Source organism: Gouania willdenowi, chromosome 9 (assembly GCF_900634775.1).
Source record: "Gouania willdenowi chromosome 9, fGouWil2.1, whole genome shotgun sequence".
NCBI lineage: Eukaryota > Metazoa > Chordata > Actinopteri > Blenniiformes > Gobiesocidae > Gouania > Gouania willdenowi.
This window is the reverse complement of record NC_041052.1, coordinates 36,504,468-36,613,947: the sequence shown is the minus strand read 5'-3', so window position 1 is coordinate 36,613,947 and position 109,480 is coordinate 36,504,468. Positions and strand designations below refer to the sequence as shown.

The 109,480-nt window shown below is 38.1% G+C and overlaps 3 protein-coding genes and 1 non-coding gene across 5 annotated transcripts; 3 read left to right on the top strand and 1 right to left on the bottom strand.

Moving 5' to 3' along the window:
- Positions 1-1,190: 1,190 nt before the first annotated feature.
- On the top strand, positions 1,191-75,124 carry LOC114469657 (small G protein signaling modulator 1-like). Its single transcript, XM_028457375.1, has 25 exons — positions 1,191-1,280; positions 1,386-1,429; positions 21,013-21,088; positions 38,070-38,232; positions 40,374-40,526; positions 40,817-40,884; positions 45,555-45,700; positions 46,104-46,241; positions 51,666-51,790; positions 53,617-53,684; positions 53,770-53,933; positions 57,243-57,378; positions 60,125-60,254; positions 64,050-64,114; positions 64,210-64,355; positions 65,172-65,300; positions 65,384-65,560; positions 68,355-68,423; positions 68,569-69,561; positions 69,663-69,787; positions 71,250-71,332; positions 71,471-71,580; positions 72,645-72,741; positions 73,038-73,205; positions 74,716-75,124. The coding sequence occupies exons 1-25, from the start codon at positions 1,274-1,276 to the stop codon at positions 74,802-74,804; spliced, it is 3,669 nt and encodes a 1,222-aa protein (XP_028313176.1). The 5' UTR covers positions 1,191-1,273; the 3' UTR covers positions 74,805-75,124.
- Positions 75,125-79,669: 4,545 nt separating this feature from the next.
- trnak-uuu (transfer RNA lysine (anticodon UUU)) lies at positions 79,670-79,742 on the bottom strand. Its single transcript has one exon. It is a non-coding gene; the product is annotated as a tRNA-Lys (tRNA).
- Positions 79,743-79,813: 71 nt separating this feature from the next.
- Positions 79,814-96,781, top strand: LOC114470112 (uncharacterized). Its single transcript, XM_028458125.1, has 11 exons — positions 79,814-79,885; positions 80,011-80,311; positions 82,595-82,657; positions 82,781-82,914; positions 85,507-85,554; positions 85,664-85,700; positions 87,798-87,983; positions 88,082-88,167; positions 91,934-92,081; positions 96,307-96,585; positions 96,690-96,781. The coding sequence occupies exons 2-11, from the start codon at positions 80,155-80,157 to the stop codon at positions 96,779-96,781; spliced, it is 1,230 nt and encodes a 409-aa protein (XP_028313926.1). The 5' UTR covers positions 79,814-79,885; positions 80,011-80,154.
- A 5,593-nt stretch (positions 96,782-102,374) lies between these two features.
- On the top strand, positions 102,375-103,708 carry LOC114469900 (polyubiquitin-like). 2 transcript variants are annotated; one of them, XM_028457791.1, is made up of 2 exons: positions 102,375-102,574; positions 103,198-103,708. In XM_028457791.1, exon 2 carries the CDS (start codon positions 103,204-103,206, stop codon positions 103,687-103,689), a length of 486 nt encoding a protein of 161 aa, XP_028313592.1. In that variant the 5' UTR covers positions 102,375-102,574; positions 103,198-103,203; the 3' UTR covers positions 103,690-103,708. The 2 variants fall into 2 exon arrangements, with proteins under 2 accessions (XP_028313592.1, XP_028313591.1); XM_028457790.1 differs by having other exon boundaries at positions 103,195-103,708.
- The last annotated feature ends 5,772 nt before the right edge of the window (positions 103,709-109,480 follow it).

The following is a 109,480-nucleotide window of genomic DNA, read 5'->3' as shown; positions in this document are numbered from 1 at the left end:
TCCAAATGACTGTTCTTCAATGTTCATGTCTGTGTTCAAACACCTTCAGCTACAGTGGGGGTCCCCGGTCTCTGGAACCTTTTGGGGGTCACGGGCAGAAAAGGTTGAGAGCAGATGCTTTAGGCAGTTCCATAATTTAACCCCTGCTATTGTCATACTCGTCCTTTTCAGTGTTGTTCTGGCATATTGCATCTTGAAATGTAGTTTTCCCCTTAAATTATATTCCCCTTCTCTCTCTAAAAAATATTTTCTGCAAACCCTTTTGGATTTGCACTTTTGCTCGCTTTATATACTATCAGATCTGAGAGTTTTAAGTTATTAATGTAGCCTATAGTCAGAGGTGTAAAGAGTACTGATGTATCATACTCAAGTAGAAGTACTGTTACTTGATTGAAATTGTGCTCAAGTAGAAGTACAAGAAAGTCATACATAAAATACTCAAGTACAAATAAAAAGTAGCTTTAATACATATTTACTCAAAGTAAAAGTCACTCGTTACATTCACCCCCCACGTCTTTGTTTGGTAATAAATCTTGCCACGGTTCCCTTGCATACAGTAAACATCTCATTTATGAAATCTTGCACACTTGGAACTTATTGTATTTTGCACAAAGGCAACTGCATAAAGTCAAAATATACAATTGTTTTTTGTTTTTGTTTTTTTTAAATAGAATCACACTATGAATTCAATAAACATTTAAAAAAAAAAAAAAAACATTCTTTGGCTGTAAGTATAGCTACATTCATGAACCCAAACTGTGAAAATAACCTGCATTTTATGTTTTGGTGGATGCATTACATGTAATCTGATTGGTCGGCTATGATGTGATGGGTTTGATTGTTGTCTGGTCATTTAATTTATTGTAGTTTCAAAATGTCTGTTGATCATTATAAAACAAAAAAATAATACTTCACTCAGTAATGGTTGGGTGTAGAAATGTAACAAATTACATATTTTAAAATGTACTTAAGTATAAGTACAATTACTGGTTTAGAAATAAACTGAATAAAGTACAAGTCCCCATAAATGCAACTCAATTACAGTAAAGTGATTAGTTGTAATCCGTTACTTTCACCTCTGCCTATAGTTTTATTTCCCTGTGTTCTTTTTACAGTCTATGTGTAGCACGAGCAGCGATGACGCGCGTGTCCCTGTGTGTGTGTGTCTCTTTAAGAGGCGGAGTCAGCGTTTCCTCTCAGCACGAGCCTCTCAGCAGGGAGCGGCGCCTCGCGGACAGCACTCACTCAGACACTGGGACGCGTGGCAACAACAATGGCAGGTGAGTTAAACCTTAAAGCCTCACGTTTTTTACTCTTCAGGCGTGATGTTCTACTTTTGTTGTATTTTAAACACATGTCCTGGGCGTGTTTGCATCTGTGTTCAGAGGCTGAGACCCGTCAGAGGCTGCTGCGCACCGTCAAGAAGGAGGTGGGTGTTTCCAGCTCATCAGGTCGGAAAAAGCAAACAGTGCGGTCGGTGCTCAGTGTGTGTGCGCGCGTGGACAGGTGTCTCAGGTGATGCCTGACTGAAGTCTGCACTGATGCGCCCTGACAGTCACATGGCTGATGGGTTTTCTACATCAAAATACAACACCTGTAGTTTGGGTGAAGTTTGAAATGCGCTACACTTTGCTTTGAGGTGGGATGAGGATTTGTGCGTGTCAAACTCGAGGCCCGGGGGCCAAAATCCGGCCCTTAAGATCGGTGGTGTCAAATTCATTTTAGTTCATGGGCCACATACACACAGTTTAAAAGATACATTTCAACATTATTATGCCCTAGTTTGCACTTCCAAGTATAAATTACATATAAAATATGAGACAGACAATATCCAAGCATCTAATGACCCTAAACTTAAATTAACTTACATTTCCTTGATCTTATGAATAACGATTTAATTTAGCAGAATCATTTGAAGAAAATTTGCAGGATTTTGAAAATGAGTTTAGTATTAATTTGAGATTAAAAATGACTGCCGTCATGCAAAATAAGCGTGGTAAATATGTATTGATGTGTGTTTGGAGGGGCTGCGATATCTACAACTGAATTCATATGTAATTTACACAACAATACATGTTCTTTCTGTCATTTTTACGTTCTCTCACAACGGCCGAATTAGATGCTCAAAAGGCCGGGAATTGGACCCCGGGCCTTGATTTTGACACAAGGCCCAGACAGAACAAAACGATTTATTGTGTAAATTATAGGGCACAATAGACATCAAGGTGTGCATTGCCATGAATCTGATTATAGTTTCACGATACAATATATCCCGATACCAACCAATACGATATAAATCATAACATCAATAATTCCAAAGTTCACATTTACAAGTACAAAATGGTATAAAATACAATTTATTTCATTTTTTTAATAATAACTAACTGTAATAAAATTAAAAAAAATAAACTTTTGCTTCTACAAAATATTCTGATTTTGTTAAAGTTCTTAAATTCTTAAACAAAAAAAGTGCAATCAACTTCCAGCTAAAATGCATTGAGGTAGTTTAACAAGGTCTGATGTGGTTCACTGACCCCTATTGACAGGGTGTTTACGTGCTATGCATACTGTATGTTGGCTAAATGAAATGTTTTTTTTTTTTTTGTTAAAAACATGATTGGTTTGGAATTTTTTTAGGTCAATATGATAATCGCGCGGCGAAATATTGTAATATATTGTCAAATCAATTTTTTCCGTACACCCTTAATAGACAGTAATGGGTTTATGATAGCGATACGATAGGGAAGAACAAAAACTGACATTTGAAAAAATAACCATGCTTTTATTTGACTTAAACTCTGGGGATACAGTACTTATATACTTATTCTGAGTAGCACCTTTTCAATTACCGAAGACCAATTTCTCTTCATTAAAGTACAAAAAGTGCTACTCTGCAAATAGAATGCAAAAAAGAGACTGACAATCCATGCCTGTCTAGAATTAAAACCAAATCATGTCACCATGACATTCTTCTCAGTGCATGAACTTACCAAATGTTTTTTTTAAATCTCAACTAAATAAAGGTACCAGAGACCAGGGACCCCCACTGTAGCTGAAGGTGGTTGAACACAGACATGAACATTGAAGAACAGTCATGTGGAGACAGGGTCATCTATAAGGAGGAGATATTTTTGGGGTCCATCTATAATGTCAGCAAAATGATGGTCCATTGTTTTATGAATCTGTGATAACCACATTTATTTATTTATCTGAATAATATCCACTGTTATCCAGGAAGTTTATTATTTGTGCCATAATATATAGTCATCTAAAAGATGTAAATATTTGTTTTAATCTGAAAAAAAGAGGTTAATGACCAAAAATGGTGAAAAAGGTGGTGAAATGGGATTTTAAAAACCACAGAAAATGGTTTATAGTTGCAAATTAGAATGGCCAAAAACGGACAGAAAAAGTGGTTTAAAAAAAAAAAAGGTTTCAAAATGGCAGAAATGGTGGAGGGGGTTGGGGTAATGTCATTTAAAAAGTAGGAACAATTAGTCTCAACTCGCAAATCATGAATGTTGTTAAATTGATTAAAAAAAAAAATAAGAATGGAATGTGGTGGAAAGAGGTCAAAAGTGATAATAATGGGTCAACATGTGCGACATTAGCCAGGAAAATTGGTGGAAATGGTTTATAAGTGCTGTAAATGTCTTGAAAAATGTGCAGAAAAGGCATTGACATTTGATTAAGTGGCACAAATGGGAGTAATGTAGCAAAAATGCATTAAAATGAACAGAAATATAGCAAGAAAAAGGGATGAAAATGGGTCAAAATATTGAATACTGAACATTAAATGCGGTGCGTTACATGCGTTGATTGAATAAACTGTTATCCAAAGGTAGCCCTGGCTTCATACGCAGCTGTAGTGAGGAGGTGGGTTAAAAAGAAGGTTAGAGATTACAATTTGCAAAGGCGGCGTCATGTTTCATGGTAGCCAATCAGAGCCAGTGTTTTTACACATGTGCCAGCACACGCGCCACACACACACACACACACACAACCACTACAGATTGGATGAAGCAGCAGAGATGGTGAGCTGGAGCAGTCCAATGAAAAGTTGTCATTTTTAAGGTGGTGATACAAACACTACTTTAAATTAATTGTGGTCAAAGACAAGAACGTACATGTGAAGTGTACATTATATCCAGGAGTGAAGACTTTGTCCACATCCGTTGTAAGCAACTCAAATTTAATGAAGCACCTCATAACAACACGCATCTAAAAAAATCAGAATTCTTTAACTCATAGCAACTTTTTTTTAACAGTAACGCAAATAGTTACTTTCCATGGTAATGAGTTACTTTTATTATAGAGTAATTCAATTACTAACTCAGTTACTTTTTGGATCAAGTAGTGAGTAACTATAACTAATTACTTTTTTTTTTAAAATAACGTTCCCAACACTGCTCGTGACCCTTATTTTGAGAACCCCTGGTCTACACAGCCTAGATTTAAGATATGGGTTTCTTCAACAATATTAGCATGTCTACATTTTCTGGCAACAATTTACACCTTTAGACATTGACGTTTATCTCCTGTAGTTGGAAAGACACGGTCGCTTGAGACAGATGTAGCAGGGAGGGAAAAGTAATATGAAATGTAAGGTTTTGATGATAACGGTACATTTTGCTTGGTTCATTGTCATTATTACCTAACCAGCTGAGCAATAAAATGTTATATATTTTTGTGCATTAAACTAAGCCAAAATATTGTAATCAAGAAATACTTTGAATAGAAAAGCAAAGAGTCCATCTGCAGACAATGTTTGTGGTCAACTCATACCTTCTGACAAACCATTTGGTGGATTCACTCAGAATGAGACACTTACTGTGTGTGTGTGATGATGAATGAGATGCATTTCATGGTGCTGAGTGGAGACAAACATGGATGCTGCTCCAGTGGTTTGCTCAGCTGGGTTTCCACCTCTCCAGTTCATCCATCATCATTTAGAGGCCCCGCGGTGACACAGATGAGCACAACGTGTGTCTCATGTTCAGACACTGGATATTTGTCTCTTCTCTGGAGATTTTCTCTGTTCGTGTCCAAATCTTTGGGTTCACTGTGTATCTTTGTTGAGGATGAATCATCAAATTGTGCCATATCTGGTGCTGAGCATTCTACAGGTTGAAAAGCAGCGTCACGCCTCTAATGAAGGCTTTATTAAGTGTGCTTGTTATTGAGTGCTTGTATTTCTAGTGACGGCTGTGTTTAATTGGCTGTTTCAGCTTATTAAGCTTGAAATATTGAACTCCGTAAGTCCTTAATCTGTTACGCTGCAAACCTCCAAACACAGTATGACTCTGTAGCATTCACACTCACAGAACTACTTCACATCTGCTGGCTTTAATCGATAAAAGTCCTTGCTGACAGCCAGATAAATCAGGGGAACGTTTTCGGTTCAGGGGAACATTCGGGGGAATCTTTTTGTTTCAGGAGAACGTTTTTGGTTCAGAGGAACATTTTTAGTTCAGGGTAAAGTTGCTACGGTGGAAATGCATCTTAATCCTAGGGGTGAGTATTGGCAAGGATGTTGGAATACGATACGTATGGGTCACGATACAATATTATTGCGATATTCTACCCAGTTAGTATCAAAATTAAACGTAGAGATGAAAATTCAAGTTGCTGTATATGTTCATCAGAAGATATTGATCATTCAGAGGACAAATTGAGTCAAAACTATTTGCTTCAAACATCCTATTTATTATTTATTAGTGTTTTTGCACATTTCCCCTGAAAAAAAGAAAATGCAGTGTTACACACTGCCATCTTAAAATAAAGTGCAACAAGTTTCATTTCACTGAAATTACAGTGTCGAAGTCCCAAAGTAACCATGACAACATAATGACGGCATTGTAAAAACTGTAAGTGAGAACATTAAAGATAAATCACCCTGAGTTACTGATAATGCACAAAAATAAGAAAAAAATATAATGTATCCTATTGTATCAGTTTAAACACTGATCTGATCAGATTATATGAAAATAAAATGCCTGTGTATACATAAATATTGCAGGCATTACACATTACCATCATAAAATCAAGTGCATCAAATAACCATTGCAACACAATGAAAGCATTGTAATCACCACTGAAATATTGCACAAATACACAAAAATATTGATCAAATATTAAAAAAAAAAAAAAAAAAATCAATTTTAAATCGGCACCCAAAAAATTTATATTGATTTCAATAACAATTTTTTTTCACACCCCTACTTAATTCAGTGTCATTTTTTGCATCTAGAGCAGAGCGTGGATTTCTCTGTCTATAAAGTTTGTTCAATGTGATCAATCGTCCATGGGAGATCACATGACATGCGGAGCGTGCTGCTCCTGGCCGTGCTGTTATAATTAGAAACAATCACTCCTGAACAGATATTCACACCAGACAAACATCCTCCTATGAAGTCTGTTTTCATTATTCCAAATGTCAGGCGGTCATGTAAGCTAACAGTTGTTCTCTGTTGTCTCATCATGTCAACATAAGCCTCACTTCACAGCAAACACAATCTCCGCCCTGAGCCGTCTAAGGTTGCCCAAACTCTACAGCACGGATGGGCAACTTTTATTACAGCGAGGTAGTGCTGTGCGTTATGGAGAAAATGTTATATCACGAAATAGGTAGATTTATATCCTGATAACGATAATATCCCGATATGTATTTCTTCCTAAAAAAAATTACATGAATTTAATTGAAAATTGCTATTCATTATATATTTTTATATATAAAAATGGTTTCTATAAACAAATTGGTAACATTACATTTTCTTATTTCTCAGCATCTTTAGGATTACACGACCAATTTCTGTGATTTTGCAGCAACTTTTTCCAAATATTATTTCAAAAGTTGGTAAATTTTAAAACTGGTGAATTTCAGAAATAAAAAATAAACGCTTTTCAGTTCTTTCATATCAATGCAATAGTAATGACTTTTGCTACCTATACTGCTGTCAAATGTGTTCTGATTTGTAAATTTGTAGTTGGAAATGCCACCAGGGGGCGCAAAAACAAACCACTGCTATTGTTTTAAACCGTACCTGTAGTGAATTTTGCTTGCTCTTTAAAAATCCTTCTAGAGCAACAAGAGATAAATGAACACCTCCATTTGTGAGACACGTTTGCAGCTTTTTTACTTGGAGGAGTCATATTGGCCCTCATTTACCAACTTTGCGTGAAAACGGGTGTAAATCTGGGTGCAAATTGTGTCGTACGACTCGACCAACGTTAGACCTATGAAACATTTGTATCTGACCAATCCCAGCGTACCAATGATCGGGTGTTGATAGATGCCGCGACAAACAAACATTTGCAAGGAAATAAATGTTTCCGAGATGAAAATCAGCATTCTCACAGCTGAGGTGAAGAAAAAAAGGATGTTTTTCGGTCGTGTGAAAAGTGGATTTTAAGGAGCTCAGTTAAACGCTCTGTGGAAGAGAATAACAAAGGAAGTGAACAGCGCTTCCAAACAGACTCAGGCTGAGGGTTGAATTAAATTCTCAATAACTGAAAACAATTGTTTAAATTAAATGTTACTCAACCACAGCCTGAAAGCGTAAATCCCTGCAATTTGATCAGGATAATTCTTTACATTTTAGACTAGTCAGGCAGGGCAATCCTCTCCCTGCCGTGTGCACGCTGTGGATCGCAGCTATCACACCTCATTTCAGGGCAGAGAACATGGAAAAACACACAGGAATATGACATTTATTGGACTCAGTTGTTCACACGCTGGAAGCAATAAATAAAATATCATAAAAAATGAACGAATCCTTTAAAATGCATCAGTACCTTTCCTTTTTTCTAACCCTAACTGCTTCCGCCTCCACTTTTCTGGCAAATTTGGAACTTTGCAATACTTATCTTCCTTTTTTACTAACCCTAACCGCCTCCATTTCTTGGCTAAATTTGGGGTTACATTGAAAAATTGCTTCACCGTCACACAGACATTATATACGTATATAATGTCTATGCCGTCACACACGGAGCAGCAGGAACTAATGAGCCACACAGGCTTGACAAAGTCTATGGGCTTGACAGACATAGCTGACGCCGCGGTATCAGCCGTTTCGTGGGTTGGAGCGAGGGGTACTTGGTCTCGAGCCCTGAATCGTTATGTATTTGTATTGGGGGGCCACATCAAATTAGACATGTGGCCCTCAAGCCACGAGGTGCACTTGTCTGCTCTACAGCCTTGGTTTTTTGTTGTTTTACTTGTAACCAATGGTGGACAATATTTTGCGTATTACATATTGTTACATCCTGACCTTTTTTTTTTTTTTGGTTGTGCTCTCCAGAGTAGACCATAGTTAATCTGCTTTGTTTTTCTCTGTCTCTAATCTGATTGGTTTCCTTCCCAGTTGCATTCTTATCTGTGTATTCCAGACTCTTCCTGTGATTAAATCCGTCTTCTGCCTGTCAGTCATCGGTTGTTTCATGTTTACCTGGTTGCTAATATCCTGCTTAGAGAGTCTGTGGATAGACCATTAGTGGAAATGCTCATTTTTATATATTTTTTTTACAACTGCAGCTTATTAACTGATTAATTACAATTAAGATTTAAATGTTCTATTGAGACACTGTGAGTGGGGGTGTGTGTGTGGGTGGGCCCGGGTGCGAGGCCCTGCTCTTTGACATTGCACAATCGTGCATGAATAACGGTTCCACAGACACAGCTATTGTAGTTCTACAGCATTATTCCACTACATGTTTTTTATCAAGTGGAATGAGTTTAAAGTGTAAGTACACCCCCAGGTTTTTGCTGAGCTTCCATTAGGTGAAAAATTGAAAAATTGCCTTGATTTTGGACATTGCTCAATCAGTCTTGATGGCAAAATATATAAAGTGAAGAAAAAAATTAGCTTTCATGGTTAAAACAATACTAAAAAATACATTAAAATAACTCACTCATATCCTTGTCTTGAAGCATTTAGCCTGTGAAAAGTTGGTCGTTTTCTGAACAACTGAATAAAATAAAAATTTTGTCATTTCTGTCCTTGTGAAATATTAGAAATTGAATCAGCCATTTTGTGTATGTTTCATATTTTCACTATTACAAGGAATTTGGTGAAATGTGTGGAACATAAATACAAAAGTTACCAAAGCCCTTGTAATACAAAATGTATTTTAAGATAATGCATATTGCAGAAATTAAATTGATACCTTACTTACACTTAAATCCTTTTTTTTTTTTTTTTTTTTTTGCCATTTTTGCTGCCAACCGGGTTTATTGTGTGTTTGTCCACCGTCGATTTATTTAATTTTTTTCTTATGACAAAAGGACTTATGGGTAATTCACTTCATCGAAGTCTGCTTGCATGCACACCGAGCACAGCTGTGCAAGAAGGGTGCCGAGTGGACTGAGCTGAAGCACACTCGGTACTATTGGGATACGCTACGGACTCACACCCTTCAGTGGGAGTGCGCAACGGAGGGGTGCAAGTGTGGGTATTGGGACGCAGCCCTAGTGACGTCACTGCTCGAACCTCAGCCAATAGCAAAATGAAATTGCAGTAGCTGTTGTTTAACCCATAGAGGGCAGTCACACTGGTATTTAAACAATAACAGAATGCACCTGCAGCACTGCTGTTTGGCATTACACAAGGATAGAATACATCCGTTAGAAAATGTCAACCTTAAAAATGTAAAACAAAGCCTTTATTTTCTTCACATTTACGATAAAAAAAGAGGAGTTACAATGTTTATTACACACCCAAAGCATACACATACCAGTCGAGGTGCAAAATAATAAAGCTTTTGATTTGAGACTGGGTGAGACAGAGATATAATGTACTTCATTGTTACGCGGTTTGGTTTTAGTATTTGTTTGCTCTGGAATTGAAAAGCAGAGAAAAAGTCCTAATAATACATTATATTGCAATAATTCAGCAGCGTTAAGAGTGAATAAGTTCTGATACAGTATATCAGTCGTTCTTCTGACTGTGTCACATCGCCCTAAAGAATGACAGCTCTAAATGACTTGCATAAGGGTTAGGGTTGGTCAATGATAGATAAAATTGAAACAAACCTGTTTATTCAACCTTTTAACAAGGTGATAAATATTCCTAACCTCCCACACAATGATTAGTCATTCCCCTAACCTTTATAGTGAATGATTCGACTTTTTGATTAATTTCATTTGTTGCATTTTTGGCTGTGGAAAATGTCGATCCATGTGACCATAGCTTCAGTCATTTTGTCTTATTCTGGTTTCAATCAGATTGGAAAAAGTACAGAACAAAGAGAAATCTTGGAATTAAAACATGTTTCTTAATTCTGCTTTTTAAAAAATTATTATTATTAAAAGTGGTGTTTTATGCAAACCTGAAGTTTCTCAACAAAGCACTGCCAAAGCATCACACTGTGCTACAGGCTTGCATCTGGGAGGCACTTAAAAAACACTCAGTCGTCCCCATGATGTAACAGAAAATGCATCTTTCATTGGTTCTTCTGATGCCTGGGTCCAGTTATTGGCACATTTGATGAAGAACTGATACATAAACCCACAAGCACGCTCTGGATTTTATCATCCTTCTTTCAATATTGATCATTCATTAATGATCTCTGACCAGTTACTTCCTCTTTGTCCTCTCTGGATTCATGTTGGATTCACATTGAATATTACAAGCTGCTGGTAACAACCCTCAGGATCTGCAGTAATCCTAGGTCAGGGATAGACAGCGGGGGCCTCACAAATGTGATTGTATCTGATCACATTATCCCCATTGATCAGCATTCAGAGTAATGACCAATCTGAGTATTAACACAGAATGGGACAGATAGTTTTATGTATATTATTGTTGTCATTTTGTGTATTTATTGTGCCTTTTGTAGATATTTATGTATACTTTTGGAGTCATTTTGTGTGCTATGAATAATTGTGTGTTTATCTTTTCGTTGTGTATTTTTCGAGTCATTTATGTGCATCTTTGATGTTAATTTCTGTATTTTTATAGTTATTTCATCCATCCATCTTCTCCCGCTTAGCCGTTTCCGTTTTCCGTTTTTATAGTTATTTCATCTACTGGTAAATTTGTAGTCATCAATAAGTGTTTATAAAGTTGTTTGTGCATTTTCTGTATTTTTGTGTATTTCTGTTTAGGTTTTGTGTGTTATGATTTTTATGTTTTTTGGAGTCATTTGTATGTATTGGTTTTGTTTTATGTAGTTTCAATGTTGTTTTGTGTATTATTGTAGTAGTCTTCTTACACGTTTTTGTTATAAAGTTGTATATTTTTGTTGTCCTTTTGTGCATTTTTCTGTGATTTTGTGAGCATGTGCAGTTGCCCACGTCTGTTTTAAGTGTTCCTATAGATATCTGTTGATCATTATTTTCTCCTTGTCAAATTTGCTATTTTCCTGCATTCTTGTGTTTTATTTGAAGCCTCATTTCCCGCCCACTGACAGTCACCTTAAAGGTCCCATGTCATGCTATTTTTCACTCATCTCCATTTAAAAAAAACTTAGCCCAAATGGCACTTTTATGATGTTTAAAGCACAGAATAGTTGATTTAGCTTAACATGGACCCTTTAATGAAACAACACAAAGGAAATTAATACACTGTGGTTATAGAATATGAAATGATTTTAGTGTATTTAAAGTTCCTACAAGCTGTTGACACAGATTTTCAAGACAAACATGTAATACATCTACTAACCTTTGTTGTGCATCATTATTCATCTTTATCTGCTATAAAAGTCACTCACCTGTTGGTGGATGACAGAATCATGTGGTTATTACATTTTTCCTATTAGGAAAACAGCTTGTTTGTGTTGCCTTTGGTTTATGAGTAATAAGCTTGTGTCTGGATCGCACCATCTGGTGTCTGTATGCCGTGTGTTCTCACACTCCTGCACCCAGCTGGTTCTGTGCCACCAGTCGGCAGAATTACACCTGGACACGGGCCATTTGTTTGTGATCGCAGAATTACCTTATGGCTTGAAATGAGTTTGAATGACATCCATTTGTCTCTGGTTTGAAGAAGATTCTCTGCCTGTGTGTGGTGCCACAGTCAGGCCCCTCCTTTTGTTCTTTTCAACCTCACACATGCATGCAAACACAAATACACACCTGTGTTTGCTAAAGGAGAGAGAGAGTGAGAAAGCAAGAGAGTGTGAGGGAGACCAATAGGTTGTTGCATAGGACGTTTTTCATGTGCTAGTGAACATTATTCAAGGGTTTATTAATTTAGGTTTTTTTTCTTTATTAATATAAATTTAGAATTTTTTTTGTCATATGCTTCAACCGGTCACTGAATCAATTAACCTGTAACAATGCTGTTTATTATAGCTGCTGTGCAGTAATGGTCAGGTCAGGCAATTTTAGGGAAAAAGTGGAATTGTTGAAGATTATGAAGTCAAGCCTCAACTCATGCAACACCAAGACGCATCCTCTATGTCACAGTCTGAGCTAATTAGTACATAGAAATGTCTCATATAGCGTCACTAATTGACTAAGCCAATCGCCTGTATGCAAAAAAGCAGCTGTCAGCGTTTAAAGGCAGATTTCAAACAGTTGTTGGTAATTTGTTTTTAATAATGAATTTTTTTTGGTTAAAAAAAAAAAAAAAATTGCATTGACTCCAATTGTTTAACCTAGCCTGCAAGATGTATTCAGCTGGTGTTCACAAACACCAGAATCCATCTTGTGCTGTTCCCAGTTTGCCTTTCGAAACCGAACCCATTAGAACCAATCATGAGGAAGTGTTGTGGTTTAGGGCTGGATATCTGGATGTGACGAAGGCAGAAGCGTCGAAGCAAAACTGGCGCATGCGCAGTTGTGGGGAGAGGAACTAGATGGGCTACCGCTATTAGCACGACTCAAAATCAAAATAGAAAGATGTTGATGCAGGAAGATAGTTAACGTGCCCTTAACTCGCATACTTGTGTTGCAAAAACGACAAAAGTCACTCAACGACATAATGACCTCAGCATTACTATCCCAAAAGAATGTTTTCACCAGCGAAGCCTTGTTGTTGCTATAGCAGCGTCTCTGTGGCGCATGCTGATGACATCCTCCCTGGTTCCGAAAGGATTGGCCAGACACAGATCGATGTGGAGAACTTGAGTTAGAGGGAGGGCTACACGTCAATCTAGCTCTTGCCAAGTTACCAATTTTTAGCATGAGAGCGGAATACAAATCCCCAAAAAAAATCAGTTTTTGGGATACAATTCTGATATTTTCTGATATTTGATAAGCATTGAAAATTTGTAAAAGTTTTCAAGTATGTTTACTTTACCATTTATGATCAAACAATATGATGCACTAGACACATTTTTTGTGAATCTGTGTGGAAGGTTTGTGTAGGACAGTCTGAAGATGAGCTGTAGCAAGTTTGGTGTCAAGTGAGCAAACCTGTGGGAAGAGATGGATGGGTTTAATAAGTTTAGCAGTTTTTGAAAAAGTAAAGACTTAATAATTTGCAATAGGTTTAAGTGTACCAATGTGGTATCACTATTGGAGTTACATTTTGGTGAAAGTTGTAAATACCACATAATGGTTGACTTTTGTAAAATTTAGAACTTTAGAGGTGGTGCCACAGCAAGCAGCTGAGGCAATCTGGCATGATGCTGGACCTTTGTGCAAAAGTTGGTGTTTGTGTATGGGAAGTAAGATTTCTTTGGAAGAAGAAGAAGAACATGCAAAATCAGAATAGCTTCCCAGCTGCTTAGGCTGTCTGCCTTTTGTTCATGTGGATACAAATCTGTTGCATGTTAAAAACGCCAAAAGCTGGTCTGAAGTACTTAATGTGTAATTGGGATTATTGTGACGCCAATAAGGTTTGCAAAATTCCAAGAATTTTCAGTTCAGTTGGATGGTCACCATCCATGAGAATTTTTGGCAATTAATGGGAATAAACAGGGAATTTGCAAAGTTGAAGGAACAGGAATGTTTATTATTATTACCTCCGCCAAGAGCAAAGGGAAGAGCGGTAAGGTTATGTTTTACCCTCCGTTTGTCTGTCTGTCATTCTGTCTGTTTGTCTCTTAGCAAGATAACTTGAAAAGTTATAAACGGATTTGAAAAATTGATAAATGGGACAAGGAACAGGTGATTAAAATTGATGGTGATGTTCTGGCTACCAAAAGAAAAAGAAAAAAAGAAAGAAAAAATAAATATATATATATATTCTATTAAATTTCCCATCCACACTGTGGAACTTATGATGATGTCATAGGTTCTCTCAGTAACCCAACTCAATGTTGACAGGTACTCATGGTAATCCTGAGTTTCCCATATTTGTGTACTAGGTCTGTGTCTCCAAGTGCTTTTCTAGTTATTGTTTTTATTATTAACTTAAATAACACATCTGAGCTTGTGGGAATTTTAAATGTGATTTTCTCAGTTGTTTTTAGAGCAGGCTGTGCCATTTTAATAAAATTTCAATTAAGATGACAGGCAGAATAGTATTCTTCTCATCTTTTTGTGAAATATTTTTTTTCAACCATTTTTAGTTAAAACCGACCATGCACTATTGGTTTCAGTGCTGTTGTTTTTTGCTATTTAGAATTACAAAGGTTTTGAGTTGAAATCACATTTTTGATGTTCAAGATTGTATTACTTTTTGCAAGTCCTAAAAAAAAAACTGAAATTATTGTAAAGTTGTAACAAATACATCTGTTTAAATGTTATGTTATTTTTAATTATTTTATGGATTGTGTGGATTCTAATGATAGTTATTTAAATTCACTCCATTTTCCGTTTGATTCCAATAAATATTTTCTATGAAAAGTTTATTTTTGAATATTCCAAAAATTCCTGAGCTTCAGTTTTTGTGGAAATTTACCAGAAATTTAATGTGAATTTTCCAGAAATGTTCTACCATTTTGCAACTGTAAGGTACATAGCCTGCAAATATCTCCACCAACACTAAACACAATTTACATTTTCTTAATTCCAGTTTACTATTTTCACTAACTCCACATTAAATGAGATTTGAAGAACACTGTTTACTCACAACAATCAAGTTCTCTGTTCATCCTCCACTTACTGAATAGATGATAAATGAAGATGAGTGGTAATGGATGGGGCTTTCTCTCCGGCTCTTTTTTCTTTGCTCTGCTGTTGCCCAAGTTAATTAGAATACACAGTAGATCTTTTATCATGCTGCGTGATGCCCTTAAGCTTCAACAGCTGGAGAAGACTCCTCATCATGCCGTTGTCCTACAAAGTTGGTGTTTACTAAATGAACAATCACACACACTATTTTTTATATGGAAACAGGAGCATTCAGAAGGTACAAACCTCTGCAAGCCCCAAATCTTCTCCTCTTTGCCAGATATTTGCAGTTGCCTGGAATAAATTACGATAAAGAGCACAATCTGGGTCCGATCCTGTTGAAAAACTCAGTGGGAGGATTGAGAAACAGACATAACTGAGTTTTAATTAAACAATGAAATTGTGTTCAGAATCAAAGAATGTTTGACCAGAGAGACAAGCTCTGATGTAAATTTTGTGTTCAAAACAGGGGACGGGACTTGGATAAGCAAACTGCTTCTCTCGTCTCCTTTTTCGGCATGTTTAAAAAAAAAAATTTAAAAAAAAAAGAATAACAAAACTTCTGTGAATGCAACCATGTCGGAAATAAACTGAATAAATAAATAAAATAAGTGATATTTCTAAAGTTTTGACAAAGTATACTTGCGCTTTGAACTTGTTTATATTGAAGGTTGTTTTGGGCTGGAGCCTCGTAACTCCCGTGAAATCTGATCATGCGAGACTTCGCTGCAGGAAGATGGACTCTCAGAACCTCATAATATTCTGCATTTATTTGTTGTCTAATGTGGCAGTAATAATGTTTAACTATAATGCTAAGAAATGTCCTCTTCTGTCCACACGTACCACGTCATATTTTCTCGGAGAGAAGTGGTCATGTGACCAGGTACGTCGCACCCCGTGATGAGTAATTGTGGGAAAAAAATTCCATTTTGCTTTCACGAGGCATTTCAATATCAAAACGTCTGAAAAAGCTCCTCATGAAGGCATTTTTAGTGATATTTTAGTGTTCCATTACCAGTTAGTATAGCGCTATTTAGATTTTGCGCATTTCCAAGGGTAATTGAAAGCTAATGACGAACCGAGATAGGATTTTAATTGAGATAAGAATTTTTCGATTTTTGAAACCGATCCAGAATCAGTATGTTGATCCAGATCTCCTCCAAATTTTAATGGAATCTCCAATGGTGTAAGGTCTATCTTTGGCAAAAATGTTGTCAAACTCCATTAAGTACTTTTTACGTAATCCTGCTAACAGACAAACAAACTAATACATGCTGGTGAAAATATGACCTCCTTGGCAGCATGGGGTTGTGGTGGTTGACACATCTGCCTCAAAGCAAGAAAATCCTGGTTTCAAGCCTTGGGGGGTTGCATGTTCTCCACTGTAGTTATTCTCTGCCATTCAAAATTCTCAGTATTTTTTTCTAAGTTTTCCTGTAACCCTTAATGAAATAACGCAAAAAAAGCTTAGCAATAAATTTCCCAGCCCTAGTAAGTAAATATAAATGTTATTTTGAAAGCTTTTGAGTAAGCTGCTTCTGCTTTAAAGGGTATGATCTGTTTAGAATAACAGTAACAGACTGATGTTGAATGATGAATGAATGTCCAACGTGAAACGCGTGCGGTCTCCATAGAAACCTGCGCTTCAACATTTTACCATAGAGATTCCTGAGAGGATTGATTGGTCCCCTCAAACAGACAGATGAGCCAATACAAAGAGCAGCATGCCCCCTCAAGTTAATAAATCAATCAGCTTTGTGTGTGTGTGAAGGACACTCCAAACAACAGGAGTTGTGCATCGGTCACATCCCATATGTGGTGTGGCTGTGTGGGTTTGAGTAAACAGAACATCAGCCCATTGTTTTTGGCTTACAGCACGAATAATTTCTTTACATTTAATTCAAGAGAAAAAGTCTTATTGACATTTGACAAGGGAGGGTTTGGTTTGGAAATTGAAATAAATAAAAATTTAGTTGGAGTGATAAAGGATCCTACAGATGGGGTAGAGTTTAGATTCCCAATAACATACCCACTGGCCCCCGTGACAACGGGTGCAAATCTGAGGTTACATTTGGTCGTACGACAGCACTCACGTGTGATTTATGAAACATTTGTATCTGACCAATCCCAGCGTACATTCAAATTGGGTGTTAAATGTGGCGGCTGAATTAGATTGTCATTATCTTGTTATGCCCTCCTGTTTCAGAGGCTCCGCCCACTTAGGTAAAACAAGATGAAATTTGACATCCTCACATATGAAATTGAGCAGAACAAAGATGTGCTTTTTGACAGTGTGAAAATTGGACATAAAGGAGCTCATTTAAATGCTCTGTGGAAGAGGATCATCTACCGAGCAGGTGACGTCTGTCCCCCTGTGTGCGCTGAAAACAACTTCACAGCAGAGACCCTGGAGAGACACTCGGAAATATGACATTTATATTGGCCTCAGTTGTCTGCACGCTTTAGGCAATAAAAGAAAAATGATTGAAACCCTTGAAAAAAGCCTTATAAATTACTAAATGTTGTCCCTTCTATGTTTATTACCCATACAGCCCCCAGTGATGTGCTGTATGGAGGTAATGGGACCTCATTCTGTAAGACAGAGCATAGCAGGGCTGCGTGTTGTGTGTGCGCCTACTGGGAGAACCTGTAAATATGTTAATTAGCAGGGTTTTACAGGACTCCATGAAAGGAAAACCAAAAAAGTGGTATCAGTAATAACGTGGGCTTTAAAAAAATAATTTGATGTAGTTTATTTCGTTTTAATTATTTTTTTGAATGTGTATCTGCTTGTGCTTGAAGGACAGCTGAGGTTTGTTTAATACTTTATTTTCAGTCTTAGTCAGATTTTGCTGCTGCACCTCAAATCCACACACTCAGATTAACGTACACGAGGTCAGACCTGACGTGAGATCTGATCGTAGCATACACTTACGTCTGAATTGATAAATACCAAAGATTGCCTCTGTGTCCAAGCACTCCTCTCAGGCAAATAGGTAATGAGGAACACCTGAGTGGAAACAGATGGGAAGGGAGGACGTACTTAATCTCTCTGCACTTACACACTGATGAGACGGGATGGGTTGAGTTGAAAACAGAAGGAAGTAAAGCCCACACGCAGCAACTAAAACATGCCAACAAACAATGGAGAAAATTAAGTCCAACTGAAAGTTTGAGTTGTTATCCTCATTTAGCAATTATTATTTAACTCAATTAGTGATCAGGTTTTTAAACATTTATTTTCAAATCAGAAACCTGTTAAAACTAGTTTAAGTCACTCACAAACATGATTTTTAAAAGTCCCTGTTAGTGCCAAAGTTGGCTGGATGGATGATGGAGAACGGTTTTCTCTGCATGCTGTTTATTCCTCCATAATTCAGATTTTTTTTATACTCGACAGTTAGATATACGTTTATTTGAACAATTGACTTAATTATTATTGATTTACTTAATTATTTAGTGCTGAGAAATCATAAATAGAATCAAGCTCCAGCCCTGCTTCGATACAATTCTTTAGCTTGTAATATTTTTTTACATTAGTACATTAATGGAGAAATACTTTTTGGAGAATTTACTACAGCTACACAGATGGCACCAGTGTCTGTTTTGCTTTATATTGTGGCGTATAGGACATCATGCTCAGCAGAATAGATCAGGAGCATCATCACCTATCTGTGTAAGGCACGCGGGCACTTACAGCAGCTATTAAAGTCAATGATGTGTAAGATTGGTTGAAAAGTCACAACGTGCAGAAAGAAAGGCTTTATGGCCTGAAACAATTTGATCATCGAGCCTTTGATTTAAAAACCGATTCAGTGGCAACTTCAAGAAGAGACATTTGATTATTACACCATTAAAAAATTACAATTATGCAATTACTTTTATCACAGTTGGGGCCACAGAAACGTGATCTGATCTGAGGGTCAAATAACAACCAATCTGAGCATTAACGTGTGTCAGAAAAAAGAAGGGTCTGTGAGGGGTTTTTTGTATTCTTTGATAGATACTTTATTCATTTTAAATAGAAATTCACATTTCCAGCATTTTGACATAAAGACACAAAGGGGCCCACAAAATGAGTCCAAGGACCGTCTATGGCCAGCAGTTGCCCATTTTCGGTTTAGATAGGTGGTTACAAAACTTGTAACAGTCCGTACCACTTCAGACCTTTAACGTGAAGCCATGTACCCCCTACTCCTGCACACTTAAAAAACACAATAATGTAATGTCATATACAATGTAGCCCTACAGTGAAATTCGGCTCGGAATTGTATCTATCCTGTTGACGATTAATATTTAATTAAAAAAAGAATGACAATGCATTGAGGCTCCTGACTGCTGGTCTATTTATATTCTTATATTTTCACTTAACCCCATGAACATTTGTGTACCCCTGGGGGTACTCATACCCCAATTTAGGAACCTTGGCTTTAGAGTTTGAGTTACATTCACATTTAGTTAGGATAAAAATGCACATAAGTCGTGTCCAAGAGCACCTTTGTCCTGAAACGTCACCTTACAGATCTTCCTCTGTGTGTGTGTGTGTGTGTGTGTGTGTGTGTGTGTGTGTGTGTGTGTGTGTGTGTGTGTGTGTGTGTGTGTGTGTGTGTGTGTGTGTGTGTGTGTGTGTGTGTGTGTGTGTGTGTGTGTGTGTGTGTGTGTGTGTGTGTGTGTGTGTGTGTGTGTGTGTGTGTGTGTGTGTGTGTGTGTGTGTGTGTGTGTGTGTGTGTGTGGAAGATAGATGGAGTAATTTCAACAGGAAATTACAGTTCTGTGTGACAGTGTCCGGAGGTTGATATTCTCCATGCAAACGTTTCCCAGACTGGAGGACGTCTCTCAAGCCTACACTGGGACTGATTCATGGGCCGATGGAACTAATCATACAGCTTAGAGAAAAACTCTGCACCATTACCTTAAAACTCAGCCAGCAATTGTAACCTTGATCTCTCTTGTTTAACTTCCCCGTTTACTTGCGTGGATGTTGTCAGTGTGTGACTCAACATAAGATATCAACTACTCGCAGGATTATTTGATGTTGAAAAACTATAGCCTCTGTTTTTTTTAAACTCTACCATCAAATGTATGACTCCATCTCCCAGTGGTGATGAGTGCTGATGACTCACCAACCAACCAGCATTGCATTTTTCAACACCTTGCAAAGTTCCAAATTCTTTCTTATTCTTCTGACCATTTTTTGAGCTGTTAGTACACTGCCAACTCTTAACTGATTTTCACCATTCAAAGATCAAAATGTTCTGCTGCTTAGTGACAACGATAAAATCTTATTTGTAAAATGCCAACTCTCTTACTTTTAATGTAATTTAAGGTTTTATACATATTAGGTTGCTTCTGCAAGCCCTAGAGTGATTGATTTAGGTCTGCTAGAGTGTAACTGCTGCTGCTCATGAACTTTGAGAAAAACTGCTGTTAAAGCTTTAATCCTGTGCCTACAGCCACAATTTGTAGCTTAAGATGTTGCTACAGTCTTTCTCTTTTTAAAAATTGTACTTTTAGTGGGAATGCTTGGCATTCATCCCTTACTTTGCTTCCTCAAGTAGGACTTGTACGGTGAGAACTCTGTAGGCAGCTTTAGCTCAGAGTGATCAGAACCTGCTTCTTGCCCTGCACAATGTCTGTCACCTTGACTCTAAATAAACGTTAAATCTTCAATGATGCAATGTAATGCTTTTCATTCCCTTTGAATACTGCTTGTAAATATCTAAGCTTTTGGTAATGTGTGTACTAACTTGTGTTCATTGACAACAAACACATACAGTCGAAGAAGTTGGTAATTATTTTTCGCATTCCCAATTGCATAGTCGTGGCAATGCAAATTTTTCTAGTGATATTTAACTCTTCATTAATGCAGACCAGCTTTAGAATGATACAAACCTTATTTGAAACTGTTGTTTTTGCAATTCCATCAGCTCTGCTTTAAGACACTGGGAGCTTTCTATTAGTTGTGGCATAATAATGAATGAGTCATCCAGCATCTGTTGTGTCGCTGACAGGTAAAGCTGATCATGGAAGAAGCTGTTACCAGAAAATTCGTTCACGAAGACAGCAGCCATATCGTGTCCTTTTGTGGTGAGTAACCAGACTTATGAATCATGCAGCTATTTTTTCTTTTCTGACATTTTGACTTGGAAAGGTTTTTTTTCTTCTTCTGTAAGATAGCCACAAGAAAATGTATTTGTTTGTGATGCTCAAGATCACCAACATTCCTCCCTGAAAGCTAGACACTAATTACCCACAGGAAATGGGATTCATTAGTATAATTTTGCACGGTATATACCATGGTAATGTATAATCATATATTTTGGCTGATTTCATTTGGTAAGAAACATGCAGCTTGTAGTTACAACTTCATTGAGATAAAAAAAAAAAAGATCTCAATTTCAAGAACGTCTGGCCATGACTGACAGCTCCAATGAGAACCTGACAGACAAATCAAAGGAAATCTTAATATTTCTTGAATTGATGTGAACAAAGAGGGAGAGCACTTTCGATTAAGCTTGGGAATTTTGGGAATATTTTTGATATATGAAAGAAACCTTTCATAATTCCAGCAAGTTCTTTTTGTCTTGTTTTTGAATAATATGTTATGGTTTTATTTCTTCTGACAACTTTTTTTTCAGGAAATTTACTTTGATCTCCTGACAGGTTTTGACTGTCAACTGCCCGTCTTCTTCAGAGGTGTCTGCTGATCGCATAATAATTCCAGCAAGTTCTTCTTTTTGAATAAGTCAAGGACACGTCTATCAGAAGACACCTCTGAGGAAGACTGGCAGAGATCAAAGTAAATTTCTTGAAAAAAGTGGTCTGAATAAATGAAACCTAAAACATATTAAAAAGTACATTTTGCGCAATATATATATATATCATCAAGATGGTCACTAATCGCATAATTCTCAACACCCAGATGTGATACCACAAGAGTATTTTTTTCTTGATTCCTGAAATTTCTAACACAGAGCTTCATATATATATATATATATTTCCAAACAAGATAACTAAAAATGACTAGAGTTAAAGATATTTACCCTAAATGTATTATTGTAGTAAAAACAACTAATGGGGAAATGTTATATAACCCTTTATTCCAAATAACGGCACTAACTTTAATCCTCTATAAATACCCACTTCATATTTATAGACTTTTAACGTTTGTGGTTGTTTTTTTGTTGGCTGGAACACACACTGACGCTTGCTGGAGGATTAATGTGAGAAACACTCTACCCACGGGCAGACACTCACACCTAACAGATGTCTGGCTCAAACCATGGCTGGAATCAGTGTGGGGACTATTTTGGGGATATTTCATGTTGGAAAAATCAGCTTAAAGGAAAAGTGACTAAGACTGTAGTTAATTTTTTTAATGAGACTGGAGGAAATCTAATTAATTGTGAGAAAGTGCTTTGATGACGTAAAGGAAGCTTTTAGCAGTAGACACATGTGCACAAACTCAATCACAAACACCTTGATATCGACGGTGAATGTCTCACATGGGAGTGTGTCGAGTGTGAAATGAAGCAACCGGAGACCGAACTGAATGTTCCATCATATAATCAAGACTTTTCGCTTCAGGAGCTTCTTTTATTATTAATCAGTCAGCCACTTTGTCGTGTGAAAGTAATCTGAGGCACACAGTAAGAATGTATTAAAGCAGCATAAAAGAGTTCATGTTTAATCTTTTTTTTTCTGTCTAATAATTACCATGGCCGACTTATCCTTTTGTATTTCAGTTTCTCTCTGCTAGGTTGTTAAAATAATTTGTCACAGAGCAGAAACTTTTTTATTAGTCTGAAAGTTTAAGATTTACATGCATTTTAGTGGATGTGTGCACATTATAATATTCTGTTTGTGGTTCTGTGTCATGATATATTTTTTTTGCATTAAGTGTGAGCACGAGTTGCAAATTACTGCAGCTCAGTTGTTGGTTTGACTCTTTTCAGTCAAGGAGTGGGTTTTTTAGTCTGATTTTATTTTTTTAATATTTTCCCTGTTTGTTTTTAGTTTTTGTCCATTATGGAGTTTTGTGATTATACCTGCAGCTGCAACATATGTACACTGTCTCTGAGATTCACATTCCACTAACACCGGATTTCTACCGGATACGTAACTACTCCGTAACGTCACTGCTGCATCCACTTTGTCTCGATCTGTGATGCGTAACTATTGCAGCAATGACTCAGGAGATCTTGCGAATGGGTATTCACGCGATATAGCGTGTTGTAGTTATACAAACAGTTCATTGTGTCCTTGGAGAGAAGCAGAAGGAAATTGACTCAGTCCTGCCCTGTAGAACTTTCGCTTTTTTTAGAGATTATTATCATTCAACCATGGATAGGTGTAATATTACATGTTAAATTTGATGCACTCCTGCCTTGTCCAGGGTGTAGCCCCGCCGACCTTGAAGAAAGCTGGAGATAGGCACCAGCAGCAAGCGGGTCGGAAAATGGATGGAAATACGATCCGCCTTGAACAGGAAGAATTTTGTTTTGAAAATAAACCGGATATTTTATTCTGTCTATCTTATCTTTATCTTTCTTGAATTTATGCAGGACAGCTCCAGTGTCTGGCAAAAAATAGGTCTGTGTATCTGTTGCAGAGGGCTCCAGCATGACTGAGTCGTTACACAGCTGTGACGGAACGCATGTGGTGGAAATTCACTTTATTAAAAACGTATCGGCTCCGTTGCTGTTACGCAGCAGTTATGCAGCAAGTGGAAATTGGGGGTTAGTTCCAACAGATGTAGACATTTTTCCATCTCCGTTTCTGAGTTTACTCATATCCATGTCATTAATGCATCAGTTTACCCTTTTCCGTTTAACTAGTTTTTCCTAATCTGATCTCTTTACTGGCTCTTAAATTTTCCAAAATCATGCAAAACATGCTTAATACAGTTAATTAGGTTTACTATTATAATTCCTTTCATGTTATATCCGCTGTATTTGTGCCGAATGCAGAACTTAAATCATCAAAGATTTTGAGCATGGTTTGATGTTTGATTGCTAAATTTGCTACACATTAGGCCACTCGCTTTACAGTGAGAAATTGCGCATTATTGTCCCAAAACATGTTGGTGATGGTTTAGTCTGTGTGAACTCAATCATTACGTGATTTGATATATTCATATTTTGCATGATAATTCACATTTCTGTCTCTCTGACAGCCTGTTTACGATCAAAAATTGCGTGTAAATGCTTGATATTGTCCTAAAACATGCATTTGAGGCTGTATTCCTTGTCATATTACAATTTGCATTTGATTTGTCTGTCAGTACTGAGAAATAACTTTTTTTTTGTTGGTCCTTTGTTTGTTTTTGTGTGTAATAGTAATAAAATAGAATACAAAAATAAAATGCCATCCCATCAGTTCATCATTCATGAAAGTTGCATAAAAAACAACAAACTGAATAAATTCAAATAAAGATAGTCGTTATAATTTCAGTAAGCCAGCCTGCTGTTGTTTTTCATTTAGTTTTCTTTTGTCGTCATCAGCCTTTTGTTCACACCTTGTGCTTGAATGTTTTTTTTAATAAAATGGACTTCCAGTTCTCTGCACATGATTCATTCCTCTCATCTTTGTTTTGCCGACTCCTCAGTGATCTGTTTAGTGTCTTTTGTTTTAGTTTTCATTCCTCTGGGGTTTGCGAGAACAGAAAAGCTGCTGAATTTCGGAGAAGCTCTGCAAGCTCACCAGGGCGCAATTAATTTCCTCCATCAAGGCTGCTTTGATGACAGAGCCAAGGATATGTAGACATTATGTTAATGCACTAATTTTGTAAAGCTAAAGCATGTAGCTTACTAAATGCTATACAATTGAGCTAAGGTTTCCACTGAGGATGTTGCAATTTTCATCCTAACGGGTTCTTCAAAATTGTTCAAAAAAACTTCCTCTTTTACATTTAACAATACATACATTACACTTACTTAAATTAGGGATGGTATGACAGAGTTTATGATACAATACAATAAAGGGTGCATGGTAATACAATACAATGTATGGAACATATGGAAAAATAATTTCATTTGATTTAAACTCTAAGCATACTTGCATAGTTTCTCTGGGTATGACCTTTTCAACTCAAAAGGAATACAAAAAAATGAATTTAACAAAACAAACAAGACTAATGTTTCCTATTTAAAGTGCAAAGACATTTTACTCAGCAAACGAAATGTAAAAAAAACCCCTGACAATTCATGCCAGTCGAAAAATAAAACCAAATCACGTCGTCATCATGACATTCTTAAAACAAATATTCCTATCTGTGCGTGAACTTTGCTTACCAGGTTTATTTTTACAAAGTCAAACAGTTAACTCAGCCGAGATTTATGATATGGAAACGTTCTTTTTCAACAATATTAGCATGTCTACATTTTCTGGCAGCAGTTTAAACCTTTGAACATTGACTCTCTCCAAAAAAAAGACACCCCCCCACCCCGATAGAACTCCTCGGATAAAGATATTATCCCATCTTTAACGTCAACATTTTGGTAATTACACATTGAAATTATTGCTTAGTTTCCTAATCCTTTTTCTGTTACATTGTAGTGCTTTATGTGCAGACAGGGATTCTCTGACTAAGGTCAGGCTCATTTTATTCTCCCACTCATTTCAATCTTTTTTTTTTATATCAATATCTAGGAGCCACGATGTACTCTTAACAATAATTTGATTAATAAATGTATTCTAGCTCTCCAAATCATGACCATTTTGGATAATAATAGACACAGCACCCACACACTGAAAGAAAAGGAATTTCTAATCTATCTCAGCTCTGCCCTTTGTGTGTTATTTGATCAAAATCTTTATTTTAAACCATCACTTAGACTTCACAAAACCATTTTCTTAATCTTCCTATCTCAAGCTGGCTTTCCATTACCCATGGAAATACGCAAAATCTAAATGGTGCAATAAAAACTGGTAATGGAAACGCCTGAATTAAAAAAAAAAAACACTCAAATATTACTAAAATGTTTTTATGCTTTCATGAGGAGGATTTTCAGGCATTTAGATATTGAAATGTATCACATAAGCGCTATGGAAACACTTTTTCCGCAATTACAATTCACCAGTCAAGACGTACCTGGTCACTTCTCTCAGAGAAAACATGGTACAGGCGGACAGAAGAGGAGACTGAGACATTTCTAAGCATTATACTTCTAAATTATTACTGCCACATTAGACCGCAAATGACAAAGAATTGCAGATTGTTATAAAGAGGTTTGGAGTGTCCATCTTACTGCAGCAAAGTCTCGCTGACTGAGGTTTCATGGGAGTTATGAGGCTCCCAAAAAAACAGTGGAAACACGTTCAAAGTGCAAATATGCTTTGTTGACATTTAGAAATATTGCTTTTATTTTGGGAAAATCTGTATAGGAAGCCCAGTTTCAGGCTCTTGCACACAGGTATTTGTTTTCTCTGCTTGAATTAGTTTTGTTTTGGAGACATGGAGACATTTCACCTTTTTTCTGTCGAGAACCATGGACTCAGATTTGGAGGAGCTGATTCTGATCTATAAAAGTTATGAACAGTTGTTGACAAAGGGCAGCCCTGGCAGAGTCCAACCCCCACTGGAAGTGAGTTTGACTAACTGCTGGCGATTTGGACTAAGCTCTGACTCCAGTTGTACAGGGAATGGATGGCCAGTATCAGGCGGTCCTATACCCCATACTCCTGGAGAACCACAGGGACAGGGTCAAAGTCTGCCTTCTCAAAGTCCACAAAGCACATGTGGACTGGTTGGACAAGCACTCATGCACCCTCAAGGACCATGCTGAGGGTATGCAGCTTGTCCACATTGATCCTCCTGGATTCGTGGTTGGACTATCCACTGGATCCCCCTCTTCAGTACCCCTGAATAGACCTCATCAGGGAGGCTGTGGAGTGTGATCCCTCTATAGTTGGAACACACCCTCCAATCCCCCTTCTTAAAAAGAACCACCACCCTTGTCTGCCAATTCAAAGCCACTGCCCCTGATGTCTACACAATGCTGCAGAGTCGTGTCAACCATGAAAGCCCAACAAAATCCAGGACCTTGAGGAACTCTGGGTGGATCTCTCTCCCCCGGGGCCCTGCCACCAAGGAGATTTTTAACCACCTCGGCAACCTCAGGCCCAGAGATAAAGTCCACTCCTGCGTCCCCAGGCAATGGAATTCAGTTGTTTCATCCAGTCTTCATATGTTCCAGGTCTCAGTTCATGTTTTTACAAAACAAATCTAGGTGCCTTGATATATAATCAAAGCTACTGAATACAATTAATTGGGGTAAGTTTGATTAGTTTTGTGATATTTAAATGTGTATTTATATTGATAAATAACTAAATGTACTGTGTATTAATATATTGTAAATGATTATTGCTAAATAACCAGTTATCTGATGTTAAAAGCCACGTGTTGGAGGAATTGTTTATTGGAACTAGGTCAGACTGTATGAATGTTTTTGTTTTGTAAATAGTTTGTTGTGTGATATGTTACATGTAGTTATATACTGCACTAATAAGACTAAGTGTATTTGGTGTGAACTCCAGGAAGAGTAACATTGGCTCTAGACAAAGCTAAAGGAGATCCAAATAAAAAGAAAGACATGGTCCTAGTGGCTCTGGGGGTCAGCCTTGTATTCCTCTAGTCTTTTAATGCACTCAGTTTCCAGAGATACTGGATGATTAGCAGTAATTTAGTGCTGTTTTTACCTGAAGGAACTGCATTAAAGATTTAATATGTGCTAATTTTTCTTGATGGCACTTTTACCTTTTGGTTTATTTGCTTCAGTTTAAAGAGGGCTCAGAGTTGTTTTATTTATTGCACTAAATAATTTACCCATCCAACACATGAGAAGGAAAAGAAGACACTGATTGTTTTAATTTGCATTTACTAGTAATGAACTGTATTTTATTTAAGAACTGCCTTAGATTTCCTTTTAGGATTTCCAACTCAGCTGCAGAAACAGTGAGTCAGGGGAAATTCTCTCTGTAGTCAGTCAGTCACTTCAGAAAGGTGTAATGGTTTATAACTGTGCACTGTCATCAGAAGGGAGCACAGTTAGAAATGTAGACCTATTAACGCAGCAGTTTGTCTGACATTTTGCTTGTTACGTTTAATGGTGTGAGATGAGGAGAAAAGAGAAGACCAGAGAACAGATAGAGCAGGGCTTTTATCAGTGATGCTACAGAGTACAGAAGCAGTGTGTGTGAAGGCGTCACGGTGCTGGATAGAGATGGAGATCACGATGCTGATGAGCTGCTGCTGCCCCTCCCTCTGAGCGTGTATCTCCCAGAGCTTGATCGCTCCATCAACAGGGGTTACCATGACAACCCCAGCCTTCCCCGTGACCCCATCTGAGCAGAGCCACAGGATTAGTCCGGAAAGGAAAAGCGAATGTCAACACGGCTCCAGGCGACTCCACGTAGGCCTGTGAGGAAACCAGGCTTTCTTTTCTTGGACAGGTGTGTCATCAACTGCTACTACGAGTACTGTTGGTACATGGAAAATTTGTTTTAGATCAGCGTATCTTAAATGGGGGTACGCAATGGCACTGCAGGGGATACTTGAGAAAGAGAGGGGGTAAAATTAACAAATGAAAGGATTTGAAAAATATTTATTTAATTTTTTTTTAATATTGATTAGAACAGCGATTCTCAACTGGTGGGTCGTGGACCTATACTAGGTGGGTCATGGGGAGCTGGTCAAAAATAAATAGCCTACTTAATGTCTCATGTTAGGCTTGTCTTTTATTTTGAAAGAAACTTTTCTTTCGACAAGAGTCAGTCTTGGTCCCACATCAGGAGGGAGGTGACGGGACATGATGAAAACTATAGAAATACATCTATTCAGGAGGCACTAAATAATGATTAATTCCATTTATTTACATAATGAGATTTTTAAAAATGTGACAAATTATTGCTCATTCATTCCATCGTTATGCTCTTTAGCGTTTTTTTTTTTCATCTGCAGAACTGCGTTGGAAATTGCAGAACAAAATGCATCACAAAGTCTGTTCAAGGCAATATGGAAACATCTGTGTGGGCTCATTCTCTTTGGTTTTGAACACTTCATCCCCCATTAGCATTGAAATATTTGAAATGAATGTTTATTTTTTCACAAATCCTGCTCTTTTAAGCCTTAATAACAAAATTGCTACTCAAGCACAAGTGCTATGTTTTTTTGTTTTTTTTAATGAACAATGGTTTTCCTTAAGAGCATAAATGCTTATTGGTTGGTTTTCTTAAGAAAAAAATCTTCCCACAACCTATTCGTCACTCCACTCTCCATCTCGTTACTGTATGTTTGGTCTTAACAGCTTTCTGGGTTGTGGCTGACTCATTCTTTGTGATGAGGTTTGAATTATGACTCTATGTTATGTAGTCAATTGCCAACATATGTAGTCGTGTTATCTTTGAGGCTGAATCCAGTCTATCACATTTCTAATGCACAAACATACTCACATGCATTTCACTTGAATCACAGTTATAGTTGATTTAGAAATCTACATTCGCATCATTGGCTCATGGGACAAAATAGGGTTACCTGGAACAGTAAACTACAAATGACTTAATTATTGCTTTTGTCACCATTTTTATGTTAATGCTGAATAAAAGAACACACCCTAAATAATGGATCCACAAAATATTTTACATTATGTCCACCTTAAGGTTAAGTTATGCATTTTAAAGTCACTTTTTGCATGTTGCCAGTCTGCTTCATGGAGAATGACCATTTATGTGTTGTTGTGACACACCCAGAGGCTCATACATGGCCTTCTTCAATCTTAACTACAGCGCTGAAAATTCACACTGACGACGCCTACGGAGTTAGACAACATTACCTTTATCATCATTACACAGACTACTCTCAAAGACGCCTCCATACTGTGAACCAGTTTACTGAAAGAAGACTTCTGGGAATGGAGTTTTCTCATTTACACAGAGCCATCATTTCTGTCGGGCGTCGAATTTGTCACAACACCCAGAGCTGTAAAGAGTACTGATATATCCTGCTCAAGTAGAAGTACTGTTGCTTGATTGAAATTGTACAAGTAAGTCATACATAAAATACTCAAGTAAAATTAAAAAGTAGCTCAATCAAATAGTACTCAAAGTAAGTTACTAGTTACTTACCCCCCCACTTCTTTCTTTGGTAATAAATCTGACCACGGCTCTGTATACATACATGTATAAACTTAAAAAAGGAAGAGACCAAATCTTGCACAATTGGAACTTTATTTTTAATTTAAAATAAAATAAATTATCAGGTTCTAAGTATAGCTACATTTATGAACTCTAAAACTGAGAAAATAACCTAAATACAATGCCGTTTTGGCCCGGTGCATTACGTTTAATCTGATGGGTCGCCTATGATGTGATGCATTTAATTGTGGTCTGGTCATTTAATTTTTTGTAGTTTCGCAATGTCTGATCATTTTAAAATGAAAAATAATAATTTACTCAATAATGGTTGGGTGTAAAAATTAATGAATGACTACTTTTTAAAAACGTACTTGAAGGTGTAGTGGACAATTTTCTGGAAGTTTAGAAAAGAAACAAGTTGGAGTCAGCATCGCTGATGCAAGCTTATCTTCCTAAGAAGATTTGCACTTTTCCCACTATGTCAGACTCGCCACCGGTAAGTGAAAATCCATTTTCAAAGGACCCGATGCGCACCGGGCACGAGCACGTACGACATCCTTACGTAAACATATAACCAGAATGATTGACAACTAGGAGGACCAATTGTCTAGATGATCCACCTGAAATTAGAAGCCAAAAAAACATTTTCTACTATAACTTTAAAGGGGGGTATCATGTTTTTTTTTTTTTCAGGCACATAGTACCATTCGATAGCATTCTCTATACTACCCAATTTTTTTCGAAAAATGCAGCAAATATCTAACTAAAAAGCAAGGGACGTCTGTGTGTGTGTGTGTGTGTGCGTGCGTGCGTGCGTGTAGAGCAAATATCCCCCCGTCCCGACGCGGTGCGAGTTCGACCTGAAACTTGGTCAACGGGTTCCAAATACCCCGAGTGTCCATCCATCCATCTTCTCACGCTTAGCCGTTTCCGGGTCGCGGGGGCAGCATCCTCAGGCCAGCCGAGAGACATAGTCTCTCTAGCGTGTCCTGGGTCTTCCCTGGGGCCTCCTTCCGGAGGGACGTGCCCTGAACGCCTCACTAGGGAGGCGTTCAGGGGGCATCCTAATTAGGTGCCCGAGCCACCTCATCTGGCTCTTCTCGATGCGGAGGAGTAGCGACTCTACTTTGAGCCCCTCCCGAATGACTGAGCTTCTCACCCTATCTCTAGATAGATAGATAGATAGATAGATACTTTATTCATCTCCAAGAGAAATTCACAGTTCCAGCAGCTTACAGGTATGGGAACACAGGGGCATGCAGGGAAAGTACAATGTAGAAATTTAAAAATTTAAAAATTAAGAAAAAAATTTAAAACAGTGCAAAGAAAGTACTAAGGTAAAATATAATGGTATAATATCGAAATACAGTATAGTGTGTGCCAGTCCAGTTGAAGTGCAGTTGTGCAGATGACAGTGTGCAAGATACAGTAGATGTGTGTGTGTGATAAAGTGCGTGTGTGACAGAGTGTGCATGGTGTGATTAGCATTAAGTCCAGTGTTCTATGGTTGATTTTATCGCCCCCCCCCCAGAGTTGTTAAAGAGCCGCATGGCGTGGGGGAGGAACGATTTCCTCAGTCTGTCAGTGGAGCAGGACAATGACAGCAGTCTGTCACTGAAGCTGCTCCTCTGCCTGGAGATGGCGCTGTGCAGTGGATGGTGTGGATTGTCTATGATGGACAGTAGCCTGTTCAGAGTCCGTTTCTCTGCCACAGATGTAAGGCTGTCCAGCTCTGTGCCAACAACAGAACTTGCCTTCCTCACCAGTTTGTCCAGGCGTCCAGCGTCCTTCTTCTTGAGGCTGCCCCCCCAACACACCACTGCATACATGAGGGCGCTCGCTACTACAGACTGGTAGAAGATCTGTAGCAGCTTCTTGCAGATGTTGAAGGACGCCAGCCTTCTGACGCCAGCCTTCTGAGGATGATGGCATCCTCTACTCCAACCTTCTCCCTGTAAGCAAGGGAGAGCCCAGCCACCCTACGGAGGAAACTCATTTCGGCCGCTTGTACCCGTGATCTTGTTCTTTCGGTCTTGAACGTAGACCGACCTGTAAATCGAGAGCTTCGCTTTTTGGCTCAGCTCCCTTTTTACAATGACGGACCGGTGCAGACTCCGCATCACTGCAGACGCCGCACCAATCCGCCTGTCGATCTCTCTCCATCCTTCCCTCACTCGTGAACAAGACCCCGAGGTACTTCAACTCCTCCACCTGGGGCAGAACTTCATCTCCAACCCGGAGAAGGCACTCCACCTTTTTCCGGTCGAGAACCATGGACTCGGATTTGGAGGTGCTGATTCTCATTCCGGCCGCTTCACACTCGGCTGCGAACCGATCCAGTGAGAGTTGAAGGTCACTGTATGTTGGAGCCAACAGGACCACATCATCTGCAAAAAGCAGTGATGCAATACTGAGGCCCCCGAATCGGACCCCCTCAACGCCCTGACTGCGCCTAGAAATTCTGTCCATAAAAGTTATGAACAGAATCGGTGACAAAGGGCAGCCCCGGCGGAGTCCAACCCTCACCGGAAACGATTTCGACTTACTGCCGGCAATGCGGACCAGACTCTGACTCTGTTCATACAGGGAACGAACAGCTCCTATCAGGAGGTTCGATACCCCATACTCCCGGAGGACCCCCCACAGGAATCCCCGAGGGACACAGTCAAATGCCTTTTCCAGGTCCACAAAACACATGTGGACTGGTTGGGCAAATTCCCATGACCCCTCAAGGACCCTGCTGAGGGTGTAGAGCTGGTCCACAGTTCCACGGCCAGGACGAAAACCACATTGCTCCTCCTGAATCCGAGGTTCAACTATCCGGCGGACCCTCCTCTCCAGTACCCCTGAATAGACCTTACCGGGGAGGCTGAGGAGTGTGATCCCTCTATAGTTGGAACATACCCTTCGGTCCCCCTTCTTAAAAAGGGGGACCACCACCCCGGTCTGCCAATCCAGAGGCACTGCCCCCGATGTCCACGCAATGTTGCAGAGTTGTGTCAGCCATGACAGCCCCACAACATCCAGGGCCTTGAGGAACTCCGGGCGGATCTCATCCACCCCGGAGCCCTGCCACCGAGGAGCTTTTTAACCACCTCGGCAACCTCAGCCCCAGAGATAGGAGAGCCCACTCTCGGGTCCCTGGGCCCTGCTTCCTGATTGGAAGGCGTGTTGGTGGGATTGAGGAGGTCTTTGAAGTATTCCCCCCACCGATCCACAACGTCTCGAGTCGAGGTCAGCAGCGCACCATCCGCACCATACATAGTGTTGACGGTGCACTGCTAACCCCTCCTGAGACGCCGGATGGTGGTCCAGAATCTCTTCGAAGCCGTCCGGAAGTCGTTCTCCATGGCCTCACCAAACTCCTCCCATGTCCGGGCTTTTGCCTCGGCGACTGCCGTGGCTGCACTCCGCTTGGCCCGTTGGTACCTGTCTGCTGCCTCCGGAGTCCCACAGGCCAAAAAGGCCCGGTAGGACTCCTTCTTCAGCTCCACGACAGGCACCGACTACCTTGCGGCCACAGCACCGATCAGCCGCCTCAGCAACAGAGGCACGGAACATGGCCCACTCGGACTCAATGTCCCCCACCTCCTCCGAGACATGGTTGAAGTTTTCCCGGAGGTGGGAGTTGAAGCTCCCTCTGACGGGAGACTCTGCCAGGCGTTTCCAGCAGACCCTCACTATACGTTTGGGTCTGCCAGGTCTAACCGGCATCCTCCCCCGCCATCGGAGCCAACTCACCACCAGGTGGTGATCAGTTGACAGCTCCGCCTCCTCTTTCCCCGAGTGTCCAAGACATGCGGCCGCACGTCCGATGACACGACTACGAAGTCGATCATCGAACTGCGGCCTAGGGTGTCCTGGTGCCAAGTGCACATATGGACACCCTTATGTTTGAACATGGTGTTTGTTATGGACAATCTGTGACGAGCACAGAAGTCCAACAACAAAACACCGCTCGGGTTCCGATCAGGGGGGCCGTTCCTCCCAATCACGCCCCTCCAGGTCTCACTGTCGCTGCCAACGTGAGCGTTGAAGTCCCCCAGCAGAACGAGGGAATCCCCAGAAGGAGCACTCTCCAGTACTCCCTCTAAGGAATCCAAGAAGGGTGGATCCTCCGAGCTGCTGTTTGGCCCATAGGCACAAACAACAGTCATTATCTGTCCCCCCACCCGAAGGCGGAGGGAGGCTACCCTCTCGTCTACCGGGGTAAACTCCAACGTACAGGCACTAAGTCGCCACCCCGGCCCGGCGCCTCTCACCATTAGCGACTCCAGAGTAGAAGAGAGTCCAACCCCTGTCGAGAAGGCTGGTTCCAGAGCCCTTGTTATGTGTCGAGGTGAGACCGACTATATCTAGTCCGAACTTCTCCACCTCGCACACAAGCTCAGGCTCCTTCCCCGCCAGAGAGGTGACATTCCACGTCCCTAACGCTAGCTTCTGTAGCCGGGGATCAGATCACCAAGGCCCCCGCCCTGGACGACTGCCAGATCCACATTGCACCGGCCTCATATGATCCCTCCTGCGGGTGGTGGGCCTACGGGAGGGCGGGCCCACGTGGTCCTTTCGGGCTCTGCCCGGCCAGGGCCCGTGGGCAAAGCCCACTCGCACTCGAGCCCCAACCCCGGGCCTGGCTCCAAGGTGGGGCCCTGGTAGCGCCAATCCGGGCGACGTGAACTGCCTTTGTTGTTTAATGTACATATATGGCTATTGAACCGCTCTTAGTAGGACCCGTCACCTGGGACCTGTTTGCCTTGGGAGACCCTACCAGGGACATTAAGCCCCCGACAACATAGCTCCCAGGATCATTCGGGTATTCAAACCCCTAAACCACGTTAAGGTGGCGGTTCATGGAGGAGACCCCGAGTGTGTGTATCTGTTATTTTGGTGTAATTTGGTCATTTTAAAATGTTTTTTTTCATTTTATTTCACTTCTGGACGGCCCTGAAATGAAACCTATTCAGCTTTTGACCTCAGGGTGTGAGGGGGCGCTAGTGCACCATCTATATCTATTTCACTGCACAGCTCACTTCCGGTGCGTGCATGAGCTCCCGTGGACTTCTCTTTTCTCTTTTGAGGAAAAACACTTTTTTACTGTTTATTTGGTGATGTTTTTCATGTTAGTTTGACCGTACGCTATTTAGACTGGACAGACCTCACCCGGAAGTTATTGACGGCAATGGCTGCTGGTTGAAAGCTGCACATTTCTCAGCAGCGCGTGTTTGTGAGAGAGAACCAACGGAGGAGATTTGTGTCCAAGGTAGAGAGTCTCACACTCACCCACCGCTCAGGTGCGCTTCACTATCGGTCACCGTCTACGTGTGTAACGGACCACCATTTAGTCCGGTTACAGTCTGTGTCCCGACACCCATCCATTGGGTGGTAGTGACTGTAGTGTTGAGTCAGATCAGTAAACGGTGCTACATAGTGAAGCCCGCCTGATGATTACTGCAGCTTCACTCACGACACACCTGCCACTACACCTAACTACTGAAAATAGATAAGTTTAGTGAAAGTTAGGCAAGCACACATACACTAAACAACAAAAAATATGAAAATGACTCAAAATACACAAAACTAAATATTTGTACAAAAATTACACAAAAGACAACAAAAAATACACCAAACGACAACAAAAACATGAAAATGACTCAAAATACACTGAACTAAATACTTATATTCCCACATGAATGCATACTAACAACGGGCACTGTACATTACAGAAAAAAACACCAAACGAAAAAAATCATGCGCATGTCATATAATTAAACCAAGGAAATTGCACACGCTATTTTACTTTGCACCTGCAAATTTACCCCTTTATAATGCTACAGAGTATGTTGTTATTATTATGCCCATAATTGACAACTCTTCTTAAGCTCCCACTATATGAATACATACTTCCGACGGGCACTGTACTCGACTTACATTTACAGAAAAATACAACAAAAATATGAAAATGGCTCAAAATACACAAAACTAAATATTTATACAAAATATACTCAAAATTACTCCTGAATTACACTACAATAGCAACAAAAACAATAATTATACAAAAATACACATGACTTCAAAAAAACATACATTACAAAAAATTTAAATAAACAGCAAACATTTATGCACAAAGACAACAGAAAGATACACAAATACACATGACTCCAAAAAACACACATTACAGAAAAATACACCATACAAAAAAATATAAAAGTGATGAAGTCATGCACATGTCCCATAGAATTAAACCAGGAAAATTGCACCCACATTTTGCACCCGCAAATATATCCCTTATGCTCCCACATGAATACATACTTCCGACGGGCACTGTACTAGTTTTAAAAAAAAAAAAACTTAAAAGAAATTTCCCTCTGTAGCACACGGTTCATGACGCCTCGATTTGGCCTCTGTCTGTTTAAGAAACTCCAAGCTTGTCTGACATGCCCATGAACACGCCCTCTTCAGTACTCATACAAACTCGCCTGGATGTTTACTTCTGTTTTTCTGTGCGTTGTAATTGGCTACTTTCTACATTTTAACATTGCTACAATACACTCGACACTCTTGTTTGAACACTGCATATGCGCACACATATCAGTAGCTCTGCATTTGGTTTAAAAGTGTGGAGAAAATGTAAGAAGCCATATGATTGGCTGAAAGCAAACACACCTGATTGGCTGATGAATCTGTCAATGGTGACGTTCATTGACCCGTGACGTCAGAGCAGTCTCAAAATTCCCCACACACATTTCTCTCACAAATACACAGAGGTTTCACAGCACAGAAGCAGTTTGTAAATGCACATTCAGCAATTTGCATTATCTGTGGATTTAGATTACAAGTGTGCCTCAAAATAATATTTGTGAAGTAGAGTGTGTGCATTTCAGAATTTATATTACAAGTTTGCATAAAATATATATTTGCGAAAACAAATCGTGTGCATTTGTGAATTTGAAATACAACTATGAAGCAAAGCATGTGCAATCGTGAAAAACCCTGCAAGAGTTCATTCATTATGATACTGTTCTGATTCCATACACAACATACAGGCATTTCCCGACCCGGCACCATTGCTGTGGGCAGTTGAAATGAGTTTAGCCTCTCTTTACAGCCAAAAGAGCACAATATGGTAGTTTTGTGTTGGGTTAATAGTTCAGGTAAACGTGGATTCTTTAGTAAGAGAAGTTGGCAAGTCAGTTCCCCGGCGCGCGTGGGGTCACCGTCCGCCTCAACTCTTGGCGAAGGTGGCCGACGACTGCGACGAGGCCAGGGAGTAGGGGGGAGCGCCACCGACGTGCGAGGAAGGCCAAGCGCCAGGACTCCAGCGAGCGACTGAGCGAGCCCAGCCGCGCTTCGTACCCCAGCCCTGAGAGCCAATCCTTATTAGTTACAGGTCAACAACTGTCTGCATACACAATCAAAAGACGGGAAACTGGCCCTACTGACTGTTTGTTGATTTTTGCGACAGTGCTGCGGCGCTTGTGGCCACTGGCGTGAAAGTTACCGCTCTAGCGCCCCTAGTGGCCAAAAGTTACACAGTGTGCCTTTAATGTAGCCTCAACCAATGCCCGAGCTGATTTCTCAAATTAGATAACTTTAGCGTACATTATAAATAGTATTTCTGAGCACAGCATGATAAGTTGGAACATTATTACTGACAAACAATAAATAGCTTGTGTGCATATGTATTTTCTCCTTTACCTTCCCGAATAGTAACACACTTCTACATACATTAATCATGTGTTTTTTTGTACTGGTTTGATCATGTAATGACTAGATGTAATCCACTAATATAGAAATAAATTAACAGCCTATTTTGCATTAGGACAACCTGAAAATGAACTGAAAGAAAAACATACAGTATTAAACATAAAAACCTGTAGTGAAGAGCACCCTCAATGTGTTGATTTATTCCACCATCAACGTCTTTGTTTCTGCACAGCTGCGGTGGAGGCATGCGTTCTGCACGGACTGAAAAGGCGAGCCGCCGGCTTTCTGCGCAGCAACAAGATCGCAGCACTTTTCATGAAGGTCGGGAAAAGCTTCGCCCCTGCTGAGGAGCTGTGCAGGAAGGCCCAGGAGCACGAGCAGATGATGGAGAACAAGTGAGAGACGCACACGACTCGAGCTCTGAATAACAAAACAGCCCAAAGCTTTAATCAAAGCTTGTTTGTCTCAGAAATTGATGGTAATCTGAAACACTGCTGGGCCTTTCAAGTACCGGTAGTTTGAAAAAATCATGTAAAAGTAGTTTTAGTTTATTATTAGAGATGTTTTGAAACAGCGTTAGGGTCATTATATTTGTAATCACATAATTGATAATTAATAACAATTACATCATTATATATGCTGTTGTAATTGAAAAAAGCTGTTTCTGTTGAATTGAATTGTAATTAAGATCAATTACTTAAATTAATTTAAATAAGTAAATTAATTAAAAGTAGTTAATTAAAAGTAGAATTGTCATGGAAATTTTATAAAAACTGTCATTTACATCTGAATTAAATTCAAACCTGTGGAACCTCGTTAGTTATGTCTTACATGTACATAATTATTAAAATATGTTTCATATCAAGTTTTCCCACTACATGTTAGTTCTCTTGAGGATCATTTTACCTTGTTTTGTTTTTTTAAAAACAAACAAACATTGAAATCAAGGGGAATCCTAACAGAAAAAAGGCTCAGACGCCCACACCAGAAATATAAAAAACAATATTTTCTATGATTAGGAAGCCTCGCAAGGTAACCAAGAGATGAAAAACAAATTAGATGATGGATAATATTGTGTTGTGTATTTTACAGCTGATTGATTCAATGAACAATCTGTGCTATGCTAACTAGCTACTCATTACTCACTATACATCTTTATTCACTCTTCTCTCAATTCAACCTACTCACCACAGATTGTAGAGCCCACAGGTGCTAGTTTTTATAAAAGGGGTGGGGCTGACAGTGCTTGTTTGCAGTGACGTGCCGTGACCACTAGGGTTGGGTAGGCACGTTGCAAATCGAGACCACCAATGACCATTTCATATGTTTCTGCTGTCAAGTGTTAATTCGATTCATATCAATTTTATTTGTATAAAGCAATTTCCAACAAAGTCATCTCAATGCGCTTATCAAAATATGAAATTCATAAGAAAGAAAAAACCCAACAAGATCCACATGAACAAGCATTTAGCCATCTAACAAAATCAACATCATAAACACCATTAAAGAAACATAAACAATTATTTAATATAACCTCCATACTCTCCCAACAAGATATATTTCATGACACGGCAGCACATCTGTTGTTTGTGTTGGAAATAGAGAAAATGACAAAAACAACTCAGAACAGCCTCAGTGAGCAGCATCCACAAAGCCAATCCTTCCTTTTGTTCCATTCACTGTAGAAAGTACCAACAATGTTCTGACCTTACCTTTGCTGAAGCTCTGGTAACTCAGGTGTTGGTCTCCATCTTTTAAAAGCTGTCGTTTTTCCTCAAAAAAAAGTTTCTCAATCATCTCTGGTGCTGTCACCCTGACTGTAGTGTTATCCCGCCCACTAGCTAGAGAACGTAGCAGCAGCGGTCACGTGGCATCTACTCACTAATGTACTGTGAACTTAGGTATAGCATTTAGCATAGAGTGGTTACGTGCAAAGGCAGCTCTCTACACTGCCTTTGCATGTAAATGGTTGTCATCTTGGGGACCTGACTGCGCATGCGCAAACATGTAAAAACACAGAAAGGGCTATGAAACTCACAAAATGCGGACACTGTCAAACTTATAGGTACTGTAGGCTATTGTAAATGGAAAAATAAATCATTTATAATTATATTATAATTAAAACAAATAATCAAAATATCAATTCACCCTTGGGTAGGCACTGCCTACCCTGACGGCACGTCACTGCTTGTTTTGTGACGCAAGATGGTCACAAAACATCACATGATCTTGTTCTCAGCAAATAGCAAAAATCAATTGTAATAGCCAGGTTTCAACCCATAGAGGGCAGTCACTGACATTTTACAACAAAATATGACAAATTGAAATACTTTGTCTAAAATGTTAGAGTTGGACCAGGATCAATCAGCAGTATTACTTCATACCCAAATACATTTGTATTCAACAGAAAAGTGGTTTTGGGGTTTAGTTACTCTTTAATCGTAATTGAGTTGTAATTGAACATGGATAATTGAACACATAATTGTAATTTAATTTTTTTTTTTTGTCAGTCAAACTGTTAATGCTTATTCTGCAGACGCAGTCAAAGCTTGCAACGTCAAGACAGCCTTCGAAAGATCCCCCGACTCCCCAGCCTCTCTCCACAGGGAGTCAAGAACCTTTGGATCAGGACGGCTCTGTTTGAGAAAGTGTTGGACAAGATTGTTCAATACCTGGTGGAGAACAGCAGGTACACAGAAAAGGCAGAAACATAATGTTTCATATGCACTCACTTCAAAGACTCACCCTCAGATACCTGCTGCCTGCTTTAATGGCCTGCTTGGATGACAGGATTATCTAAAGAACAGTGTGTCCCAGGAGATGGACACAAGTGTAGCTGAAACCTCCCCACTCATTCCATGCAGCTGATCAATGACGTAACTGGATTATCGATTCAATTAAATCAGCCCCATCTGTGTTAGCTTTTCCCTGGCATTGTGAACTCAAGATGTCTCTCTCATCTTTGTCTTTTTCCTCCAGTAAATACTATGAGAAAGAGGCTGTTCTAATGGACCCAGTGGACGGACCCATCCTTGCATCATTATTAGGTAATTAAATGTGACGGTACAGCATTTGTTTAACGTATTGGAATCATCAACCTCACATGCCACATCATCAGGTGTAGATGTAACAATGAGTTACTGAAAACAAGCAGAACAGAAACAATGCATCGGTTTAAATTAGTTTTTCTGGCACCATGTCATTAATAAATAACTGGTAAAGTAATCTTAACACGTTTAGAAAGTAATTTGATAAACCATCGGGAATATTTAGAGAAAGGGTTTTTGTGTGCCCTGAATAATGCTGGATAGGTTTTACCACCGCACAACCATGGAAACAGATTAAACAGCAAGGTGGAGCGGTGGGAGGGGTACAGATCAATCGCTATTACATTATTAAATCAATAATTAAACATATATGTGTGAGGGTCTGTATGTTACAACAAAAATCTGTGAGGTAATTTAATGAAATGTTACATTAATGGATGAATGCTGCGAAACATGAAGAGCACGTTGACTGGTGTTTTAATGAAACTGGACCCAGTTTTACTGAGAACCAGTGTGCTGACAAGAGCCCTATTTACAAAAGCTAATGGAAGACCACAAGAGATGTTTTTGTTTTGAAAAGCCGATGTTTGATTTTTAACTTGAAGTCGGTTCCAGGATCATTTCATTTGCAATGCATTCTGGGTCGGTTCAGTATGACTAGTCTGTCCATGGTGCACACTTAAAAAAGTATCCCCATTTCGTATACATCTGGGTGTTTCTCACGTACTCTGAGGCATATTCACTGAGATCTGAAATAAAGGGTGGTATTTAAGTTGCTTCCCTAAATCCTTTAGTGACGCAGTTTCCTCACCTGCTGCACGGAATTCACTAAGATTGAGTGTGTGGAAGTGAAAATAAAAATATGAAGCAGCAGATTTAGAGGTGTTAGTAGAGGAAACTAATAAAAAAATGGATGAATTACAGCAGATAGATGGATAGATATTCTTTATTCATCCCGCAGTGGAGAAATGTGTGTGGATGTGACTGTGAGGGACGGATGGGTGCATGAGCGTGGCTGATCTGTGTGAGACAGTGACCCGCAGAGGAGAGATGGACGCATGTCCAGCTTTTTTGCTCTGTCACACACACACACACACAACTGGAGCATTTTTTCATCTCCGCTGTGTTTTCTGTCCATTTACTGCTGCGATGATCTCTGCGTGTATGTTTGCACCTGCTTTTCAGTCGTACTATTTTCTGGAACTGAAATCTAGTTCACCGCAAACCGTTCTTGATTTCATGAATCGCATTGCTCCCCCTGCATACATTTATTTGCATTTTCTTCTCCCATATTTTTGCTACCTCTGGTATACTCCGCCTACTATGCATATTCATTAGGGGGTAACGCATTAAATGGATTGAGGGTGCATTGGGAAACGCAGCGGCGGCGCACTCCTGATTCCCTGGGCTTTGTACTCCTTATGAAGTGACGTTTGCACACATTTAAATACCACTAAACCTTGAGTGAATCTGTGCCTCAGTCTTTTCATATTATCTAATGTGAACGCACGTGCGTTAGTATGACATTCACAACACAGGCCTTGTATGTATTTAAAAGCCACTGATGTGTCCAGAAAAAGATATTTATTGTTAGGTGAATGAGGTCTAAAGTGTTCAGTGGGATTTGTGACAAGAAATAATATGGACAGATGTCTGAGTTTTTGTAGGTGTCTGACACATAAAGCACTGGAAAAGATTTCCAATTTGTGAGCTCACACTAAATGTTTAATGTCAAATTACAACCTGAATTAATCAGCAACAGTTTCAAGTGCTTCTCCTTATTATCACATTAATGAAGTTAAAGAATAGCAGATCAGTGCTAGTCTCAACTGGTCTTGATGGAAAATCCCGAGTTCAGCCATTCCGAGACTTGGACAAGACTAAGACCTTCAAAATGTGGTCTCCAGACCACGACCGGTCTCCAGTGCTACAACAATACAGAGCAGCTTTAGCTAGCTAACAGTAGGCTATGCCGTTGGCTGCTTGAGCACAAAATAAAAGGAACATGATTTTGAACCCGAATGATAGTTAGCATCATACTGTTGGCTAAATCTGCTCAAAATGGCCACAAATTTGTTTGGACAGCTTTGTCTGAAAACTTTCAGAATTCATAAGGACAAACAAAGACTCAAAGTAATAAAATAATCTATTCATGTACAAAAGCATTGAAACAGCCAAATCAGGCCTGGATGGCCGTTGTCCATGCACTATCCTCAATCATAACACTGGGTTGATCACATGTGCTGCTACCGCTGTCACTGGGCCTCCGCTGGGAGCTCTTTAGGCACAGGAACTACAGATGCAGCAGGCGCCTCTGCACAACCTTCGATTTGCACCCCCATACCCCATCAGTCTTGAATCCCTACTTAATTACGCTTTCAAAAAAATAATCTGAATTTAAACTCAATTTGTCTGAATGATTAATTATTATTAAACAATGAATGCATTTTTTTATGATTTGCCATCTTGTTTTTAATAAATGAAGCAGATGATTAACTATAGCTGAAGTTAGTGTAGTGGTCATGTCCTCCTCCCCTTTCTTAACATTAAAGATCTCGTGTTCATCCATTCTCGTTCTCTTATAAGTGCATGGTGATGTATTATAAATTCAATGAATTATAAAAAATAGAATGTTTTTTCTTTACACTAATAATAACAAAGCTGTATTACTGTTCTAAAATGTTATTGCAAATCATACATTACTTTTTATGAGATTTGAAGAATAGTCCAATTTCCACTGCCCTCATTGATAAGTGTAGATTCTGCTTTTTTTTTTTTTAGATAGGATGTGTTTTAAAGGTTAATGTTGGAGATGTGCTTGCATGTTCAAATAATTCTACATTTTGAAGCAACCATAACCAGCACTGAAAATATTTTAGAACAATACACTGAAGTACAAGGCTTTACTTCTTTAAAACTGTTGTAAAGTCAATTGTCACTGATTTGTGTCAGATAATTAACTGCTCATTCCAATCAGGCACCGTACCAAAATCCCTGAAAGTAGCTGCTGTGAAACCTCTGTTAAAAAAGAGAACACTGGATGCCTCTATACTGGCTAACTATAGACCAATCAGCAACCTTCCATTCATGGCCAAGATCATTGAGAAGGTGGTCTTCAACCAACTGAGTCAATTCTTAACATTCAACAAAATATTTGATAAATTTCAGTCAGGTTTTCGTTCTCATCACAGCACTGAAACTGCTCTTATCAAAGTGATCAATGACATAAGGTTGGACACTGATTCAGGAAAAGTATCTGTTCTCATTCTGTTGGATGTAAGTGCTGCATTTGACACTGTAGATCATACAATTTTGTTGCACAGATTGCAAACATGGGTTGGACTAAATGGAAAAGTAATGCAATGGTTTAAGTCATACTTGAAGGAGCGAAGCTATTTTGTAAGCATTGGAAACTTTGAATCTGACAGATTACCAATGTCCTGTGGGGTTCCTCAGGGATCTGTTCTTGGACCTCTTCTGTTTAGCCTTTATATGCTTCCTTTAGGAGAAATTTTACAGAACTGTAAGGTTGATTATCAGAGCTACGCAGATGACACACAACTATATCTATCACTGAACCCAGATGACTATGGTCCCATTGAGGTGTTGTGTGACTGCTTAGAAAAAGTAAACTGCTGGATGAGTGAAAACTTCCTTCAACTAAACCATGACAAGATGGAGGTGATTGTCTTTGGTAACAAGGAAAAGAGGACTGCTGTCAGCAATTATCTTGAGTCTCGATCTTTAAAAGCTAAAGATCAAGTCAAAAACCTTGGTGTTCTGATTGACTCAGATCTGACATTCAGCAGTCAGATCAAATCTATCACAAAAACAGCCTTCTACCACCTAAAGAACATCTCCAGAGTGAAAGGTTTAATGGCTCAGAAAGATCAGGAGAAACTGGTCCATGCTTTTATCTCCAGCAGACTGGACTATTGTAATGGTCTTCTGACAGGAATCCCCCAAAAGAGCATCAAACAGCTACAGCTGGTTCAGAACGCTGCAGCTCGGGTCTTAACCAGAACAAAGAGGTCAGAGCACATTACTCCAGTTTTAAAGTCTTTACACTGGCTCCCAGTCAGCCTCAGAATAGACTTTAAAGTTCTGCTGCTGGTGTATAAATCTGTGAATGGGTTTGGTCCAGAATACATCAGTGACATGTTAGTCAGGTATGAACCCAGCAGGTCTCTCAGATCTATGGACACAGGTCAGATAGTGGAGCCCAGAGCTCACAGTAAACATGGTGATGCTGCTTTTAGTTGTTATGCTGCAAAGAAGTGGAACAAACTGCCAGCAGAGCTGAAGTCAGCATCTAATGTGAACATTTTTAAATCAAAGTTAAAGGCACTTTTTTTCTCTACTGCATATGATTGAGAGAGATTTTTTGTCATGTTGTTGATGTCATGATGATTTTACTGATGATTTTAATTGATTTTACTGATGATTTTAAATGTTCTTATTGATTTTAAACAAATGAATGTTTTATCATGTAAAGCACATTGAGTTGCCTTGAGTATGAAATGCGCTATACAAATAAATTTGTCTTGCCTTGCCTTGCCTTTACAGAACAACAAGCTCCAGAACTGAAAATGAGTCCCACTCTGGCCCTGAGCCAAATGCAGATTAAAAGGCTGTTTTGTGTATTGTTTTTTTTTTTATTATTTTGAAAGTTGGACCTTGCGCTTTGGAGTACACAAAGATGAAGACGGCCGACCACTTCTGGACCGACCCTTCTGCTGACGAGTTGGTGCAAAGGCATCGCATCCACAGTGGCCACTGCAGGCAGGATTCTCCCTCCAAGAGGCCTGCACTCTGTGTAAGTATCACATGTCATGGTATTGCTGGTGACCTGGAAGAGATGCATTCAAGCCTATTCTACTTTATCCTGTCTGTAATTTTATCCTGTAGTCCATCCATCTGCAGATGATGTGTTCCATCTCGTCCTTAGATGCTCACGGGTTGTCTGCTCTGCTTACTAAGAATAAGCAATAGTTAAAGCACAGTCTGTCCCAGGGGAAGGAATCTTCACATCCAATCAGCATTCATGTAATCATTAATCCAGTTCAATCAGTTCAGATCACAGAACACCCACAGTACTTTAAACCATTGCGTGTTTGTGTGTTGGTTTGCTCTTGACTTTAAGAACCAAGGGAGATGACATCTGTGCACATGAATGAGCGACTGTTAATGGTCATTCTCTGTGTTTTGTGTCCGTGCAGATCCAGAAAAGACACTCCAGCAGCAGCATGGATGAGCGCCCTTCCCCCTCGCCATCCGCTCGTGAATATGTGGAGTCACTGCATCAAAACAACAGGGCGACGCTGCTGTTCGGAAAGAACAATGTGCTCGTACAACCGGTAACTCTTCAAATCCATTTAAACAATTCCAGATCCAGAGACATGACCCACCCCCCCAAGGAGTAACATGATTAAACCCTGCCTACAGTAGCCGGCACAGACATCTCAGAAGTCAGCACAATGGCTGTGTTTGAAATGGCACACTTTGTACTCTGCACTTCAAACTCAATGAGTACATGCTGTCTACTCTATACGATAAGTAGCCTATGATTAGGATGATGACCGTTCCCACTGAAGTATACTTCCATGCATCCCAAGATGCCTTTACAACGACAAAAATCTGAAGCACACTGATGCTAAATATCTCTGTTGATTCTCCAGCTTTAAAAGTTCTGAAAGTGAGAAAGTGACCAAGTAGAATATCAACATGTGGTCATTTGATCCATAAAACTGCCGTATACACATTTAATTCCAAAGCTTTAGAGATTTTCAGTGACCCTCCATTGTGCTACGGACTAAACTACCTGTTAACTTCAAAGCAAGAGCCCTATATGCAAAAGTGTTAAAAAAAAAAAAACTACGGGTGTCCAGATTTAATATCGATTTTGGATATCGGTCAGATATTAGTCTGAAGACGAATATCGGATATCGAAATTAAATTTCCGGATTCTCCTATTTTTTTTTTTTTTTCAATTGTAGAATACAGTAGATAATATTTTGAAGGTTACATGTATGTAACCAATTGGTTAATAATGGGTCAGTTTTTCTCATACCTACTGTTGCTGACAATTGTTTTCTGTTAACATCACTTCATCAAGCCTTTTTTAACATTCCACACTACAAAATTAGTAAATAGTATTTTTTATTAAAGAAAAAAAACAAATTATGTATGATTTATGCTGATATTGGATCTATGTCGGTATTGGTCGATACGCAAGGTTGCAATATCGGAAATAAAAATCTTGTATCAGGACATCCCTAAAACAAACTAATGGAAGACAAGACGAGATGTTTTTATTTTGAAAAGGAGATGTTTGACTTTTAGCTTGAAGCCGGTCCCAGCACGATTTTACATTCTGCTCGCAATGCATCATGGGACGGTTTAGTATGACTAGTGTGCATACTTAAAAAAAATGTCCCGATATAGTATACATCCAGGTATTTCTCGCGTACTCAAACTTTCCATTCTATCCAATGTGAATGCTCTACATACTCATTTTGACATCAGACTTAGTATGAGTAGTACTTTAGTATGACTTCAAACACAGCCACTGTTTCATTTGTGTGGAAATAATTACTTTGTTTTAATGTTTCATCTTTCAGGACTAGACAAAAAAAAGAAAATCCATATTTCTGCTTTTGTAAATACCTTTAAATTTTAAGCAAAAAAAATATTGTAATTTCCCAACTACAAGATGCTACATTTTTCTCACACTTTGAACCCTGAGGCTTAAACAATGACGTGGCTTAATTGTGGATTTTTCCCAGTTTTATAAGTTTCATGTCGCCACAAAATTGAGCTCCGTCACATTAGACCAGGTGGAAAAATGTAATTGTTTACATTAAATCGTTTTTGCTCGCACAGAATCATTCTGATCATTTTGTTCTGATCTCCGCTCCGTATACAGTAAAAGTCAGCCAGTTTGTAATAATAGCATAACAGCATGAACTTACCAAAAGTTGGATTTGTTCAGACGCGATCGCATCTGTATTCTGGTATCAGTCTGGTTCCAGTAAAAAGTGACCATAAAAAGCTGTAAATAGACTGATATGTAGACGTGGGGCAGTGAGGAGGAGACTTCATGTATTAAAGGAAACTTATCAGTTGAAACACGGACATTTCCGTGAAACCTAAAAGAGTACAGCAGCCCGCCTTCCTGCCCGTTCTGATTGGCCGAGTTGTCTGACGGGCACCCTCATCAGTCAATAGGGTGCGGTCATTGTTAGACTACGGCATTTGTGTGCTTTGTTCTTTAAAATTTACTAAATTATTGTAATGCGGCCAATAAAACAATGCGCTTTATAGCCTGGAAATTGTGGTAAATAGATAATTGATGACATTTTTAAAAACCGTTTTGTACAGGAACAATTTGTGGACAGTAACAATATGTGGACAGTAACTATTTACTGGTGCAAAATTGTATTCATCGGACAGTTTGATCTCTTGGCCAGTTTGATCTTAAGTGGCCTACAGATTATAGGTGGGACAATGAGAATTTTCAATAATGAAGTGCCCTATATAGGAAGATGAGGGTTATTAATTATGGGTTATATTAATTATGATTATTGATATTACTTCAACTTTTGCCAGGGTGCCACTCTTTTTAACAGGGAAAATATGTCTTAAGTTTTTAGACTTAACCCATTAATGTGAAACCAGGGAAAGGGATTCGTAGAGCAACATCTTCACCTTAATACACAACTTTAATTATTCAGAGGAATCAAAGATTGTTTAACCTTTTATTCAAAGTTCAACAATTAACACAGTCAAAATATCAATTAAAATATGATAATTAAATCATGATAAAATGCATTTCTAGGCTAATAAAAGTGAGGATTATATGTAATAAAGTGAAAAAACTATTCTCGGAGAATGCTAGTCTACTAAATATTGAATAAAAATGCAGGATACATATTTGAATAATATCATAAAATAAAAAATAAAAAAAACATAGAGAGCTCCTAAAACAAAGAGGGGAAGACAGACGGGGGAGAACAGACAAACATGAATGAGATGAACTGTGTGTGAACATTTTGTGAATGTATGTAAGTTTATAGCTATGGAAGTATGTATGTGAGCTATTGTGGATCAAGCTTGCTGAGCAGAGTTCGTTCAGGTTCCTTGAAGATGATGTCCGGTAGAACTAGCAGGTGCTGTTTTGAAGAAACGTAGCGGGACGTGCCACCGTTGAGTTCTGTTGCGTTTCAACAGATTAGCCCCTTCAGCCGATCCAGGTGTTTCTGGCCTTCGCAGCTGGGTTAGAGAGCGGCTCGTGGCTTACCACAGTGGGTCGTGGGCCAGGCTTCGTTCGGCTGTTACGCACGTCACTAGATGCTGGATTCGTTAGAACCAAGTAAACTGTTGTTTCCAAAAATCTAACTGTTTCAACTAAAAATGAAATAAAATAAATGAATAGATGGGGAAGGGAAATGCGTTGAGTTTGAAACGGTCAGCGTCCCCAAACTAAAGTTTCTTCCTTTTAAAAGATAAGCTTTGAGGCTCGCCTCCCAAGAATGGGCTTGTTGATTGGTTTAAAGTTGCCAGCATCTCAGCTGGCTGCCTGTGGGTGTGTCTGGGGTGTGTGAATATGTGATGACAGGGACAAACATGCGGGATGATTCCTAGATTTACACTTAAACCATAATAATGAGTTCAGCATATTCAAACAATCTTTTCGACTAAACATGACTAGAAAATAGCCTAGTATTACTTCAGGAACCGGTTAATGATTTTTACTTGTAATTACTTGGAAACATAAATGTCAAAAATCATGTTATGCCTTTTCTTTACTGTATGGTTGTAGTAGATATAGTAGAGCTTAAACTAACTTTTGTGATGTTTTCTGGTATTTTAAGCACTTTTTAAATTATGAAACATCTAAAATAACATTCTGTTGGAGATAGAATCACATGAAAATAGTGGCTTAGGACAGACAATATTTGCAATTGAAACTTCTGCAGGAACCATTCTAATAATGTTTTCTTTTGTGACTTTATAAACATATTATAGTTTCTTTGTTCTCATTTGGTTTGGAAAGCTACTAGTATTTCTCCACCCAGTCTCTTAGAGGAGGCCTGGGATGCATCCTTGTGTGACAGTTCACCGCAGGGGTCACGGATCAATGGGACAAGTTCTGTGATCTTTACAGCATCCCAAAGGTATCTGTTTGTGATGGAGGGAGAAGACGGGGGTTCTTCCCCCTGTGTGGAGTCGTAAAAAGAGTTTGTACTGAAAAGTTCGAAGTGCTAGAGCCAGTCTCCTTGGCTCCGTTATTGGGTTCAAAGGAAGCATAGTGGGGTTAGCTATGCACCTCAAAGTTGCTGGAGCAGTATTCTGTAAACAGTTTGTGATAAAGAAACAGGCTCCTTGGTTAATCCTGTTAGAAAGACGGTCTTCAGGTTAAAGTTCAGCTTGGCGTGGTTCCCTACACCTAGATTGCATTTCCTGGTATAAATGATGTAAAGCATGTAAGGCAAAGACAATAACCAAGCAATACGTGACAGACATATGATTTCTTGGATTTTTAGATATTTCTTTTTATCTAATTTGGAGATATTTTGTGAAATAATTTGAGTCCTTTTTAACTCTTTTCAATTAAAATGGCTGCCATCATGTCATTTACAGTAAGCATGGGGAAACTGTGTGCCCGACTGTGGAGTTTCATTGAAGGGGCTGATTCATGAACAAAAGTTTTCTCTTTTATTTATATACTATATTCTCCTATGAGCCACATCGGATGCTGGAAAGGTCCAGTTTTGGCCCCTGGGCCTTACATTTTACACATAATAAACAATGATTTAAACTGGATTGATTGTACTATTCTCAACCTTTTTAGCCCGTCACCACCAAAATAAAGGTTCCAGAGGCCGGGGGCCCCCACTGTACCTGAAGATGGTTGAACACAGACATGAACATTAAAGAACAGTCATGTGGAGACAGGGCCATCTATAAGGGGGAATAAAGGGGAGAGCTTTTTGGGGTCCATCCATAAAGTCAGCAAAATCATGGTCCTTTATTTTATGAATCTGTGATAAACACATTTATTTATTTATCTGATTAATACCATCAAAGCAGTTTGTTTTGGGCCTGGTATACAGTCATCTTAAATATGTAAATCCTTGTTTTAATCAGAAAATAAAATGTGTTAAAAGTGACCAAAAAAGGTAGAAAAGGTGGTGAAAGGGGATTTTAAAAACCACAGAAATTAGTTAAAAGTTGCACATTAGAGTGGCCAAAAATGGACAGAATAAGTGGTAAAAAGTCTTTATGTTTTAAGCCAAAAAGTGGTAAAATTGGGGGGCGGGGGGGTTAAAAGGGATGATAATGGGTCAATATATGTGACATTATGGGGGAAAAGTTTTGGCAAGGGCAAGTGTAATGCAAGTATAAGCATGAAAAATGGAGAAAAGAGGTTAAAAGTGACAATAATGGGTCAACTTATGCAACATTATGTTGGAAAAGTGGTGGAAAAGCGCCAAAAAATATCTTGAAAGTGGAAAAAGGGGCAAAAATATGGCAAGAAAAAGTGATGAAAATAAGTTAAATTATGGCAGGTTTGGTGTAGATGCAGAAAAAGAGTAAAATAGGCGAAAATGGGCTTTAATTGTTCAGAAAATATTTTTAGTTTCTTGAAGGCATCTTGCGACCGCCTCCCAGTGACCCCAAAGTTGAGAGCCCCTGCTTTGAAAGACTATATCATGTAAGGTTTTTAATCCTTTAATCCACAAGTTTTATGCGTAACCCACCCTGATGGTTGTTTTCAGAGAGATGACATGCAGGCCATCCCAGGCTACCTCTCTCTGCACCAGACTGCCGACATCATGACTCTGAAGTGGACCCCTAATCAGCTGATGAATGGCTCTGTCGGAGACTTGGACTATGAACGCAGGTGCAAAAATCACAAAGCCTATTATATTCCCTCTAAGATATTGTATGTGAGAACATGATGTATTTCTGGAGATGGGGCTGCTGGGTATGTGTGGCTAAACATGTTGCTGAATAATGCAGCCTGTGTGTTGAGTGGCTCAGGGCCTCTATACAGTGAATAAACACTGCTGGTTTGAGGAGGCTTATTTTCAGTGGACCAGCAGCCAACAGATGGTTTATTGACTGAAACACAGTCAAACATCCTTCAGGCTGGTGAAGCGTGTTGTTTCTGTGCCTGTGCTTGCTTTCTCTCTCCAAAAAATAGATTTTTGCACTTGACAGCCTGGCCAGCCTCTCTGTGTGCGTGTAGTTTACGGCAGTGTTTCTCATACTTTTTAGTTTCTTACAATTGAATCCAAGTACCCTCTTTGTCAGACTACAACATTTTGCTCAGCATACTATTTAAAAAAAACAACTATAGAGCATAATAATGGAATGAATCGATGATAAAACACATTTTAAAGACTCTCATTTTGTAAATAAATGGAATTAAACAGTAGCTTATTTAGTGCCTCCTGAATAGATTTATTTCTATAGTTTTTATCATTTCTGGTCATCTCCCGCCTGGTGTGGATCCAAGACTGACTCTTGTATTTTCAGTTTATGTTCTAATTAATATCACATTTATCTTCATTCTTTGTGTTTTTGGTGTCATTTTGTGTATTTTGTTGTTGTTTGTCTGTTTTTTTATTGTTATTTTATGTGTTTTTGTTGCTGTTTTTGTGTGTTGTTTCTATTATTTCAATTATTTTCTCTCTGTTATCTAGTTTTGTATATTTCTGTTATTTTTGTGTATTTTGTAGTGATCTTGTGTTTTTCTCTCATTTAGTGTGTCATTGTTGTCTTTTTGTGTGTTTTTAGTTTGATGTGGTATATTTTGTGGTTGTTTGCTCTTTTTATTATTAAGTATGTTTTTCTCTTATTTTGTGTGTTGTAGTTTTGTGAGTTGCTGGTAATATTTAGTATGATTATCATTTTTAACTAAAAATAAACATTATGAAACCCCATTTTTTTAATGCTTTTTTTATTTTACACTTTCTCTCAAGTACCCCCTGTAGTGCCATTGCGTACCCCTAGGGGTACACGTACCCCATTTGAAAAACACTGGTCTAGGGTGATCATACATCTGGATTTACCCAGACGTTTCCTCTTTTTACATCTTGTGTGATCCGTCTGGCCAGATTATATAAATAGATGAAAATGTCTGGGTTTCCTAGGGACCTTGAACGCATCTCGGGGTACACGTTAATTTAAAAGTCCATTATAGGAGAAATTCTAGCCGTTTCTGACAGCTAAGAATCATGTCATTACGTTAATCTTTCTCACACGTGACAGAATCATTAAAGATACTGCTTTGTCATAGAAGCAGCAAAGAGAAGAGACTGAAAGAGACCAAATACCGGTGGATTTAATTTAAAAATGTCAATGGGAAAACCCTCCTGGAAGATAAAACCTCCATGGAGGCTCAGAGAAACGTATCCCATAGGAATTTTATTTATTGAAGTGTGTATTTAATGATTATTTAATGTTCTTAAGCCTTGAGCTTTTGTTTTGTTATAGTTTTATTTTCTAAGAGGAGATGTTTATTGTTCCAGTGAATGAGAGATTTTAAGAAGGTTTATATGAGATTGTTAGAATGCATAATAAAGGTGATTTGAGTATGTGTCCTCTTTTTTCGAAATCCAAATATGGTCACCCTAGTGTAGCCACGGTTTTATCTGATGATCTTTACTTATTTGAATTTAAGTTTCTAGATTTCCTGAATGTGTTTTTTTGTATGCGTTTTAGTGTATACTGGGACTATGCCACCACCATCCCTCTACACGACATTGTTTATTTGCACTGCCATCAACAAGGTTTGTACACGTAACCTTTAACATGACTAAACCAATACCTGAATGCAGTCAGCATTCATTCACAGCTCGTCTTTGCTTCCTTCAGTGGACAGTGGTGGCACTGTGGTGCTGGTGAGCCAGGATGGGATTCAAAGGCCTCCACTGCGCTTCCCTAAAGGAGGTCATCTGCTGCAGTTCCTGTCCTGTCTTGAAAACGGTCTGCTTCCTCACGGCCAGCTGGACCCTCCGCTCTGGTCTCAAAGGGGAAAGGTTAGCATCTTTCCAGGCTCAGATACTTTGTTTTCCTTCTTCAAAAACACTAATCTAGCCTCACCTAATCCTAGGGATGGGTACCTTTCACTTTTGAACTGATACTTGGTACCTGTGAATCGATATGTGTTCTCAAACAATTTTTGGTACTTTTGTGTGGTAATAAATGGTAAATAATAAAATTGCAATGTTCAAATTTACCATATTTATTTCTCATATTAATAAAAACAAACATATACAATATATCAAACCAACATCTAACTGTATTGTAGCATCTTTTTCACAAATGTCTTCATGAAAACCATTACCTACAACTACGTATCTATAATGCACAAATTAAAAAGCAGCTCTATGTGACTGGGCTCTATTTCGAGTACCACAATATCTGCACCATAAACAACTACTTTTTTCCCACGCTTTGAACCCTGCGGCTTAAACAATGATGCGGCTAATTTGTGTATTTTTCCAGTTTTACAAGCTTCATGCCGCCAAAAAATTGAGCTCCGTCACATTAGACCAGATGGACGAATGAAACTGTTTACATTAAATGGATCGTGCTTCCACTGAATCATTCTGATCAGTCATTTTGTCATGTACACACCCTCATCATGACAAAGACACGGGGAATAGCAGAGAGAGAGAGAGAGAGCTGCAGCAGCCTGAATGAAGTAAAAGTCAGCCAGTTTTTAATAGAAGGAAACAATAAATAGCATAAAGTTGTTAAATTACCGCGTTAGGTTTGTACAGAAGCCATCGTTGCTCTGGACTCTGAGGCTGATGGAGAAGCTTACGTAAGGAGAACTGACAGACGGAGACAGAGCAGAGATCAGAACAGCCTGCATACAGTAAAAGTCGGCCAGTTTGTTACAGAAAGAAACAATAAACAGCACAAACTTGCCAAATGAAATGGCGTGATTCCTCCTCAGTAGTTCACGGTAAGAAGAATGGAAGAAGCGGCGTATCAGTCTGGTTCCAGTAAAAAGTGACAATAAAAAGCTAAATTGACTGATATGTAGACTTGGAGCAGTGAAGAGGAGACTTCATGTGGAGATGGAAACTTATCAGTTGAAACTCATCAGGATACACTGAAATCTCCTTTAAAGCGAACGGGAGTACAGCAGCCCGCCTACCTGCCCATTCTGATTGGCCGAGACGTCTGAAGGGCACTCTCCTTAGCCATTAAAGTACTGCCTATGTCACGATGTAACCTTTGTATGACTTTTGATTGGAAAATTGCTAAATTATTGGAATGCGGCCAATATTGTCGTGCGCTATATTGTCTGGAAATTGCATTTGTGCACATATGTGAAAACCAGAGTCTCTCTGTAACCCCTTTTTGGCCAAAATAGCTGCAAGGATTAAAGCTGTCACATTTTCCTTTAACACGTAAGGCCATTTCAAATTAAGTGTGCGTCATCTTCATCTTTTCTTGGGATACCAATGAACCACATCTGACCGCCTTCATTCACAGCCTTCCTTAAAGGTGCATCCGTAACTCTCAGATCCCTCTCTCCCCCTCCCTCCCCGCTGCTCTCTTGCCCTGCCTCCAAACTTTCTAAAGTCCCTCCCTCAGAGGAGCTAACAAGCTAATGTTAGTCCCACAGCAACATCACAGTAACATAACATGCACTGTTAAAGCATATTACTGCAGAACTTCTCTCTCTCTCTCTATGTGCACACACCAGATTCTAGCAGCAGCAACAACTCAGTGTCACTTACAGCAGCCCAAGTGGAGGCTGCTGCGCGCACACACAAACAACACATGCACCACAGAGTTCTAGTGTAACAATTATAAATCAAACATAATGTAAATCAAGCAGCAGTAATTACCTTTCAAGCAGAAAAGTCACTAATTCCATCTTCTACTCCTCCAGACCATACACTGCAAAAAAGATAGCGCTCCAGCCCGGGAAAGGGGCGGGGCCTGTAAGCAACAGCTGTTAGACAGCCCATCAAACACAATCCTGACTTTGATTGGTTCTTTTTGCTTGGTCGCGGTGCATTCTGGCAATCTGCCAAAGGCTGCAGGGGGACTCAATGAGCCTGTTTTTTCACACAAACTACTAGTTGGATGTGAAACTGTCCTTACATAGTGACGGCTTTAGCAAAAATGACAAAAAGTCACTTTTATAAGAGTTGCAGACTGCACCTTTAAGACCGAACGCGATTTAGTGACTCTGGTGACTAGATTACATTTAAAATCAATGTAAATGACGCAATGTCAAGCCATGTGACCCGCACAATTCCAGTTACTCAATCGCACGTCCTGAGTCGCTGGAAGTTGAAAATGTTGAACTTGTCAAGCAACTTCAAGTGACACTGTGTCATGACTTCCAATCGACAATGAGTTTCTCCCCACCTCACTCCTCTGGTTAAAAAATTATGCAAATTATTAGTACTATTGCATTTATGACGCTGAATGTGTACTAACTACCAAAATTAAAACATTGCAATTGTATAAATTAATATTAAAGCCTCAAAGAATAAATCAATTAAAAATATAAAAACATTTATTTAGCACTGACATTCCAGCAATGCACAATATACAATATAAAAAATAAAAAATGTTTAACTTGACCCCACTTTTACATTAAATAATATTGTACAGTTCTATAACTAACTGGGCTGCTGGAAGAAAACACAAAGTGCATTAAAGTTCTTGATGAGAATCAGCCTCTCTGCTTTATTTATTATCTTAACCATTGCTTAGAACAGTGGTTCTCAAACTTTTTTGGCACAAGTACCGCCTTTTGCCAGCTATATTTTGCTCAGAATAATCTGAAAAACAGCAATAGAGTGTAATGATGGAATGAATGAGTGATAACGCACATTTTAAAAAATTTAACTGTGTGAATAAGTTGGGGGATAAAAACCATATTTAGTGCCTCCTGAATAGTTTGTTTTGGTTTTTTTTAATAATTTCCTGTCTTCTCCCACCTGGTGTGAGATCAAGACCTAACCTTGATTATACCGGTAATTTTAAACCAAAAATGCAGGTTTTAAAACCACCATATTTGTCATGGGGTGCGCAATGGCACTACCAGACAAATGGGCGCGCTGACCGCAGTGTTTGCTCGTGTCATCATAACATCTTGTTTTGGTGAGAAAAGCGTTTTGGCCGAAAAACAGAAAATGCATATTTGGGGCATTTTGGGTAATCGGAATTTTGGTGCATCACTTGTGACGCGTCTGTAGCTACAATGAAAAATCTAAATCAACTTAATCACAGCAGCAGTTAAGATCTGTAGATAGCTGAGCGCTAACGCTGGAACGGGTATTAGCTTCTTAAACGGCGTGTTTTTGTTGCAGGGTAAAGTGTTTCCTAAGCTACGGAAGAGGCTTCCTCAGGGATCAGGATCCATAGACTCGATCTCTGATAAGGAGGAGGAAGAGGCCACAGACTACGTCTTCCGCATCATATTTCCAAACAGCCAGTCAGAGTTTGGTGAGTGGAACTAGATTAGTTATTGAACCTCTGGCACACACTACACAGTGAATCCAACAAATAACATGTTTCACTCTTCCTCCCTCTTTACACGAGTCATTCAAAAGTAACATAAATTAACACAATAACGTTAAAGATTAGAGATAACTTGCAAAAAATGAATAAAATAGACTAAGTAGACTACACAATTACATAATTTCATCAAAAGATGTGTGAAAAAAAGGCACTTACACTTTTTATTTATCCACTATTTCCATTTTTGTATGTCCTTATTTATTTATTTTATTTTTTCCATTGTTTTTTGTTTGTTCTGTTCTGTTTTGGTCTGTTTTGTTTATTTAAAAAAAATAGATAAAAATGCAGTGTACTTTTGATGACGGGTGTCTGTGAAAATGACATTTTGTTTGTTAATTAATGCAATAAAGTATATATTTTAAAAAACAGTCCAGGCCCACCCAAAACAGACACTTGGGTTGTACCTAACAGTCTGACATTTGTACTAAAGAGTCCACAACCTATCTGAGAGCAGCTGTGACACTGTCACACAAAACATTTGTTTTTCTGTCTAATATCCACTCGGCTCATTCCCTGCCTTTGGCAAACCCCATTGATGTGTTTAGATTAGAGCCACATTGTGTCACACGTCCTTTACTGCATCAGAAACAAGTCGTAACCTTTTAACAGGCACTGCTTGATCCGATTTTCCTCCCGAGTTAACAATGAACTACAACTGCATTGATCTCCTCCTCCATAATAATGTCAACATTTTCTTTTCTTTTTTTTCAAATCCTGCATTCAGTGTTTGTTTTCTGTGTATTCTTTATTCCAAAGGCAATCAAGTAGGGCTGGGCAATATATTGTGATTCAAATATTGAGTTTTCTAATTTGGTGATATAGAAAATAACAATATTGCCTATATCGAGATACAGTATATCTATATTGTATACTTGTTTTTATTTATACAATCACACAGTACAAATCACATCATACAAGTATTTAATAGTATTCATAGAGTACAATTAAACAGTGTCCTTTACAATTGTTCCCTATTTCTCAGATATACACTGAACAAAACTACAAACGCAACACATTTGCTTTTACTCCCATTTTTCATGAGCTGAACTCAAAGATCTAAAACATTTTCTATAATCACTAAAGACCTATTTCTCACAAATATTGGTCACAAATCTGTCTAAATCTGTGTTAGTGAGCACTTTTCTTTGCAGAGATAATCCATCCCACCTCACAGGCATATCAAGATGCTGATTAGACAGCATGATTATTGCACAGGTGTGCCTCAGGCCACAATAAAAGGCCACTCTGAAATGTGCAGTTTTGCTTTATTGCAGGGGTCAGAAAACCAGTTAGTATCTGGTGTGACCACCATTTGCCTCAGACAGTGCAACACATCTCCTTGGCATCAAGTTGATCAGGTTGTTGATTGTGACAGGAACTGGAACGTGCTAGGGGTTTAACGACTTCATAATTTTAAAGGTCAACTCTATGTGCATACTAGTGAAGTCGACGTTGACTAGTCAATGAAGTCACCAAGAGCCGAAGCCGAGACGAGTGGCAGCCGAGTGCTGTGCCCTAATCTGTGACCTGAAAAAAATCTGTGACCGCAGGTGGCGGGAGTTCCAACCCCTGCGGCTTCTCGGCGGACATTTACTCCCCCTTAAACACGTTTGTAATTCTTCTCCAGTCTGCATTTACTTCACCCACCAGAGTGTCATGTTCAAGAGGGAGTGAATAGCTCCTTGAAGAGGTTTAGCACTCTTCTTCTCTACCGCCGAAAAGCCGCAGCGGTCACAGATTTTTTCGCGTCACAGACTTTGGCACACCACCATCAGCCCTTGGGACACGAGACATGCAACAGAAGCTAAGTAAACCCAGGAACACTGCTGCTTCGCCTACCGTGAGTCTACGGTAACTGTTAAGCCCCGAGGCTTCCTCAGAGCCCAGCGTTTAGACTTTGTTTGGGCTGTTTTTATGGTAGCTTCGGCTTCCTTCACCGAAGCCGGTGTTGTGCCAAAATCTGTGACCCGAAAAAATCTGTGACTGCTGCGGCTTCTCGGCGGTAGAGAAGAAGAGTGCTACGTCAACCGCGTAAACCTCTTTGTAGCTATAGCGCAATTTACAACAAAGTCCTCTCAATGCGCTTATCAAAATATAATAATGAGCCACCATAAGCAGTAAAGTGCCCAGTGTTTGAGTGTTAATTCAGTTTGCATATATTTTGCTTAGATATATATTTTTTTAGCTTATATTGTGTTCAAATATTCATTTTTGGAGTTGCTACTTTCAATACTTCTCAGAACTGCATGTAAAGCTCAGTTAGATGGATTTCTGATTGCGTCCTAACCCAGAACTTCCCCTAAACATCCTCTCTATAGAACTCACTCACACATGCTGTCCCTTTGAGGAGAAAAAGATTAAGTGACACATATTGTGCATTGGTTTGTTAAGAAATGTCTGTTTGGCATTTTTCATCAGCAAATTTAACCCAGAATTGTCTTTCTGGTAAAACATTATCGAGTTAAAAATATCGAGACATTGCCTTTTTGAGAAAAAATATCAAGATTTGAGTTTTGGTCCACATCGCCCAGCCCTGGAATCAAGTGGCCAATAACTGTACAGTGGCTTCTGTTTATGCAAACACAACACCCGGCTGTGTTTAGACAGTCGGTGTGGAATTGTAAAGATTTGCTCTGAGTTATAATGTGATGATCATTCTTTTTCACTGCAGTGTCTCCACCTGATCTGATGGATCAGGCAGCTACAATGTGGCAACCCACTCTCAGGAAGTCTTCGTGTTCCTCCTGTTCTCAGGGAAGCTTCTCTGAAGGCTCCACACCCAAAGGCTGCAACACCGAAAGGTGAGAGGAAACGTTTGTGCGGGCAAATCTGAAACTGCAGCTTCCTGAGAACACCTATGGACTGCTACCAGCAATGACTAGTGGCCAGAAGTAGAACGAAAAAAAATCATTAAAACACCATTTAGATGTTCAAACTTTACTTCTCATCAGTTACACACCTGTCTCTTTTAACCCTACTGCCCATTATGCTAACTTAGCCAAAATATGTACCTTAGACATGGGCAACTGGGGGACACACGCAGCCCTCATTAATGTCTCCAAAACCACATAAAAATGCACAAAATGACTACATAAAGATACATAAAATAATGCATAAATACACAATAGCATCAGAAACATGCAAAAAAAGACAACAACAATACTCAAAACGAAAAAGAAATGCAACAAAAACCCACAAAAAGGACTCCAAAAACACACAATGAGGGGAAAATGTTTGCAAAATGACTAAAAAACTACACAAACTTTGTTGGGTTTTTTGTTGTTTTTAATTATAAAAGTAGGTGCACATATTTTTTTTATTGTTAATCCATTAGACATTTTTTGTTATATATACATTTTCACTACAGGTACCCTCTAATGCTCAGATTTTTGGAGCCCCCGCTGTGATAAACATGGCCCATCTCTGGCGTATCTAATGTCACGTTTCTTTTGGAATATTGAAAATTTTCAAATAAGTGACCACTATTGTGTTGTATTTAATCTGTCATTCACAGTGGCACGGACTACTTCCAATGTGAAAAAACAGACCCATTCTTAACTCACTCAGTTCCATTGACGAGATAACTTGTCATTTGCGTTTTTCACGGGGATTACTAGAAAACACCCTGGCGGAGGTCCCTCATCAATATCTAAGCTGTGGGATGTTTTAGTGACCAACTGTGCCTTGAAGATGGCAGCAGTGCACCTTTAGATGAGAGATTAGCCATTGATGCTACCCAGCAAAGGAGGAAGAAACAGGAAAAAGGGAGATTATGGTGCTACAGAGTGATATTGTGACGTATCCAGCAGCTCACAGCTCCACATACTAACACAGAACATGTGTGGACCTGAGTAGATTATTGATAATGTTGTGATCGTGAGATAAAACCATCAACTAACCGGGCCAAACGGGTCATCACTGCATGTCGGGAGGAGAGGGGGAGGGTAAGGGGGGTATCTGTGAGCCAGATAGCAAAATAATAAGTGACACGTAGGAGGTAGCAGCACACCTTTGGATGAGAAATCATCCATGCTCAGCAGAGCTCAGAAGGAGAGAGGAAAGGAGTTTATGAGACAGAAAATGGCACTACGTACAGAGTTGACGTTCCCAGCAGCGCACACTCAACCAGAGCATGTGTGGAACTCATGGATAATGTGGCGATGGTGAGTTAAAACCATAAAAAAAATGGGGCAAGCAGTGACACTCTGCATGTCGGGGAGGAAGAGGAAGTTATGTGTGTGCAGACTGACAGGAGAGTAAGTTGGAGGAACGCCAAAATACAGTAAGAAATCTGTTCAACTCTGACCCAGATAGCAAAACAATAAGTTTTGCCATCAAAAGCCCTGTCTGTTTTTTTTTTTTGTTTTTTGTTTCATATAAGGAAACAATGTTCAGATATTAGAGTTGTCACTTAAGCAAAAAAATAGCTATAACTAACTATATAGCAAATACAGTTTTTTTTTTTTTTTTTTTTTTTTTTTTTTTTACAAAAAGGCTGTTTTCTCAGCTTTTTGCTCTGAAACTGAAGATTTGTGTATAACTTGCTCTATTCAACAGCTGATTACAAAAGAACGAAATGAGCCAGAAACAAATGTTTTTTTCTGAATCTGAAAATGGCTGGCACTGAATGAGTTAATGAATCTGCAATCAGTGGGTTTTCTGCCTCTTTTTACCCAACTGCCTTTGCTAGTTGTGACAATGTTGACACATTTATGACAAATTTCAATAGTCATTGTTTGACTGTTTTGAACACAGTAGCACCAGCTAAAAATACTCTAGGCTCTCATAAGGAACCTTGTCCATAGATGAATTAAGCCATATGTAGCTTTAGGCAAAACTGTTGGAAAGTGGAATGTTTGTGGAAAGCCACAAAATTAGAGGTGCATAGACTCCATCTTAAAGAAATGATAATGGAGCTAAATGAAATGATAAAACATGCACGCTCAGCTTATTCCCCAAATCCTATTTTATATATTTATTTTTAATAAGAAAAACCCTAAAGTCTTATTTGACACGATTGAAAATTGTTGCACCCTCATCTCCCCCATGTGCCTGTGTACACACAGGATGATTGTACAAAAAGCTGCTGCCATACTTTTGATCGGTGCACCCAGAACAGCCCCCATTACCCCCATTCTATCAAGTCGTCATTGGCTTCCACCCTTTGGTCATCAGGCCAGGGTCTCCTAAAGATCCCTAAAACTCATTTTAAAACCTGGGGAGACCTTGCGTTTGAGGCTGTAGCCCCCAGACTCTGGAATGACCTGCATCAGTCCCTCCGTGAACTTGACTGTGTGGACGTTTTAAAAAGTATTTGAAGACTTCGCTTTTCAGAAGAGCTTTTGGTTAATGGATTTTTAACTTTTGTTATCCTTTAATGTTGTTGCTCCTGTTGTTTTAAGTCAATTTTATGATGTTGCTCCTGTTGTATTAAATTCACCTTTTGTTTTGTACAGCACTTTGTGATTTTTATCTATGAAAAGCACTTTATGAATAAAAATTTACTTATTTACTTACTACAGTATGTAAAGATCTGATGTGGATGGGAAATTTTATTTTATGTGATGGTGCATCCTTACTTTTGTTGGATTTTAATTGGTAGATTTTCAAGGCTGCAGCAGTAAAATATCACACCTGGCATCCTCAACCACAGAGGAAGTAGAAAAATATAAGAATGTGGCAATTAGTTGGAGAAAGGCATAGTGACATTTCCTCTGCTGGGCTTAGGGCTGGCTGATAACACATGAAAAGGTTGGTGGCTGTGAAATAGGTGAAAGCTGTTGAAGGGAATTTTTTCCTGCATGAAAATACAATAGTTTATCACCTGATGAAAGGTCAACCCTGCAATTTCATGTTTGCATTAGATGGAGATATTTGATTGTATTTTTTTGTTTATATACATTTACCTGTGAAAATCATTGTCATGAACTATGTCTCATATCGACTATAATTCTGAATAATCCAAAAATAAATTAACGAAACAGTAAAAACAACAATACAAAAAATGTCTTCTGTTCTTTTCTGGAGTTTGAGGGTATTTTACTTAGATTTTTGATAAGACCAAATATTATAATAATGATTATAATGATATGTAGATGATTTGCATTTTCTGAAGAAAATGCTAGTGAGGATTCATGATCTGAAATGCACTGCTGTCAATGCCGCATTAGGAATGCAACGTTCAAATTAGATGGAAAAAATTGTAATAGGGTACAAAAAAAGGAGTTAAAATAAAATTAAACAGAAACTTTAAATAAGTTTCAAATGATGGAGAAAGGTGAAACATGCCGTAATAGCTGAATAAAATTTAAATGAAGTTGGAAAGAGTAAAAGTTGAAAAACTGAAAAATTATGACAAGTTTTAATCATTTAGAAATGTTAACAAAATTTGAATATGGTCAATGCATTCTCACTAAAAATATTAAATAACTTTGTACCTCAGATTATTTAAAAAATATTAAAATTTAAATGTATGTAATAATATTCATTAAAAATGATAACTTTATGAATGAATAATCTTGTAATGATATCTTATTAATATTATAATAATATTGTAGTAATAATAATAACGATGATAATCTGGTGTCTTCCTGCAGGACTCCTCTGAAGCTGCTCTGTGACAACATGAAGTATCAGATCATCTCCAGAGCGTTTTACGGCTGTATGTTTCTCATTAAAACCTGCTTTAAATATGTCACACTTTTAAGTGAACGCTCTCTACTAACAGTAGACGTTTTCTCCTGTGTCGTCCTGCAGGGCTGGCGTACTGCCGTCACCTGTCCACTGTACGAACGCACCTCTCTGCTCTGGTCAATCACACCATCGTGGCGTCTGACGTGCCTCGTGATGCCTACAAAGGACTCACTACAGATGTGTGGCAGAGGTTCCTGCAGGATCGCACAGTCAGTGTCACTGAGTCGCAACACACGCACTTTAACCATCAGCAGAGTACCATGCACACGTGCACACGATAATGTCCACTCACACTTGTGTGAATAATAAACGGTGTGGTTATTTAGCTACGTACATGCCCGCTTTTCAGGTCTTGTTTGGGCTGGCAGGGGTTATTTTACAAATTAATGAATTAGACCCTGAACACATCTTGGGAACTCGTTAATTTAAAAGACCATAATTTTGCTAAAATTTGCTCTGTCTGAGAAATTCCACCATTTTCTGAAAGCTGAGGAGTTCCCCATTACATAATATATCATGTAATTATGGTCATTTGTAATCACATGTGACAGAATTATTATAGGTCCCGCTTTGTTTTGATGAAATCTTCACACAAGGAAAAGAGAAGAGAGACTAAAATTTAAGAAGTGTATATTTAATGATCTGGAAGCCTTGAGTTTTTTTTTTTGTTCTAGTTTTAGTTTTTAGGAGGAGATGTTTCCTATTCTTTCAATGAATCACGACAATGACGTCATTGATCGGATCTGCAAATTAAGACATTACAGACGATCACATTAATTGCATGAAATGCAAAATATAGGCCGATCAGATTGGTGTAAAGCCTAGGTATAGCTACAAACTTTACATACACAACATAGTGACAGTTGTTATTTCCATGAGAAAAAAGCGCTACCTGAAGTAGATGTTTTCAGTATTAACATGCTCCAAAGTAATTTTGTCTACACTGGTGTTACCATTTGAGCTTTCCCCTGAGATTTCCTTTCAAAATAAAGTGTGAGGCATTAATCAAATCAATTTCCTTTCAGACATATGAGGAACAGGAGCTTCTGCGTCTGGTTTACTTTGGCGGTGTGGAGCACTCGCTGCGTAAAGAAGTGTGGCCTTTCCTGCTGGGTCACTACCAGTTCAGCATGTCAGAGTCTGAAAGGATGGAGGTTTGTTATTTCCTCAATTACAGTGTTTTTCCACAATGTTCCACCTGAGCCCCCAACCTTTAACCTTTGACGTTCACCCTCAGGTAGACCAGCAGGTCCGCGTGTGCTACCAGCAGACCATGCGTGAGTGGTTGGCGTGTGAGGAGATTGTTCGCCAGCGAGAGAAAGAGCAGCACGCTGCAGCGTTGGCCAAGTGCTCGTCTGTAGCGAGCATGGACAGTCAGAAGATGAGCCATCGTGACTCCACCGTGAGCAACGAGGTAAACCTTTTATTATACACAGAAAAATCTGTTTCTATACACAATACAAGCTAACTGTGCAGAAAATATCATACCATTACAATTTATGTAAAGAAATGAACATAATCGGCATCCATCCATCCATCAACAGCAGACATGGGCCACATTTGGCCTTCAGTCTAATTAAACGAAGCAAACAAAGAAAAAAACCTATATAGAATTATTGAAATACATACAAAAGTACTCAAAGACAATGTTTACACTGCAAATCAATTCCGATTTATTATTTTTTTGCCCATAACTGATTTTTTCACATCTTCATAATCTGTACAATTCCCATTTTTTTCCAAACGAACTCAGGCCACTTTCATATGTGTATATAAATCGGATACGTATCTGATATTTTGCAATGCTACTGCTGTCTGAACGGCCAGGTCACATTCTATCCGACCTTTACGTCATCAAAATGCAAACGCGTCATAATTTTGTTTTTCAGACAGAGCAGCAGGGAGGGGGGAAACCCCAGTGGAGGATGTAATTAGAAAAGTAGACGGTGGAAGGAGAGCGAGTTCTTAAAATTGATAAATATTTATTATACTGTATTATACATTGTTAGTGCCACACATGATGAGACGAGGTGCCTCCATGTCTATGTCCATAAACACAGTGTGTGTCAGCGTCATTGGGAATACGCGTTAAATCCATTATTCTTATTGGGTGATTTCATGCCATTTCAAAAAATTTTCAGGATATTTCTTCTACTTTCAGCTTCCAATATCTCAAAAATAACACCACATAGGAAACTGAAATGTATTGTCATAATACCTGTGGGCGCGCACTGTAACTGTTCCCACTCAACATTCTTGAAACCAAAACACGCCGCTTAGGGGAGCTTCCATTTTGCAAATTTGACGTCATTTGAAGCCAGAGTCTGCGCAGTAGGGTCTGGCGGGAGGGGCCCTGGTAACACGCCCAGCTCATTTAGCGTGCTGCCCTGATGACTTACGCAGCCTAGCTACGCCAAGTAACTAGGCTGCGGGAAACATAAGTATGTTTCCCGCTGGAAATTATACCAACGACTTAGAACAGTTTACTGCAGAACAACTCATTTTGACAGCTCAAAAAAAGACAAAAAAAACTGAACGGAAAAGTTAAATGGCTTCTCGGCTTTCTGCTATTGACAAAGAGAGCTACGCAAGATCCGCGGCTGTCAATCATTGTCATATATGACGTAAAATCCCGTTTTTTCACCCTCGAATAACTTATTTAAAACAAACTTCACAGAAAAATTTGCACTTGAACACAATGTAGGGTGATATAAACTAATGAGAATTTAGGTTAGGAAAAAAATCATGTGATGAGTATTTTAACTTTACAGTTTGACCCACATCCCATTCGTTATCATTGAGGAGGCGGGGTTTATGACCTATACTGCAGCCAGTCAGCAGGGGGAACTCTAAAAATAAAAGCTTCACTCCACCGGGGAGCTTGTCCCGTCCATTCTTTTTACAGACAATGGTCTGCGTGCGCACGTAGTACCTCAGGACTTTTTTAGCGCATGCGGGTCTACTCCAAACTGATAGAAGATGTAGTTAATGTGTAATATGAACGAGCACATTATAAAGACTGCATTAATACCTGCAGTGTAAAAGTAGTCAAAATAATAGGAGTATATGAAATGACGCCACCACCAGCACCGGTCTGTGTGTACTGTGACCAGAGGTGTAAAGAGTACTGATATATCCTACTCAAGTAGAAGTACTGTTACTTGATTGAAATTGTATTCAAGTACAACTACAAGTAAGTCAGTACGAACTCTAAAACAGTTCCATTCAAAATGGGCCATGTGTATAACAACATGATGGGTAGAAACCACAACCTGAACCTGAGAAAGTGGCTGGGATTTGATCAGAAATGGATGTGAGGCCATGAAACGGAAATAAAAAAATATCACAAAACAATAATTTACTCGGTAACGGTTGGGTGTAGGAATGTAAAAAATTACTTATTTTAAGATGAAATTAAGTACAAGTAAAATTACTGAATTAAAAATATACTCAAAAAGTACCCATATAAGCAACTCAATTACAGTAACATGAGTACTTGTCAAGGTTGGGGTCAATTACAATTGTAATTATGTAATTGATAATGAATTACAATTATGGCTTAATTTTTTTAATAATTGTGTAATTGCGTATTTGTAATTGTAATTTTAAAAATCTGTTGCATTTGTTATTGTAATGAAATTGTGATTGAGTTTAGATAATAGACATTGAAATTGAAATTGAGGGGTATAGTGACACAAAAAGGCTCAGACACCCAAACTAAAAATAATAAAAACCTATATTTTTATTGATTAGGAACAAGGTAACCAATAGATAGGAAATAAATTAGATGATAGATATTTGTTTTAATGTATTTTACAGCTGATTCAGGACCCGTTATCATGAGAGATGCTAACACATGAAGAAGGTAAACTTTTATTAGGTTATGTATTTCAGGCTGAGTAATTGTGATTAATTGTAATTGAACTTTTGTAATTTTATCATAATTGTAATTCATTTTCTGAGAGTAAAAAAACATTGTAATTTAATTGTAATTGGAAAAATTGTTGGTCACTGTAATCGTAACTGAATTGTAATTGAAGATGGGTAATTGAAAACTTTAATGTAACTGAAAAATGTAATTAATCCCAACCCTGGTACTTGTCATCCATTACTTTCACCTCTGGCCATGGCACAGTGGTTGAAAAAGCCTGTATAACGCTATAAATGATGGGAATGACTACAGGTTGTACATGATGTTGTGTTTACAGTCTCGATCATCCCAGAGCTCAGAAAGGCTTCCTCAGCTGCAGAGCGACTCCAGCAGCAGCAGCACACAGGTATCAGTGAGAAGACTGAAAACATACACAACAACATGATGTATGACTAAAGAGATGACCCCTCACTCACCTCCCCTGATAGTCCTTCACCCCCTCCCAGCCCTTCCCCTGGAGTAGTCTGCTTCCCTTTGGCTTGTTCCTGCAGGTCTTTGAGTCCGTGGAGGAGGTGGAGCCAATCGAGACGGAGCCCAAGAGCGCAGAAGCCAAACAGGCCCCGAGGATTCCCAACGGAGCAGTGCAGAACGAAACCAACTCCCCTGATTCGGGACATCCCTCCTCGCGCAACTTCTCTGTCGCCTCTGGAGTTTCAGATGGCTCATTCAGTGCCGAGGACAGCGCCACAGCCGATATGTCCTCCAGGTCTGCAGCATTTCCTCCGGCCTCGCAGAGCGTCGTTAAACCTGCAGGGGGAGAAAAGGAAGGAGTGAGGGATGGTGTGGACAGCCAGGGGAAAAGAGAAGTGAAGGATGAGCAAGAGGAAGGAATCAGAGCTGCACAAATTACTACAACAGAGGTGATGGATGTGAACATAGACCAAGAAGAGAAACATCTGCTCCCAGAAAATCAAGAGAACTTGGAGCTTGATCCAAACCATAAAGATCTAAGCTCTTCTCTGACTTTAGAAACAGGAAAGGATGGATCCTCTGAAGGGTCCTCGGCACCATCAGGAGAACTCAGAGCATCCCCTCTTCATATAGACGCAGTAGTCAGGAATGAGATTATAGAGCGTGGGGAAGGAAATGTGAATGAAGAGGCTGAATCCCAGACTAGTGAAGAAGAGAATTCCCTAAAGCTGAGAAAGGAGAAAGTATTCAGTGGGACAAGCACCCCTCAGGTGGACCAGAACCTCCTCCTCTCAGCCTCTCAGAGAGATGAAGCCACATCCATGACTGACTCTGATGAGTCTCCCTCAGCCTTAGAGATGGAGGAAATCCCCAAAGCCAAAGTTTCCATGGTGCCTTGGAGTAAAAAGGAAGAGTGTGCCGCCTCTGTGGTGGTTCTGCAGGGAAAGCCCAGTCCTGAGGGAGCAGAGTCTATCGGGTCGGACGAGCCTGAGATGGAGAGCCTCTACACCCCAACATCACAAACCTCCAAGCCCGAGGCCCCCTCTCAGCCGTCAGCAGAGAGCCCTTACTCTGTATGTGTACATTCACAGAACTCAAGCTTCAGAATCACTCTCAGCATCACCTGCTTCTGTGTTTAAACTGAAGTGTCCATTTATTGTTTGTTTTGTTCCAGCAACAGCTTTTGGACTTGTACACGTTGAATCTGCATCGGATCGAGAAGGATGTGCAGCGCTGTGACAGGAACTATTGGTACTTCAGCGCCGCCAACTTAGAGAAGCTGCGTAACATCATGTGCAGGTAAAACACAAAGCCATGAAAACCCATGTGTAAAAAATCCCAGAAAGTGTTTTTCTTTAAAGAAGAGGATAACAAAGTTAAAGGGATCCTCCCCTAGTTTTTACAAAAGTGGCCTAAAATCTTTGAAATGCACTTAGAAGATCTATGCCTAACAAAATGCATTATATTTGCTCACTGCCTTTAAACATCCCATTGTTTCCTATAGGAGCGAAACATTCAGCCTGTCTTTTCAGATCATTTAGCAGCTTTTTAGGTCAACATGCCAATTTGTGCTCCTTTTGGTTGTTCAAAATAATCAAGAAAAGTTAGATGTCGATGTACAGATAAACCTCTTTTGTTTACCAAACAAAGAGTTGGAACGCGACAGTTTTTATTCTCTTTCCGTAAGCAAGAGGTTTACATTGGCATCTTTACCTTGTCCTGTTTATTTGTAGCAACCAAAAGTAAGACAAATTGACATTTTGACCAAAAAAGCTGCTAAATGATCTGAAAAGCAGGCTGAATGTTTTACTTAAATACAAAACAATGGGATGTTTGAAGGCAGTAGGGCCATGTGACATCATCCATCATGTGATTTCCACAGGATTTCTCATGTAAAATGGTTTGAAGCGAGTCAGCATCCATTTGCGCGTCTTTCTCGCACTAATCAAAACACATCACCTGATTTACAGTGCAACGTCCAAACCCGAAATTAACCCCGAACCATCGGCACAGAGCCACACACACACACACACACCCCTACACATATACGCACTTTAAGAAAAATATATAAATTCCAAGCCAGGAAGATAAGCAAACTTTTCTTACATTTTTATTTTACTGTATATGTTTAAAAAAAATACATATATATATATTATTATTTAATTTGCATGGTAATAAATGAAGAAATGTGCAGTTTATTTTGGTTTTAGTTTAAACAGTTCAAACAAATGGTTTGTAAGAGGGTTATAAGAAGAAAATACATTGGTAAAAATAAATTAATAATTAATTTTTTTTTATCAATTTTTTGTTATTTTCAGAACAGTACATAGCGTTGTGTGTTCTTATAAGGTAGTATACAGAGAGGGAAGTTTACTTGCATATACATCAAGTCATATTGAACAAAGGTGACAGGTCAAAATAAAGCATGTAAGATTAAGATAAGTCTGTCCCTCTGTTCTCAGAGAGACTGAGTTTTTTTTATCGGGATTAAAATCGAGTCGTTGGTTGAGTGTATCCTGACACCCCTAATGGGAACATCATAAACGTGCAGAACTGTGGTTCTCCCTGACCAAGTGAAAACCCTGAGTTATTGTTTGCATTTTAAAATCAAGTAAATTATTGCATAAACTGAAAATATCACTACACTGTCTGACACTTCTGATGTTTTGATGGAATGTTTTTGAGGAAAAACTTGTTTTGCAGAAAAAGTGTGGAAATGACTCTTACAGACAAAGGTTCTCGTCTCCTTTGGGTGTTTCAGCTATATCTGGAGACATCTTGATATCGGCTACGTGCAGGGAATGTGTGACCTGCTGGCTCCTCTTCTAGTCATTCTGGATGATGGTGAGTCAAAGCGCTGATTCACAGTTTGTGTTCCTCCTCTCTGACATTTGGTGTATTCTGGCAGTTATTGATGAAACAACAGAGGACAGTTTGCCCACACACTTTCTCACTCACTCATTCTCTCTACACACTGTGTAGAGCCTTTAGCCTTCAGCTGTTTCTCTCAACTGATGAAGAGGATGAATCAAAACTTTCCACACGGAGGAGCTATGGACACACACTTTGCAAACATGCGCTCCCTAATCCAGGTGAGACGATAAACATTCATTACACATCAACTCTTTTTCTTCTCAATTATAAATTTATCAATCAATCTTTATTTATATAGCACAAATTACTGCAAAGGTCATCTCATAGCGGTATCAAAATATAAAATTCATTATAATAAGGAAAAAACCCAACAAAATCCACATGAACCAGCATTTAGCGACAGTGGGAAGAAAAAACTCCCTTTTAACCAGAAGAACTCTCCAGCAGAACCAGGTTCGGAGGTGGCAGCCATCTGCGTCGACTGGTTGGAGTTAGTGGACAGAAGGACCAGAACAAGATGGAGTGATAGACCATCAGTGTCCCAGACTAGTTAAGCTGTGAATCGGTAATCAATTATAATTATGATAAAATTATATTTTTAATTGTAATTGAAAAAATATGTTGCTGTTTTAATCATAATAGAATTGTAATTGAGTTCAGATAATTGACTTACCGGTGGTAATAGTAATTGGCATAAAAAATTCTATAAAAACTGTCATTTACAGGTTAACATGGTTACACAGGTTTGTGTTTAATTACAGTTCCATATCTTACACATACGTAGTTAACAATTAATAAAATATGATTCATATGAACTTTTTCCACTACCTGTCAGTTCCCTTCAGGATCATTTTACCAATTTTGAAAAACATAATAAATCTAGGGGTATACTGACAGAATAAAGGCTCAGACACCCACACCAGAAATATTAGTACTAATAATTTAATTGATAAGGAAGCCTAACAAGGTAACCAGGAGATGAAAAACAAATTAGATGATGGATACATTGTTTTTTTGTGTATTTTATAGCTGATTTAAGACTTTTTTAATGTTGTATGTTTTTTTTTTTTTATTATTAAAGGCTCAGAAATTGTAATTGAGCTTTAGTAATTAAGAACATAATTGTTATTAACTAGGTCACCGCAATCATTATTGGGTTGTAATTGAACATGAATAATTGAAGACGTAATTGTAATTGAAAAATGCTTCTCACTCTACTTTCCCTTTTTCCCCCTTTTTTTAATCTCCCATTATGAACCTGGTCTGATCTCCTCTGGTTTAGATCCTGGACTCTGAACTCTTTGAACTCATGCACCAGAACGGAGACTACACACACTTCTATTTCTGCTACCGCTGGTTTCTCCTCGACTTCAAGCGAGGTAAAGTCATGGCATGGAATGAACCAGTTTGTGCCATTTAGAAGAATAACCAGCTTGTTTCCTCTTTACGATCATTTTCTACATTAATACCGATGAGTGTTGCTGAAATAATTGGGTGGTGCTGCTGCTGCGATCAGAACATGACCCTCCCCTCTTCAGATCTGGCTCCCCATCACACACCTGCTTCCCCTGTTATCGCTGCCTTTTCTAAACACATCCTGGAACTCAACTCCCACTCAAATTCCTAAGGAAATACAAGGTTGATCTTCTGTTCCTTTGTGCTCTTTGTCTTCCAGAACTGGTGTACGATGACGTGTTTGCAGTCTGGGAATCCATTTGGGCTGCGAAGTACGTCTCCTCCAGTCACTTTGTTCTCTTTATCGCCCTTTCACTGGTGGAGATGTACAGGGACATTATCCTGGACAACAACATGGACTTTACTGACATCATCAAGTTCTTTAATGGTAACGTGTGCTGCAACTAGTGGATACAATAGTAGGGCCTCCGGTTTTGTGTTTCAAAATTCCCCAAAATCTGTTTTAGGATTTAACAGTGGAAATTTAAATAGGGTTAATGTAATTAACTACTGTTAAAGTAATCCTCCACTGTTTTTCCAATTGTGGCCTAAAACCTTTGAAATGTACATATTAGACCTATGCTAACAAAACTCATTATTTTGCAGCATATTTGTTTTATTAACTTGTAAAAATGGGACTACTTTACAGTTTTAGAGTCATGGACTGTTGAACGACTCCCACCCAAAAAGGCTAATACTATCCTCAGGGTTTGTGTATATTCAACAGTCCGTGATTTATGCTCTATCTTCAGCCACCAGAGTGTCAGCCGTGCACTGTATAAGGGAGAGTTAAGGTCCCTTAGGAGAGCTCTTCTTCTCCGCTTCACTCATGAAACCAGAGAGTTGAAATTGTCACCCCCTGCGGTCATAGATAATTTTTCGGGTAACAACTGTTTTTATCTTTTTTCCGTTGACAAAAGCGGGTGACATCGGCATCTGTAATTTTTCTTGATTATTTAGGGCAACCAAAAGCAGCACAATTTGACATTTTGACCAAAAAGACTTCTAAATGATCTAAAAATCAGGTTGAATGCTTCACTCCAATAGGAAACAATGGGATGTTTATAGGCAGTGGGGCTGTGTGACATCATCAATCACATGATTTCAAGATGGTGGAAGACAGGCTCTAAAACTATAAAGTCCTATTTTCCAATAAAACAAATATAGTGCAAAATTGTGTTTGTTTGTTTGGCATTGATCTTCTAATATTTCAAATATTTTAGGCCAAACTTGTAAAAACAGTAGAGGATCCCTTTAATAATTAATAATCAGATGATTTACAAAAACAAGAGAGTTACACTGAAATCAATCAAGATTATGTTGCGAGGGCAACGTTAGCCACACTGCTAAACCCTCAGCTACTCGTTTAACAGAAAGAAAATGCCATGGAAATGTGTGAAATTTAACAGTTTGTCAAAATGTACAATTCATTTTAAAATAAAATGATCCCAATTAATTTAATTCAAAATAATAAAATGCATTACGTTTAAACTGATTGGTCGGCTATGATGTGATGCATTTGATTGTTGTCTGGTCATTTCATTTTTTTTTTTTTTTGTTTAACAATGTCCGTTGATCATTTTAAAACAAAAAATAATAATTTACTCAGTAACGGTCCGGTGTAGAAATGTACCTAATTACTTTACTACCTTTAAAATATATTTAAGTACAACTAAAATGACTGATTTAGAAATATATTAAAAAAAAATACAAATGTCCATTAAAAACAATTCAATTACAGTAATGTGAGTACTTGTAATCTGTTACTTTCCCCTCTGCCCATGTCTGATGCTGTTAGTCTAAAGTGAGATCAGCAGTCAGTCAGGGGAGGTTTTTCACTTTTAATACAGAAACTTGTATTAAGTTTCTTGGCTTCAGTGGGTTTTTTGTTCTTTCAGAAATGGCCGAGCACCACAACATCAAGCAGGCTCTGACGCTGGCCAGAGATCTGGTTTGCAAAGTGCAGCTACTGATAGAGAACAAGTGATGATGGATGATTCTGGTCTTCTTTTCCCTTCCAACAGCAACGGCTGTAGCGACACCTGAAGATTACACACACACACACACACACACACACACACACACACACACACACACACACACACACACACACACACACACACACACACACACACACACACACAATGCCTTTACAATCACAGTTTGCTGCTATTTGTGTTGTCAACTGGTGTATCAGACGATCTTGATTAATCGTGTAGTTTGTTCAAGTGAAAGCAAACACAACTGAGAATCTGCCTTTTCTTTTCTCATAATGATAATAGTGCACTTAATCCCCTCATTTAAACCAAAACACAGCTAAACCCAACCAGAGACTATATTTGTAATAAAAACTAAAGGTAAACTCTAATATATAATAGATATTTTAGTAATCTACATCTACTGATGGTTTAAAAAAAAGAAAAAAAACATTATTTTAAGTTATTCTCCTTAAGTTTGTCCTCAGGGCCCGATTTTACAAAAATAATCAGCTCAAATTCTAATAACGGATTGATGAAATCTTGAAAATAGGTTTTTCAAAAGAAAAAACAGATTACGTTAGTGGATTAGTTCACATAATCTAATCTTGTTTTTAATCTGGGTCAAACCTTTAGTTTGGCATTTTCAGAACTTTTTAGTAGGATTAGGATCACTTTGATATAAAAAATCTGAATTAAACTGATCCCATCAGAAGGGTTATCAAAAAAAGATATATTTGGATCATGCAGTATGAGCCCATGTGGGGTCGCCTGGAGTTTCTGAAAAATGTAAATAGATTTTTGTAATTTTTATTATTATTATTATTAAAACAACACACAATCGTAAACAACTGTATCTCTATACTTTCACTTTGTGAAATATAAATCTAGTTAAACTAAAACACAGTCAATATATGTATGTGTATATCTGAGCTCAAACTTGATCAAAAACTAATTCTAGAAAAAAATGTGTCTAGGATCACCAGAGGACACGATCCAAAAAAGGTTTGGAACCACTGCACTAAATACTTTTTTATTTTCACTTATTTACAAAATGAGATCTTTAAAATGTGTGTTATCACTCATTCATTCCATCATTATGCTCTATAGTTGATTTGAAATAGTTTACCAAGCAAAATGTTGTAGTTGAACATAGGGGGGACTTAAATTCAGAAATAAGAGAAAGGGGGTACGTGAGCCAAAAATGTTTGAGAACCATGTGGTGGCAAAATTGATTAATTATGTATACTCATATATTTGCTTTTTGATCTCATTCAACTTAATACCCCAATTTGTAACTTTCCACTCCTGTTTGATGTCTTTTCCTCTTCCTGCAAAGTCAGTGGGCCCATACTCCCATGATACAGCTTCTCTAAAGGAATGTCAGTTGGCCTCAGTTTAATCTCCAAGGCCAGAGCACATCCAAACCCACCCCGACATCGGAGGTGTCACCTCCGGCAGACTGACCTTCCCCCCCTGGTCTCTTCTTTGTTGTCTGTGGAAGGGGGGAGGTGGGACAGTGGGGTATAAATGTGTGTGAAAGGAACTTTTGGGCCCTTCTTCGCGTCTCTCCTCTGGCCAGAGGAGACCACTTCTTTGTCCATCCCGCTTTGTACCTTTTTATTTAGTTTAGATTAAATCATTTTTATTACTTCATCATCTCTCCTGTCTGGTCTTCATCATTTATCACCACAGAGTGTGTTTTCAAGTCAAAGACGAGGTAACCGTAAATTTCACCGTAACAACCACATGATCCAAATATATATTATTATTTAATACACTTTGACAGATTCATTACATTTTGGGCCACGCTGAATTCATCCTTCTGATGGGATCAGTTTAATCCAGATTCTTTGTACTAAAGTGATCCTAATCCTACTAAAAAGTTCTGAAAAACCCAAATTAAAGGTTTGATCCGGATCAAAACCAAGATTGGATTATGTGATCTAATCTGATTATGTAATCTGTTTTTTCTTTTGAAAAACCCATTTTCAAGATTTCCAGAATCTGAGCTGATTACCTTGGTATAAACTTTCTGCACCACTTTACAATGTGACTGAGGTTTTCATATACTGACTCCGAGGCCAAACATGTTTTACACATTCCTTTCACTTGTTCTTAAACTGCCTGGTCTTACCCAACAGTATGTCTGTTTTTCTTCAGTAAATATGTTTAAATAAGTGAATAGCTGAATCATTACTCCCCACATATTTAAGTGACCTATGAACCTCAAGTAGAGATTTATATGGAGTATTTAGCCTGGTTTGAGTATCTAGTGAATCACTGTATTTTTGTAAAAAAAAAAAAAAAAAAAAAGTGTTGTTTGCTCTTTTTAATTTTGTATTGTCTTGTATTTGGTTGTTTGTTGTACCAGGTGTTAATTTAATCACTTTTGTGCTCAGGAAGTGGAGAAAGAAAGCAGATGAGACGGTCTGTGATGGTTTTAATCAGCCTCAGTGTGTGAAAAGGGATGTGGCTGAGGGATGACCATCAGAAGATAAAGTTTGGCAGGTTTTAATTGTTGTTTTTTTTTTTTTGTTTTTTGTTTTTTTAATCGGAGATGCATGCGATTAGAATTTTTCAAAGTAAACCGTGTTTTAGCAGAATTATTAGAATGAAGGGAAAGGTTGTTCATCTTTGCTTTCATGGCCTGACCTTCAAAAATCTGTTGTTTCTATAAATGGATAAACACGCATTATTATTAAATGCTAAATGCTGCCAGAAAATGTAGTGTTAATTTATTGTTACTTGCTAAAAATATATCTATATATATGTATTTGTATTTATTTATTCAACTTGTCTTAAAGATGCTGCTTTGTTTGTGATGCTGATTATTTCATTTGTGGCCAGTTACTTATTGTGCATTCCCAAACAATCAAATTCTATGTAATTATATTCATATATCTATATATTAAATGGTTAATGTTTTTACAATAAAAACAAGTTTAAGAAAAAAAAAAATGAAGCAAGCGTTTTTCCTTTTCATCAGTCTTTGAACATTTTATTATTAAATAAAGAGTGGTGAGAATATATGAAATATGTTTGAAGTTTTATACATAAGGTAGGGCTGCACGATTATGGCTAAAATGATAATCGCTGATATCTACAATTCTATTCTTACTATTAGCAAAATGTTACTAGTAGCATAGTATATAATAGCAATTATAATACTATTTCTTACTATTTTATAATCTAATTTGGCCCACAGGAGGAAGTAAATGACAAAAAACATGAATCGTTGTGTAAATTAAACTCAACATTATTTGTAGGGTCTCAGTTTTCCCAGTGCTTACATCACACTGATTTTTAATGTTAAACTGTTAAAAAAAAAACTAAAATTATTTACAGAATCTTTCAGTTTTCCTCAAATATCATATAACATTTCCTTAATTAAATAAAAATTGATAACAAATTCAGGACATTTAAAGTGAAGATGCTGTTGCGACTGATATATGTCAGTTATTGCATGGATATTGCTAACTAAGGTACAATAAAGTTGAAATGACTCCTTTTTCCTGCATAAAACATGTGGCCCTCTTGAGATCAAACTGCTCCACATTTGGCCCCTGAACTAGAATGAGTTCAACACCCCTTAGATACAGTATCCACAAAATAAGTAGTGAAACCGTGCTTCCATCCATCGTCTGAAAGACTATTGTAGATGGGGAAACAAAAAAATTACATGGAGGTGGATTTGTCTATTATTCAATAAAAAAACAACTTTTACAATAAAAAAAAGTTTACTTTAATCAAAAGTAAATATTTGCAATCAAAGAAAAAGTGTTCAAATGCAAAAAAAAATATTTTAAACTATAATTGCATTTGAACACTTTTTTTTCTTTGAAAAGGTTTTTTTTTTTTGTTTTTGGCTTAAAAGTTTTGTTTTTTTATTGGTCATCTTTTTTGTATTTTTGGGTAGTACATCTGTGTCTTTATTATTCACTCAAAAAAAAAACACATTTCAAAGGAAATATTTTTAATCAAAGAAAAACAGTGTTTGAACGCAAAAAAAATTTGAGCCCCAAAAAATTGCGTTGGAAAACTTTTTTTCTTTGAAGTGAAAAAGATTTTGTGATGGCAAAATTGGTTAATTATGTTTACTCTTATATTTGCTCATAGACCTTATTCAACTTAATGCTTTAAATTTTAACTTTTCATTTCTGCTGTTTTATGCTCTTGGAGGTCAGTTGCTCACAATCCCAAAACATAGATCTATCTTAAGGCCAGACGCGCGCACACACACACACACACACGCACGCACACATTCCTACGCTCTGATACCGGATGGCGCCATTTCCAAGGGGGAACTGACCCCTTCCCTGCCTTCTCCTTCTTACACCTCGAGGTGGGGGTAGAACAGTTGAATTGGGTAGAAATGTCTGTGTAAAGTGTGATCTTTAGGCAGTCTTGCTTTTCCTCTGGCCGGAGGAAGAACCTTTTTGACCATCCTGCTTTGTTGCTGGCAGCCCTTCCTATACAGAATGGGAGACTCTCCTTTTCATTTAGTTTTATAATAAATCCTTTTTTATATAAAATCATCATGCTTTGACTGGACTCCATCAATCAGCCAGGGCAGAAATCATGTCTCCAAAATGAGGTCAACCGCAAATTTGCTGCGACAGTTTTTAATCTCTCTCTCTGTATATGTGTGTGTGTATATATATATATATATATAATTTATTTTGGTTTAAAGCAGGGGTTTTCATTGAAGGGCCAAAATGACGCTCCATGACGCTGGAGGGCCGCGGGCCAAAACTAATCATTCATGCTGACTAAATGTCTTCAAAGACATGTTTTTTTTTTTTTTTCAATTGAAAAGTTTCATTTTGATTCAATAATAAAGAAAAAAAAAAATCTCCAGAGACACAAAACGTACCGCCCGAACAGGGACTTGAACCCTGGACCCTCAGATTAAAAGTCTGATGCTCTACCGACTGAGCTATCCGGGCTCTGTTGTTGATAGGCTAGTAGGTTATATTTAACAACGACAACGACTATGTGCGCTTTCGGTGGAAAACCACACAGCTATGGTACTCAAGCAGTTTTAGATTAGCTTCTGTTGTTCTCGGACTCAAAAAACACAAATACTGAGGTAAGTTTAGGTTTACGATTTATACCAAATCTTCGGCCAATGTATTTAGCTATTAATTTTTTTTGGATTATTATTTACTGAGCTGTGTTCCACCTGCAATGACTTTAGTTTCTGTTTCAAACCAGGGCTTCCCGCTTGTGTCAATAAATGACAAAGCGTTTTTGCCTGGCGGACAACTACTAACACACGAGAATACATTGTATATTTTACTAAAGCCCATAAATTCACCTATTATTGTCATCTCTGTGGGAGAGTTTTACTTTGAACTAATGAAGAGGAAACGAAGAAGCCTGAGACTTTTATATGACAGTGACGACGCCGACGAAAACAGAGAGGAAGCTCAATGTATAGCAAGAAGACTAAGAAATAAAGCCACAAATATGCAGAAAGAGGAGGAAGAAGATAATAAAAAGGAAGTGATAAGTGGTAAGTTTTCACTTTTATGTTTCAAAATTTTGCAAACATCTGAAATAGACCTATAGGCAATATATCGAGGATTCTATTTTGGCGATAACTTATTGGGCGTGGCCAGTTTAGGTGACGTAAGGTGACCTAAACCAGGAAATACCCTAAAATGATTTTTTTTTTCGTATATGTATTTTTAAAGGTGGAATTTTCCATGTTAAAATGAAAAAAATATATGACAAAAGCGGGATTCGAACCCACGGCAGCAGAAGGAAGAATTCTTGAGTCAGGCGCTTAGACCTCAAAATGGCGATATATGATATAAATCTTCAATAACTTTAATTCAAACAAAGTGTGACGAGAAATACAATTTCAAAAGTCCCTCCCTCAGAGGAGTTAACAAGCTAACGTTAGTCCAACAGCAACATCACAGTAATATAACATGCTCTGTTAAAAGCATATTACTGCAGCGCTTCTCTCTTTCTGTGTGCACACACCTCAGCAGCAGCAACAACTCAGTGGCACTTACAGCAGCTCACACGGTGGCTGCTGCACACATGGACCACCTAGTGTAACAATTAAAAATCAAACATAATGTAATTCAAGCAGCAGTAATTACCTTTCAAGCAGAAAAGTCACCAATTCCATACACTATAAAAAAGACGGCACTCTAGCTCTGGGAAAGGGGCAGGGCCTGTGAGCAACAGCTGTCAGACAGCCCATCAAACACAATCCTGGCTCTGATTGGTTCTTTTTGCTTGGACGTGGTGCATTCTGGCAGTCTGCCAAAGGCTGCAGCAGCAGCAGGGAGGACTCAATGTGTCTGTTTTTTTACACAAACTATTAGTTTCATGTAAAGCTGTCCTTACATAGTGACAGCTTTAGCAAATATGACAAAAAGTCACTTTTATAAGAGTTGCAGACTGCACCTTTAACTTTTACATTGACCAATTTTGTGCAAAACAGAGAAAAATAATGGCGGAAAGAAAAAGGTATTGGGTAGAAAATCCTCTTTAAAGATTGTTTAGCAAACTCTAGTTGATAATTTACTAGAGTTACTAACGTACCTGCTTTGAAATATAATTGTTTCTGTCTCCTGCTGCTGATATTGGTTAGTCTGGACAATAAACTTCTAATTTATTATCAACTGTGTGTTTTGGGTAACATTAGACATTTGATTACTTGTAAGGAATCGCTCAAACAAGATGTTGTTTTTTTTTATTATTTAATATTAGGGATTTGATTTAGGTCAAAGGAACTATGTTATTTCTTTAAACCTCATTACCTACACAACCTGCAGGTTAGCTTCAGCTTTTTAAAGTTACTTATTTACTCTTTTGTTTACTACTACTACTTTAAATTTGTATTATTTAATATATTCATGATTTTATTGTGATCACAATGACATTTCATGTCAAACAGCTTCTCTCTTCTCCTTTTTCGGCATGGACAAAACAAAACAAAAAAAAGGAATAACATAACTTCTGTGAATGCAACCATGTCGGAAATAAACTGAATAAATAAAATAAATAAATGTTTTTAATATAACAACTAAGTTACAAATACATGTTTTATGTCATTGTTTTAATTCTTCTGTGTAAAACATGCTGTCACCATGCAACACGTTCACAGGTGGGTTAAAATAACAGTCCAAAACATGTGCTTCAAAGCAGAAAAATAATTGTGAACAGCGGGAAAATCACAATTAGATGGATTTCTGAGTGCGTCCTAACCCAGACCTTCCCCTAAACAAGTTTCACTACAGAAGTCACTCACACGTGCTGTCCCTTAGGGGAGAAAAAGACTAAACTGGCACATATTGTGCAGCTGTTTAAAAATAAATGTGTCTGTGTGGCATTTTACATCAGCAAATCTAACCAGGTATTGTCTTTCCGATTTAAGTTAACGTAAAAATATGGAGATTTATATTGTACATCAGTGTTTCTCAAATGGGGGTATTTGTACCCCTAGGGCCTAGTGGTACGCAATGGCACTACAGCGGGTATTTAGGAGAGAGGCAGAGTGGAAAATTAACAAATAAATTGTCAGTCTTGGTCCCACCCAGGCGTGAGATGACCGGAAATGATAAAAACTATAGAAATAAATCAGATTTTCAACCTGGGGGTCGGGACCCCATCTGGGGTCGCTTAAAGTTTATATGGCGTCGCCTGAAATTTTTGAAAAATCTTAAAAGATTTTTGAAATTTTCAAACAATAATAACTTATTTATTTTCTTAAATAGATAAAACAACACAATCTTAAAGATCGGTATTTTTATACTTTTCTAATTATGCAACATTCTAGGCTTCTTACATGTAACTTGTGGAACCAAAAAGGGCTTCCTGGATGTTGGAAAGCTGGAGAAACGTAAGTAGTTACACTTAACACAACCAAGGAAAATAAATGGGATTTATTCATATTTATATTGAAGTAGAAAAACACATTGTCTCTGTTACGATTTTATTTGTGTCCTCTGGGTGTTGCGTTCAGGTGAAGCATGTATTCTGTGTGAAGGTGGCCTACTTACTCCAACTGCCTTTGAAAACTTTGGAGGGAAAGGCCATTCCAAAAAATGGAAAGCATCAATTTACTATAACAGCAAACCACTAAACTTTTGGATGGAGGTAAGATAATTTCTTTTTTTTTTCTTTTTTTTAAACAACACTGTAATTCACAGATACATTCAAGTCCTGTTTACTGCTTTAATGCTAAATCTTGAAAGAAAACACAGTATTTGAAATAAATAAGTTAGGCTAATATTAGCTATAATAACACCTGGAAAAAGGTGGCTATTTCATCTAATGGGTAACTTTTATCAGTGTCACATTATCAACATTCATGTCATCATTTAGAATAATCACCAATCTAAGCATTAACACAGGAAAGAACAAAAGCTTTTTTTGTTGTCGTTTTGTAACTACAGTGATTTTGTGTATTTCTATTGTCATTTTGTGTCTTTTGGAGTTATTTTGTAATTTGTTTAGTACCGTTTTGTTTATTTTATGTATTTTATTAGTCATCTTGTGTTATTGTTGTAAATTTGTGTATTTTTTCTGTCTTTTTGTTTATTTTTAGAGACATTTTGTGCATTTTTGTTTTGTTTGTCTTGTGTATTTTTGTTGTCATCTTGCATGTTTTTGTTGTCATTTTGTAAATTTTTTTTGTTTTGTTGGTTTTTTGTATGTTAGAACTTTGTCTTGTGTTGGAGTAAATTTCTGTATTTTTCTGTCATTTTGTGTGTTTTTGGAGACATTTTGGCCCTATGCTAAGATTCTAGATAAGTATATCCTGGATTAATCTCCGTTAGCAGGCTTCAACTAACCAAACAATCCCTGTCAGAGAGAAGCTGTCTTACGACGGTCGATAACAACACGCTAATTTAAGCCAAGTGTTTACAGCCTCGCTACGTGTGCGTTCACATAAAAAGGGGCGGAGATTGCAGCGTCTGACCAATCAATGGAGAACCTGGCAGAGCTAGCGTCTTTACAATGGAGGAACAGTGTTAGTGCAGCACACCAGGAGGAGGAGCTTTTATACTCGCTCAGATCTGATTCACTTCATAACTTGGTCCTGACCATGGTTAGGTGTTGCTTAAGTTTAAAGGTCCCATGTCATGCTATTTTTCACCCATCTCCATTTGTTCTAAGAACCCAAAAAACATAGTAATTGAGGTTTATTTTCCCAAACTCACCTGTTTTCCAGAGTTTCAGCCTCTGAAAAGTCACTTTCTGAGCAACTCTACACAAACAGGCTGATTTGCGTCCTACTTATGCATATTCTTGAGTGGGCGTGTCTATAGACGGGGCACTGACTTCCCCCTCCCCGCATGGTGACGTAGGGCCAGAGGACAGCCCGCCCTCCTCCCACCCACTCCGTAGCCGAGCTCATGCTGCTTTATTAACACAAGACAGAGCGTGGGACCGGGGCGTTCGCTGGTACATACATAGACTGTAGAAAATACATACATAGCACTGTGCGAAGTACGCTGAAATGCTCACCTTTGTGGGCGTGTCTGTTTACATGTCAATCGAGGCAGAGAGCTTCCTGGAGGCACGGCATCTCCAGCTCAGTGCCGCATCAAATTCGTCATCAAAGTGGGAACGCGTCATCAAATTGGAGCGAGGTGTTTGGGCTCGCCCTGCAATTAGAAAGGAGCAAATCACCCTCTAACTAATGATTGAGGGAATCACGTTTTTCTATTCAAGTAGACCTATTTATCACACACACTGGGATGAGAGCACATTGTTTCACAGTCTGTAGTATGTTCCTGCTGATGCTGTCAGCCTCACTATAGCGTATGAATGAAATAATTATTGAATTAATGACTTCACCCATCCGCACATACAGAGACAGGCTTCATCAGCTGACAGTAGATCAGTCCATCAGATTTAAATCTCTGTTTCCTAAATGATGTCATCGGTAAATGAAAGGATTGCATCGATGTCTAAATATTCTCTCTCCTGTCAGATCAGATCCACACAGTGACGTGTTTACACATCTCCTTTTATTGGACAGCTCGCTTTCTAAGAGAACTGATGGGTCAGGAGGCGGGGCTTTAGTGCTCGCTCGGATCCTAGTCAGAGCAAAACCTACTCTCAGCCAGGCTAGTCGTTCAGCCTCAGTTGCCATGGTGATTTAGCTCAGTAAGACGTTAGCGAGCTTTGTAGTCCAGCACACACTGATTAAATCCTGGAAGTTAGTGTGAAAAGAGAGAATCTCATTTTATAACATAGGCCCTTTGTGTATTTCTGTTATCATCTTGTATGATTTTGTTGCCATTTTGGCTTTTTTTTTAGTCATATTTCTTGTATATTAATAGTTGTCTTGTGTGTTGGAGTAAATTTGTGTATTTTTCCATCATTTTGTGTGTTTTTGCAGACATTTTGTGTGTTTTTGCAGACATTTTGTGTATTTCTGTTATCTTGTGTGTTTTTGCTGTTAATGTTGTGTTTTTTGGAGTAATGTTGTGTTTTTTGGAGTAATGTTGTGTTTTTTGGAGTAATGTATATTCTTCAGTTTTATTTAGTTTTTTCTGTATTAGTAGTCATCTTGCATGTTGTTGGAATAAATTTGTGGGTTTTCTTCAGTGATTTTGTGTGTTTCTGGAGACATTTTGTGCGTTTACTTTGGGGCCCCCAGCATTGCCCACATCTACTCTGCTATAAATACTGAAGATACTGTATGCAAACTAAAGATGATTATCATTCTAATTACAGCAGGGCCATCTGCTCCCAAACGGATGTCAAAGATTTGGCACAGCACAGGTAACCAATCAGAGCGCTGCGTCTTAACAATTTAGTGAGAATCACAATAAGGAGAGTTATGACATTACAATGACGTTATGATGTTTCTTTTTTGTTTTTTTTTAACCAGCATGCAAAGGAACCATCAGAGGACACTCACTCTGAAGGTTTGAGACAAGCTCTAATCCTATCACAGTACACTGCAGGGTTGGGGTCTATTATAATTGTAATCCGGTAATTCATTACAATTATGATCTAATTATATTTGTAATTGCAGTTGGAAAAATCTGTTGCTGTTGTAGTCATAACTGAATTGTAATTAAGTTCAGATAATTTACTTTGTAATTGTAATTGGCATGGAAATTGTATAAAAACTGTCATTTACAATTTAATTAAAAGGAAACCTGGGGAACCATGTTACAGTTCTATGCCTTACACATACGTAGTTAATTATTGAAATATGTTTCAGACCAAGTTTACCTGTCAGTTCTCTTGAGAAAACTTTTACCATTTAAAAATAATATAAAATGAGGGGTACACTGACAGAAAAACCACACCAAAAATATTAATACTAATATTTTCAGATTAACCAAGAGATTAAAAACAAATTGGATGATTGATGATATTTTACAGTTACAGTTCTATATCTTACACATACATATTTAACAATAATTAACATATGTTTCATATCAACTGTTCTCACTACCTGTCAGTTCTCTTCAGGATCAATTTACCATTTTAAAATAATTTGAAATTGAGGCATGAAGTGACAGAAAAATGCTCAGACACACACATCAAAAATATAAAAAAACAGTAATTTCAAGGATTTGCTTAACAGGTAACCAAGAGATGAGAAACACATTTGATGATAGATAATACAGGGTTCCCACAGTCAGGAAATTCCTGGAAAGGTTATGGCATTTGAAAAAACAATTTTCCAGTCTTGAAAAGTAATGAAATATTTTAGCTTATTTGGAAAATTTGATCTATTTTATTTTTATATTTAAAATATGTTAAACCCCAAAGATTATCTCAAAGTGAAAGTGCTGCATATCAGCAGCATAATTGAGCAGGAATCACAAGATCTCACAAATTCACTCTCCGCCTCATTTAAGTAGGTAGGTAAGATAACTTCTGCTGTCGTACGCTAAAATCCAGGAAATGCATACGCAAAAAAAAAAAAAGATCTTACCGCTTCAGAACTAAGTCATGGAAATATGGTAAAATATTTTGGAAAAGTTTTGAAAAGTTATTGTGAAAAAACTGTGGGAACCCTGATGATATTTTTTCGTGTATTTTACATCTGATTTAAAGGTGCAGTCCGCCACTTTCAGATCTCTCCCTCTCCGCAGCTTTCTTGCTCTGCCTCCAAACTTTCCAAAGTCTCTCCCTCCGAGGAGCTAACGTTAGTCCAACAGCAACATCACAGTAATATATCATGCTCTGTTAAAAGCATGTTACTGCAGCACTTCTCTCTCTCTATGTGCACAAAGCTTAGCAGCAGCAAATGGAGGCTGCTGCGTGCACATGAACAACACATGCACCACATATTCCTAGTGTAACAAATCAAACATAATGTAAATCAAGCAGCAGTAATGACCCTTCTAGCAGAAAAGTCGCTAATTCCATCTTCTACTCCTCCAGACCATACACTGTAAAAAAAAAAAAAGACGAAGCTACAGCCCTGGGAAAGGGGCGGGGACTGTGAGCAACTGCTGTCAGACAGCCCATCAAACATAATCCTGGCTCTGATTGGTTCTTTTTGCTCGGACACGGTGCATTCTGAAAATTTGCCAAAGGCTGCAGAAGCAGCAGGGGAGGACTCAATGTGTCTGTTTTTTTACACAAACTACTAGTTTCATGTAAAGCTGTCCTTTCATAGGGACAGCTTTAGTAAATATGACAAAAAGTTACTTTTATAAGAGATGCAGACTGCTCCTTTAAGACATTTAGTCAAACCGACTCATTATCAGAGATGCTAACAGAAAGCTAACACAAGAGGATGGTTTTGTTTTTTCAGCTTATTTATTAAAGGCTCAGTAATTGTGATTACCGGTAGTTGGACTTAAGTTATTGAAAACGTAATTGTAATTGACTCTCAGGGGAAAAATAATAATTTTAAATAATATAATTTAGCATGGATATTTGAAGACGTATTTGTAATTGACCCCTTAATACTGTTAATAATATAACAGTGAAAGACGGAGGACTCAGGGTTTTTTCGAGCCATTATTTACTACTGCTTTTTTTTTTTTCCATCAAAGACTTAAGCACAGAATCTGAAGAATACACTGAGGAAGACGTTATCAACATAAGTTCAGAGAGCGAAAACCTAAAAGATGAAGATTTAGGAGAGGCTGATTGCAATGAAGAGGAAATCATAAATGGAGACGTAAGCTGTGATGAGGTGCTGACTGCTGCTAACTCTGCAGACAACAAGAACACACAAGGTGACTTTGCTTTTGCAACAATCATGGGCAGAGAGTTGTGTGTGTGTGTTTTTGGTGTCTTGCATGTGCATTAAAACGTCTTTGTTGTGTCACTTCAGAATCGGAGAGAACTTCCATCATTTCAACCCCAGTGAAACATATGTGTACAAATATAGTCAAAATTGTACTTGAGAGGCACTCAGAGGTGAGATTTCACTTTTCAAACCATGACTAATTGTTTTTAGAAACAACCCTTTTTTTTCTCCTGATAAACATTGGACTGAAGCCAAAGCAGGGTGAATCAAATTAAAAATTTAATTGCTTTTTATGACAAATAAAAATTATGAAAATGCTCTTAACTTGATACCCTCATAAAGATCAGATTTTTTTATGTCTCTTGTAGGGATCGACCAATATGGGTTTTTTAGGGCCGATACCGATTTTTTTCCATCAGCCTAAGCCGATGACCGATACGGACTGCCGATTTTCTTGAGCCGATATTCGGAGCTGATGCTACTTCTGCTCCTTCAATTTACATCATAAAAATTACACAAACATGATAACAAATGGTACAAGTCTCAATTTTTTAAAAAAGGAACATTTATTGAAATTAAGAAAGGTGAAGTATCACAACACCAAGTAAAAAATATTTAACAAATACAGATATAGAACAAGAACAAGTAAAAAATAAAGTGAGACATCTCATGAAATATTATGAAAGAGAACTGTTCGTCCTTGTCCCAAAAATTGCTTTGACAAAAGTTGGCCTGACTGAAGATATATTTTATTAACAGGATTATTGAGTATAAATATATTTATCTATAGTATTAAACACAAAAAGAAACCATGAATAATAGTCCATTACAACACAGCCCCAGAACATAAATTAGCAGAGGAAAATAATGTGTCAGATGTGCATTAAGCAACAAACTGTTCAAGTTTCTGTTCTAAAAAGCATCAACATTAACAGGAATAAATATTCAAAGTAGTAAACTGTTTCTCAAAGTTTTAAAAGCTCTCCTTCTCAACGCAGTGCTGAGTGAGAAGCAGAGAGGGAAAGACGCACACACGCCAAACCTCCAGCCACCTGCTCGTGAACTACGACACGTGGACCCACAGAACAACCAATAAGTTAAACAGTTAAAAGATGCTTTGAAAGTTTAAAACCTGCGATTGAAGAGCTTGCTTCACGCTCTGCTAGTGGGGGGAGGGGCTCCGGACTCTGCTCTTTGCAGCCTGTCTCCAGCAACACTGAGCAGCCGCTCTGTTAATAAAGTGGATCAGCGAACGCAGTAGCGCGCATCGGCCAATGCCGATACACGTGAAACACGCAAAAATTGGCCGATTAAATCGGTCGATCACTACTAACTAAGAAAAAATGGAATTGAATATAAAGACCGTCTCGAGATTCGCGCCAACTACAATGTGTGTAACATATACAATTATGCAAATATGATTAGTTACATAAGTGATAATGTTGACTGCAAAAATGCAATAATAATCCCCTTAACGTCCACTGTCCCGAATATGTGTCAAAATGCATGTTGTCACTCAATCACGCTCCTAAAGGATTAAATGCTTCTCAAATACAGCAGCATATCACAAGTATCATTAACCCTTTGAAAGCTTAGAATCTTCTGTTTTTAACCATATAAACCATTCTAAGACACAACCATCACAGCAAACAGTCGTTTCTTTTGTCAAACTTGCAAAAAAAATAATAAATGGCGACATAAACAAGCTAGCACTTTTTACCTTTAAAGCCAGGCCATGTCTTACTGAATTTATATATTCCATCAAATGTGGTCTCAAAATCTTCCTAAGATATTGAAAAATCCAATGAATCCCAGCATTTAGTCCAAACAGTAAAACTACCATATAAAAAAATAAAATGTAACTTCCTATTTAGAAGAAGAAAGCAGCTCCGCCCTGATTTCTTCTTACTTTTTTCAGAGGCTGAACGTGTCATTGAAAATCCTCATTTTTAGATTAATTTTATATGACACTTTAATATTTCTATATTATGTACATTATATATATATATATATATATATATATATATATATATATATATATATATATATATATATATAAAATTCAAATGAATTTGGGAAAACTGTAATGAAAACCTTCGCCCACGAGGAGGGGAAATGCTCTCAAAGTGTGTCATTTTCAATTTAAGTAAACGCAAACCTGTGGAACCATCTTACAGTTCTATGGCTTAAACATATGTTGTTAACAATTATTGAAATATGTTTCATATCAAGTTTGTTTTCTTGAGGATCATTTAACCATTTGAAAATAAATTGAAGTCAAGGGGTATACTGACAGAAAAAATGCTCAGACGCCCACATCAAAAATATGAAAACCATTATTTTTATTGATCAGGAAGCCTAACATGGTAACCAATAGATGAGAAATAAATTGGATGTTAGATAACATTTTTTGTGTATTTTACAGCTGATTTAAGACATGGGTCAAAACTGACCCGTTATCATAAGGGATGCTAACAGAAAGCTAACACAAGAAGGTTACGTTAATTGTAATTCGAACTTCAATAATTGGGAACTTAATTCTAATGAACTTTCAGGAGGAAAATTATAATTCTAATTTTAGTTGTGATTGGAAAAAAGCAGGTCACAGTAATCGTAATTAAGTTATAATTGATCATGGATAATTTAAGATGGAATTGTAATTTAAAAAGTGTAATTGACCCTGGCCTACACTCGAAGAAATTAATAATGAGAAACTTAAAAATGTAGCAGAAATTTAAAGAGCACTACATTATTAAACAGGGAACAAAACGTAACAGCTGACTTAAAAATATATTTTCCTTTTTGGTTTTCTTAAGCTTTTTTTCACAGATTGCCAACAATTTTTGGGTAGTTCCTCTTTTTTTATGACTACTGAACTTTGTTTTTTTTTTATTCTGGTGATTAGTTTAGTTAGGTTTTTGATTTATTATGAATAATGATGTCACTTGTTCCCTGTTAGTTCAATAAATTTGAAAATGTGTTATTTGTCAGGATTGTTTGGGGGAGTGGGCAATGAGCGCAGGTGGGGCTTGAAAGTTCATCTTTGTTCAAAGTGGGGTGCGCCCAAAAAAGTCAGTCAAACAAGATGGGGCATGATTTTAAATCCACCAATCAGAAGGCGTTTCTGTGTTGTAAGTTAGACATCAGGCTTTGTAATAATAATAATAACAAAGTCTTTAAAAAAGATGCATTTCAGTTAACTAGAGCAGTATTTCTCAAATGGGGGTATGTGTACCCCTAGAGGTACGTGATGGCACTATAGGGGGTACTAGAGAGAGAGAGAGAGTGGAAAATTAACAAATAACGTGTCAGTCTTGGTCCCACCCCAGGCATGAGATGACCGGAAATGATTAAAACAATAGAAATAATTCAGTGTTTTTCAACCTTGTGTCGGGACCCCAGTTGGGGTTGCTTAGAGTTTAAATGGGGTCACCTGAAATTTCTGGAAAATTAAAAAAGATATTTGAAATGTTTTATTTATTATTCTAAATTATTATTGTTATTATTCTAAAGCAACACACAATCCTAAACAACTGTATTTCTGTACTATCCTTTTGTAAAATATAAATATAGAACTTTAACTATAGTTAAACTAAAAAGCAGTTTAAAAATATGTATGTATACTGTATATCTGAGCTCAAACATGATCAAAAACTGATTCTAGAAAGAAAATATCTTTGGGTGTTATTACTCGTTCATTTCATCATTATGCTCTATCGTTGTTTTTAAATAGTTTTCTAAGCTAAGTATTGTAGTCGGACAAAGAGGGTACTTTTGAGAATCACTGAACTATCTGTTCACCTGAAACAAAATAAAAATGAATATTGATGGATACATTTGAACCAAAACTGTTTTTATCAAACTAAATTCACAAAATCTGCTGTTTAAAATTCCTACTGCTTGCACTTTAACAAGTTCTTTGCTTCACTGTTGAAGGATCTTAATCTTCATCAAATAAATGGAAGTGTCAGCCAGGAAGAGGAAGGGGAGGAGGAGCCAAATTCTTCACACACACCTCTGTCAGAGGCTGAGACTGGCGATCTGAGCATCAACAACAACAACAACAACAAGCTTCCTGTAGCAGGTGAGTGATGTATAGTTAATCCACTGTGCTCCTAAATTCAGGGCCTATGTTACAAATCTAAATAATTAGATCTTTGATTAATCTCTGTTAGCGAGCGTCACCTAACCAAACGTTGTCCGTCAGACAGAAGCTGTTTTACGAAGGTCGATCAACAAGTTGAGGTAAGCGTGTTGATTTCAGTCTGGTTGACCGGCGCACTTTAGTGACGGAGGCGGATATTACAGCTTCAAAACAATCACACGGATTAACTGTAGAACATCACAAATGGGGAATAATTCTTTAAAAATATGAAGAATTAAAATACATAATTCAGACCAAAAACAACACTGTTGCTGCAGAAACTAATTAATGCAGGAATTGGTGAGTGTTAATAATATTTAAATTAGATTATTAACGGCGAATCAGTTTCACTTTTTCTTCTCTTTTTAACTTGTCTGTGGCTCTGATGTTGCGTCCATACAGATCAGCCTACATCATAAGGTGGAATATATTTATATGTTATGCTGCGTTCACACCAAGCGCATTTCGGGCGTCAAAATTGTGCCTCACACTCCGACTTGAACGCTTGTGCTCATTGAATTAGTACGCTTGTCACTAGCGCTTTAGGGGAGGGGCTTCTCTGTCGCCTGTGGTGTTCATAGAATGGATGATATTGTGGCGATCAGTAAAGGCTGGGATACACTGTGCAATTTTTTCAATAATTGTGCTCAGCTCCAGCTTAAACTGTGCGACTCGTGCAGTGCGCAGCTCATGATGCATGTTTTCACACTGTACGGACCGACACTCTGGCACGATCTGACTGCTCACACTGTACGTCACGTCGGGGTCTTGTTCCCGGAAATGCAATGTACAAATTAGATTGGATTTCAAACATGTTTGATTTCCTTACGACCATACGATTGCTGATCAGGAGCTGGTCGCGAGGTGTTAAAGGCTCCTCGTGACCCCATGTATACTACACGATGCTCGACACACGATCTAGCAGAAACTCGCACGATCCCACAAAATAGACGCAGTAGTCGAAAATCGGCTCTAAATGGGCCAAAAATCGCACCGTGTATGCCTGCCTTTGTCGTTCAGCATAAGTTTCCATGGTGATTTAGCTCTGTAAGATGTTAGCGAGTTTCGTAGTCCAGCACACACTGATTTAATCAGTTAGTGTGATAAGAGGTAGTCTAGCTTTGTAACATACCCCCTCATTGTCTTGCCCTGTATAGATTACTTTGCAAGCTATTAAACTTCCTGAACTCACACCAAACAAGCTAAATAGGGTTAATAGAGTCAACTACTGTTATTATTTTTATATTTTATATGCATCAGAGAATTTGTGTGAACAGGATTGTTACACTGAAATCACACCAGATTACTTTGAGGTTGAGGTTAACAACACTGTAATAACTCATCCCCCTGTTTTTTTTTGTTTTTTTTTGTCAAAATCTTTTTATTGAAATTCAAACATGGTGTACATGAAGCAAAGCGCTGTACAGCCAATGGAAATAGAGGACGTTAGTGCAGTCAACAGCCACTACTACAAAGGTAGAGTAGTAGTACATGTAAAAGCTATTAACTGTACATGGTAAATAAGTAAAGCGTGGACCTGGAGCACCAGCCTGTGTTATTGTACTTATTTTTACAAGCAAACAAACAAACATATACCTTATAGAACCACCCCTACCCTGTCACTGCCAGTGTTGCCATGAGATAAAATATAATCTCCAGTCACATTCTAAATCTAATTATGCATCTGAAAGAGCAAAATAACCAAGCTGCCTCTGGATCAAGGCTTTTAAAGGTTTCCTAAATAATTAAAAAAAAATCCTCAAATTTCAATAAATTGTGCATTTGAATGATGTAGTAAGAATCTTATTTTTTCCTAGCTTTAAGCAATACATGATGTCTGCTAACCATTGTGCATGCGTTGGCGGGGCAGCATCTCTCCATCTGAGCAGCATGGCACGCCTGGCCAGGAGAAAAGCAAACGATAGGGTCTGCTGTTTATTATCTTGGATAATAATTGGTGTGAAATACCTCTGTCCAAAATGTATGAAGACTAGGGCATTGCCACTAAGTATGAGTAAGTGATGCTTCAGCACATTTGTCGTAGTATGGGTCAGTGTCAGGATGAAAATGGGATTGTTTAACTTTAGAGAGATGAGCTCTGTGTACCGCTTTGAACTGGATGAGACAGTGGCGAGCACAGAGAGATAAAGATAAAGACAAGTCTTCCTCCCATGATCTTTTAAGTTTGTCCGTAGTGTCCCGCTTTAGGTTTGCCACCATGTTCTAGCGGACTGACTGAAATTAGTCTTTTCCGATATGGGTTCAGGAACAGGACCGAGACGCCAATGGTTGTTTCTAACAACGAGGGGAAATGGGAAAACTTTGAAATGAGAAATTGTCTTGCCTGTAGGTACCTGAAGAAGTTAAACTTACTGTAGGTAGATTGAACCTTTTGCTTAGCTGCTCTGTTCTGTTTGTCTGTCTGTCTGTCTGTCTGTCTGCCGAGCCGAGTGTTGGGAGAGGACTGATTGCTTCTTTTACTTCTTACTCTGCCCATATGTTTACAGCACTTATCATTACCAGCGCTGCTTTCACGATTGAAATAATCAACTTACAGTGTTACTAAAGGATGAGTTCACTCAGAATGTAGGCTCATTCAAGGAGGTTCAAGCTGCAATTCTATGAATTACAGCTTGAACCTCTCCTTGCACCATTTTTAAACCGAAACTGAAACTGAACCTTCCTTACCGGTATATTTTCGGAAAACTCTTACCGACTTTTTTCTCAATATAGACTAGCGACTAATGTATGGACTTTATCTTGTGTTATTGGAGATTTTTGTGGTGTTTTAGAGACTCTGACATGAATGTATGTATCACTGTAGTTGTACTGTCCCGAACAGCTGGTAAGCTGGAGGCCACAGGACATTAAGGGGTGGATTCACTAAAAGCTCAGTGGTATTAAAACTTGTTAGGGTTCTGCAGGTTCATCATCTTCATTTTCATCTCGTGTGTATAACATACATTACATGACCAATAAAGTTGATTCTGATTCCGATTATATCTGATGGACTGATCTACAGTTAGCTGATGAAGCCTGTGTCTCCGTATGCGTGGACAGGTCAAGTCATTAATTCATTCATACGCTATAGTGAGGCTAACAGCTTCAGCAGGAACATACTACAGTGAAACAATGCACTCTCATCCCAGTGTGTGTGTGATAAATAGAGGTCTACCTGAACAGAAACACGTATGTGCTGTAATAAAGTTTAACTGATTAGAGCGCTGTCTGTTTATCATTCAATGGATTAATATCATAAATAATGTCACGCTTTTACGCATTAACAGTGTCAGCAGTTTCCTGCCTGTGTTCTTTCATTCCTGGCTTTTCTGTAACAACAGTGTTGTTTGTTATGTGAATTATGGATTTTAATTATTCATCATTTTAAACTTAAGCTGAACACATAACCAGGTTATGAAGTGGATTGGATCTGAGCGAGAAAAGCTTTGCTGTCATCATGGTTTTGAATCCATTATATTTGTTCAAGATCATAAGCTGTTCCTCCATTTTAAAAAAGGTGGCTCTGCCAGTAGTGATTGGTCAGACGCTGCAGTCTCCACCCCTTTTATGGGAGCGTGCACGTAGCAGGCTGAAAACACTTGGTTTAAATTAGCGTGTTGCTATTGATCTCGTAGGACAGCTTCTCTCTGACAGGGAATGTTTGGTTAGGTGAAGCCCGCTAACGGAGATAAATCCAGGATATACTAATCTAGCTTCATAGTATACCCCTTTGTGTATTTTTGTTGTCATCTTGTTTGTTTTTGTTGTCATTTTGTGTTTTTTGTAGGGCTGTAGTCAACCAAAGAAATGGTTGGTCGCCCAAGACTATGGCACACGTAGCGATTAGATGACCACAAAAAAAAAAAAAAGAAAACGGAGAATGAATGAGCAGGTGCAGAGGAAAAAGAAAAAGAGAGACAAATATTTTTTTTTGGCGTTTTGTGGTGCCGATTTGCTTTTAAACACAGACCAGTGTTTTTTTGTATTTTAGCAGTCATCTTTTTTGTTGGAGGAAATTTGTGCAATTTTTTGTCATTTTGTGTTGATTTGCAGACATTCTGTGTATTTTTGTTTTTGTCTTGTGTGTTATGGAAATCACGTTGTGTATTCATTGTCAATCTGTGCTTTTGAAAGCAGCTTCTGATTCCGTCATATTTGCGTACAGACGTTAGCTGTGTGCCTCTGAAGGAATCTTCTCAACACTCAGAAGAACAAAAAGATCCTTTAGCAGCAGATGAGGATCATTCCAAAGCAGCGTTTACAGATTCCTCATTCGTGGAAGAAGATGGACAAGATCTGATAGAGAGTAATGACAGTGCACAATACTTGGAGGAAATCCTTCCCGCAACGTTTCCACATGACTCGTCACCGGCAGAACTCATGGAGCCTCACACAAGTGAAAAAGAAGACACGATCTCAGACGTGGAAAAGAATGAGGCACTCGGTAAGTTGCACAAAAACAATGATAACTATGTTTTGCTAGCTTTCTTTTGCTGGTTTGATTACAAATTAATCTGCTCTGTTTATTTGTATCCATTGAACGAACAGGCCCTTCCACTAAATCTTTTGTTGAACTGGAGAATTCAAGTCCAATCATCATCATCTCTGAAGTAAAAACACTGGAGCGCAACACATGGTAAGCGTTACGGGGATATTTCAGAAAGCAGATTATGTTCAAACTCTGACTATGTTCTGGCTCAAATGAGGGAAACTCTCGAGTTTCTGATTGTAGAAAGTGAAGTGAGTTCTACTCTGAGTATGTCACCATGGTAACATTCTCCGTGAACTGAACCTGCTCGCTGGCAGGTTTTGTCTAATGCTGCGTTCACATGTTCAAGTTTGTGCGTCCAGATTACATACAAAGTCAATGGATAGATGCATCCCAAATACAAAATCTTTCCTGTGCGGCAGTGCGGTCTGATCTGCGCGTCAAGAGCGTTGGCCATATTTGCACATTCGCAAGAGTTGAAAATTTTGAACTCCTGCGACTGTTTTCCAGGACGAAAGCCAATCAGAGTCTTTGTTGACGATGACGTCAGGCCGTCAAAACGGACATCGGTCAGTTCACTAACTCAACCATGGAGTAGAAGCTGTGTGTGACCACCAGGAGCTGTATGACACGGTTTTTATAACTGGCACCACACCAGGAAGGAGAATCAGTGAGGAGTTGGTAGTAGCAGGTAAAAGTTCTCTCTGTAGTTTCCATCCTTGAAAATCAGCACTGAGCTAGGATAGCATTAGCCGCTAATCACACCGGCTTTTTTCACTGGTGGTTTATGTTTATGAGAGGAGAAAAAGGAGCACAGCTCCTCGCTTCTCGCGCAGGTGAAACTCACCAAGTTGGATGTGTCGCTGGTGGGTGTGGCTTCGCTTCTAACGTGCATATGAAGCGAATGGGGACGTTTTTGATTCCCGCGAAATGTTTTGTGTGGTGTCGCAGAAGACTCATTCGGTGCGAACGCAGCATAACAAACCCTGGTTGTCTACCTGGCTCCGCCCACCTGAACGCCAATCAGTCATAGACTGTCCGTGAGAGGTTTTTTCGTCAAAGACAGGATATTCTTTCTTTTCCTAAGGAATATCTTTGGAAACGCTACTGCTTCTCAAGGAACACTTTAATTTACCTTGACACTCTTCTCTGATTTTTTTCCAATTACAATTATTTTTATTGTCAGAAAGTCAGTTGCAATTACATTCTCATTTAAAATTAATCACAATTACTGAACCTGAAATAAATAACTTAATAAAAGTTAACCTTCCTCTTGTGTTAGATTTCTGTTAGCATCTTTTATTATAACGGGTCCTAAATCAGCTGTAAAATACACTAAAAACAATGATCTATTATTTAATTTCTTTAGCATCTATTGGTTGCCTTATTAGGGTTTCTAATCAATGAAAATATTTAATTCAATTCAACTTGCAAAGTCATCTCAATTGGCTTAACAAAATATAAAAGAAAGAACTCAACAAGATCCACATTAACATGCATTTAGTGACAATGATAAGAAAAAAACTATACCAATATATATATATATATATATATATATATATATATATATATATATATGTGTATATATATATATGTGTATATATATATATATATTTCTAGCTCCATCAGGGTAAAATAAATCCCTCTCTCCCGGCTTGTTGTCATGCATCTCACGAAATCTGTGCTCCATTGATGATGGCTTTTTATGCTCATGAGTAACATACTCAGAGTTCATTGACTCACTTCATACCAGCTGTAATGAAACCAGAGTTTCCCATCGCGGGGTATGTTGACCAGAGTTTATGGATAAACTCAGAGTTTGTTGAACCTCCTTTCTGGAATACCCCCTCAATGACTTTAGGGGTAGATGTGTATATAGTAACAAATTATAAATTAATTTTCTGCACAGTATCGATCAAACATCTGTTGGTGATCGTTCCAGGGCGGAGGATTCACTGACAAACGTCACTGAAAGTTTTAACGTCGATGGAATGGACCTTGATAAACTGAAGAAAGAAAAATAAAATGCAACTGAAGGTTTTAAAGTTGCAAGAAGAATATTACAAATTGAAAATAAGAAAATTAAAAGAGTAAGAAAAAAAAGAAAAAGAAATGTTGTTCAGTGTTTGCAAAGACTAAAACGAAAAGGGACCAAAGGGATGGTGAAATGGTTTGTTTACTAGTATTTCTTTAAAAAAAAAAATGTCTGCCTGCCAATTTTCAACATATTTGTACCAAATGCTAAAGGATAGAGATGCACTGTGCTGTATTTTTTTGCATATGTTTTACCACTCATTTGGTCAATAATTAACTCATTCAGTGCCAGCCATTTACAGATTTTCTACCCCCCTCAGTGCCAGCCATTTTTGAGCATTTTGACAGAATATTTTCTACTATGACTATCTGAAATCTGACACCAGATTTTTGTTTCTGGCTCGTTTCGTTCCTTTGTAATCAGTCGTTGAATAGAGCAAGTTTTACACAAATCTTCAGTTTCAGAGCAAAAAGCTGAGAAAAAAGTATTTTTGTAAAAAAAAAAAAAAACCCTGTCAGTGACTTTAAAGCTATTTTTTTTTTTTTTTTTTTTTTTGCTTTAGTGACAATTCTAACATCTGAACATCGTTTTCTTGTGTAAAACAAAAAAAAAAACACAGACCAGGCTTTTGATTGCAAAATTATTATTATTTATCTATCTGGGTCAGAGTTGAATGGAATTCTTACTGTATTTTGGCGTTCCTCCAACTTTCTCTCCCATCAGTCTGCACACACGCAACTTCCTCTTTCTCCCAGACATGCAGAGTGTCACTGCGTTCCCTGTTTTTTTATGGTTTTATCTCACCATCACCACACTATCCATGAATTCCACACTTGCTCTGGTCGGAGTGTGCGCTGCTGGGAACGTCAACTCTGTACGTAGCGCCATTTTCTGTCTCGTAAATGCCTTTCCTCTCTTCCTCTGAGCTCTGCGGAGCATGGATGATCTCTCATCCAAAGGTGCGCTGCTACCTCCTACGTGTCACCTATTATTTTACTATCTGGCTCACAGGCTGGGGGTATTTTGTACCCACCTACACACCCCCCTCCTCCCGACACGCAGGGATGACCCGTTTGGCCCGGTTAGTTGATGGTTTTATCTCACAATCACAACATTATCAATAATCCACTCAGGTCCATACATGTTCTGTGTTAGTATGTGGTGTTGTGAGCTGCTGGATACTTCACAATATCACTCTGTTGCGCCATAATCTCCCTTCTTTTCCTGCTTCTTCCTGCTTTGCATAGCATTGCGTAGCATCAGTGGCTAATCTCTCATCTAAAGGTGTACTGCTGCCATCTTCAGGACACAGTTGGTCACTACAACACCCCACAGCTCAGATATTGATGAGGAACCTCTGCCAGGGTGTTTTCTAGTAATCCCCGTGAAAAAATGCAAATGACGAGTTATCTCGTCAGTGGCACTGAGCGTTTGGATTTGAAATGACGAGCTATCTCGTCAATGGCACTGAGTGAGTTAATATTGATATTCTGCCCCCACAAACGAGAAATCATCTGGTTTGTGTAGTGAAATTATTGGGAATATCACCTACTTCCAAAGAGACTTTTCTTCTCTTAATGAAATGTATTTTGATTTGCATTTAAAGTTACGCTGGTTTGACTATAAAGAACTTCAGAGACTTAGTTTGGTTTTTTAATAGAAAATAAAGAAACGCTGTCCGTTTATGGTTGATTGTGTCGGCCTCTCTATTTCTTATTTATATAAGAAACTTCCATTTTAAAAATCCAAAGCTAAAGGTAATTTTCAGTTTTTACCCTGTTTTTACGAGGTGTGCTGTCAATATTCCATCACTCAACTCCTGCCACCTAGGAGCAGATATGGGCAACAATTAACAAAACAAGAATACGCAAAATAAAAAAACAAAAAAAAAAAACAAAACACCAAATTACTCCATAAAAAACAAGATGACTACAAATAAACAACTGGAAAATGTACAAAATGACACCAAAAATCCATAAAATTACTCTTAAAACAAACAAGATAACTACAAAAATACCCAAAATGGACAGAAATGTACAAAATGACCACATAACCTTACATTTAAGTATTATTTCTTACTTTTTCCTTAATTTCTGTCTCAGCTGTACAGGAGGTTTTCTTCAGGTATAACTTAAAATAAGAAAGAAAGAAATAACATACATAAATTACAACATTTTACTCTGCCACAGCGCCCCTAATTAGTTGGATTTCCTGCCAGTTTATATATACATTTTTAAATGTAAATATTAGTACCTGAACTAATTATTAACTAGAAGATATGTGGGAATTATTTGAAAGCAGCTTTGAAAACCTTCTGGAAAAGGACGTCTTGTCTTTTTGATAACATAAAAATCTGAATATCTTTATGATAAAGCAAAACCCCAGACGATGGAAAAGTACACAAATTGACTCTAAAAAAACAACTAAAATATTAATGACAGAGAAATATACAAAACAACAAAAATACACGTAATTACTCGAAATGCACTAAAAACACACAAAATGACATATTGATACACAAAAATATACAAAATAACTACATAAACACAAAATTGCACAAAATCCTGTCCTGTATTAATTGATTTGTCATTTTTCTTAATGCACACCTGAATATTCATAATGGGACAAACATATCAATCCAGTATTGTTGAGGTTATAAGCAAGTAACGTGGAGGAAAATGGTGCTCAGTGACTAAAACATAAATAATAGTTGATAACTTGGCAATAGTGAACCTATGAAACAGGTGAAACATTGTGACAAAAATAAATAAATGAAACTAAACGTGTACAGACTTTGGTTTTTTATTCTATTAGTCACTTGGAAAGAATGTATGAGGTAGTTGTCACACCTTGTACCTGTGACGCTGCAGATGATAACATACTGTCTCTCAAACAGTGTTTGTCCTTACCTGAATTCAACTGATGACACTTGATATTTAAAAGTGGACATTGTTGTATGCATACAGACAGTAACTAATGTCAGCAGATGTTTGTTACTTGTGTTTTTTACAGGGCCTGAAAGTGAGTGTGGTCCTCAATCTAATTTCCCACAAAAAATTAAACATATAGTTACCGACATGTGCACAAAATGACAACAAAATAAAAGGAAAAATATGGAGGTAGAATTGTGTCTTGATTATTCAATTAAAAAACAAATGTTTAATATATTAAATTTAAAAAAAAGTTTACTTCAATGAAAAACAAATATTTTCTATCAAAGAAAAAAGTGTTCAAATGCAAAAAAATAAATAAAATGAAATATTTGAAACTTTTCTTTGATAGAAATGTTTTAGTTTTTATTTATTTTTCATTTAATAAGAAAGAGACAAATGTACTACCCATAATATGGCCCAAATACAAAAAAATTACTTCAATAAAAATATATGTATATATATATATATATATGTATATATATACATATATATATGTATATATACAGTATATATATGTATATATGTGTATATGTATATATATATGTGTATATATATGTGTATATGTATATGTGTATATATATATATATATATATATATACATAATTTTAAAAAAAAGTTGTTAATGAAAAAATCATTTTCAATCAAACAAAAAAAGTGTTCAACTGCAATTATTTGGGTCTCAAATATTTTTTTAGCATTTGAGCACTTTTTTTTCTTTGATAGAAAATATTTATTTTAGATTTAGATTTTATTTATTATAGACGTAAACCTGATGACTCATGTTTGGAGAATGGAAACTGAAAGCTTGTGTGAAGCTGAGAGGAAAAACGAAACTTAGCGAACAAATAAAAGGCGTGTCGTGAAAGTGAGACAGTATTTATACTGGTGTGCACTGGGAAACAGCTGCGAGCATCATCAGATCAACACTTTGGAAACTCTACAAGCTTTACTTCACAGTTTTTAACCAAACCACAAGGTAGGTTTTAAATGTTTATCTTTATATATATCACTGTTGTTTTGTGTGAGGGAGATAGAATATGTATAGGGTGCCGATTGTAAAAAATAAACAGCAACTTTTCGACACATTCAGCAACAAACCATGTTTAACAAACGTTTGTGATTTATTTCTTTATTTTATTATTTATTTATTTTTATTTTATTTATTTTAATGTTACTTTTGACCAGATGTACAGCAATATTTGTGATATTTGCTTTTCTCATAAAAATACAATATTAATGTTAAATATAAATATTAAATCTAAATTGAAATGTTAAATCTCACAGATGGAACTAAATATTTAGCTAAAATGCAAATTCAGTGGAAGTATCAAATTAAAAGCTCATTGACACAAACGAACATTTAAATTGAACTTCGAAAAAAAATTTCAATGTTCATATTTAACATTTAGATTTAGAATTAACATTTAGATTCAATATATGACATTGACAATTACTGCTGTGAATATGCTAAAAATTAACATAGAAAATTTCACTTGTTTTTAAAATGTTTGTTGCTAAAAGTTGCTGTTTATTTTAGCATGCGCAACTTTACAATCGGCGCCCTATAGAATATAATTCATACTTTTTTATTTTTAGCAGATTACTATGGGGATGGACATAGTGGTAAAAATGCTGGACGGGACCACCCACACCCTCAGGATGAAGCCTGAGGACACAGTGGGTGCCCTGAAGGACCGGATCCAGAGTCAGATGGGGGTCCACCGGCAAAGCCAGAGCCTGACAGTATATGGAGAGCAGAGGATCGTTTTAACCGACGACCGCCGGCGTCTGTGTGACTACGGCCTGCAGTCCGGCTCCCAGGTGGCACTGCTGGTCACCCAGCCCGCCCCGGTCCAAGTGTTCCTCCGCACCGAGAAGGGACAGACAAAGACCTACGAAATCAAAGCGGGGGAGAGTGTGGAGGAGTTCAAGACCCAGGTCCAGAAGAAAGAGGGAGTTGCCAAGGACCAGCAGAGGCTCATCCACGAAGGGAAGGAGATGGTGGTCGGAAAACTGGAGGATTACGGAGTCCAAGAGATGAGCACCATCTACCTGACTCTACGGCTGAGGGGGGGTTCATCTCATTATTAACCTTTTCTATTCTTTTTATCTGCACTTATTTAATTTAAATAAATCACATTCCTTTAAATCCTGTGTTTAAGCATACATGACATCTGAGTTGGGGTCAATTACAATTGTAATCGCATAACTGATAATTAAAGAATAACTAAACCCAAACCCACTTTTTTCTGCTGCATACAAATGTATTTGGGTATGAAGTAGTGCTGATGATTGATCCTGGTCCAACTCTTAACTTTTTAGTCAAAGTATTTCAGTTTGTCATATTTAGTTGTAAAATGTCAGTGACTGCCCTCTAGGGGTTGAAACCCCAATGGATGTTTTAGAGAAATCCCAACTATACTTGAACATATCCAAGACTGTGTGTATGGACTTCTCAAAAAGAGCAAATACTGACAATGATCCCAACGTTTCTGTCCAAGGTAAAAGAATTGAGGTGGTACAACAGTTTAAATACCTAGGAATCACTCTCGACTCAAATTCTTTTTAAATGACAGATAAAAAATGCTGCGAATAGAATTAAGTTTACCTTGTCCAACTTTAGGTTTATTAGAAACAAACTCCGGAGTCAGCAAAATTTTATTTTGATACTATGATCTTGTCACACATGTCCTATTGTGTAACAGGTTGGGCATTGGTCTGTAAGACGACACTAAAGCCAATTGAAACAGTTTATAAACAAGCTCTGAAAGTATTGGATAAAAAACCAAAAACTTACCATCACTGTCGGATATTAAAAAAAACATGAGCGCTTAAGCTGGACAACCCTGGTAAACACAGATGTTGTCTTGATTCATAAGATCTTCCATGGCAAAGCACATTCTCCATTACAAGATATTGTGGGGAAAAAACTCAAACAGATCCACAAGAGCTGGTTCTAGAGGTGACTGGAATTCCTTTTAGAAAGAGTGCATTTAGTCAAGCCACGTTTTCTGTTCGTGCTTCTTACAACTGGAATTCAATATCAAACGTAATACGTAAACTCGCGACTCTGACCTTTTACCAAATATCTTAAAGATTGGCTATTGGAAGAACAACACTGTTGTCGCAACCGTGCCTAAACTTGTATATTTGTTTGTTAGCTAATTGTTGGGGTACCAGCTACAATTTCTACTGAGTACATACATAAACATCACTGCTTCATTATCATTACAACAAACGTATTTTTTGGACTATAAGCCGCACTATCAATGGATGGGTCTGACTGTGTTTATTTTCATACAAAAGGTGCACCGGTTTGTTTTTATTATTATTATTAAGACGCATTAAGTGAAAAAAAAATTGTCTGATTAGTCAAACTGTATTCAACTCATTAATAATAACTCTCAACATTGTTCAGGTTTAACACATAAAATACAGAACAATACACTCACTTTTTCAGTTCAGTATGTTGAAGCACAGTACAGGTACATATCACTCCACGAGGCACCTGACTACGGTAGCCCTAAAGTGCCAAAAATCCATTGAACAGTGCAGCTTCATAGTTTACCAAAGTTGTACTAAAACATTTTGACATATTAATTTCATACATAAGGCGCACCTGATTATAAGGCGCACTGTCCATTTTTGAGAAAATTAAAGGATTTTAAGTGCGCCTTGTAGTCCGAGAAATACGGTACTCCCTCTTCCCCATTAATATTTTTGCTATTTATTTTTATTTACCTTTTAGGTATTAGGGCTACGTGCAAGGCAGATTCCAGTTTCCCTTCGTTATCCTCCAAATATGACACACTTTCTACCTTGTCACTTTTCACACAAAATGGACATTTCACTTGAATTACACCAACACCACAACAATCACAAGAAACAAGGCCATTGGGAGAAGCACACAAGAATGGCACACTTGGATTTTTAAAGAAACCTGTCATGTACTTTAACATTGTCATGACATTTCTTATTGTGGCGAGATGGGGGAATTGTTAGTAGTGACAACGCACCTTGGGAGTTTCACCCAAGGAAATAGTAATATTTAAAAGAAAATAGAGTACTTAATATTGGCGGCTGGTCAACAGAGGGCGCCGCATTTTAATGAATTAAAAATACTACGAAACAAATGTATATATGTATTTAGATAATCCGAATAAATATTATATAGACAATAATGATAATCTGTGAAGTTGTTTCGTTCATCTGTGTCTGATTGGTGATGACGTGTTTCCTGTTTAGGGCGCAAAAATCTTTACGTCCACTCTCGTTCAAAGTTTTGCATTCACAGTAACGCCTCTTCAATACAAGTCAATGGAGTGACTCTGGGCGCAGTTTACCTGCGCCAGAGACTTTCTGTGGCTGTGCAGAGTTGAAGGGAGGGGCTGACGTCACAATGGTCCGTCATAAAGTGGCTTTGACAGGTGAAACCGTGTGACGTTAAGGAGAAGTAAAATGAAGAAAGAGAAATTAAATTATTCTGCTTTCCCTGCCCACCTGCTGACTCAGCATGGATAAACACAGGTAGGACCCTTTTAAAGCACTTTCAGAGAAGGTAAAGAAACATGAATAAACGACATTTGATGATTTCAAATCTTGAATATGTCCATATTTTGTAAACTAGGTCTTAAATTATATTTTTTCACATCTTAAATACATCTTAAATTATGTATAGTTATTTACCACTTCATTTTTCACCCTTGTTTTTATTTAATTACTAGTTAAACTAACTAAAACTGGAGAAAAAAAAGGTAAATCTGAAAATCAAAATTTAAATACAAAACAAATTAAATTTCAAAAGTATAATAACTCTGACGTGCACTCACTCTATTGTATATACCAAAGTTTCTCAAGTTGTGGTACGTGTACCCCTAGGGATATGCAATGGCACTACAAGGGGTACTTGAGAGAGAAAGAGAGAGAGAAGGAAAATCAACAAATGAAAGCATTAAAAATATGGGGTTTTATGTTTATTTCTTTAGTTCAAAATGATAATACTGGTAAATTTTACCAGCAATTCACAAAATGACAATAAAAACACCAAATAAGAGAAAAATATACTGAATAATAAAAAGAACAGACAACCAACAACAAAATCTGAGATTAAAATAAAATACTTACTATTACCAGCAACACAAAACGACAACAGACACATTGCTACAAATTACAAAAACTACGAGAGAAACATTCAAAATGACATAAGAAACAGACTGAGATGGAATAATTTAAATAATACCAACCACACAAAAAACAAAATACACAAAATGAAACCAGAAACACACACACATTGACACTGAAAATCCACAAAATGATGATAGAAATGATACTGATTAGAACATTATCTGAAAAAAAACGAGGATCATTCTCCTGGTCCCACATCAGGAAGCAGATGACCATAAATGATAAAAACTATAGAAATAAATCTATTCATGAGGCACTAAATACTGCTTTTTCCACTTATTTACAAAATGAGATTCTTTAAAATGTGTGTTATCACTCATTCATTCCATCATTATGATCTGTAGTTGGACATAAGGGGGTACATGGATTCAGAAATGAGAGAAAGGGGGTACTTGAGCCAAAAAAAGTTTGAGAACCACTGGTATATACTACTACTATATACTATATTTGTTCTTACTTGTTTATGGGGTCAATAACAATAAATGTGGTTAGTTTGAAAGCAGTTCTGTAACTGCAATTGTCCTTACTTATTTGTTCAAAGCTACACAAAACCTGTTTTTGGTCCGTATCTATTTTGGAGTTGTAGCCCCCCCTGGAGAAAAATGCACCAGTATCTGGGCGCTGGTAAGCTGGAGGCCACAGGAATTAAGGGTTGGATTCACTAAAGGTTTAGTGGTATTAAAACATGTGCAAACACTACCCCACACTAATAAGCCGTACAAACTCCAGGGAATCAGGAGAGCGTGGCTGCTGCACGTTACAATGCGCCCTCAATCCATTTAGCGCGTTTCCCTTTGATGAATATGTATAGTAGGTGGAACTTACAAAGCGAGCAAAAAAATGGGAGGAGGACATGCAAATAAATTAGTGCAGTGGGAGCAAAGCAATTCATCAAATCTGGAACTGTTTGCGGTGACACAGGAAAATAGTAAGACTGACAAGCAGGTGCAAACACACACACAGAGATCAGCTGTAGAAAATGTTGACACAAAACATAGCAGATATGGAAAAAAAGGCTCCAGTTAACCTTTCTAGTATAAGAAAATGATTCAAATAAAACAATAGTCCATATTAAAAGCCACTGAATGAGAAAATAAAGTGAGTAAAGTGTGTGTGTGTGTGTGTGTGTGTGTGTGTTGTGTGTGTGTGTGTGTGTGTGTGTGTGGTGTGTGTGTGTGTGAGAGGGAGAAAAGCTGGATGCCTGAAGCCCGTGTGGAGTCTTGTAGGTGTGTCCGCTGCGGTGCAGAGCCAGAGAGTCGCTGTGCGCGGACCTCCATGGATGTCACTTTGGACGCACACTCCAGTGAGCTCCTGTGGTTTCTCTCCATGTTTTGACAGTCAATAAACTTTGGTGTCGCTTTGATGTCAAGCCAGAATCAGCTGATCAGTAGGTATTTACGCAGTGATGGCACAATGTTCACATATGAGTGTGCGTTACACACGCTACTCAGACCTGCTGGATGATGCTCAGTAGTTCATCTTAAATGGTGGTGATCAACTGATTGACAGACTGTGTTGTTGTATTAACTCAGATCAATGGCAGATCAATAGTAATTTGAGGCCAAATTTAGTGAAGAAAAGCTAGAAAAATTTTAACTTTGTCCAGCCTTACTTTAAAGTCAAAAGGTCTTTATTGAAATGTTGGTGATGATGAATGTAGTTAGAGAGGCTAAGGTCAGTGGTTCTCAAACTGGTATGGTTCAAGTACCCCATTCTCTCATTTCTGATTCCAAGTACTGTACCCCTTTGCTCAGAATACTATTTAAAAACAACTATAGATCATAATAATGGAATGAATGAGTGATGCACACATTTCAAAGAATCTCATTTTATAAATACAAGTGAATGAAACATTATTTTGTGGCCCTGAATAGATTTATTTCTATAGTTTTTTATCATTTCCTGTCATCTCTCTCCTGATGTGGGACCAACACTGATTTTTGTATTTTCAGTTCATGTTCTAATCGATATCATTTCTATCATCATTATTATGATGATCATTGTTTACCTGAGTCACACACCCAGATTCAACTACCTCAAGGACATTTGTGTTTTTCCATGTTTAAAGATTGAAACTAACAGATAAAAGAAAAGGTGAGCACTGGCTCAATAAAACATGATTTACAAGGACCTGTGAACCTAGAATTTACCCAGCTGTCTGAGAAAGAAGAGGCACGTTGGCTTTTCTTATCCACTGTATTCATGTTTTGCTCAAAATTCAATTTGTTATCAATGGTGCCTAAGTACTTATTTGACTCCACCAATTAAATGTTCTGACCGTTGATAATAGTGCTGACAGAAGAAGAAGGAGAGATTCTAAAATAAAACAGCATGTCTTTTGTCTTGGACACATTCATTGATGAGAAAGATTCCTAACACCCAGGTTGTAAAATATCAGTGACAGGACCATGAGAGAGTTCCTCACTGTTCAACAAGCCAAAGCTGACAGTAACATCTGCAAACTGTATATATGGTGATTACCACATGTGCTCCTGTAGTCACATAAAGGAAGGATAAAGAAAACACATCCAGTGGATGTTACAGACCAGTCAGAGTTCTCTATTTACTCTCACTCTGTGTCCTAATCGTAAGGAAACCAGCAATACCGTCCGTTATCAAGGCCCAAACAGTCAATAACTTTCCTAACGAGCAGATAAGGCTGGATCGTGATGAAGGCTGAAGAACAATAAGCCAATCC

What these genes read in the sequence shown, in the direction of transcription:
- LOC114469657 (XM_028457375.1), top strand. An exon ending in CATCCTTGCATCATTATTAG is followed by an intron (nt 40,885 to 45,554) that starts GTAATTAAATGT and finishes TTATTTTGAAAG; the next exon opens with TTGGACCTTGCGCTTTGGAG. An exon ending in ACATGCGCTCCCTAATCCAG is followed by an intron (nt 71,581 to 72,644) that starts GTGAGACGATAA and finishes CCTCTGGTTTAG; the next exon opens with ATCCTGGACTCTGAACTCTT.
- LOC114469900 (XM_028457791.1), top strand. Translation starts at nt 103,204, where the DNA reads ATGGGGATGGACATAGTGGTAAAAATGCTGGACGGGACCACCCACACC.
- LOC114470112 (XM_028458125.1), top strand. Translation starts at nt 80,155, where the DNA reads ATGAAGAGGAAACGAAGAAGCCTGAGACTTTTATATGACAGTGACGAC. An exon ending in CACTAAACTTTTGGATGGAG is followed by an intron (nt 82,915 to 85,506) that starts GTAAGATAATTT and finishes TTCTAATTACAG; the next exon opens with CAGGGCCATCTGCTCCCAAA. An exon ending in AAAGATTTGGCACAGCACAG is followed by an intron (nt 85,555 to 85,663) that starts GTAACCAATCAG and finishes TTTTTTAACCAG; the next exon opens with CATGCAAAGGAACCATCAGA.